Below are 144179 nucleotides of genomic sequence, written 5' to 3'. Positions count from 1 at the left end.
CTTTTGCTTAAAGAAAGTTGAATTTTAATGTATGAGAATTTTCATAGTAGTAAAACGGGTTGTTGTTCCTTTAATTATTTAATTTCTCTGTACTGTGGAATGATTGATTTAAAAATAGTTTAGTCGTCGACATTTTAAGGAGACTGTTAACCACTTTTTATTATCGGGTTTCCAAAAAATAAGCAGGTAAACCAAAATAATACTGACTTTTTAACTTGGTAGGGGTATATAAATCTTATGGTGTTGTAAAAATGAACTAAAATACAATGTTATAGATTAACTAAAAGTTAAGAGAATTATAAACTAGACAAGTTGAAAAAAATCTTAAGGGCTAAATCATGGTCAATATTACTACAGTTTAGTTCATTTTGCAATGGAAAAGGGTTCACTGTTTTTTCAGTGTATTAAGAATATTTAGGAAAATATGTTGAAATTGAAAGTGTATTGAAATTTTTATTATTCGATGTAAAAAATTAATATTCAATTCCAGATGAATTAGGAAAATTTTTGTTATATCTTAGCGTATAGTTTAGTCATAAATTGGGAAGTATTTTTTTTTAATATGGCTTCCTTTTAAAAAGAATATTTTTATGTATATTATAATTTGTTATTATTATTATTTTTTTTTTTTTTGGAAACCAGTTTAATGCTTTTCTTTGTTTTAAAAGCAATATTTAATTTCAGAGCAATTCCAGATGGATTCGAACAAATTTAAAAAATAGAGAATTGGTAAGTTTTCTTTTAAAAATTGGCTTTCTTTCAACTAGAATATTTACGTTTTTATGACCTTTTTATCATCAAAATTACAGGTATTTAATACCTTATATTAGTATTTCTTTAATCATTTTTTTGGAAACCAATGTAATATTTTTAATGTAAAAAACAAATATTTAATTTGGAAATTTTTTTAGTACTCCTTTGCCTGTAATTTAATAGTGAATTGGTAAGGATTCTTTAACTTTCTTTTAACCCTGGACAGTCATTCTTATTTTTTGTACATTAACGTTATCCTTCGCCATTTTGACTACGGCTCATATCATGGCGCGAGCGAAAAAGTGAACCAAACTTGAAGTTATTTTCTTATTCAATTTGGTTTTAATTGGTATAAAACAAAAATTCATAAAACGGTCGAATTAGTATAACTTAAATTTACCATTTCCCAATAGACTAAAATGCATTTTAAATCGAAAATGAAATTACGTGTCGTCATTTTAACGAATGATGACTGTCTAGGGTTAACCAGAATATTTGGTTTTTTTATGCATATTATTTTTTTCATTAGATTTTTTTGGAATAATGGAATATTTAATAATTTTATTTAATGTAAAAAATAAATATTTAATTTCAGAGTAACCCAAGTAAATTTGGACAACTTATTATATTTCCCCTCAGCGTACAATTTAATAGAAAATTGGTAAGTTTTATATTAAAACGTTGGCTTCTTTCAACTGGAATATTTATTTTATTATATCCTTCACATCGATAACAACACAGTTTTATGAGTTTATATAGAATACTTCATTATTTCTCTAATTGTTTCATGTACACATTTTATGAGATACGTTTTCCAAAGAAAAGTTGAATTCCTTACCCCATTTGATAAAATGCCCCAAATATGCCCAGCAAAAACTAGGTAACCACATCTCATTACAATTGGCATTACCAGGAGTAAAGCTGTCATTACACGTTGCATTACATTGCGGTGAGTTATAATGACTTACTTGTAATGACAAAAATAAATATAATGCCTAATAATTTTCGAATTGTTATTCTCAAATTTTTAGGCAGTTGGCTTAATAAAATAGAATTGAAAGGATTGAATACCTCTTAGTACGACTGAACTGAAATATTTTTCTATGCTAAGTGTTATTCGTATGAATGATAAGCTTTCTATAATAAAGGAAGTCAGAGTTATCATTTTATAAGAAATTTTACTAAATTTGGTTTTAGTTTTTGTTCGGTTTTTGTTAATTTTTACGAATGCTTTGTTATCAGTGAATAAAATTTTCTTTTTCAGTAGTAAATCCATATACCCCGCGAAGAAAACAGTATTAGTAAAATGCCATGCCTTATTCTAGTTAATGAACTATTCCTAGCTGCTTTCAGCTTAGGATTTTTTTTTACTGAAGCAAGTAAATTTTATTATTTCACACAATAACACTAGTTTACAAAAAAATAAAAAATTCATGTACACTTAATGAAAGGCAACTTTTCTTATGTATTTTTATCTGCTGAATTCGATTTTTTTTTATGGAACGACATTTTTCGGTCGTTTTTCTTCTAGTTGATCTTATTACTTACGTTAGAATATCATCTATACGATCAGGAACTTCTCTTCCACACACTTTTCACTTAACTAACTCACAGATCCAATTATACACGATTATTCGTTATCTTAATACCTTTCATTTAAGTACCAACAACGGACATTTTTAACTCGAGATATAATATCAACAAATGGGTCAGAAGGGACTCCATATACTCCGTTGAGCCAAAAAGGCTTAAAGTTCCAGAAGTCAGAGTATGGGCGCATCGTGTGTTTTAAAGGGTGATTTGTTAAGAGCTTGATAACTTTTTTTTAAAAAAAAACGCATAAAATTTGCAAAATCTCATCGGTTCTTTATTTGAAACGTTAGATTGGTCCATGACATTTACTTTTTGAAGATAATTTCATTTAAATGTTGACCGCGGCTGCGTCTTAGGTGGTCCATTCGGAAAGTCCAATTTTGGGCAACTTTTTCGAGCATTTCGGCCGGAATAGCCCGAATTTCTTCGGAAATGTTGTCTTCCAAAGCTGGAATAGTTGCTGGCTTATTTCTGTAGACTTTAGACTTGACGTAGCCCCACAAAAAATAGTCTAAAGGCGTCAAATCGCATGATCTTGGTGGCCAACTTACCGGTCCATTTCTTGAGATGAATTGTTCTCCGAAGTTTTCCCTCAAAATGGCCATAGAATCGCGAGCTGTGTGGCATGTAGCGCCATCTTGTTGAAACCACATGTCAACCAAGTTCAGTTCTTCCATTTTTGGCAACAAAAAGTTTGTTAGCATCGAACGATAGCGATCGCCATTCACCGTAACGTTGCGTCCGACAGCATCTTTCAAAAAATACGGTCCAATGATTCCACCAGCGTACAAACCACACCAAACAGTGCATTTTTCGGGATGCATGGGCAGTTCTTGAACGGCTTCTGGTTGCTCTTCACTCCAAATGCGGCAATTTTGCTTATTTACGTAGCCATTCAACCAGAAATGAGCCTCATCGCTGAACAAAATTTGTCGATAAAAAAGCGGATTTTCTGCCAACTTTTCTAGGGCCCATTCACTGAAAATTCGACGTTGTGGCTCGTTAGTAAGTCTATTCATGATGAAATGTCAAAGCATACTGAGCATCTTTCTCTTTGACACCATGTCTGAAATCCCACGTGATCTGTCAAATACTAATGCATGAAAATCCTAACCTCAAAAGAATCACCCTTTAGAAATGGGCCAGAAAGGACCCTCCGAGCCTTTAGGCCAGTAAGTGCCACCGTATTATAGGGACTCCCGCCGTTAGATGAATAAAGCAGGCTCCAATGTATACCTGAAAATTAGAAGGCGACAACCCTTGGCTCAGCAACATTATTGTCCAATTTAAGTATAATTTCCTTTATGGCAGGAATCGACTCAGATAACGAGAACAATGTATACACCGAGTTATAGTTTCTAGACAAAACGTTAAGCGGATTAAATAATTCATAGTTGTGTCTACAAAAGTCAGTCTTTAAGAGTACAAAGTTCCTAGTTAAGCGATTAGGAACATTATAGCAAATTTTCGAGGTTAGGTAGTGTGAATCAGTATCTCCTTTAATTAGTTTAGTGAGAAATACATTACCATGCATGAACCTTCTACGCTCAAGAGATGGAAGATCAATTAATAAAAGACGGCTAGAATAAGGAGGCAAGTCGTATAAATTATTCCAGCCAAGCCCTGTCAAAGCAAAAATAAGAAACTGCTTCTGGACAGATTCAACACGATCAATATTATAGCGATAACTTGGTGACCAGACAACACATGCGTACTCCAATATCGGCCTAACCAGAGTCGTAAAGAGCCTTTTCGTCAAATAAGGATCAACAAAGTCCTTAGACCATCTCTTAATGAAACCCAAAACACCCATTGCCTTATTCACACATTCCTCAATATGAGGACCGAAATCAAGTCGGGAATCCAACAAAACGCCTAAATCATTAAATCTCAGCACATTCTTAAGCTTATAGTTCCCAATGCAGTACTCAGTCTGTTCACAAGCTCCGCGGGAAAAAGTCATCTTCTTACACTTTAAAAGATTAAGTACCATACATATAGAAGCGCCCCATTCGACTAGTCTGTCAGTGTCATCCTGAAGAAGGGAAGTATCCCTAGCAGAATCAAGTGAAAGAAACAATTTAACGTTATCTGCGTACATCAAGATCCTCGATGATACGATAACCGACGGAAGATCGTTCAAATATAGATTAAACAGTACTAGTCCTAAGTGGCTACCTTGAGGCACACCAGATGTCACATGAATAAGCGTAGATAAACAATCTTTAAATGCAACTCTCTGAGTTCTGCCATGCAAGAAGGAATCGATCCAGCGCAGAAGGATAGGTGGGAATCCCAAAACATCCAATTTGTATAGTAATAACCTATGATTCACTATGTCAAACGCCTTGCTGAAATCCGTATAGATCACATCTAGGGATCCTAATCAGATCATCAAAGATAGTATAAAACCTAGAAACTTGAGAAACTAGGTTGTCGCATTCAAATAACCAATCAATCCGGCTAAGAGCATCCTTAAGACCAGTTATGTGCGATTTCCCAAAATTTAATCGTATCATTCGAGTAGAATTTGGTGAAGCAATATTCAAATTATAGGAATCTAAAGATATACAAACAGTAGGATGGTATATGTCCTCGGGACTTACGAAAGGTTCTACTCTGGAGACATAGACATCAGAAACGTTACAAAATACTAAGTCTAGCATTCTTCCATAAGTGTTCTGGATATTATTAATTTGAGACAGAGCAAGATCAGACAAAATGTAAAAAAAAAGAATTGAGACGTTCAAACGTTTGAGGAAGGAGATAGTTAGAGTCAGTACAAGGTTTCCAAGAGATCTCAAAAACTGATCCATAGAAAATTTTTAAACATTCAGTAGATCAAAATACATAAAAAAGTCGACTCTCATCAAGTGTACATTTTCAGTGTAAACTAGTGTAATTTAACTTAATGCAAATAAAATGGCTAATCTAAATTGATGAATATTTTTTCCTTTAGTTTCGAAGGCACTTTTTTTCTGGGTGTAGTGCTCCTATTACAGCATTACTCGCCATATTTTGATCCATTGTAATCGGCGATAGAAATCAATATTTTGGAGATTTGGTTGCCTGAGACAATAAGTGGCTATTTTACAAGCTTTGGTGTATCTACGAATAAGTGATTACATATTAGGTTATTATATGCTTTAAAAGCACTACTTATTTCATGGCCGAAAGTATGCCTGGGGAGAAGTTCTTTCCTCCTAGGACAAGCGCATGTAAATGTAATCCGGAGCGATGCCAATTAATATGTGGTTATTATTTTTTAAAACGGCTTACCTACAAGATTACCGGGTAATGAGAGTTTTTGCTGGGTGGTAAGTTACAAGCTAAAATAAAGATTTACAAAATTATATTTCATTACATGGTGTTAATTTTTAACAATTTCCATTATTGCTTCCATTTTTTTTTTTCCAGCAAGATATGTGAAAAAATTACCTTCGATGTAAAACAAAGGGATAAGTCAAAATGTCCAAACAGCGAGTTCAAATGAACTACTTTCTTGTTCCACGTGGTCATAATTTTTAGTCACAAAAAACGTCGTATTAATAACTTTCATCATAAGTACTTTTGCTTAAAGAAAGTTTAATTATAATTTATGAAAATTTTCATAATAGTAAAACGGTTTGTTGTTCCTTTAATTATTTAATTTCTCTGTACTGTGGAATGATTGATTTAAAAATAGTTTAGTCGTCGACATTTTGAAGAGACCGTTAACCAATTTTTATTATCGGGTTTCCCACAAAATAAGCAAGTAAATCAAAATAATACTGACTTTTTAACTTGATGGGGGTATATAAATCTTATGGTGTTGTAAAAATGAACTAAAATATACTGTTATAGATGAACTAAAATTTAAGAGAATTATAAACTAGACAAGTTGAAAAAAATCTTAAGGGCTAAATCATGGTCAATATTACTACAGATTAGTTCATTTGGAAAAGGGTTCACTGTTTTTTCAGTGTAAGTATAAAACGTATTTCATTAGGGCTGTTTTCTTTTAGCACTGGATACCCTAAGCCGTGGAGGACTAAAAGAAAACAGAGTACTCGTTTATCAAGGACATCTCCAAAAATATGCAACACTGTCATCAGCTATTTTTCAAGTTCAATTAGTATAAAATTCAGGGAAAATATTCAGTTAGGCTTTCGCTTTTCCAAATCCGAATTGCCGGGCCTCACCCTTGACACCTGCCATCAGATTTTGTACAGCCACCTTGTCCACCTTCTTCGCCGCAGAAAGCCAGTTTGCCTTGAACTGCTGCTCGTCCTTAGCAGTTTGTTTGGTCTTCTTTAGGTTCCGCTTGACAATAGCCCAGTATTTCTCAATTGGGCGGAGCTCTGGCGTGTTGGGTGGGTTCTTGTCCTTGGGAACCACCTGCATGTTGTTGGCGGCGTACCACTCCATGGCCTTTTTACCGTAATGGCAAAATGCCAAATCCGGCCAAAACAGTACGGAACAACCGTGTTTCTTCAGAAAAGGCAGCAGACGTTTATTCAAACACTGTTTCACGTAAATTTCTTGGTTGACAGTCCCGGAAACTATGAAAATGCTGCTTTTCAAGCCACAGGTACAGATGGCTTGCCAAACCAGATATTTCTTTGCGAACTTTGACAGTTTTATGTGCTTGAAAATATTTGCTACCTTTCCCCTTCCTTTTGCCATATAAAACTCCTGTCCCGGAAGCTGCTTGTAGTCGGCTTTGACGTAGGTTTCGTCGTCCATTACCACGCAGTCAAACTTCGTCAGCATCGTCGTGTACAGCCTCCGGGATCGCGCTTTGGCCGTCGTATTTTGTTTATCATCGCGATTTGGAGTCACTACCTTCTTGTAAGTCGATAGTCCGGCTCGTTTTTTGGCTCGATACACGGTTGTAGACGATACACCCAGCTTATTTGCGGCATCTCGGAGAGAAAGGTTATGGTTTCGCTTGAAACTACCGGCAACTCTCTTTGTCGTCTCAGCGGCTTCCGGTTTTCGATTTCCCTCCGATCCAGACTTCCTGGCTGTCGATAAACGTTCCCCAAACACTTTAATTACATTTGTAACGGTTGATTTGGCGACTTTTAGCGATTTTGCCAGCTTTGCGTGCGAGTAGCTCGGATTTTCGCGATGCGCGAACAAAATTTTGATACGCTGCTCTTCTTGCTTGGACGGCATTTTGACAACTGAAGAGTGAATTCCAAATTCAAAATAGGAGCAACATTCTACACACACACACACACCTTCAAAATGAGGGGTGTTCAGGTTTTTTAAATGCAAAATTGAAAGAAATACGTCAAGTTTATATTGACCAAATTTTGACCGTATCACCCTTTATTTCAAAAATTAAAATTTGTACGAAAATTACATTAAATTCAATAGAGACAAAAAATAAAGTTATACCTTGGAGTTTTACTGGTAATGAGATCCCAAAACAAAATAAAAATAAGTAAGTAAAGTCTAAAGTCGGGCGGAGCCGACTATATTATACCCTTCGCCACTATGTAGACTCTCAACTACTTCAAATTTGCTGGGAGCTATATAATGTTTTTTATTTCCAGATACAAATACTTTTAATGGAGACAATTTTTTGTACATTTACAAAAACTCTAGAATTACAATTTAAATCGGCTAACGCCCTGGGATGAAACACAATGTTAGTAAAAACAAGTAAGGAAAGTCAAAAGTCGGGCGGGGCCGACTATATTATACCCTTCACCACTTTGTAAGTCCACATTTTCGATACCATATCAAATCCGTCCAATGTGTTGGATGCTATATGAATCCATACACATATATTCTGTATATCTGAGCAGATCTGTACAGAGTTCTGCAATACTTATAGATTTTACATTTAAATCGGCTAATGCACTGAGGTGGAATACAATGTTAGTAAAAAATATAGGAAACATTTAAATATGAACCAATTTTGAGGCAACTTCGCAAAAGTGTATTTATGATTTATCGGTCGATAGATGTGTAATAGAGTAGTAGGAAAATTTGAGTCATTTTGATAAGTTTTCGACTTAGCAGTGGCGAATTGATAAGGAAAATGTAGGTATTTCGGCCAGTTTTGCCTAAATCGGAAAAACATATATATGGAATCTATATCGAAATCTGAACCGATTGCAACCAAATTTCACATGCATAGTTACTATGTTGAATCTACTCCCTGTGCAAAATTTCACGTAAATCGGATAACAACTTTGACCTCTGTGGTCATATGACGGAAAATCGGGCGAAAGATATATATGGGAGCTATATCAAAATCTGAACCGATTTCAACCAAAATAATCACGCATATGCAGAACCTTAATTCTACTGCCTGTGCAAAGTTCAATTATACTTCCTCTGCAAAATTTCACGTAAATCAGAGTAGCACTTTTGCCTCTGTGGGCATATTAGTCCAAATCGGGCGAATGATATATATGGAAGCTATATCTAAATCTGAACCGACTTCAACTAAATTTTGCACAATTAACGATACTATAAAACGTACTCCTTGTGCAAAATTTCAAGCAACTTAGGGCAAAACTCTGGCTTTTGAGGCCATATAAATCCAAATCGGACGAAAGATATATATGGGAGATATATCTAAATCGGAACCCATTTTAACCAAATTAAACACACTTAATGATACTATTAAACGTACTTGTTGTGCAAAATTTGAAGCAAATCAGGGCAGAACTCTGGCTTTTGGGGCCATATAAGTCCAAATCGGACGAAAGATATATATGGGAGTTATATCTAAATCTGAACCGATTTCAACAAAATTTGGGTCAATTAACGATACAATTAAACGTACTCCTTGTGAAAAATTTCAATCAAATCAGGGCAAAACTATGACTTTTTAAGCCATATGAGTCAAAATCGGACGAAAGATATATAGGGGAGCTATATCTAAATCTGGACCGACTTCAACTAAATTTGGCACAATTAACGATACTATCAAACGTACTCGTTGTGCAAAATTTGAAGCAAATCAGGGCAAAACTCTCGCTTTTGGGGCCATATAAGTCCAAATCGTACGAAAGATATATATGGCTATATATAAATCTGAACCGATTTAGCTGATATTTTGCAGTTTTTATGGGACTGACAAAACATTCAGATATACAAAATTTGAAGAACGTCGGTTCATAAATACGTGAAATATGATCAAATCGGTGATAACTATATATGGCAGCTATATCTAAATCTGAATCGATATTTTCCAAAATCAATAGCGATTGTCTTCTACCTGAAGAAAGACGTTGTGTCAAATTTGAGGACGATCGGACTTGTACTTTGTGCACAAAATTACATATACAGACGGACGGACGGACAGACAGACAGACAGACATCGCTAAATCGACTCAGAATTTAATTCTAAGCCGATCGGTATACTAAAAGATGGGTCTATGACAATTATTTCTTGGCGTTACATACAAATGCACAAACTTATTATACCCTGTACCACAGTAGTGGTGAAGGGTATAAAAATAAGTATGTAAGGGTAGGTACTATGTTCGGTTTTCGAGTTGAAAACCACTTTATTTTCGCGATTACTTTTCCTTAAATAACCAAAATTATAAATGAAAACAAACTTATTCCTGTAAAGTCTTGCCGAAATCTAGAGGAACAAGAAACTACGCATCAATTGAGTTAATTTGTCTGCTTTATATTGAACTGTTTTAATAAAGTAATCACGAAAATTTCAACGCGAAAAGCGAACATAGTACTTACCTTAAAGTAGAAAAGGTTGAATTTCACACCTTGCATCAATCCGTGCGTTGCGGTAGACTATTCGAGCTTTTGATTTCGAAGAGAAATTTCAACTCTTCAATCATCGGACGTATTTAACTCATTGAACGCATGGTATGTAATTAGATTGGACATTTTTTAAAACTTACAGTACAATATTAAAACAGTACAATATTAACCATAACTTTTGATAGAAATATCCAATAAATTCGAACTTTTGACAGGATGCTATTCACATCAATGGGAATAAAAAACGGCGAACTCTATCAAAACATGCAATTCGACTTAGCGTACTCTGGAATGAGGGAATCGATATGTATATGGGAGCTATATTTAAATCTGAAGCGATTTCCACACGCAAAAAAATAATTCTTTCTTCCCAAACGAAATTTTAGACAAACAAAGTTCGTTTCTCATTTGCTTTTCGTTGAAAGGAAGTGTATTTGGAAGAAAAGTATATACTTTTTGTGATAAACGTTTATTCTTTTCCAGGATGTAAAAGCAATTTCATAAAGACTAACTCAAAAAAAATTTTTCTGGCTAATTGCTAATTCTCACTTCCACGAACTTTTTTAGTTCTTAGCATATTTTTCTGAAATATAAACAAGTAGAAGAAATTATACAATTTTATAAATTTTTAAATTTTTTAACTTTCGCCTGGACTGAGAATCGAACCGCGGAACATGCAATTTGTAAGGCAGCACACTATCCACTGAGCTACGTAGCTGTTATTGTCATCAATAGCTAATTATCCATATAAGTTATATTAATATAGCATAGCTTGCGGCGCCCACGAGCCGATTAAACAAAGTTTATTTAACAGAAAAATACATTTAGTTTGGCACCGTGGAGTAGTGGTTGAAACGTCGGACTTGCATGCCGCAGAATCCCCGACCTTAGGTGAGATAGCAACGACCTGGTTTCTCAAGGAAGCCGTCTTTCTTCGTCGCTGATTGGTGGTGGTCTTCCCCTCAGTACAACGCTGCACTGGTAGGAGTCAATTGGCTTCCGAACCGCTGCCGTGTGTGCCGCCCTCAATTCCGTCCTTATTCCCCCATCACTGCCATCGCCGATCATATGTTCTATTGACTGTTTATCCTTTCTAAGAACAAACCGAATGGGTTTGCTCCTTTCGGTTGCTACCTTCCTGGATGTGGCATGGTTTGGGTGGTTTACACCCCTCGACTTTATTAGGTACTGCTGAGTGAGGTGTATTGTTGCCTCACCGATAGCATTTTGGCCTCATGTTGCAGATGCTGTTCTGGTGTTTTAGAGTGACATCCAGTGGCAATCCGCAACGCAGTATTTTGCACCATCTGAAGATTTCTCGATTGGGTATCGCTAATACGGGGAGTCCAAATAGGGCCGCATAATCGATAAGGGAACGACCAATAGACTCGTAGGTCTTTTGTATCTTCTCTTTATCTTTCCCCCAAGTGCTACCAGCCAATGCCTTCTTACATGTGGGGAAACTCTTGCCACGAATGTGGATACTATATATACTATATATAGACGAGCCGCCGTGGTGCAATGGAAAGCGCGCCCGCCTTCCGTACAAAAGGTGATGGGTTCAATTCCAGATTCGAGCAAACACCCACAAGTTTATTAGCGGTATATTATCTCCTCTCAGTAAAGAATCCCTTTCGATTGTGCAAAAAACGGATAGATGATTTGAACCCAACGGTATGGCTGCCCGTCAACATTATATTCTCTTAATTAACTCTGGCCAACCCCCCATAGACTGAAATCACAATTACCTATCTTTTAGTAAGAGAACACATTGCAAATAAATTAACAGAGGATAGTTTTATTAATATACCAAAAAGTACATATAACAGAAACATAAATAAAAATTAAGTAATTTATGTAATAAAAATTAAAGATTGTTTTTTGTTTTAGATTCCAAATTTGTAGTTTAGACCATGAAAGTCGATAACCATGTCTAATGGCATTCATTAACAAAAACTCGAGAAAATTAAAAAAATATCCAAAGTATATATAGCAAAGCCAGAATATAGTGAAGACAGATTTGATGGTTGGATTCTACAGTGATTGGAGATTCAACTGAAATTTGTTTTGTTTACCTTCTACTTCTTCGATGGCATTTATTGATATTTGGCTAAAGTACGTATTGGAACATAGCCACCATTATTTGCCATGGGCTTTGAGAAATCTCCAGCAGATCTGGAAAACAGATAATTATACCGTCAATTATAACGAAATCGATTGGCTATCTTAATACTTTACCTCCAAAACAATGAGCCTCCCCTGTTGAGTTCTTTGCGGGCTTGTAAATCACTGAAACAATCCATCCATCCACTATATTGAGGCATTATGGGAAGTTGACCAGCCATTATTCGGGATCCCGATACAGTCATACATGTGGATACCACATTCAAAGGATATAGAACACATGAAAATGCATACTGCAAATAAAAAAAAAAAAAAAAAAACAAAAATTAAAAAATATACATATACTATATAAATTTTCAAAATTAATATAAACGGAAATGTGATTTATGTACCTGTGTAATACCAGCAGCGAATTTAATGATCAATTTATCCTTGATCAGATATTTGCTTAGTAGAAACACAGTGGGGCTGGTCAATACCAGGCAAGAAACTTCATACAATATCTTGGGTAAAATACCTGAAAAGAATCCTGAAATTCCTTCATGTTTGTAAATTTCAGCTATTGAACCCAATATGGATTTGTACAAAGATTCACGACCAATGAATTGGGCCATCATTCGCACCGAGATAACACGGAAGAGATGCGAAACGATAATGCCCAATACACTAACGAGAACATTGTACTTTAAATTTTGTTTGAATCTAATGTACCTTGGGATAAATAGCAACACAAAATTTAAATTGAAATTTGTGATTTTTTTAGATAATTTGATAATTTATTCTATCTTTTTTTGGGCTTATCAAATTGAGAAGAATTTTTCAATCTCTCAAGCTTGAAAAATTCTTTTCAATTTGAATTTTGATTTTATTATAGAATACTTACATTTCTTCATCACTAAGGGGCATTTCATCATTGTCTCCCTCAATAGATTTTAGACCCAAACGGTCCGCAATTTCAATCACCAACATGCGAAAAATCGCCGCCACAAATTCTGGGAGGAAACCCCGATAGCAGCCATAAATACCATCAATGTTTCGGATATGGCCAACTGAAAATATTTTAAAATAGAAAAACAATTAATAAAAATTCATTTTAATTTAATCTAAAGGCCTGTACTATGTTCGGGTTTCGAGTTGATTATCTGCTTTAAATCGATCTATTTTCATAAAGTAACCCCGAAAATTTAAAACTGAAATCCGATCATAGTACCGGCCTTAAAACTTAATCGCCGCCTCATACTATATTGGAATATATTCGGCAGTATCATAATTGGTTCTCCCAATACCGACAGTCCTGGTACTGCTGATATCGGCTCATGTCCCACTTGAACTAGAACCGTGAAATATTCCAATGGATGAAGAGCAGCATATCCAAATAACATACCAAAACGTATCCAAGAGCACATTCTATTATTTTCACTCGCGAGAATTGAAAATATATATTTCGTATTTTGATATTTCGTTTTTCTTCACAAACTCGACTATATAAGTCAATTGTTAGAATATAACTGGCAACAATTGTTGAATTTACTAGACTCTAAAGAGAATGCGTAACCCAGGCAACATTTGTTGTTGATTTTTAAGGTTACTATGTTTGGTTTTTCAACAAGAACTTTAAAATGAAAATCCAAATGTATATATGACGACGATAATAGGTCTGTTTGCGTACATTATTCAGTAAAAATTTTGTAGAGAGTTCAAAAACTATTTTACTTTCTTTACTAACATTGGCAGAAATATACGCGAACGCCATCCGATATCAATTTGCTATGAAGCAATTTACAACTTTGAAAACAATAGACATGCCAGTAAAAAGTTATTATCACCTCCTGAGTCAATCTAGCCCTTGGTGTCTGTCTGTCCATGTATTTGTTGTTCGCGGGATTCCGGTCGCAATTATTAACCCATTGAATTTGGAAAAAAAATCGGATCAAATTCAGATATAGCTCCCATATATATGTATCGACCGATTTCGATAAATAGGGTCAGATTGCGCTCATTTACTAACCGATCGGCGTCAAATTTGCCACAAAGTAATCTAATTTACCACCCTTTATGTGTCCCAAATTTCAACGAAATAGGTTCAGATATAGCTCTCATATATATGTATCGCCCAAATTTGGTCATAAGTCTCTTATTTATCGACCGATCTTATTGAGAAATCGCTTCAGATTTAAATATAGCTCCCATATACATATCGATGCCCTCATTCCAGAGTACGCTAAGTCGAATTACATGTTTTGATAGAGTTCGCTGTTTTTTATTCCCATTGATGTAAATTGCATCCTGTCAAAAGTTCGAATTTATTGGATATTTCTATCAAAAGTTATGGTTATTTTGTACTGTGACTAATGTTTTAAAAAATGTGCAATCTAAAAATGTCAAAAAGCTTTGTTCGGTCTAAAGTGGTCTAAGTCATTTTTAGTCATGTTCTTTTATCACTATGTTGAGTTTGTTCGTACTAAAAAAATATATAACAAATATGATTTTAAGACAAAAATAAGAGAATTTCTATCTTATACGGTAGTTAGAACTTAAAAAAAAAACTTTGTAGTTCTTTCTTGTAAAATTCACGTTTTAGTCGTATATATATATATATATATATATATATATATATATATATATATATATATATATATATATATATATATATATATATATATATATATATATGAGATAGGTTAGCAGAAACAACTTGGAAGGCAGGAACAGTGATACGAACAGGAGAGAAATTTACTGGAATAATTCTCGAGACAGCCAATTTTCAAGGTACAGGAAAAAAAGACTTAGGTAGAATTATAACGAAGTTCCATGGCAAAGCTTAAAGTGGTGTTCGATGCTGGGCGACGTGTATCAAACCCCGTTTAACAGTATGTATCGGATCAGATAAATCAAATACATACGTTGCTAAATTCATTATAATCTTTACAGAGCCGGTAAAAGGAACTGTGTTCCTCGTAATTATTTCAACAGACGGGTAGTTTCAATGGAAAATATTGTCGCGTAACACGTGAAGGAACATCAATGTCAAGTTTACTTATCAATTGTTGTGAGTTAATTTCTCCTTTCAAGAGTCTACTAATAAAAACCACGTCAAACACTAAACGTCTTCGCTCCAGAGTCGGTAAATCTATCAACTTCAAGCGATTGACATAAGGCGAGAGATCCAAAGGATCAGGCCAACGTAAACCACGTAACGCAAAAAGTAGAAATCTCTTCTGAACGGATTCTACTCTGTCAACATAACATGAGAATCGAACTTCAGTCTGCGATCAAATAACACACCTAAATCGTTAAATAGTTGAACGTCCTCCAATTTAACGTTGTCAATATAATATTCCGTCAATAAAGCATTGGACCGAAAGAAGGTCATCTTTTTGCATTTGCCAAAGTTGAGACACATTCAAATTAATGTTACACCAGCGAACAACCGCATCCAAATCGCCCTGTAATCGACAAGAACCAACCATCGTGCTAATCAACGAAAATAATTTCACATCATCCGCATACATTAATATATTTGAGTGATGGATGACTGATGACAGATCGTCAAGATAAAGAGCGAACAGTACTGGTCCGATATGGCTTCCCTGAGGAACCCCAGATGTAACCGATATCTTACGAGATGGTTGATCCTTAAACATAACGCATTGAACCCTGTCAGACAAGTAATATGAAATCCAGCATAGTGCTTTACTATGCTGGATTTCATCTTACTTGTCTGACAGGAGGAAACTCTAGCGCAGATAATTTATACAACAATATACGATGACTAACCTTATCAAAGGCCTTGCTGAAGTCAGTATAGATAACATCAACCTGATTACGCGTTAGAATTGTTGTTGTATCCTGGAAACCAGTTTCTGTAAGTTGTCACATGTTGTTGTAGTTGACTGTAGAAACAATAAGCATTGTTCGACTGTTCACCACTTAGGTGAATTCTAACAAATTAGCTTTCTAAAAATAAATTTCGTGTTGTTGCATTACTATGTAACAAAACGAAATAAAAATAAGATTAAGGGACTTGTAAGTTATATGAAAAGATGATGTACAGTGGGAGAAAAGATGATTCAATTTGTAAGAGGAAATTTCCCAAATGTTTTCGCCATAAGGAGTTAGCATAAAGGGGTGTTGCCGCCATATATCACCGTTCGAGACAACAACACGAAAATATAAGTAGTGGATCAATAAACTCACAATGAGTAGTGGATCAATAAACTAAAAATGATCAACAGGCCTTGTTTAGAATTTTGCCTATACGACTTCAAAGTAAAGGTGGTTACATCGATACATTCGCCTTCCTTGATGAAGGTTCGTCAGCTACTCTAATTGAAAAGGACATATTCGACTCGCTCGATGCAAATGGTGTCAACAAACCACTTTGCCTAAAATGGACTGGCAACACTTCGCGTGTAGACGAATCTTCAGTTCAAGCATCTATAAACATTTTGAACCCAGAAAATGGATCAAAATATATGCTTAATGGTGTCCATACAGTGGAAAATTTAGATCTTCCGACGCAATCGCAAGATATGGACGATTTGATTGCGAAATATCCCTATCTAGCAGGAGTGCCTATCAAATCGTATAAAAGGGTTAAACCAACAATATTGATAGGTGCAGACAACTGGAAAATTGCAGTACCGCTGAAAATAAGAGAAGGTTTGTGGAATCATCCAATAGCGACAAAAACAAGATTAGGATGGACAATCCAAGGCCCTCATAGTAGCGGCAACAGACAACTTGGTTAAACATGCACACCTGCGAATGTGAAAAGAACTATAATGAACTACATAAACTGATCAAAGAACAATTTGATTTAGAAGAACCTGGTAGTAAGTCGTTATTGTCAACTGAAGATTCAAAATCCATCGAGACGCTGAGGACTACGTGTCGAAAAGAGGACGGCCATTATGAGGTGGGTCTGTTGTGGAAAAATCATGTGAGTAAACTATTGGAAAGTTATAATAATGCATATAAGCGCCTCATGTGTTTGAACAAAAAGTTTTCAAAAGATCCAAATTTGAAAATTGTGCTACAAAGTCAAATTGATAATTTACTTGTAAAAGGTTACGCAAAGAAACTGAACGCTGAGGATATAAATAAATCGACTGAACGAGTGTGGTACTTACCAATATTTTTAACTAAAAACCCAAACAAGCCGGGAAAAATAAGAATGGTCTGGGATGCCGCTGCCAAAAGTAATGGCGCGTGTATCAATGACTATATGCACAGCGGACCTGATCTATTAAAACCCCTTGTAAATGTGTTGCTAATTTCCGAGGGGTAAAGTTTCAGTTTGCGGAGATATAGCAGAAATGTTTCACAAAATAAAAATTAGAGAAAGCGACATGCACACTCAAAGATTCCTGTGGTGGGACAAAAATGATCTTCCGGAGAAGCCGAGTGATTATGTAATGTGTTCATTAACATTTGGAATTTCATGTGCTCCATGCATAGCACATTACGTCCGAGATTTCAATGCTGATCAATTCAAGGACAAATATACCCGCGCGGTAACTGCCATTCAACACAACCACTATGTTGATGATTTTATTGACAGTGTAGACAGAGAAGAAGAAGCCATCGAATGGGCGTCACAAGTAAAATTGATTCACGCCGCTGCTGGATTTCACATTCGAAACTGGTCTTCGAATAATGACGCAGTCACCAACTACCTCGAAGAGATAACTTCTGCCGAAAAACGCCAAAAGGCCTCACAAATACTGAAAAGATTTTGGGTATGTATTGGGACCCCAATAAAGATGTTTTTGTGTACATTTTCAGATTTGCCAGACTTCAGCGAGACATACTCACAGCAGAAATAATTCCCACGAAGAGAGAACTGTTGCAAGCTCTGATGTCTATTTTCGATCCACTGGGCTTTATATCATGTTATACAACAACACTCAAAATTCTTCTTCAAGAAGTCTGGCGATCTGACATAAATTGGGATGACGAAATCCGCAACTGTTTATATATTAAATGGTAAAATTGGAAAGCTGCAATCGACCGTATATCAGCTGTTGAGATTCCAAGATGTTACTCCCAATATTTAAATGAAGCAACGGAAATAGAATTACACACATTCGTTGATGCGGGTGAAGATGCTTACGCAGCCGTGTGCTACATCCGGATCTTCAGTCAACACCAGTGTGATATTGCCATAATTGCAGGCAAATCGAAGGTAGCTCCATTGAAACCAATGTCTATTTCCAGATTAGAGCTGCAAGCTGCTATTATTGGAGTGAGAATTGCCCAAAAAGTTCTCGAAATTAGCCGATTAAATTTCACATCGAAATACTTCTGGATAGACTCCAAAACAGTTTTACAGTGGCTTCGCATGAATCCCAAAAAGTTTCAACAATTTGTAATGCACCGTGTAGGTGAAATATTGGAAGTCACAAATGTAACACAATGGCGATGGGTACCATCAAAAATGAATCCTGCAGATCTTGCAACAAAATATCAACATAATTGGAATGTTTCAATGTGGTTCACGGGACCCCAATTTCTTCGCGAAAGCAAGTCAACTAGGCCAGAATGTGTGAAATTAGACGTGTGCGGCAATGACGAAATTAGACATAATTTTTTTCACATTCATAAAGATAAAGCTGCTACTTTAAATGTGGAATATTTTTCCAACTGGAGGAGACTGTATCGAGCTGTAGCTACGTTCATACTTTACGTAAATAGGCTGAAGATGAAGCGCAAAGGAGACAATCTGCCAAATTAGGTTTCCTACGATATGGTACAGCAAGCTAACTCCACTTTATTCAAATATGCACAACAAATCGAATTTCGCGAAGAAATACATTGTTTAAAAAATGGTAAGCTTATCCAAAAAGACAGTAAACTAATTTCTTTTAATGTCTTTCTAGATGACGGAGGCGTATTAAGAGCCAAAGGTCGCACGTCATTCCTTAACCCCGAAGACGTTATAATACTGCCTGCAAATCATCATGTGACTACTCCTCTGGTCCGTCATATCCATGAAACCTTTCACCATATATCACATGAGACCGTCATCAACAACATTAAAAGCAAATACCATATACCACATCTACGAGCCCTCTACAAAAGCGTGAGAAATTCGTGCCAAATTTGTAAAAATGCTTCCGTGTTACCTATTACGCCACAAATGTCAACGCTCCCACCTTCGAAGTTAGCAAGTTTTAAAAGACCATTCACCTACGTGGGCATTGACTACTTCGGCCCATTATATGTAACAGTTGGAAGAAGAAGAGAAAAGAGATGGGGTGTACTATTCACGTGCCTTACAGTTCGAGCTCTAAATCTCGAAATTGCACATAGTTTAGACAACAGTTCCTGTATTATGTGCATACGCAATTTCATGGCTCGCAGAGGGACGCCAAAACAAATTTATACCGACAACGGGACCAATTTTAAGTCTGCCTCCAAAGTTCTCGCAACTGAAATTAACTACAACATGATGTCAAAGTAACTCGATGGCATAAGATGGGTATTCAATCCGCCTGCAGCGCCACATATGGGTGAAGCCTGGGAGAGACTAGTGCGTTCAGTTAAAACAGCACTTTACCAAATATGCCCACAGATGACATTCACCGACGAAATACTTAAAAACGCATTTGCTGAAGTCGAGTTTATGTTAAACTCAAGGCCTCTTACATTCGTGTCATTAGAATCGAGCGACGATGAAGCATTGACCCCAAATCATTTATTACTTGGATCATCCGATGGTCACAAAACGGAAAATTTCGAACGAGCCGATCTACGACAACAGTGGCATCAAATTCAACTCTTTGCAGATAAATTTTGGAAGCGTTGGATTAAAGAGTACACACCTACACTCACACAAAGGGGAAAATGGTTTGAAAAAACGGCACCACTAAAAGTCGGCGATATCGTAATTATTATTGACGATAACCTACCACGCCATTGCAGGCCAAAATGAAGAATTGTGGAAACGGTTATTGCCAAAGACGGGCAAGTGCGCCAAGCAACAGTCCAAACAGCAAATAGTGTTTACCAACGACCAGCAACAAAATTAGCAAAATTGGATGTCGGCATTAAGCGAAGTAAACTCATCCATTGGACTCATTTACGAGGAGGGGAATGTTGCCGCCATATATCCACGAGATAAAATTATTATATTGATTTATTAAAATATTTTTCATTTTGATTTTTAATAATTTTAATAGGGATACATCCCATTAGAATTTGCGAAAGTTACTATGTACATATAATAATGTAACAAATATTTTCTATTTACTTCTTCATATGTACATACACACATACATGTCAGCCTATTTATTGTAATTCCTTTTGCTTTCATATTTGTTTATGATATTCAACTCCGCATAGAATTCTAACGGTCCATATTCATTTTTCACGTATGCCAATCAACAGCTACCACCTAGCAAGAGGACAAATGAATTTGGACATATCAGTCTATTAATAGGCACGGTCAAATACAAAATTATTTTAAAGCGCTTCCGCTCTCGCGAAGATTTAATTAACCTAAACAAATAGTTAATATATTGCATATGGAGTGCTCTTAAACATTTTGTGTTGTATTTAAACTCGACTCTGCCAACCGTGCCGCAACAGGGGGCTATACTAAAATATGGACCGATACTCGCCGTTTTCGGCTCACCTCTTTATGGCCCGAAAATACCTCTAGATTTCAATTTCAGGCAAATTGGATAAAATCTTCGGTTTCTATAAGCCCAAGAAGTAAAATCAGGAGATCGGTCTATATGGGGGCTATACCAAAGCATGGACCGATACTCAACATTTTTGGCACACCTCTTTATAGTCATAAAATACCTCTAGATTTCAAATTTCGGGTAAATTGGATAAAAACTACGATTTCTATAAGAATTAGCGTAGCTAGACAATTTTCCTAGGGGGGGGCTATAGCCCCCCTAGCTACAAATTTATAGACTGAACTTATAGGTTCAATTAATGTTTTATTTCATAAAATTGAATAAAAAATTATACATCAAAATAACTCGACAATTAATTTATAATAAAGCAACTAAAATAGTTCCACACTTTTCCCAGCAAAAAAATTGTAAGTTGTTGTAGAGGTACAACTTTAAAAGTACTTCCAAAAATGTCCTCAATTATTTTAACTACACAGGAAGTTTTTTTACTTCATTTTTTTCATATTTTAATGTGTATTTTTTTGTTTTCTTTTTTTTTCAAATAGTTTAAAAAAGAGGAAGAATAAATAAATTGGTACGAATTATTCAAATTTTGCCACAAAACTGCTAAATCCATTATAGAAAAATCGATCATTTTGGAAATTATTCGAGGAAAAACGTTTCAAACAAGCATCAGAATGCATTAATAATCATAAAAACAATATAAAAATTATTTATTTGGGAAAATATCACAAAATTTTTTAATTCACATTCAAAACACTGAATTTCGGATCTCACCTTAAGAAGTGATGCAAATTCATTGCAACGGCTGTTGAAACGGTGGACATTTGTCCTATGACAAGCTAATATTACATGCATTGCTTCTCCGCCAATTCTGCACCACTTCTAGACCCAAAAAGAACATTTTCACTACTTTTTGTCAACGCTTTTTCGCAGCATTATTGAGATATTAATTTATGAAAGAATAGTTTTAATATCAATTACTACTTTTTTAATTAAATTGACTAAACTAAATCAATCATAAGTTCAACCACAGCTTTATTTCATAAATATCTGACTTCAAACATTGCCATCGGCAACTGCTACCACAACCCAAGTAATTCGATTGTTCATGAAAGTCTTTAGCGGAACTTTGTGCGATTGTATATACTTGTTTAATTTTTATAAAAATTAAAAAAAAACTATTGACATTTATTGAAAAATGGAAAATCATAAATAGAGTCAAATTCTGGGGGGGGCTAAAATTTTTCTGGGGGGTCTAAGCCCCCTCCCCAGAGGCCTTCCTACGCTTATGTCTATAAGCCCAAGACCCATAATCGAGAGGTCGGTTTATATGGGGACTATATCAATCTATATCATCTTCGAACTTGACCTGCCTGCATTAGCGTAGCTAGACAATTTTCCTAGGGGGGGCTATAGTCACCCTAGCTAAAACTTTATAGACTGAACTTATAGGTTCAACAAATGTTTTATTTCATAAAATTGAATAAAAAACAAGCAAGTAAAGTCTAAAGTCGGGCGGGGCCGACTATATTATACCCTTCACCACTATGTAGACCAAAAATTTGTGTTACCATTTCAAATCGTTCAAATTTGTTGGGAGTTATTATGAAGGCTTTTATTAGAAATATTTATATAATTTATATACAATATGGAGACACATTTTTTGTACTTCTATAAAATCTCTAGAATTAAAATTTAAATCGGCTGACACCCTGGGATGAAACACAATGTTAGTTACAAAATATGGGAAATATAAAGCTAGAGCAATTTTAATGCAATTGTACGAAATAATATTTACGATTTATCGAGCGAGAAATACGTATTCGAGATAAAGGAGAATTTAAGTAATATTTAAAATTTTTGCTACAGTGGCGCTTTCACAAGAATATTGGTTAAATCTCGGCATTATATGTGGTCAATTGTGGGTTGTGATATATTATTTGGCCTAGTTTATTTAAAAATCGACGTTTTGTGGAAAGTGTGGTATTACAGTGTGAAATATGACTACGAAATCTGAACCAATTAGATCAAAAAGCATATTAAATATATTCTCTGTGGAAACTATCGAGCCAACTGAAGGAAACTCCCATTGAAAATGGGTCTAAAATATGAAATATTCTACTCAACTCTGGCGTATATATACAAAATTTGAAGCAAATCAGGCTTCAACTCTGGCTTTTGTGCAAATCGGACGAAAGATATATATGGGAGCTATTTCTAAATCTGAACCGATTTTAACCAAATTTGGCACAGTTAACAATATTATTAAACGACTCATTGTGCTAAATTTTAAGCAAATCAGGGTAAAATTCTGGCTTTTGAGGCCATATAAGTCCAAATCGGACGAAAGGTATATATGGGAGCTATATCTAAATCTGAACCGATTTCAACCAAATTTGGCATTATAAAACGTACACTTTGTGCAAATTTTGAATCAAATCAGGGCAAAATTCTGGTTTTTGAAGCCATATAAGTGCAAATCGGACGAAAGATATATATGGGAGCTATATCTAAATCTGAACCGATTTTAAACGAATTTGGCACAGTTAACAATATTATTAAACGTACTCCTTGTGCTAAATTTGAAGCAAACCAGGGTAAAATTCTGGCTTTTGAAGCCATATAAGTGCAAATCGGACGAAAGATATATATGGGAGCTATATCTAAATCTGAACCGATTTAGGTGATGTTTTGCAGGTTTTACGTGACCGACAAAACGTTCAGATGTACAAAATTTGAAGAAGATCGGTTCATAAACTCGTGAATTATGATCAAATCGGTGATAAATATATATGGCAGCTATATCTAAATCTGAACCGATTTATAGCGATTGTCTTCGACCCGAAGAAAGACCCCACGCCAAAATTGAGGACGATCGGACTTAAATTGCGAGCTGTACTTTGTGCACAAAATTACATATACAGACGGACATCGCTAAATCGACTCAGAATTTAATTCTAAGCCGATCGGTATACTAAAAGATGGGTCTATGACTATTATTTCTTGGCGTTACATACAAATACACAAACTTATTATACCCTGTACCACAGTAGTGGTGAAGGATATAATAAAATAGTTCATATTTTCCAGAAATTTGCTTAAATTGAGTTCATAAGTCTCTCAAATTACTAAAATTGTACCTGCCATGAACTTCGTATAGCGCTAAAGACATTTTAACAATTTTTAAATCCAATTTTTTTCTTTCAACATATAAAATTCTCTTAAACACCAGAAAAAAAATCAATTATTTTTAATAAATTTTCTTCAATTTAACAAAAATTATAAATTTATTTGTAACATGTTGCAATTAGAAAACAATTTCAGTTAAAATTTTCTAAAATAAACCTGCATTTGCTTCCACGGTGGGTTCACTTTTTTTGTGTGGAGCCAATGAAACGGAGAATTCAAGTAAGGATACTTTTAATACACAATTCTCTTTTAAATGTGGATTTTGTGTATTTGACTCTATGAAGCAAATTTTAATTTTTCGCTTTTTCAGTTTTTTTTCATATGCTATAAAAAGTCCGTTAAAACAAGACTTCCAGTATAAATTATGCTATGTTTCAAGAAAAAAAGTCTATATATATACGACTTCACGTTCTTCTTTTGTAAGAGTTTTTGAAATTCTTCGAAAATTTCAAACTTGTATACAAAAACCTTTTTTGTTACAAAATTTTTATTTTTGCAATAAAAAAATAATATATGATTTGAACTCAGCCCATTTCGTTTATATCAAGCACTGTTCTTTTCTGACTTTAAGTCTTTTATAAGACACACTTTACAGTTTCGTAGTAAAAATTTAATATAGTAGTATGTAATGTTGAACACCTTTTCGGGATATTCCGAACGTATCTGGAATATATCTAGAAAAAATAAATTGGTGTCGGTCGAAGCAGGGATCGAACCCAGGACCCTCGGCATGCAAGGCGGAAGTACCAACCACTGCTCCACGTCGTTAAACAATGTTATGTTTGCATCGACTGGTGGGCGCCGCAAGCTATGCTATATCAATATAACTTATAACGATAATTATCTCTTGATGACCATAATAGCTACGTAACCCAGTGGATAGTGTGCTGGCTTACAAACTGTGTGGTCCGCTGTTCGAATCCCCGTCCGGCAAAAGGTAAAATTTAAAAAAATTATAAAATTAAATAATTTCTTCTACAATGTTTGTATTACAAAAAAAGGTGCTAAGAACTAAAAAAAACTCGTGGAAGTGAGAAAAATATCAGGGAATATACAAGTAGGCAGAAAAAAAATTTCGAGCACAATCTTCTTTGGGAGAAAATTCTTCTAAGCATATAATATTTTTGGGTTCAAAATGTTTCCAAACATATTATATGTTCACACAATAACATATAGTTTTTTGGAAGACAACATTATTGAATATGGATGGAAAAATACATAATGTTTGGAACTTAGACTACCCAAACATATTATATTGTTTAGACCAATATGCTTTCAAACATATTATATATTGGAAGAAATCAAATATATAAATGTTTGGGCAATACCCAAAAATGTATATGCTTGAAGCAAAATGTGTTTGGGAGTATATGTTACAGAAGTGCTTTTTTTTGAGGGTGTATAAGTAACAGCTATATGTAAATCTAAATACTATCGGCTAATACTTTAAAATTTTAAATTTGAGTAACATTGGTTAATAAATAAGATTTTTATGGCCAAATTTGGGAAAATCGCGCAAAGCATATATGGAAGCTATATCTAAATCTGAACCGGAGATTATCTTGTACTGAATTTGAGTAAGATCGGTTAATAAATGAGGCCACTATGGTCAAAAATAAGGTTATTGGGGAAAAAATTTTGAAAATCGGCACTACATATATATGGGAGCTATATCTAAGTCTGAACCGATTTGGATGATATTTTGCAGGTTTAGTTGATATTGCAGAAAATTATACTGTGCTAAATTTGAGTAAGATCGGTTAATAAATAAGGCTATTATGACCAAATTTTGCAAAATCGGGCAATACATATATCGATGCCTACATTCCAAAGTACTCTAAGTCTAAAAAGTGAACTTTACAGGAAACCAGTTCAAAGTTTTTTTTTTGAAAGTTCTAAAACACCGTATAAGATAGAAATTCCCTCATTTTTGTCTTAAAATCATATTTTTTTATATATTTTTATAGTATGAACGAACTCAAAATAGTGATAGTACAACATGGCTAAAAATGACTTAGACCACTTTAGACCGAACAAAGCTTTTTGACATTTTTAGATTGGACATTTTTTAAAACTTTAGTCACAGTACAATATAACCATAACTTTTGATAGAAATGTCCAATAAATTCAAATTTTTGACAGGATGCAATTCACATCAATCGGAATAAAAAACAGCGAACTCTATCAAAACATGCTATGTCGACTTAGCGTACTCTGGAATGAGGGCATCGTATGGGAGTGTATGGGAGCTATATTTAAATCTGAAGTGATTCCCATGATCTTTTGCACATATAGTCAGTACTATAAAAGATTAGAGTAACCCAACTCTGAGTAAGATCGGTCAATAAATAAGGGATTTATGACCAAATTTGGGAAAATCGGGCGTTACATATATATGAGAGCTATATCTGAACCGATTTCGTTGAAATTTGGGACACATGAAGAGAGGTAAATTAGATTACTTTGTGGCAAATTTGAAGCAGATCGGTTAGTAAATGAGCGCAATCTGACCCTATTTATCGAAATCGGTCGATACATATATATGGCAGCTATATCTAAATTTGATCCGATTTTTCCCAAATTCCAATCCAAGCGTTCTTCCCTGGGCTACAAAAAAACGCTCTATACCAAATTTCATCAAAATCGCTTAATAATTGCGACCGGAATCCTGCGAACAACAAATACATGGACAGACGGACACCAAGGGCTAGATTGACTCAGGAGATGATTCAGGGTATAATAACTTTTTTACTACCATGTTTATTGTTTTAAAAGCTGTAAATTGCTTCATAGCAAATTGATACCGGATGGCGTTCGCGTATATTTCTGTCAATGTTAGCAAAGACAGTAAAATCGTTTCTTAACTCTCTACCAAGTTTTTTATAGATAGTGTGCGCAAACAGACCTATTATCGTCGTCATATATTCTTTTGGATTTTTATTTTAAAGTTCTTGTTGAAAAACCAAACATAGTAACCTTAAAAATCAACAACAAATGTTGCCTGGGTTACGCATTCTCTTTAGAGTCTAGTAAATTCAACAATTGTTGCCAGTTATATTCTAACAATTGACTTATATAGTCGAGTTTGTGAAGAAAAACGAAATATCAAAATACGAAATATATATTTTCAATTTTCGCGAGTGAAAATAATAGAATGTGCTCTTGGATACGTTTTGGTATGTTATTTGGATATGCTGCTCTTCATCCATTGGAATATTTCACGGTTCTAGTTCAATTGGGACATGAGCCGATATCAGCAGTACCAGGACTGTCGGTATTGGGAGAACCAATTATGATACTGCCGAATATATTCCAATATAGTATGAGGCGGCGATTAAGTTTTAAGGCCGGTACTATGATCGGATTTCAGTTTGAAATTTTCGGGGTTACTTTATGAAAATAGATCGATTTAAAGCAGATAATCAACTCGAAACCCGAACATAGTACAGGCCTTTAGATTAAATTAAAATGAATTTTTATTAATTGTTTTTCTATTTTAAAATATTTTCAGTTGGCCATATCCGAAACATTGATGGTATTTATGGCTGCTATCGGGGTTTCCTCCCAGAATTAGTGGCGGCGATTTTTCGCATGTTGGTGATTGAAATTGCGGACCGTTTGGGTCTAAAATCTATTGAGGGAGACAATGATGAAATGCCCCTTAGTGATGAAGAAATGTAAGTATTCTATAATAAAATCAAAAATCAAATTGAAAAGAATTTTTCAAGCTTGAGAGATTGAAAAATTCTTCTCAATTTGATAAGCCCAAAAAAAGATAGAATAAATTATCAAATTATCTAAAAAAAAATCACAAATTTCAATTTAAATTTTGTGTTGCTATTTATCCCAAGGTACATTAGATTCAAACAAAATTTAAAGTACGATGTTCTCGTTAGTGTATTGGGCATTATCGTTTCGCATCTCTTCCGTGTTATCTCGGTGCGAATGATGGCCCAATTCATTGGTCGTGAATCTTTGTACAAATCCATATTGGGTTCAATAGCTGAAATTTACAAACATGAAGGAATTTCAGGATTCTTTTCAGGTATTTTACCCAAGATATTGTATGAAGTTTCTTGTCTGGTATTGACCAGCCCCACTGTGTTTCTACTAAGCAAATATCTGATCAAGGATAAATTGATCATTAAATTCGCTGCTGGTATTACACAGGTACATAAATCACATTTCCGTTTATATTAATTTTGAAAATTTATATAGTATACGAGTATGTATATTTTTTTAATTTTGTTTTTTTATTTGCAGTATGCATTTTCATGTGTTCTATATCCTTTGAATGTGGTATCCACATGTATGACTGTATCGGGATCCCGAATAATGGCTGGTCAACTTCCCATAATGCCTCAATATAGTGGATGGATGGATTGTTTCAGTGATTTACAAGCCCGCAAAGAACTCAACAGGGGAGGCTCATTGTTTTGGAGGTAAAGTATTAAGATAGCCAATCGATTTCGTTATAATTGACGGTATAATTATCTGTTTTCCAGATCTGCTGGAGATTTCTCAAAGCCCATGGCAAATAATGGTGGCTATGTTCCAATACGTACTTTAGCCAAATATCAATAAATGCCATCGAAGAAGTAGAAGGAAAACAAAACAAATTTCAGTTGAATCTCCAATCACTGTAGAATCCAACCATCAAATCTGTCTTCACTATATTCTGGCTTTGCTATATATACTTTGGATATTTTTTTAATTTTCTCGAGTTTTTGTTAATGAATGCCATTAGACATGGTTATCGACTTTCATGGTCTAAACTACAAATTTGGAATCTAAAACAAAAAACAATCTTTAATTTTTATTACATAAATTACTTAATTTTTATTTATGTTTCTGTTATATGTACTTTTTGGTATATTAATAAAACTATCCTCTGTTAATTTATTTGCAATGTGTTCTCTTACTAAAAGATAGGTAATTGTGATTTCAATATATGGGGGGTTGGCCAGAGTTAATTAAGAGAATATAATGTTGACGGGCAGCCATACCGTTGGGTTCAAATCATCTATTTATCCGTTTTTTGCACAATCGAAAGGGATTCTTTACTGAGAGGCGATAATATACCGCTAATAAACTTGTGGGTGTCAATTGGCTTCCGAACCGCTGCCGTGTGTGCCGCCCTCAATGCCGTCCTTATTCCCCCATCACTGCCATCACCGATCATATGTATCTTCTCTTTATCTTTCCCCCAGGTGCTACCAGCCAATGCCTTCTTACATGTGGGGAAACTCTTGCCACGAATGTGGATACTATATATACTATATATAGACGAGCCGCCGTGGTGCAATGGAAAGCGCGCCCGCCTTCCGTACAAAAGGTGATGGGTTCAATTCCAGTTTCGAGCAAACTCCCACAAGTTTATTAGCGGTATATTATCTCCTCTCAGTAAAGAATCCCTTTCGATTGTGCAAAAAACGGATAGATGATTTGAACCCAACGGTATGGCTGCCCGTCAACATTATATTCTCTTAATTAACTCTGGCCAACCCCCCATAGACTGAAATCACAATTACCTATCTTTTAGTAAGAGAACACATTGCAAATAAATTAACAGAGGATAGTTTTATTAATATACCAAAAAGTACATATAACAGAAACATAAATAAAAATTAAGTAATTTATGTAATAAAAATTAAAGATTGTTTTTTGTTTTAGATTCCAAATTTGTAGTTTAGACCATGAAAGTCGATAACCATGTCTAATGGCATTCATTAACAAAAACTCGAGAAAATTAAAAAAATATCCAAAGTATATATAGCAAAGCCAGAATATAGTGAAGACAGATTTGATGGTTGGATTCTACAGTGATTGGAGATTCATCTGAAATTTGTTTTGTTTTCCTTCTACTTCTTCGATGGCATTTATTGATATTTGGCTAAAGTACGTATTGGAACATAGCCACCATTATTTGCCATGGGCTTTGAGAAATCTCCAGCAGATCTGGAAAACAGATAATTATACCGTCAATTATAACGAAATCGATTGGCTATCTTAATACTTTACCTCCAAAACAATGAGCCTCCCCTGTTGAGTTCTTTGCGGGCTTGTAAATCACTGAAACAATCCATCCATCCACTATATTGAGGCATTATGGGAAGTTGACCAGCCATTATTCGGGATCCCGATACAGTCATACATGTGGATACCACATTCAAAGGATATAGAACACATGAAAATGCATACTGCAAATAAAAAAAAAAAAACAAAAATTAAAAAATATACATATACTAAATAAATTTTCAAAATTAATATAAACGGAAATGTGATTTATGTACCTGTGTAATACCAGCAGCGAATTTAATGATCAATTTATCCTTGATCAGATATTTGCTTAGTAGAAACACAGTGGGGCTGGTCAATACCAGGCAAGAAACTTCATACAATATCTTGGGTAAAATACCTGAAAAGAATCCTGAAATTCCTTCATGTTTGTAAATTTCAGCTATTGAACCCAATATGGATTTGTACAAAGATTCACGACCAATGAATTGGGCCATCATTCGCACCGAGATAACACGGAAGAGATGCGAAACGATAATGCCCAATACACTAACGAGAACATTGTACTTTAAATTTTGTTTGAATCTAATGTACCTTGGGATAAATAGCAACACAAAATTTAAATTGAAATTTGTGATTTTTTTTTAGATAATTTGATAATTTATTCTATCTTTTTTTGGGCTTATCAAATTGAGAAGAATTTTTCAATCTCTCAAGCTTGAAAAATTCTTTTCAATTTGATTTTTGATTTTATTATAGAATACTTACATTTATTCATCACTAAGGGGCATTTCATCATTGTCTCCCTCAATAGATTTTAGACCCAAACGGTCCGCAATTTCAATCACCAACATGCGAAAAATCGCCGCCACTAATTCTGGGAGGAAACCCCGATAGCAGCCATAAATACCATCAATGTTTCGGATATGGCCAACTGAAAATATTTTAAAATAGAAAAACAATTAATAAAAATTCATTTTAATTTAATCTAAAGGCCTGTACTATGTTCGGGTTTCGAGTTGATTATCTGCTTTAAATCGATCTATTTTCATAAAGTAACCCCGAAAATTTCAAACTGAAATCCGATCATAGTACCGGCCTTAAAACTTAATCGCCGCCTCATACTATATTGGAATATATTCGGCAGTATCATAATTGGTTCTCCCAATACCGACAGTCCTGGTACTGCTGATATCGGCTCATGTCCCAATTGAACTAGAACCGTGAAATATTCCAATGGATGAAGAGCAGCATATCCAAATAACATACCAAAACGTATCCAAGAGCACATTCTATTATTTTCACTCGCGAGAATTGAAAATATATATTTCGTATTTTGATATTTCGTTTTTCTTCACAAACTCGACTATATAAGTCAATTGTTAGAATATAACTGGCAACAATTGTTGAATTTACTAGACTCTAAAGAGAATGCGTAACCCAGGCAACATTTGTTGTTGATTTTTAAGGTTACTATGTTTGGTTTTTCAACAAGAACTTTAAAATAAAAATCCAAAAGTATATATGACGACGATAATAGGTCTGTTTGCGCACACTATCTATTAAAAACTTGATAGAGAGTTAAGAAACGATTTTACTGCCTTTGCTAACATTGACAGAAATATACGCGAACGTCATCCGGTATCAATTTGCTATGAAACAATTTACAGCTTTTAAAACAATAAACATGGTAGTAAAAAAGTTATTATACCCTGAATCATCTCCTGAGTCAATCTAGCCCTTGGTGTCCGTCTGTCCATGTATTTGTTGTTCGCAGGATTCCGGTCGCAATTATTAACCGATTTTGATGAAATTTGGTATAGAGCGTTTTTTGTAGCCCAGGGAAGAACGCTTGGATTGGAATTTGGGAAAAATCGGATCAAATTTAGATATAGCTGCCATATATATGTATCGACCGATTTCGATAAATAGGGTCAGATTGCGCTCATTTACTAACCGATCTGCGTCAAATATGCCACAAAGTAATCTAATTTACCTCTTTTTATGTGTCCCAAATTTCAACGAAATCGGTTCAGATATAGCTCTCATATATATGTAACGCCCGATTTTCCCAAATTTGGTCATAAATCCCTTATTTATCGACCGATCTTACTCAGAGTTGGGTTACTCTAATCTTTTATAGTACTGACTATGTGCAAAAAATCATGGGAATCACTTCAGATTTAAATATAGCTCCCATACACTCCCATACGATGCCCTCATTCCAGAGTACGCTAAGTCGACATAGCATGTTTTGATAGAGTTCGCTGTTTTTTATTCCGATTGATGTGAATTGCATCCTGTCAAAAATTTGAATTTATTGGACATTTCTATCAAAAGTTATGGTTATATTGTACTGTGACTAAAGTTTTAAAAAATGTCCAATCTAAAAATGTCAAAAAGCTTTGTTCGGTCTAAAGTGGTCTAAGTCATTTTTAGCCATGTTGTACTATCACTATTTTGAGTTCGTTCATACTATAAAAATATATAAAAAATATGATTTTAAGACAAAAATGAGGGAATTTCTATTTTATACGGTTTTTTAGAACTTTCAAAAAAAAAACTTTGAACTGGTTTCCTGTAAAGTTCACTTTTTAGACTTAGAATACTTCGGATTGTAGGCATCGATCCTTCAACTGATTCGTGTCAAAATTTGAGGTCTGTAAGTCAATTAGTTTGTTATATAGAGTAAAGAGGACGCCCGAAAGAGGTGGTTACCTAGGAAAACATCAAAAAAATCCACATAATGATTTTGAATGACCGTAAAATGAAGTTGGACGAGATAGCAGAGGCCTTAAAGATATCAATATTTGGATATGCGGAAGCTCTCGTAATACACCCGAGTTTTTCCGTCAATATGTGACAATGGATGAAACATGGCTTCATCACTGCACTCCTGAGTCCAATCGACAGTCGGCTGAGTGGACAGCGACCGGTGAACCGTCTCCGAAGCGTGGAAAGACTCAAAAGTCCGCTGGCAAAGTAATGGCCTCTGTTTTTTGGGATGCGCATGGAATAATTTTTATCGATTATCTTGAGAAAGGAAAACCATCAACAGTGATTCTTATGTGGCGTTATTGGAGCAATTGAAGGTCGAAATCGCGGCAAAACGGCCCCATATGAAGAAGAAACAAGTATATACGGCCGTAAGTTCGGCCAGGCCGAAGCTTATGTACTCTCCATCATGGATTGCGTAGAAACTTCTTCTAAACACTGCCATCCACAATCGAATTACTTAAGTTGCGGTAACGCTTGCCGATGGCAAGGTATCTTAAAACCTCCTAACACCATCTTCTAAATTGTATGTAAGTCCAAACGTGGTATATATTAAATCAAAAAAGATCGATCCAATACGTCTATAATTCAGTTTGACAAAGTAGACATAAAATTTTGACAAAATTTTCTACAGAAATAAAATTTTCTATAGAAATAAAATTTTCACAAAATTTTCTATAGAAATAAAAATTTTCACAAAATTTTCTATAGTAAGAAAATTTTGACAAAAATTTCTACAGCAATAAAATTGTAACAAAATTTTCTATAGAAATAAACTTTTGACAAAATTTTCTATAGAAATAAAATCTTGGTAGATTATTTTTGGCTCGAGTGGCAACCATGATTATGAACCGAATAAAATTTGAACAAAATTTTCTATAGAAATAAAATTTTGACAAAATTTTCTATAGAAATAAAATTTTGACGATGATGAACATTTCATTATGAACCGAATAAAATTTTGACAAAATTTTCTATAGAAATAAAATTTTGACAAAATTTTCTATAGAAATAAAATTTTGGTAGATTATTTTTGGCTCTAGTGGCAACCATGATTATGAACCGATATGGACCAATTTTTGTGTGATTGGACCAATTGTTGTATGGTTGTAAGCGACCATATACTAACACCACGTTCCTAATTTGAACCGGATCGGATGAATTTTGCTCCTCCAAGAGGCTCCGGAGGTCAAATCAGGAGAACGTTTTATATGGGGGCTATATATAATTATGGACCGATATGGACCAATTCTGGCACGGTTGTTAAAGATCATATACTAACACCATGTTCAAAATTACAACCGGATTGGATGAAATTTGCTTCTCTTGGAGACTTCGCAAGCCAAATCTGGAGATCGGTTTATATGGGGTCTATATATAATTATGGACCGATGTGGACCAATTTTTGCATGGTTGTTAGAGACCATATACCAACATTATGTACCAAATTTCAGCCGGATCGGATGAAATTTGCTTCTCTTTGAGGCTCCGCAAGCCAAATCTGGGGATCGGTTTATATGGGGGCTATATATAATTATGGACCGATGTGGACCAATTTTTTCACGATTGTTAGAGACCATCTACCAACACCATGTACCAAATTTCAGCTGGATCGGATGAAATATGCTTCTCTTAGAGGCTCCACAAGCCAAATCTGGGGATCGGTTTATATGGGGGCTATATATAATTATGGACCGATGTGGACAAATTTTTGCATGATTGTTAGAGACCATCTACCAACACCATGTACCAAATTTCAGCGGGATCGGATGAAATATGCTTCTCTTAGAGGCTCCACAAGCCAAATCTGGGGATCGGTTTATATGGGGGCTATATATAATTATGGACCGATGTGGACCAATTTTTGCATGGTTGTTAGAGACCGTATACTAACACTATGTACCAAATTTCAGCCGGATCGGATGTGATATGCTTCTGTTAGAGGCTCCACAAGCCAAATCTGAGGGTCCCTTTATATGGGGGCTATACGTAAAAGTGGACCGATATGGCCCATTTTCAATACCATCCGACCTACATCGATAACAACTACTTGTGCCAAGTTTCAAGTCGATAGCTTGTTTCGTTCGGAAGTTAGCGTGATTTCAACAGACGGACGGACGGACGGACGGACGGACATGCTTAGATCAACTCAGAATTTCACCACGACCCAGAATATATATACTTTATGGGGTTTTAGAGCAATATTTCGATGTGTTACAAACGGAATGACAAAGTTAATATACCCCCATCCTAAAGGGTGATTTGTTAAGAGCTTGATAACTTTTTTTTTAAAAAAAACGCATAAAATTTGCAAAATCTCATCGGTTCTTTATTTGAAACGTTAGATTGGTCCATGACATTTACTTTTTGAAGATAATTTCATTTAAATGTTGACCGCGGCTGCGTCTTAGGTGGTCCATTCGGAAAGTCCAATTTTGGGCAACTTTTTCGAGCATTTCGGCCGGAATAGCCCGAATTTCTTCGGAAATGTTGTCTTCCAAAGCTGGAATAGTTGCTGGCTTATTTCTGTAGACTTTAGACTTGACGTAGCCTCACAAAAAATAGTCTAAAGGCGTCAAATCGCATGATCTTGGTGGCCAACTTACCGGTCCATTTCTTGAGATGAATTGTTCTCCGAAGTTTTCCCTCAAAATGGCCATAGAATCGCGAGCTGTGTGGCATGTAGCGCCATCTTGTTGAAACCACATGTCAACCAAGTTCAGTTCTTCCATTTTTGGCAACAAAAAGTTTGTTAGCATCGAACGATAGCGATCGCCATTCACCGTAACGTTGCGTCCAACAGCATCTTTGAAAAAATACGGTCCAATGATTCCACCAGCGTACAAACCACACCAAACAGTGCATTTTTCGGGATGCATGGGCAGTTCTTGAACGGCTTCTGGTTGCTCTTCACTCCAAATGCGGCAATTTTGCTTATTTACGTAGCCATTCAACCAGAAATGAACATCATCGCTGAACAAAATTTGTCGATAAAAAAGCGGATTTTCTGCCAACTTTTCTAGGGCCCATTCACTGAAAATTCGACGTTGTGGCTCGTTAGTAAGTCTATTCATGATGAAATGTCAAAGCATACTGAGCATCTTTCTCTTTGACACCATGTCTGAAATCCCACGTGATCTGTCAAATACTAATGCATGAAAATCCTAACCTCAAAAGAATCACCCTTTATGATGGAGGGTATAAAAAGTGTTGTTCCACCAAGACAACGCACCGTGCCACAAGGCATTGAGAACGATGGCAAAAATTCATGAATTGGGCTTCGAATTGCTTCCCCACCCACCATATCTGGCCCCCAGCGACTTTTTCTTGTTCTCAGACCTCAAAAGGATGCTCGCAGGGAAAAATTTTGGCTGCAATGAATAGGTGATCGCCGAAACTGAGGCCTATTTTGAGGCAAAACCGAAGGAGTACTACCAAAATGGTATCAACAAATTGGAAGGTCGTCATAATCGTTGTTTCGCTCTTGAAAAAAAATGTGGTTTTCTTTGTTAGACCGTGGACTTATCAGCCAACCTGTTAGAAATAAAGTTTTGACAAAATTTTCTACAGAAATAAAATTTTGCCAAAATGTTCGCAAAAAATAAAATTTGTACAAAATTTTCTACAGAAAAAAAGCTTTTACAAAATTTTCTATACAAATGAAATTTTGCAAAATAAGATTTATTTTAACAAATCTAAAAAAATTGTCAAAATCCGTCTAGATTTACACATACGTATTCTTTTACAATAGACTTTAAATTTCATATTATGTAATTTTTGCACTTTTTGACTTCGAAAAGTACATTTTGAACGACATTTTTAGTACATAACTTATCATCCCTGGACTGAATCATCGTCGATGATCGAATGAATAGAATACGAACACTAGCTCGAATTGGTTCGAACGAATGTAAATGTATGAATGAGACATGGTTTGAAACGGACCCCCATAAATCTGTATCGAGTGAATGTTGTCGTGACGTCACAACACTGAAGTCTTGCATTCGTTCCAATTCTCGTTCGCAAGCAAACAATCGAATGTATTTGGTGAAACGGGATAATCGAGAATACTGGAACATTCTACAGGAGTTTTGGATATTTGCAAAGTTCTCGAGCATGTTATGTGTAATTTAGAGTTAAGGTAAATGTTTAAAATTGTTTATGATTTTGATTGTAACAAGCAAAAGTAAAGTTATATTTGTTTCATTTCATTTCCTTTAAATACGAATGTCTTTTATGTGTAGCATACACGGGCATTTTATTTTAAATTGTGTTCTCAGAATCAAATACGAAAATCTTATTTTTAAAAGTGAAATGCATCTTTAAAGAATAATTAGTACACACAAATTTCATCAAACCCATTTTTGTTCAAAATGTTTCTATTAACAACTAGAGCAATATTTTGTTAGTACCTTTTAGTACACTTTACATAGAAACGCAGACCATTAGTTCTACTTGGTTTTATTTTTTCACATTACCTACACAAACGTCTTTACGTCAACGTTCAACTAAACAAACGTACAATACATATAAAAGTTGTTGTTGTTGTTGTTACTATATGAGGGCAAAAAAAGACCCGAAATCCTCGATTCCTTCACAATTTGACTCGTTGTCAAAAACAATGGAAGATGAAGATGGGAAAATGGGCGACGTCATAGCAAAAGTTGCACGTTCGTTCATTTTTAATTTGCAATATTTTTTGTTAAAAACTCACAAATCATGTTAAATTTTGTGTAAATAATAATGAGAAACTTTTGACCGATTGTTCTACGTCTTTCCCTGATATAAATTTCTTTTTATTCTTAGTTTAATTTGTGGAACAAAAAATCATAAACGACACGTTTGCATCGAACGCCGTCAATGGTTTGATACCCTCTGCTGCCATTTTCCCATCTTCATTTTCCATTGTTTTTGCTCGTTGTGATTGATCCCGAAAACTGAAGTTGTTTGATTGACCGTTTCATACAACACAAGCGAGAACGAGTTATGGTTGTATTCGAACGTACAAACATCGGTTCAAACGGGAACGACCACAAGTCTCAACCTTATGTTACTTGTTGGGTTTCGAGCTGTTCTCGAACATAAAAATATGTAAATGACCGATGCAACGCTCTAGTAATTGCATTGGAGCGTATACTCAATGTTTCTCATAATGTCATATTAAGAATACGACACATTGTCCGACCCATAGAGCAATCTCATTTTTGTACGCTCCACTACACAATTGCATTTTTTGAAATACATAATTCGGTAAGTTTTGAACGGGTAAAGTTATCAAAGAATTTTTAGTTGTATTCTTTGTTCAAAACTCAAGTAGAAAAACTCAAGAAAACTTAGTAGAACTTTGTACACAATAGACGAAATAAATAAATAAATACATGGTGGAGGCTACATACAATTCGACCTGGGCGAACTTTATATCACGGATAATAAATGATGTTGACGAAAAAGTACTAAAAATGTATTAAATATGTACTTTTCAACGCCAAAAGGTGCTAAAATAACATAATATCACATTTAAAGACTATTGTGAAAGTGTATGTATATTTAAATATAGGCCGATTTTTGTAAAAAAAAAATCTAAAAATTTTATTTCCGTGAGAAATTGAACTGACTGGTATGAAAAATAACACAATCTAAAGTAAAATGTTAACTAATTTTAAAGAGTCGCGTGAACTTTTAAAGAGTTAAAAATAATAATTATTACGAGATTTTCATATTTTTTTTTTTAATTTGAACTAATTTAATTAATTAATTTAACTAAATAGATATTCAAAATTTACCGTAAATTACGAGCTACTTTTTTTCAATTCAGGTTAAAAATTTATTTAATTTTTCTAAATGGTTATTTTTCAATACATCGTTTTTTACTTTGTTAGTATTGTTACCATATGAATTAAACAAAAAATTGCTAATACTCGTAATTTGCCAAATCTACAAAAAATCAAACAGCACAGATTCAAATCATCGCAGTGTGAATGTTTTAATTTTATTTGCATTGTTATTTTTTTACTTTTTTATTGATTTTCTATTTTTTTGCGACATATAATATTCCAATTTTTTAAGATTTTTCCACAAACAAACTACACAGAAAAAAAAGTGTCTCGTAAATTTAAGAAGATTTTTACAATAATTAATTACAAAAATTTTTCAGAATTTTTGTTCATTTTTCGTATCTTCAACGAAAATTAACTACTCGAAAGGAAATTTTACAAATTCTAAGCAGCAATCGTTTAGTTCATGGCCTACAAAATACGATGGAAATTCACTTAAAAAATTTCTTAAAAATTCGTTTGTCATGCTATAAAAATACTTGTGAAATGTAAAGTACTTTCTAAATAATAAGTGCAATTTACTATAAGATTTTTTTGTATGAGAAAATATTTTTTTACGAAAAATGAACTTGAAAGTGGATAGCAATTCCTTACTGACTATTCCTATACACTTTCTCCAAACATAATAATTCCATGAACTAAAATAAAGTTAAATTGGCTTTAGTGAAATAGAGAGTTTAAATTTTTTTGAGTGTAGTTAATAATTGTTTGTAGAAAATTACCCAATGAAATATTTTTAGTTCACATGTAATTAAATTTATAGACATTTTCGTCAAAAATGGTAGATAACATTTCATGAAGTTTTTGCAAATTTTAAGTTAAACGTTTCATCGTTCATAAACTGGTGTGCCTTTACGAATATTATTCTTAGAGTAAATTGTCAGCAGATGCGATGAACTAATGCATAGTACAGAGATCTTTATCGGTATAGTGGAATGTGAATAATGTAAAGATGATGTTACTTGAGTTTTGTTTGAGTGAGAGTATTGTATTAATGGAAATGGTAGCGAGGGCTGGGTATGTTGTGAATACATGAGCGTGGGGTTGTTTTTATTTTTGTTCATTTAGTGGTTTGTATGTGTGTTTGTTATTCGCGGATGGTTTATTTGGCTGGATGAGGCGTTGTTTTCAATAAAGGCACATGGGTTTTTGTTATTGTAGGAACGTTTTGGCTTTGCTTGGTTATGTTTGGCATGTTCAGTTGTATAGTTGGCGTCGGCGTGGGCTGTTGCATCTTTTAGGCAGGTATGCAACAAGGGAATATAAAGGCATGGAATATTTTGGATTTTTGAGACATATATTGGTGTTTGTTTATTAAACCTTTTAAATGAAAGTTATTAATATTTTATCGGTAGTTTAGAAAAAAGTTATTAAGAATATTTAGGAAAATATGTTGAAATTGAAAGTGTATTGAAATTTTTATTATTCGATGTAAAAAATTAATATTCAATTCCAGATGAATTAGGGAAATTTTTGTTATATCTTAGCGTATAGTTTAGTCATAAATTGGTAAGTATTTTTTTTTTTAATATGGCTTTCTTTTAAAAAGAATATTTTTATGTATATTATAATTTGTTATTATTATTATTATTTTTTTTTTTGGAAACCAGTTTAATGCTTTTCTTTGTTTTAAAAGCAATATTTAATTTCAGAGCAATTCCAGATGGATTCGAACAAATTTAAAAAATAGAGAATTGGTAAGTTTTCTTTTAAAAATTGGTTTTCTTTCAACTAGAATATTTACGTTTTTATGACCTTTTTATCATCAAAATTACAGGTATTTAATACCTTATATTAGTATTTCTTTAATCATTTTTTTGGAAACCAATGTAATATTTTTAATGTAAAAAACAAATATTTAATTTGGAAAATTTTTAGTACTCCCTTGCCTGTAATTTAATAGTGAATTGGTAAGGATTCTTTAACTTTCTTTTAAGCCTGGACAGTCATTCTTATTTTTTGTACATTAACGTTATCCTTCGTCATTTTGACTACGGCTCATATCATGGCGCGAGCGAAAAAGTGAACCAAACTTGAATTTATTTTCTTATTCAATTTGGTTTTAATTGGTATAAAACAAAAATTCATAAAACGGTCGAATTAGTATAACTTAAATTTACCATTTCCCAATAGACTAAAATGCATTTTAAATCGAAAATGAAATTACGTGTCGTCATTTTAACGAATGATGACTGTCTAGGGTTGACCAGAATATTTGGTTTTTTTATGCATATTATTTTTTTCTTTAGATTTTTTTGGAATAATGGAATATTTAATAATTTTATTTAATGTAAAAAATAAATATTTAATTTCAGAGTAACCCAAATAAATTTGGACAACTTTTTATATTTCCCCTCAGCGTACAATTTAATAGAGAATTGGTAAGTTTTATATTAATACTTTGGCTTTCTTTCAAGTAGAATATTTTTTTATTATATCCTTCACATCGATAACAACACAGTTTTATGAGTTTATATAGAATACTTCATTATTTCTCTAATTGTTTCTGGTACAAATTTTATGAGATACGTTTTCCAAATAAAAGTTGAATTCCTTACACCATTTGATAAAATGCCCCCAAATATGGTAAGTTACAAGCTAAAATGAAGAATTAAAAAATTATATTTTATTACATGGTGTTAATTTTTAACAATTTCCATTATTGCTTCCATTTTTTTCAGCAAGATATATGAAAAATTTACCTACGATGAATAAAAAACGGATAAGTCAAAATGTCCAAACAGCGAGTTCAAATGAACTACTTTCTTGTTCCACGTGGTCATAATTTTTATTCACAAAAAACATTGTATTAAGAACTTTCATCATACGTTTTTATAATATAGTACTTTTGCTTAAAGAAAGTTTAATTTTAATGTATGAAAATTTTCATAATAGTAAAACGGTTTGTTGTTCCTTTAATTATTTAATTTATCTGTACTGTGGAATGATTGATTTAAAAACAGTTTAGTCGTCGAGATTTTAAAGAGACTGATAACCAATTTTTATTATCAGGTTTCCCTAAAAATAAGCAAGTAAACCAAAATAATACTGACTTCTTAACTTGGTAGGAGTATATAAATCTTATGGTGTTGTAAAAATGAACTAAAATACAATGTTATAGATGAACTACAATTTAAGAGAATTATAAACTAGACAAGTTGAAAAAAATCTTAAGGGCTAAATCATGGTCAATATTACTACAGTTTAGTTCATTTTGCAATGGAAAAGGGTTCACTGTTTTTGTCAGTGTATAATGACATATGGTGTCGTGTTAGTGTAGTGCGATAACTATAGTGTTTTCAGGCTGAAATATCGCCAATAAAAGCGGTAATGTTTTCAATGTTTTAGGGGTAATGTTCCAACAAATTTTGGTACATATAACATATACTCAGACACACAATCCGCAATAAAATCCTTGATTTCTGTATTCCTTCCCTCAAAAACGGCCATAGACTGCCACATCTCTGAACGGATGAAAATTGCACCGTCCTGATGCTCAAGAAGACTTATCTTGCAATCAGTTTAACCAGGGCCACACCTTCGAGATGACCCAATTACAATGGCGTATGACATATTTCAGTAAGATATATTTATAGCCGATATATCTTCATTGTTTCGATAATTGGCGGGTTTTAAAATAACAAGATCCCTTTTTGGATGCATTACAAGCCGAATCAAAATGTTTGTATATATCCCACTCCATTATGGAAGAAATTGTACATCTTAACGCCCTCTCAATTTGTTTTCCTCAATTTAGATATCACAACTTTTCTTGGTACTACATTTTTTTAATCAATTTTTCTGATTTTGCTTCCACGCATATTATGACGAATGTGTTCCCCGCCCTTACCCCTCCAAGTAGTTCCATACAAATTTGGAAATGCTCTGTGATAAGAAGCCGAGTAGTAGAGTGAGTTATCTCCACAATGTTGAAGGCATTCTGAGAAGCAAATGCATTTCAGTTAGTGTTCAACATTTGACGACAAACGACGCACATAAACAGATCATCGGGCGGAACAATTTTAAAAATAAATTAACATAATTTATATATATAAATTATTATTATATATATAAACAACACAAACAACAGACTTTTATGATCAGCACGCTTGTATAGGTTTTTTTAGATATGAAAAAACAAATTAAATTTCAAGTGAAAAATATCGATTCCTAAGTAAATCTAAAAGAAACAAAAGAAATAGTTGACAATGAAGTGATCTTGAAATCCAAATCCATATAAATTGTCGAACTGGAATCAATGGCATCGCCAAAAGCTAACAAAGAACCAGTGAGAGCCGCCGATGCAATACTCTCCGATTGGGATGGTCATATTGCTCTATTGGAACAACCTGCTATTTCCACCATCTGTAATGGTAGTACACGTTCTTCAAATGGGCAATCGAAGGTGGATAACAATTCATTTGGATATAGCGCCAAGCTCAAAGAGTCTTCAACTGGCTATGTGGAATTGCAACTACCCACCGATAGTAGCGATACGGATGATAGCATAAAATCTATGTCCATTAAGAGCAGTGAAACAGATCAGAATGAGCGAAATGACATTGAAGAACCTCACCGTTCAAAAACGGAATATTCCACTTTAACTGTACAGACTCTGGCTAGTCAAACAAGAGATGCTCTAGGTGTAACATCTGTTTTGGGACGTAATACCAGCAATGAGATTATCAATAGACCATCTTTATCTCGAGTTGGTTCATATTATCAGACACTGACGACAGGCTCATCTATGGTAGCAGTTAGTATGACGGAAATTCTGGTAAGAATATTTTTCGTAATTAAGGTTGAAATCCAAATTAAATTATGTGCTTTACATAAAATTAAAGGAAAATAAATTAAATTAAATCAATTGGTGCTCTAAAACCAATAATGCCAAAACAACTAAAGTTCATAAAATGTTTACTTTTACCTGTAGATGGACAGACGGGTGGACAATCCTTAAATTAGTTTAGGTTAGGTTGTTAGCAATTTAACATATTTTTGTGTGAAACACTTTTGATTGATTGAAATAAAAAAAAATGTGTTGAAGTAAATTCAAATTTCAGAATTAATTCGCTTTTGCCAAATATGACAACGCATTGTCTTGAAAATAGCTCAGAGTCGGACAAAATACACATTGCAAAAAGCTGAAACATAATAGTCCGGTGTTTTGCCGCATTTCATATTTATGTCTTTTTTCGGTGAAACCATACTGGATGCATTTCTTTGCTTTTTAAAATGGCCCAAATAAAGCCTGCTCTACAACAGCTTTCTGGCAATAAGTTGCATTAATTTACTTCAGGTTGTACACAGGCAAAAACAATGTTTGGTTTCACACTGAAAAAATATCCAATTCGTATTTTTATACCCTGCGCCACACTGTGGAACAGGGTATTATAAGTTAGTGCATATGTTTGCAACACCCAGAAGGAGACGAGAAAGACACATGGTGTCTTTGGCAAAAATGCTCAGGGTGGGCTCCTGAGTCGATATAGCCGTCTGTCCGTGAACACATTTTTGTAATCAAAGTCTAGGTCGCAGTTTTAGTCCAATCGGCACAAGTATGTTTTTTTGGCTCAGAATATAACCCTATTGATTTTGGAAGAAATCGGTTCAGATTTAGATATAGCTCCCATATATATATATTTCGCCAGTATGGACTTATATGGCCCCAGAAGCCAGAGTTTTGCCCTAATTTGCTTAAAATTTTGCTCAAGAAGAACAATTAGTACTATAGTCAAGTGTGCCAAATTGTATTGAAATCGGTTCAGATTTAGATATAGCTCCCATATATATCTTTCGCCCGATATGGACTAATACGGTGCCAGAAGCCAAAGTATTATCCCAATTTGGTTAAAATTTTGCACTAGGAGTACAATTAGTAGTCTAATCAAGTGTGCCAAATTTTTTTGAAATCGGTTCAGATTTAGATATAGCTCCCATATATATCGCTCGCCCCATTTACACTCATATGACCACAGAGGCCAATTTTTTACTCCGATTTAATTGAAATTTTTCAGAGGGAGTAGAATTAGTATTGTAACTATGCGTGCCAAATTTGGTTGAAATCGGTTCAGATTTAGATATAGCTGCCATATATATTTTTCACCGATCTGGTCATAATTGGCGTGTATATCAACCGATCTTCCTCAAATTCCGTACATCCGAATATTTTATGGGTCTCGAAAAACTTGCAAAATATCAGCCAAATCGGTTCAGATTTAGATATAGCTCCCATATATAGCTTTCGCCCGATTTACACTCATTTGCCCAAAGAGGCCAATTTTTAACTCCGATTTAGTTGAAATTTTGCACACGGAGTAGAATTAGCATTGTAGCTATGCGAGCCAAATTTGGTTGAAATTGGTTCAGATTTAGATATATCTCCCATATATAGCTTTCGCCCGATTTACACTCATATGACCACAGAGGCCAATTTTTAACTCCGATTTAGTTGAAATTTTGCACAGGGAGTAGAATTAGTATTGTAGCTATGCGTGCCAAATTTGGTTGAAATCGTTTCAGATTTAGATATAGCTCCCATATATAGCTTTCTCCCGATTTACACTCATATGACCACAGAGGCCAATTTTTTACTCCGATTTAGTTGAAATTTTGCACAGGGAGTAGAATTAGCATTGTAGCTATGCGTGCCAAATTTGGTTGAAATCGGTTCAGATTTAGATATAGCTCCCATATATATGTTTTTCTGATTTCGACAAAAATGGTCAAAATACCAACATTTTCCTTGTAAAATCGCCACTGCTTAGTCGAAAAGTTCTAAAAATGACTCTAATTTTCCTAAACTTCTAATACATATATATCGAGCGATAAATCATAAATAAACTTTTGCGAAGTTTCCTTAAAATTTCTTCAGATTTAAATGTTTCCCATATTTTTGTACTAATATTGTGCTCCTATAGATTGAGTCTATAGATTTTGAGAAGTCTATCAAATTCTGTCCAGATCGAGTGATATTTAAATGTATGTATTTGGGACAAACTTTATATATAGCCCCCAACACATTTGACGGATGTGATATGGTATTGAAAATTTAGATCTACAAAGTGGTGCAGGGTATAATATAGTCGGCCCCGCCCGACTTTAGACTTTCCTTACTTGTTTATGAGGTAAAAGGCATCTACACTGAAAAAATCTTGTCGTGAAGCCTTAAAATACGAATGCGTTTTTTGCCTAGCATTTCTCTGTTATAATGATTTTTTCCTTGTCCAAAATACGGTCAACTTTCCATCTATCTTAAAATCTTAAAATGAACGAAAATTTTGTTTGACTAAGGTCAACTTGTCTTTAATAATTGTGAAAAATTCTTCAAAGTTAATGAAATTGTCTTTAAGTTTGTTGTCGTTTTGCATCTTGATGAAATATTTTTGTAGGTTTTATGAAAACGTTTCGTGGTATTTATGATAAGTTTCGTAATTTTTATAAGAGCGTTCCGTATCTTTCATGATAAGTTACTTTTTTGATAGAAGTTTATCGTTGCACTAAATGAACTTCATGGAAATGGGAGATCAATTTATAAAAACTTCTTCATAATAATCAGTGAGTTGCCAATTTTTTTTTAAGTACGAACTTTTTGCGAAAATGGTTAATACATAACGTACTAAATTTCAAACGTATCGGATGAAATTAGCTTTTCCGAGACGCTACGGAAGTCAAAACTTGGACTCGGTTTACACGGAGGCTATATATCAATAACAAGTACATGTATCGAATTTCAAGCCAATAGCTTGGTTCTTTCGGAAGTTATTTCAACAGGCTGACGGACAGACACTGCTAAACCGATACAGAATTTCGCCAAACAACCCAGAATATATATACTTTATGGTTTTTACACCAATATTTCGACGTGTTACAAACGGAATGACAATGTTCGTATACACCTCATCCTATGGTTGCACTGTTTCCAGTGAGCTAAGTAATACACAAAAAACTACACCAAATATAAGCAAAGAATAACTGATGTTTATAGATGAATTAGAAAATATATTTTTATTTTTTACATTGTACATTTGCTATTGCATGCATTTACTGTTTACTTAAAACAAATTAAAGGTCATTCACTCATAGAAAGTGTTGCAACAGCAGTCTGCTATGGCATATTTTGATTCCTTGTTATCAGTAACAATCCATATCCACAGTAATTATTTGAATGAGGCGCAGATAAGTAGAAATTGTTATCTTTTCCTACCCTTCTCCAAAGGCTGGGGCTTTAGTTGTTATTGATATAGTTCAGACGATATTGCAAATGGACCATATCGGTATAGCTCCATATAAACCCACTCCCCCTTGGTTTGAATTATTAAGCCTCATGTAGGAAAAAATTTCATCCGATTCGGTTGAAATTTCGCCTTCTAATTACGCTAGTTTACAAAATATTTGTTTTTTTCATGTACATTTGAGGTGATGTTACTTGTATTTTGATCTGCTGAATTCGAAAAAATTAAAAAAATATATGGAACAGTTTTTGAGATATCCCGTTATTTTTAGTTTTTCTCTCCATTTTCACTAAACAAATTATATGTCCAATTATATTGATACTTAAATAGATACTGAAAGGTATTGAGATGCCGAACAATCGTGTACACAGAAAAAAATATCACCAAAATATTTCCAATTAAAAAGTTAATTGAAGTTGAAAATTTTTTTAATTAATAAATTAATTGATACAATTAACTTTTTAATCATGATAGAAACATTAAGTTAATTAAGTCAATGATTGAAATTTTTTAAATTTTTAATTAAAAAATTAATTGATACAATTAACTTTTTAATCAAATTCGGAAGACTAATTCCCTTTCACTACACAGAAAAAATATCACCAAAATATTTCCAATTAAAAAGTTAATTGAAGTTGAACATTTTTTCAATTAATAAATTAATTGATACAATTAACTTTTTAATCATGATAGAAAATTAAGTTGATTAAGTCAATGATTGAACATTTTAAAATGTTTAATTAAAAAATTAATTGATACAATTAACTTTTTAATCAAATTCGGAAGACTAATTCAGGTAAAAAAGTGCTGATTTTTTTTTTTTAATTTTTAATGAAAAATGTATTTCAACCAATCATTTGTTAATCCAAATAAAAACTTTAAGCCAATTCAGAAAGTAATTAAAAATAGTTACCTTTTTTAATTAATAAATTATTTGAGTTTTGCAATCAACATCAATTAAATTTTTAATTGAATCAATTAAAAAATTAATAGAAATTTGCTGAAAAAAATCAATTAATTTTTTAATCAAGAATTTTTTCTATGCCCAATTAAAACTATCATTTTCGTGATTGAAGACATTTCAATTAAAAAATTAATTGGATCAATTAATTTGGTGATTGAATCAGAAATTTTTTGTGTGTATAATTGGATCTGTAAAAAGTTAGGTGATTCGAAAAAATATCGAGGAAGAAATGGCAAATTTTCAAAAAATCTTGTTTTACAGTGACTCTTATCCGCCGGAAAAGTACAAACCATTGAAAAAATTTTTGTTTCTCTTCATGGTCTATAGATGATACTCTAACATAAGTAATAATACTAACTAGAAAAACGACCAAAAATGATAAAGTTATAAACAATTGAGTGAAAAAATCCACACAAAAATGCCACTCGGCCACACAAAAACCATTTAAAAGACAAAGTTAGAAAAAAGTTTTCATGGTGGAAGGTAGGTACATAGGAATTGATCTGGCCGAACTTTCGGCAGTATATATAGGGTGGTTAAAATTGCAAGGGCCGATGATGATTTTGAATAAAACACAAACTATTTAGGAAATTGTAATTTTATTTTATTATGATATATTGGTATTACTCAATTATGTATGGAACAAAATATCGGCCAAATGGGCGCCGCGACCTCGACCGCACCAAACAGTCACTCTTTGTGGGTGCATTGGTTTTTCGAAAATCACTCTTGGATTCTCATTCGCCCAAATGCGGCAATTCTGTTTATTGACGAATGTGCCTCATCACTGAAGATGATTTTCTTCGAAAATTGATTATCCACTGCTGCCATTTCTTAGAACCATTCTGTCCATTCACGACGTCCATGGTTCAAATTGAGAAATGTCAAATAAAATTCGGAAAAAACTTGGCGTTTAGGTGTGGTTCACATTCAACATCGCCCCTTACAATTTAACCACCCTTTATACTTGTTTCTAGCATGTCTTACCAAACCTTAACACAAAAGCCATATTTCAAAAATGGTATTACACTGAAATTAAAAGAAAATATACTTTCCTCCGGAAAGATGTAAATGTAAATTAGTTTCTGTAAGAAGAAATAAACTTGGACTATTATGTCCGTGCTGGTTTGTGTGAAGGGCTCGTAAATGTCACTACAACCATCGCGAACTGTGATGGGTGAAGCATATCAAAAAGTACAAAATGTACATGAAAGTATTTTGCCATCACTACTGTTAGAAGAGCCATTTTATTTTTTGTGAAACGCCAAGCGCAACCAGCTTGTTATATTTTATTTAAATAAAAACGAAAATAAAGTTCTGAAAACATAGATATTACGCATAAAATTGTGAAAGGTATATGGTGAATAATTTTCGACTTTCCAAATAGAATAAAGTGATCGTTTTTCAAATATTTTTCCAGGCACGCTGTCTCCATCGAAAATAAACAAACTGGCTGATAGACGCTGCAATATGTAACTTGCTACTTAAAACTCAACATCATTCTTTTATTAATGCAAAAAATTATGTTAAATGTGATGAGATAAACCGAAAAATGTTATATTTATAAGAAATTATAAATGTTTAATCAAATCAATAAACATCTACACAATCGAGTTTTACTTGACCACAATGATTCTTCTACAATTATCTTAAAATGCACTTTTTCTGATAGTTTGCAGGGGTTCTTATTCGCGTCCTTCGAAATTGATCTAAATAGGCACCTAATAATTGCACTGATGAGAAACTTTTTCGTAGTAACTTGGCGTGGTACAACTTCTCAATAGTGACGGCGCTTTTCCGACGAGTTTTTGATGTCGTATATGATTGTTTTCGACGTAGTGGGGATTCTCAGAAGCGCGCCCAAATTCAAAAAATGTTGGCAGGGTTGTTTATCTAAAATTAGATAAATAATTAAATGTTTTGTATGCATCCTTAATTCCCAATAAGTCCCAATTTTTTTCGATCGTCTATAATTTTCGCTTTATAAAGAAATTTTTATAGTTTGGAAGAAAAATTGGAGTTGAAAATTGCAAGAAAGTCTTTAAATTTACAAATTTTAAATTTATAAAGAATTTTTTTTTATAGTTTGAAAGAAAAATTGGAGTTCAAAATTGCAAAAAAGTCTTTAAATTTACAAATTTTTTAATACGAATTTAGTAAATCTTTATGCTTATTTCGCTCATTTTTTAGTACCGAAACATGACAAATTTTCAAGCAAGTTTTTAATATAAAATTTTATATAATCTTGATTAAAATTTCAACTGAACCATTTTTAATTGATTGAATCAATTAATGTTTTAATTGAAAATGCTACCACTTCCAATCAGTGTTGCCAGTATTGGGGATTTCCCCCAAATCGGGGATAGTTTTTCGTGTATGAGGACGAAAACCAGTATTCACGCACGCTCACGCACGAACTACTTTTAAAGACTCACACACTATTCACGACACATTCTCGAGACTCACGTGTCGTGTCACGTGCACACCTCTAGTTTACTGGACATTTTTCGAAGCTGGTTAAATGTTTCAAAAATGTAGATTGATTCAAATTTTACTCATGTGCATATAGGGACTATAAACTACTTGATATAGACCCAAGATATGAAAAAGAGATATCCCAATATGTTATGGCACTGGAGGGATGCTTGTATAATATAGACCTTGTAATTAGAATTAAAATGCCGACCTTTTGACTTTTTAAAAATTTGGATAAGTCGATCTTTCAAAAATTCAAAAACAAAGACGATAAATACATATATACCAGAAAAAGGAGCTCCTTTTGTATAATTATCGGCTATGAGTAAGTCGACATTTTCCGACCAAGAAAAAAATAAAATTTTAGTGAATACATTTGTCCACAGCATTATGCATTTCAATTTAAGGAACATTTCTCACTTCCGCTTTCAATACCTATAAAGTCTAAAAGTTCAACATGAAAATATATATAGGGTGTAAAATATTAAAATAAATTACAAACATATGTTTTTATTTGTATTCCAACACAATTACATTACAAATATTTAGAAACTTAAATAAACGTTTTGGGGCCTTAAAAAATATATTTTTAGGGTGAAACATAACATTTTTGCACAGTACAAACAATTTTTTGTTTGAATAGATTCTGAAAATAAATGTGCTTGAAGCTGAATATGTTGGGGAGTATATGTTAAAGAGGTGTTTGTTTTTTGCATACTCTCAGAACTACCATAAAATATTTGTATAATATACCTATTTTAATGACCACTTTTCAACTTTGCGTTAAAAATTTTGAAATTTACAAAAAAGTTGACATCGACTTTTATATACCTAGTATGACAAGAGCTTATCGTTTATAATTCATAAACATATAAAATCAAATTATTTGTGACCTTTGTGAACTGCGAATGATACAATGAGGCAAATTGCTTCATAAGATAACAAATGACTGTGAAGTTGGCGTTGGGCGATTAAAGTGCGTGACATCCACATATTGAAATATTCGATAACTAAAAGAGAAAAAGAATTAAATTTCTTTTATCTCTTCTCTCCGCGTCACTATTGCCAAGGCTCGATTAGATGCTAGCGTGTATTAGATTGAGGTATGGAATTCCAGCTAATGATTCTTATGTCAAAGAGAAATCAAATTGAGAAGTATTCAACTATTTTACACTTACGCTGATCCACTATGTTATGTGCAGACAGTATAACACTTTTGATCTGTACATATGTTTTTAGTGAAGTGTTTATATTCAACTATTTTATACTTACGCTGATCCACTTTGCTTTTTTGATCTGAACACAAAAGTGTTTACTTTTGGCTTAACGATTTTGATATTGATTCCGAGCCAAAGATGAGACTTCTATAAAATAAATACATTTTATAAAAACTAAAATTAGGATACCGATATCATTTATAGAACTTTCGTTCTCTGTTAACGATTGTTAAAGCTGTTCACACCCGAAAAAAAGTGAAACCACCTTGAAAGAAAATGTAGTTTTATTTTAGAAAATTTTATCTAAAATAGTTTACTATTTGCAACATGACATATATTGAAGACAAATTATAAAAATTAATAAATTGTTTACGAAATTTTCATATGTTGTGTTTACGAAGTTCAACATAGATACAATTTAAGTAAAATATGACCTATTTTGTGCGAATTTAGAATTTAGTTCAATTGTGTACTTCACTTGTATACAAAGTCTTTTTATACCCTCCACCATAGGATGGGGGTATATTAACTTTGTCATTCCGTTTGTAACACATCGAAATATTGCTCTAAGACCCCATAAAGTATATATATTCTGGGTCGTGGTGAAATTCTGAGTCGATCTAAGCATGTCCGTCCGTCCGTCCGTCTGTCCGTCTGTCCGTCCGTCCGTCTGTCCGGCTGTCCGTCCGTCTGTGGAAATCACGCTAACTTCCGAACGAAACAAGCTATCGACTTGAAACTTGGCACAAGTAGTTGTTATTGATGTAGGTCGGATGGTATTGAAAATGGCCCATATCGGACCATGTTTACGTATAGCCCCCATATAAACCGATCCCCAAATTTGGCTTGGGGAGCCTCCCGGAGCAGCAAAATTAATCCGATCCGGTTGAAATTTGGTACGTGGTCTAAGTATACGGTCTCTAACAACCATGCAAAAATTGGTCCATATCGGTTTATAATTATATATAGCCCCCATATAAACCGATCCCCAGATTTGACCTCCGGAGCCTCTTGGAGGGGCAAAATTCATCCGATCCGATTGAAATTTGGTACCTGATGTTAGTATATGGTCTCTAACAACCATGCAAAAATTGGTCCATATCGGTCCATAATTATATATAGCCCCCATATAAACCGATCCCCAGATTTGACCTCCGGAGCCTCTTGGAGGAGCAAAATTCATCCGATCCAGTTGAAATTTGGTACATGGTGTTAGTATATGGTCTCTAACAACCATGCAAAAATTGGTCCATATCGGTCCATAATTATATATAGTTCCCATATAAACCGTCCCCAGATTTGACGTCCGTAACCTCTTGGAGGAGCAAAAGTCATCCGATACGGTTGAAATTTGGTACATTTTGTCAATATATGGCCTCTAACAGCCATGTAAAAATTGGTCCATATCGGTCTTTAGTTATATATATCCGATGACTTATTACACAAAAATTGGTCCATATCGCCAAAAATAATCTACCAAAACTTTATTTCCATAGAAAATTTTGTCAAATTTTATTACTGTAGAAAGTTTTGTCAAAATTTCATTTCTATAGAAAGTTTTGTCAAAAGTTTATTTCTATACAAATGTTTGTAAAAATTTTATTTCCATAGAAAATTTTGTCAAAATTTTATTTCTATAGAAAATTTTGTAATCTACCAAAACTTTATTTCCATAGAAAATTTTGTCAAATTTTATTACTATAGAAAGTTTTGTTAAAATTTCATTTCTATAGAAAGTTTTGTCAAAAGTTTATTCTATAGAAATGTTTGTCAAAATTTTATTTCTATAAAAAATTTTGTAAAAAATTTATTTCTGTAGAAAATTTTGTCAACATTTTATTTCTATACTAAGTTTTGTCAAAATTTCATTTCTATACAAAATTTTGTCAACATTTTATTTCAATAGAAATTTTTGTCAAAATTGTATTGCTATAGAAAATTTTGTCAACATTTTACTTCCATAGAAAATTTTGTCAACATTTTATTTCTATAGAAAATTTTGTCAAGTTTTTATTTCTACAGAAAATTTTGTCAAATTTTTATTTCTATAGAAAATTTTGTCAACATTTTATTTCTATAGAAAATTTTGTCAAGGTTTCATTTCTATAGAAAATTTTGTCAAAATTTTATTTCTATAGAAAATTTTGTCAAACTAGATTATATACGTATTTAATCGGCCTTTTTATACCCACCACCATAGGATGGGGGGTATATTAACTTTGTCATTCCGTTTGTAACACATCGAAATATTGCTCTAAGACCGATCCCCAGATTTGACCTCCGGTGCCTTTTGGAGAAGCAAAATTCATCCGATCTGCTTGAAATTTGGTACGTGGTGGTAGTATATGATATTTAACAACCATGCCAAAAGTGGTCCATATCAGTCCATAATCGTACATAGCCCCATATAAACCGATCCCGAGATTTGGTTTTGGAACCTCTTGGAGGAGCAAATTTCATCCGAGTGAGTTGAAATTTGGTACATTGTGCTAGTATATGGTCGTTAACAACCATGCCTAACTAGGTCCATATCGGTCTATAGTTATATATGGCCCTCAGATAAATCGATCCCCAATCACACAAAGATTGGTCCATATCAAGTTCATAATTGTATATAGCCCCCATATAAGCGACCCCCATATTTCAATTCTGGCTCTCTACGTACAAAAAGTCCATATCGATTCGTAATTATTTGTAGACTTAACTATACATAACTTTTTTGTCTAATATATACCATGTATAGACTAAATCACAGTCTTTCGTAGAAGTTTCTACGCAATCCATGGTGGTGGGTACATAAGATTCGGCCTGGCCGAACTTGCGGCCGTATGTACTTGTTCATTTTAAGTTCACGTCATTAAAGTAAGCAAAAGACCAATTAAAATTATTTCTTCTTAAAATGTTCTCACATTTGGCAATATTTATGTATTTAAAATCAACTAATTTTCAGGAACTAAATTAAAGAATACAAATTTTCGTTGACGTTTTTCTAAAGGCATGCATAAATAAATGCCTTTTAAAAATCCAAATTATAACAGATACTTCCCAGTAATAAAAATGCAAAATGTTAAAAAAATAAGTTTATACGGCATTCACTGTATTGACTTCAAAAATCCAATTTAAAAATATTTCAGCTGTTATTTGCCTTATGAAACAGGGATTTCAAATCCACTTTTAGGTTGTTGGTTTCGAGCCTTATATGAATGGGCTATTATTAGTCTAACATATGCTTGAAGTTTTTTATCTTCAACCCAAAAATTCATTTAAAAATTAAAAATTACATCTATACTTTAAAATTAAAATTTCCTTATTTTAAAGAAATTTGTCCTATATATTGTGTAGATATCATAATCATTCATATTAGGTCAATGGGTTTTTCGCTATATGAAAATCAAAGAAACCTGCAGGATATAGTGGTCATAGACAAATATTATAGATTTGAGGAAGATGGGAGATTGGCTTGCGTCAAATTTTGCATTTACCAGATTAGTTTAATACATGTTTGTAATCTTTTAGTTGTTTTTCGTTTTTATTTTTTAAATGAAAAAGTTAATTTTTTAATGAAACAATGTTAAATTTTAGGCAACAACAAAAAAATTACATTTTCCCATTTATGGACATTTATTTCGTGCTCTTAATTTCTTTTTATTTGCATTTTAATGCTATGTCAATATTTGTCGTATACGCGTTTGGTTCGAGTATTAAACTAATGTGGTAAATGGTTTGATGTGCTCATTAGCCAATGTCCCATCTTCCTCTTCTATAATCTTTGGTCATAGACACCACATTGTATACACTGATCAGTACTAAACAGGACTTGCCAGCAGTTCTGTTTTTATAGGATGGGGGTATATTAACTTTGTCATTCCGTTTGTAACACATCGAAATATTGCTCTAAGACCCCATAAAGTATACTATATATATTCTGGGTCGTGGTGAAATTCTGAGTCGATCTAAGCATGTCCGTCCTTCCGTCTGTTGAAATCACGCCAACTTCCGAACGAAACAAGCTATCGACTTGAAACTTGGCACAAGTAGCTGTTATTGATGTAGGTCGGATGGTATTGCAAATGGGCCATATCGGACCATTTTTACGTATAGCCCCCATATAAACGAGCCCCCAGATTTTGCTTGCGGAGCCTCTAAGAGAAGCATATTTCTTCCGATCTGGCTAATATTTGGTACATGGTTTTGGTATATGGTCTCTAATAACCTTGCAAAAATTGGTCCACATCGGTCAATAATTATACATAGCCCCCGTATAAACCGATCCCCAGATTTTGCTTGCGGAGCCCCTAAGAGAAGCATATTTCTTCCGATCTGGCTAATATTTGGTACATGGTTTTAGTATATGGTCTCTAATAACCATGCAAAAATTGGTCCACATCGGTCAATAATTATATATAGCCCCCATATAAAGCTATCCCCCGATTTGGCTTGCGGAGCTTCTAAAGGGTGATACGCAGAAAGCCAGTTTGCCTTGAACTGCTGCTCGTCCTTAGCAATTTTTTTTGGTCTTCTTTAGGTTCCGCTTGACAATAGTCCAGTATTTCTCAATTGGGCGGAGCTCTGGCGTGTTGGGAGGATTCTTGTCCTTGGGAACCACCTGCACGTTGTTGGCGGCGTACCACTCCATGGCCTTTTTACCGTAATGGCAAGATGCCAAATCCGGCCAAAACAGTACGGAACAACCTTGTTTCTTCAGGAAAGGCAGCAGACGTTTATTCAAACACTCTTTCACGTAAATTTCTTGGTTGACAGTCCCGGAAGCTATGAAAATGCTGTTTTTCAAGCCACAGGTACAGATGGCTTGCCAAACCAGATATTTCTTTGCGAACTTTGACAGTTTTATGTGCTTGAAAATATCTGCTACCTTTCCCCTTCCTTTTGCCGTATAAAACTCCTGTCCCGGAAGCTGCTTGTAGTCGGCTTTGACGTAGGTTTCGTCGTCCATTACCACGCAGTCAAACTTCGTCAGCATCGTCGTGTACAGCCTCCGGGATCGCGCTTTGGCCGTCGTATTTTGTTTATCATCGCGATTTGGAGTCACTACCTTCTTGTAAGTCGATAGTCCGGCTCGTTTTTGGCTCGATGCACGGTTGTAGACGATACACCCAGCTTATTTGCGGCATCTCGGAGAGAGAGGTTAGGGTTTCGCTTGAAACTACAGGCAACTCTCTTTGTCGTCTCATCGGCTTCCGGTTTTCGATTTCCCCCCGATCCAGACTTCCTGGCTGTCGACAAACGTTCCCCAAACACTTTAATTACATTTGTAACGGTTGATTTGGCAACTTTTAGCGATTTTGCCAGCTTTGCGTGCGAGTAGCTCGGATTTTCGCTATGCGCGAGCAAAATATTGATACGCTGCTCTTCTTACTTGGACGGCATTTTGACAACTGAAGAGTGAATTCCAAAATCAAAATAGGAGCAACATACTACATACACACACCTTCAAAATGAGGGGTGTTCAGGTTTTTTAAATGCAAAATTGAAAGAAATACGTCAAGTTTATATTGACCAAATTTTGACCGTATCACCCTTTAAGAGAAGCAAATTTCATCCGATCCGGCTGAAATTTGGTACATGGTGTAAGTATATGGTCTCTAACAACTACGTAAAATTTGGTCCACATCGGTTAATAATTATATATAGCCCCCGTATAAACCGATTCCCAGATTTGGCTCGCGGAGCCTCTAAGAGAAGCAAATTTCATCCGATCCGGTTGAAATTTGGTACGTGGTGTTAGTATATGGTCTCTAACAACCATGCCACAATTGGTCTATATCGGTTCATAATTATATATAGCCCCCATATAAACCGATCTCCATATTTGACCTCCGGAGCCTCTTGAACGAGCAAAATTCATCCGATCCGGTTGATATTTGGTACATTTCGCTAGTGTATGGCTGACTATGCCAAAATTGCCGTATCGATCTATATTATATATAGCCCCCAAATAAACCGATCACCAAACAGAGAAAAATCACGATTGCCACTCGAGCCAAAAATAATCTACCAAAATTTTATTGCCATAGAAAATGTTGTCAAAATTTTATATTTCTATACAAAAGTTTGTCAAAATTTTATTTCTATAGAAAATTTTGTCAACATTTTATGTCTTTACGAAATTTTGTCAACATATAATTTCTATACAAAATGTTGTCAAAATTTTATTTGTATAGCAAAATTTATGAAGCATTTCATAGTTGGAGAGGAATATTTTGCAAAATCTTCCAAAATATCAAGAATTCTACCAATCTACCAATTAGTAAAAAAATCTGTCATTTTTGGTAGACTCGTGTTCATAATTGTATATAGTCTCATATAAAGCGACCCCCATATTTCAATTCTGGCTCTATAATTACCGCACAAAAGTTCATATCGGTTCGTAATTATTTCTTCAGTATATACATATACCGGTCCAGAACTGAATATATGCGTATTTAATCGATTTAGTCCGCATGGACTAACTTACAATTTAGATGATGATGTTAAGAAGTTTTAAGATTCCTTGCCATCGGCCGCAATCCAAGTAATTTAATTGTGGATGACCGTAGAAGTTTCTACGCAATCCATGGTGATTCGGCCTGGCCGAACTTACGGCCGTATATACTTGTTTTTAATTCAAGAAACGAATCTTTAAAGTAACGACTAGTTTTCTTATATTAATAAAAAGTGTTTTTGACTTAAAGATAATATTGTTTAAATTATCTGAAATATTTAATCTTTGGGTAAAGGATAAAATCCCTTCAATATAATCGTCACAAGAAAAAAAAACTTTTTTTGTCTTCAATCACGAAATTAATTTATTAAATTAATTTTTAATTGAAATGTCTTCACTCACAGAAATGATAGTATCAATCACCAAATTCAATTAAAAAACTAATTCTTCCATAAAAAAAATTATTGATCCAATTATTTTTGTGATTTATTTTAGTTCCAATTAAAAGATTCGTTGAACCGATTATATTCTTAATTGACAATTTTTTAAAATTCAATTAAAATTTTAATTGTAAAAATGTTGGTGATATTTTAAGGATTTTATTGAATTGATGTACATGTAAACATTAAATATATATATTAAATATATTTAATGTTTAGATGTACAACAAGCCACGGACTTATAATCAAAGTGCATGATTTTCATAACACAAAATTGTAGAATTATAGAAAGTGCTCTTAGACGATGTTCTCCTATAATCCGATCTAAACGAATAAGACCAAGGGGAGATTACAAGAGAATGCACAGAAGTATGGATCCCTCTATCCGAACCATGCGAACAAGTTCCAAGATAGGTGTTAGGAAAAACACAGGTTCGTTTTTTGTTTGCGGGCAGATCAAGTTCGAAGATGGGATATTTCAGTCCAGGTTTTGGAAATTTAAAAGTTTGATATCTAAAGTTATTTTAGATCTTGAAATAGGTGTACCGAATATGTTGTATATCTGCTCATGTTTAGGTATATGCCCCATATAGACCGATCTCCCCATTGGCATCTGGGCTTTTTGAATCCGTAGTTTTTATCCGATTTGCCTGAAATTGGAAATACTCGTATACAGGTATTGTAGGCCTACAAATAGATGTGCCAAAAGTGAAGTGTATTGGGGTATGTTTTGGTATAGCCCGTGTATAAATCGGTCTCTGATATGACTTCTTGGACTTCCAGAAACCACCATTTTAATTTCCTGGTATTCAACAGATCTTCTTGGAGGAGTATCATTCGTCAAATCCCCTTGAAGTTCTATGTATATTCAAGTAAGCCGCAACAACAAAGAGTTTTCCAATGTTGGTATTTAAGATTAAGACCGGCTAAACTTATGCAGTGATAAGAGAGAAGTTCTCCACTGTGATATTACCATGGACTGAATAGTCTAATTGAGCCTGAAAAATCGGGCTCTAAACGTTAGGTTTAAGTTAGGTTAGGCTTAGAGGTGTGCGAGTGACACGAAATTTTCGTGACACGCGTGATTCACGCGTGAGTCACGTGATTCGTGAATGAAATTTTGACCAAATCACGTGAATGTGCGTGAATGGGACTGAACAAAAATGTGTCGTGCGTGATCGTGCGTGAACATCAAATTCTGTTCGTGAATATGCGTGAGTAAATTTTTTTCAAAATCACGCTCACGACAAAATTCACGTTCACGAAAAAATTCACATTCACGAACAATTCACGCTCACGACAAAATTCACGCTCACGAAGAAATTCACGTTCACGAAGAAATTCACATTCACGAAAACTTCACACTCACGATGACATTCACGTTCACGAAAAAATTCACGTTCACGAAAAATTCACGCTCACGAGAAAATTCACGCTCACGAAGAAACTCACATTCACGAAAAATTCAATCTCACGATGAAATTCACGTTCTTCTTGTGCAAAATGTTAAGCAAAGTGGGGTAAAACTCTGGCTTCTGGGGCCATATAAGTTCATATCGGGCGAAAGCTATATATGGGAGCTATATCTAAATCTGAACCGATTTCAACCAAATTTGGCACGCATAGTTACAATGCTAATTCTACTCCCTATGCAAAATTTCAACTAAATCGGAGCAAAAAATTGGCCTCTGTGGGAAAATAAGTGTAAATCGGGCGAAAGCTATATATGGGAGCTATATCTAAATCTGAACCGATTTGGCTGATATTTGGCAAGTTTTTCGAGACTCATAAAATATTCGGATGTACGGAATTTGAGGAAGATCGGTTGATATACACGCCAATTATGACCAGATCGGTGAAAAATATATATGGCAGCTATATCTAAATCTGAACCAAAATCAATAGGGATCGTCTTTGAGCCGAAACAGGACCCTATACCAAATTTTAGGACAATCGGACTAAAACTGCGAGCTGTACTTTGCACACAAAAATACACCAACAGACAGACAGACAGACATCGCTAAATCGACTCAGAATTTAATTCTAAGACGATCGGTATACTAAACGATGGGTCTCAGACTTTTCCTTCTTGGCGTTACATACAAATGCACAAACTTATTATACCCTGTACCACAGTAGTGGTGAAGGGTATAATAATGATTGAACATTTTTACATTTTTAAATTGAAAACATACTTCCAAATAAAAAATTAATAATTTTCGGAAATAATTGATTTCATTGGTTCATTAAATTTTGGCTTAGATGTAAAAAAAATAATTCTTATAGTATAATTATAATATATGTAATTATAATATAATAAAAAATAAAATAAGTAAACAATAACAATAAAATAAGTAAACAATAACCTCAATTAAAAATTAATTAAGTTTTTCGGCCAAAATCAATCCAAATTTTAATTGAATTTATATTTTGATTTGATTAAAATGTTAATTGTATCTGTTAATTTTTTAATTGAGTACGTTTTCAACTTCACATTTTTAATTAGAAATATTTTGGCGAATTTGTGTGGGTAGCTCATTTGTATCACGAGCGAGAGTGAGTAAGTTTTTAAGTTCGTACTCATTCGTGAATTACATTTTTTCGTTTGTTTTGTAAGTATAATAGTCGTGAACGTGCGTGAGTTGCATTTTACATCGTGAGCGTGCGTGAATAGTTTTTTTTATGAATCGTGAGTGTGTGGAAGTACGTTTCATTGTTCGTGAACGTGCGTGAGTAGTTTTTTTTCGAATCGCGGGTGTGCGTGAATAAGTTTGTTGTTCGTGAACGTGCGTGAGTTGATATATCCCGTCGTGAGCGTGCGGTAGTCACTATTCTGCAATCGTGAGTGTTTATCTTTGCAGGATTTTGGTTCGTGAACGTGAGTGAGCGTGAATCAATAAAAACCTTCGTGCGTGAATGTTACGAATTCATTCGTGAGCGTGCGTGAGTGGTAGCAATTCCAAAACGGGCGTGCGTGATCGTGCGTGAATGTTACGAATTCATTCGTGAGCGTGCGTGAGTGTGAGCAATTCAAAAACGGGCGTGCGTGATCGTGCGTGAATGTTACGAATTCATTCGTGAGCGTGCGTGAGTGTGAGCAATTCTAAAACAGGCGTGCGTGATTGTGCGTGAATGACATTTTGAATTTGTGAGCGTGCATGAGCGTGCGTGAAAACTCCCTCACGCGCACACCTCTAGTTAGGCTATACCTAACCTAACGCAGTATATTGTTTATATTGAATTTTGTATTCTTCCATTAAAATCGTATGTCTTTAAAGTTAAGAAAATGTTTCTTAAAGCAAAAAATCATACGTGACTTCAAAGATTTTGATACTTTGTATTTTCTACACTTGATGAATGTCTTTTTTCTACACTTTATTACTGGGTAAAATTATAATGCCCATATATGGCTTTACATTCATCTTTAGTGAGCAATTTTAGACCTATTTGCGTTTAGGGCCATTTTGGTTTCACTTAGGCGGCAAATAGTTTCTTTCAAATGCGTATACTAATGGCAACCCCATTCCATCATCAAGAGATCGAGAGATCTATGTACATTGTCTCATACTCTCTCGTAATATCACACAACGCCACAAACAACGCAAGCTTATCGTACTTTGCCGCTTTGTTAACAGCTGTGTGTTAGTATAGCTTAACACTTTTACCCGTAATGTTGTCTGCAACAAAGTTGGCGATAAACAAACAAATACGGCAATTGAAAAGTATAAGTGAGGAATAGCATCGCAACTAACATAAGATATACTCCGGGATCATCATGTATTACAATGAAGCTAATAATAGTTCTTTTTGTTTCATAAATCGCTGGAATCTGGCACAGAATGATGATTACCAAAGTGAACCAACGTCAGCCATTCTGGACTATTGCAAACGAACGGTAAGTTTGGATGATGATGAGGGCTCTTTGATGGTTTCATCATCTTTTGATTCATCCGTATTTACGGGTTACTTCATCTTCTTACTCGCCCTTTATAGTTTTTGCGTCCGTACATGGTGATTTTATCATTGGTTGGTCTAAATCCCGTCTCAACTGACATCACAAAGTGTCGATCGTTTTTAAGTTACTTCCAATGCTTGACATTAATTGTTGTCCTGGTGTTTGGCTATTTTCTCCAGTATTTATCATCATATCGGTGAGTAGTTATACATCATCTCATATTTATATATGTGGGATATGCATTGTTGACATAGTCATACTCCATATCAGAATTATAGGATATGTTTTTGTTTTTCCGTTTTAGCGGCGATCGTGGCTTTTCAACGAATCTCAAACGCTTACATTTAACCGATGACAATGCCTCATTGGCTGAGTCTCCAGATAGTGGCTGCACACATACCATTGGTGAGTTGGTGTTTGGCTACGTCATACCCTTTACCTTGGATCTGGCTGGCTATGCATCGGCTATTATCTGCTGTAAGTTCATTGATCAGGAGCAACTTCAGAATCTGATCGAGAGAACATTTCTTATGTCCATGCAACCGAAACGTTTGTGTCGCGTTCTTTGGTTACATGTGGCATTAGCCTTTGTGATATTTGGATGTTTGTATGCCTATGTTGTGCCGGTGGTTGTGATGCAACCCAACATCATCAAGGTCAAATGGCTGGTTCATTTGGAAACAGATCTGCGGCTATCAGTGAAGGTAAGTAAATAATACGATAAGACAGTCTGGGAAAAAAATCTGCGAATACATAATAAAACAATACTTAAAGAGAAGAAAATATTTAGTTAAGTAAAATTTAATATACCCTACAACTATATCTTAAAGGTACACTGAAACACTAGTGGTCAACTATGGCACATTATTAAGGACAAATGCCTTAAGAAATTTTAAAAATTTCTTAAGGCATTTGGCTTTTAAATGTTTTCATTAAATTTGGGACATTCATCTTTGAAAAGTTTCTTTCGAAGTAAGGCGATTTTTACTTAAAGTAAACGAAATATTTTTGATTTATTTTTACATAAATATCTTTGTTAATATATCGCAAAAAAAGGATGGAAATTCAATGAATGAGATATGTATCAGAAGCCGCATCTTTGGCTCAAGAATCAATTCCAATATCTTGACGGGAAGGTCAAAATCTTTGAATACAAGTAAATTTTTTTGAATGTATCTGATCTTTGTTACTGGACTGGAGTAATGCAATGAATGTGGTATATGCAAGTAATGTGGTTTTCATTTTGTTTTAAAACTGATTTTCGGTTCTTTATTTTCGGGTCTTGTGGGTTAGGTATAGTGGCAACCCGATATTTCAGGCTCACTTAGACTATTCCATTGTGATACCACAGTGATGAACCTCTATCTTATCACTGAGTGCTGCCCGATTCTATGTTAAGCTCAATGACAAGTTACTTCCTTTTTATAGCCGAGTCCATATTGCAGTGAAACCACTTAGAGAAACTGAAACACTCAGAAATGTTACCAGCATTACTGAGGTGGGATAATCCAGCGCTGAAAAACTTTTTGGTGTTTGGTCGAAACTGGGTCTGGACCCACGAGCCTGTGTATGCAAGGCGGGCATGTTAACCATTTCATCACGGTGGCTCCCACCGGGTGTTTTTAACGGAATCTGTTAATCGATTATCCGTTGTCGGTTTTGGACACCCTAGTGGCACCTTTTCTCGCTAAAAATTTGGACTAGATAGGTATAGGCCGATATACAGATTTGATTGTTTGAGCGTCCTGAACGCTCAGCCTTGTACATGATGTTGTGACCATACAAAAATTGTTCCAAATCGGCTCAAATATTAAATATAGACCAACGCCCCCAGAGCGTCCTGAAAGCCCATTTTCACCCAACCCGCCTCATGTCAATATTCAACCTGAAGATTTGACTTCTAGAGGCTTAGTTTTCATCCGTTCCTCCTGAAATTCGGTCCGTATTCATTGCTAAAAAACCAGAAATAATGTCAATTACGATCCGTAATAATTTTGTATACAAACCTTTGCTGGTTGCCACATAAGATTGTGCAGTGCCAAAATTTCGGATACTTAGGCTTGTTTTATTTATACACTCTGCCCATGACGCAATTTTTGTCTACTGCAGATATATAATGTAAATACATAACACCTTAAATGTTCTACATTTTTCTTCCTTTTCAGATATTACTACTGACGACTATTGCCGTACAAGATATCATAGAGATCATAATCTTGAGCAGTTATTGCATTGAATGTTATCTATTGAAAGTGCATCTGCTAACGCTATCGCAGAAATTACTTCTGCATTCCATTGACACTCGCGATTGGATGCGTGTAAGTAATTGCTATTGGTGAAATACAATATATTCTCATTGCTTTTATACTTTTCACAGGAAATTCTGGAATTCCGCAAATTACTCAACCGTCTGAACAATCACGTCTCAATACCAGTCTCATTCTTTATTGTAATGAACTTGGCGTATGCCTTTGCCGGATTTATATTCATGTTTAAGGACTTCGATTTCCATTATTCGGCATTGAAAATCGTTGTTTTAAATTTCATTAATGTCGTACTCTGGCTTCTATTGGGTCTATTGCCATTCTTCATGGCTGCTTCATTAACGCATGTTTGCCAGAAGGTTAAAGCGAATGGTCATCAAATACGGGTTCGACCATTTGTCTACCACAACACATCTACCGATGATCTCAATTCGATGCTAATGTTTGCCTCATCGTTGGATATGTCAGCGAAACTATTTCGCATGCCAATACAATCGAATTATTTATGTTTTGCTATATTGGTGCTATCCATTTTGGTTCTTACCATGGGTATGTGCTTTAACTTAACTCTATTGGGGATGTTTTAATGAAACATTGCCGTAACATGTGCCATAGTCAAATCACCTTAAGTATTACATTTAGCAGGAAGTAAAAGCAAGCAAGTGATATAATCGTATGCATGTAAATATTGTAAAAAGAAAAAAATAAATAAATTCTAAATCCTAAAGAGTTCATTGTTGGATTCTTTAATTTCCGTTGATTTCCTATATTGAAAAGTACTTAGATTTGTGATTCTTACGACAGTTCGCTATTACGAAAATCAAATAATCAATACAAACGTTTTGATCATTATCAACTTCAGATGAAGTAGACTTTACATCATTTTCCACCCAATTTCCTTACATGAATACTTTATAGCGGAAGATATAAATTCAGTGTAAGTAAAAAGGTTTATATTTCAATAAATGGTTTTATTTCCTTTTGTAGAATAAATTTAGGTAATTTTTAATTGAGAGTTTTTATGTTTTTTTTTAATAACCGGTTCAACCCCAATTTTGGGCTTTTTCGGAACCGCAATATTGCGCTCCAAATGCTGCACAACTTTGATTTTGTTACGGAGATAATGCTGATCAAATGTTGACGAAGCTTTTTTGTGGCATATTTGGTTTGCAATTTAAAACTAAAAAACGCCACAAATGGAAAAATTAATAATAAATTTAATTTGTTAATTAGACGATTCTTCAAATGAGCTAAAGCTACGTTATTTACAGAAAAGAAGACTTCTGTATTATAAAAAAAAAAGAATTTTACTACTGCAACAAGTTTTTAGGAAGATACGAAGAGTTCAAAAAGTTTAGGGATACTTTAATGTCGTCAAACAATATCCGGATGATATATATATTTTTTATCACTTTCGTATGAGCCGACCAACACTTGAAGTAAGCATTACATAGATACTCCTATATGTATCTGGAGACTTATTTTAAAAGTTCTATCATACGTATGTACAGACATATCCAGACAATATCCGCACTTCACTGTATTTAGTCAAGGTTAAAAATTACGTAGCAGCTTTACCGCATCTCAGTTTATTTTGAATTTCGATAGCAATCCCACATCCCATAGCAAACGTACATTCCATTTCACCAATTAATCAAAATGAATCGCGGGCGAAGTCACCATCGACATAGGAATTATAACCTCAGCTTCCTCAAGATATCAGAAAACAAGAACGATTAAGAAAATATTTATTTATTTACAATTTAAATTAATTGAACTAAGCATTTGACAAGAATTTTTTTAGGAAAGGAACATAAACATTGTAATTCAAGTTATGGACTGATGACAATAGAAATGAATCACATTTGTATTGAAAGATCAGAAAAACAATTTAAAACAACAGCAGCCCAATTATGGTGTTCTAAATTTCATTCTTTAAAATTGTAATTTTAGAGAATTATAATTTTAGAAATTTTTAAATTAAAAATCAATAAATAGTCAGTAATATGTAAACTTATGGTAGAATGCACTTTGGTTTAAAGTAATCACTTTTTGCAACGAAGAGTAATTTTTCAACTCATTGTACTATAGAGTATTTTTCGTCAATTCATTCAGCTACCATCCAAGCCATGGGGGATGATTAATTTTCGATGGCGGGACAAATGTTAAATTTACCGGCAAATTTATTCGGGCATAGGATCGTTTTAGACGTTGCAGGGTAAGCTTAATTGCAACTCCATTTCTACCAAGCAAATAGCCAGCTGGTATTTGTACGTCCCTGTCTGTTTTATCGTGAATCATTTCGATATAATAGTCAAATTCACTCGATTCGCTATTAAATTCAGTTATTATAGCAGCATGTGCTCCAGCCATTTCCGCATTTATAGTTTTAGTTAGAAATGAACAATCTCTGTAAAAGAAAAAGTATTGTCATTAGAATCAAATAGAAATAGGCATAAAAACAACAAAAAAAAATAAAAGTAGTCCAGTCCATGTCTTATAATATTCTTTCAGAACTAACAGACAATTTTGTAGTTTGCTATTATAACGACAAACAAGATTTGTTCCCTTTTTATTTGTACTGGGTGTTTTGGCTGAGATAAGTTAAACACTCGGATAATTCGATATGAAATAAATTATTCAAAAAGCTTCGGATTCGGTTAATCGCCCTCTTGACGCCGAATAAGAATTCGTGGCCGATTATCGATTTTTTGCCGAAGACGACGAAGTCGAAGACGCTGTTAATAAAAATTGCAAAATCCGACCGATTCTCTTAAAAAGTATAATTAAAAAGGTATGGAGTACTATACGTTAATATTATAAAAATAATAATAATAAATAAATAATAATAATAATATTAATAAATTTCATTTAATTATCCCCTTTAAAAAATAATTATTTTCAAATCTTGGACTACACTTGCCGGTTTAAGAATTTGCTGCATCGAAACAGTTTCTCATCAATATTTGCAATACAGAATGTTTCCATGCTAAACTTTTTCTTCATAAAAACGTCATCTTCATTTTTTGTTTTCCACCACATCAGAAAAATATAGACACTTATAAACATCCAAATCAAAGACAAAGACCTAAAGCTACTAAAAAGATTAAGCTTCGTTCAATCGGCCTCATCACGTCGAAGGCCGTTTAACAATTTTTGGCCCTAGTATGTACGCAACTCGAACTTGCATCGAGACTTGGGGATGAGAATCGTTCCAGAAGAAATATCCCTCCACGTTTTAAAACATGCAAACAAAATGCAGAGTAATAAATAAATCCTTCAGAAGGCTACGAAAGACAACACCTTTGAATTTTATTCTGTTAGCACTTTAGTTCGGTTACCCACCAAAACGTTCCTATTTTTTAATCATATTAACACATAATTTGACTAAATTATAAAGTTTTCCAAAGCAAGAGTTTGATATTTACTTCCTTCCACGGTATTCACGGATGTGATACAAGACCCAAGTTGGAATGACCAAAGAGCTCACAAACGTACCACCGCCAAGGAAAAGTTTCTCAGCAGATGAAACTTTTTGGGTTGGTGGAGATTGGCAACGACTTGAACGGCATTACGGATGGCAGGAGCCAATAAAACAACAGCGGATTATTGGAACATTGTGGGCCAATCAAATACTTTCTTGGAGAGCATACTGAAATTGTGTGGCTAAGTTTTGTATTTCTAAATATCCTTCTGTGTGCACAGAAAAAAATATCACCAAAATAAAACTTATTGGTGAATAACCTGCGTTAGTAGGCATTTGAGAGTAGTAATCAATTCCTAAATTTTTATATTTATATATCAAATTGTTTTTGTAACGTAGTCTACATATAGATATATACTTAGTATTAAGGTGTAATTATATGTCAAGTTTTTGCAGTCCTTGATTGTAGTCCTAATTATTTTTATAATTGTTTTTTTAAGTAAATTTAATGTAATCCTTTATTTTGAGTAACCCTGTAACCGTATATGGCCATTTTGGCTTGGTTGTAAAATGAGTTAAATAAAAAAAATATTTCCAATTAAAAAGTTAATTGAAGTTGAATATTGTTTCAATTAATAAATTAATGATACAATTAACTTTTTAATCAAGATAGAAACATTAAGTTAATTAAGTAAATGATTGAAAATTTTAAAATTTGTAATTAAAAAATTGATTGATATAATTAACTTTTTAATCAAATTCCGAATATTAAGTCAGTTAAAAAAAATGATGAACAATTTTTTTAATTTTTTTTAAGTAACCCATTAAACGCCAAGACCATTTAAAATAAAAAAAAAAAAAACAAATTTAAATTCATTTATATATTTACACTTAACTACAGTTAAAGAATATAAAAAACAAAAATCAAAAAGCATAAAACATAAAACATAAAAAACAAAAAACAAAAAACAGAAAGAAATGTGGCCTAATTTCATTTATAAACAAAGTTTTGCGATATTAAATGCTACCAATTTTCTGTACCCAAGCGAGTACAATGGCAGGAAATGGGTTTAAATGTATTTCAAACAATCAATTGTTATTCCAAATAAAAACTCTAAACCAATTCATAAAGTAATTGAGTATATGTACCTTTTTTAATTAAAAAATTAATTGAGTTTTTCAATCAACATCAATAAAATTTTTGTGATTGACACTACCATTTTCGTGATTGAAGACATTTCAATTAAAAAATTAATTGGTTCAATTAATTTCGTAATTGAATCAAAAAAATATTTTGTTTGTGCAGGCGTAGTTTTAAACCAATCGATTTTAAAATTGACACAAAAATGTTTTTAGATTCACATTTAGATATAGCTTCCCTAAACGTTTTCACCAGATATGATCTTATGATCAGGTGCAAAATTTCACAATGCTTTGAGTTTTTTTTTTCAATGAGAGTAAAATTAACATTCTCCCTAAATGTGCGATCTTTGGTGCAAATTTGGATGAAGCACGTAAATGTATAGGTTTCCCGATATGCAATGGACATTCTGATCAAGAAAATTCCAAAATATTTGGATGTGTTGGAATACTAACTTGCCATACGCCAATCCAAAACTGAATAGAATAAGAATGAAGACACTATCTACCTGTGTAGTAGTGTAGGAGATGTTTTGTTATCTGCTTGACAAAGATAAGCAATGATCCTAAGGGTTTATATATATCACTTTTCATTAAGACTTACCCTCTATCAATAAGAGCAACATTGCCACGCAATGCCCGTTTATTTTCAATTTTAGTACAACCATCGGATGGAATGGTAGGTACCAATGCTACTCCTTCCAAACGTTGAGAAGAAAACGAAGTTCCAAAATCTTTAGATGGCCTCAAACGATAAGTATACTCGAGGGGATAAGGTTCAGTTATCTCGAAGAAAACATCTCCTGCGATGATATCCTGGGTTGTGACTATATCGTTTAATGGTGGATGGTGAGCATCCCCTAAAATTCAAAGAATATGTGAAACCACCACATCCACTACCTTGTATAGCCGAATTCTTACCAAGCATACCAACGACCAGTTGCCCCAATGCTAGTATCAACATTGATAAACAAAATAGGTATTTACCGTAGGTCTTTTCCATGTCAACATTTATATTTATATCGGTATTTACTTTGCGAAATAAATAGAATATTCAATTCATAGCAAATCTGCGTCGAGAACTATCGGAGAGTTAAATTAAAAGCTAACAGCTGATTTTGACGTATGAGTCGTATTTACAGCATTCAGCAGAAGATGATAACAAAGCACCAAACTTTAAACACAATGAAAAGCGCTTTGCTATAGGTTAATAATCGTGGAGCTTTGCTACATTCAGCATTATGAGTGTGTAAATAAAGGGTGATTCTTTTGAGGTTAGGATTTTCATGCATTAGTATTTGACAGATCACGTGGGATTTCAGACATGGTGTCAAAGAGAAAGATGCTCAGTATACTTTGACATTTCATCATGAATAGACTTACTAACGAGCAACGCTTGCAAATCATTGAATTTTATTACCAAAATCAGTGGCAGAAAATCCGCTTTTTTATCGACAAATTTTGTTCAGCGATGAGGCTCATTTCTGGTTGAATGGCTACGTAAATAAGCAAAATTGCCGCATTTGGAGTGAAGAGCAACCAGAAGCCGTTCAAGAACTGCCCATGCATCCCGAAAAATGCACTGTTTGGTGTGGTTTGTACGCTGGTGGAATCATTGGACCGTATTTTTTCAAAGATGCTGTTGGACGCAACTTTACGGTGAATGGCGATCGCTATCGTTCGATGCTAACAAACTTTTTGTTGCCAAAAATGGAAGAACTGAACTTGGTTGACATGTGGTTCCAACAAGATGGCGCTACATGCCACACAGCTCGCGATTCTATGGCCATTTTGAGGGAAAACTTCGGAGAACAATTCATCTCAAGAAATGGACCGGTAAGTTGGCCACCAAGATCATGCGATTTGACGCCTTTAGACTATTTTTTGTGGGGCTACGTCAAGTCTAAAGTCTACAGAAATAAGCCAGCAACTATTCCAGCTTTGGAAGACAACATTTCCGAAGAAATTCGGGCTATTCCGGCCGAAATGCTCGAAAAAGTTGCCCAAAATTGGACTTTCCGAATGGACCACCTAAGACGCAGCCGCGGTCAACATTTAAATGAAATTATCTTCAAAAAGTAAATGTCATGGACCAATCTAACGTTTCAAATAAAGAACCGATGAGATTTTGCAAATTTTATGCGTTTTTTAAAAAAAAAAGTTATCAAGCTCTTAACAAATCACCCTTTATAACCATAGCGATAGGCGGTAGGCGAACACTTATTTACGTGTATTTCTTATGGGAAGCCCAAAATCCGCGACGGAATACCGTGACGGCTAGCGGCGTGTCGCTAAATTAAAACTTATTCTAACTCCTTGGCGAAAACTGGTATAGTGTTGCCATCGCTTATCATTTTTTTTAACTCACCACTAGGAATTGCTGTTGCCTGGACACGTGTAGATTATTTTTTCTTGAAATAACTCAACAAATAACAAGCCATTGTATGTATTTATTCAACTTCATTGTTTAATATTGTCAAAGCGTGCTGTATTGACAACAAAAACGCTAAGAAACGTGAAAAAGGGAATTATTCGCCGTCAAGCTTATTGTAGTTGCCGTTGCGGCAAAAATGTTTCGCCTACCGCCTGTCGCTATGGTTATATTTACACACTGAGTTTTGTATATGATAATAGGCCTTTTTCCGTACTTTACCAGTAAAACCGTGCAGTAGATTAAAAAGGGATTTTGCTCTCTTTGCTAAAATTAGCAGAAATGTAAGCAAACGCATTCCTGTATCAATTTGCAAAAAAACCTGCATATTACAGCATTTAAACGGATTAAAGGTTGAATTACACACCATGCGTCAATCCGTGCGTTGATGGAAGGGTTGATGTTTTCTGTCTGCGGCAGACTATTCAAGCTTTTGATTTCAAAGAGAAATTTCAACTCTTCAATCATCGGACGCATATAACGCATTGAACGGTATGTACCCTGTCAGCATTTCAAAGTTCCATTTCATCCTCATCGCTACCACAGACTCGTAAGTGACAGTGCAACAATCGCCAACTGTGATGGGGGAAGCGTATGAAAAAGTATGAAATGTACATGAAAGTATTTTGCCATCACTATTGTTACAAGAGCCATTTTATATTTTGTGAAACACCAAGCGCAACTAGGTTCTTAAAATTTATTTAAATAAAATCGATAAAGAAGTGCTGAAAACAGTTATTTCGCTTAAAATTGTAAAAGGTATATTGGAGGACAACTTTTTTACTTTGCAAATGGAATAAAGGGATAGTTTTTCAGATATTTTACAGACACGCTGCCTCAATCGAGAATAAAAATACCCTGCCAGCATTTCAAAGTTCCATTTCAACCTCATCGTTACCACAGACTCGTAAATGTCACTTCAACCATCATGAAAAGGTACATCAAAAAGTACATGCAAGTAATTTGCCATCCCTACTGTTAAAAAAGCCATTTTTTTTTTTGTGAAACGCCAAGCGCAACCAGCTTGTTATATTTTAATTAAATAAAAACGAAAATAAAGTTCTGAAAACATAGATTATACGCTTAAAATTGTGAAAATATCTTAAAATGCACTTTTTCTGATTGTTTGGAGGGTCCCTTTTTGGCGTCGTTCTAAATTGATCTATAAAGGCACCTAATAATTGCACTCATGCGAAACATGTTTGTAGTAGCTTGGCGTGGTACAACTTCTCAATAGTGACGGCGCTTTTCCGACGAGTTTTTGATGTCGTATATGATTGTTTTCGACGTAGTGGGGATTCTCAAAAGAGTCCCCAAATTCAAAAAATGTTGGCAGGGTACTGGCTGATAGGCGCTGCAACATGTAACTTGCCACTTGTAAATCAACATCATTATGTTATTAATAAAAAAGTTATGTTAAATATTGTTACGAATTTGATAATTATAGATATAAGTTTATTTAAATTGGTTTCCGTTAATTTAAAATTTCAAATTGTAACGATAAAATTTTGCTATCACTTGTTGGAATCATCTATTCATTTTCTAGTATTTTCCTGAATTTCTTTTATGTTCTTTTGTTTGCTTACCGAAATGTTAGTTCTTACTCTCTCATAGAATAGCAACCCCTTTGCTTTGTTATTCTGCATTCTCATTTCATCTCATTGTCTATTGTCATTATTGTTGTTGTTGTAGTAATGCGAGCATATATCTATGTGAGTGTGTATGTGTTTGGCAGCCACCAGGTAAACAACTTAATGGTCGTAGATCCTTCTAGCATATCTGGCGTTGCCAGAATATTTTAGTGCTACCAGAATGTTCTCGTATTGCCACACCGTCATATATAAAAGCGCTCGCATGCTGCTAACGAGTCAGTCTTAATTAAAGCGTCAAACGAATAACTTCAGTGTGAACGAATTGTAAAGTGTGAAGTCATAGTAAATAAATTGTAGATTGTCGTTATTTAAAAGAACTGTGTTTTAATTGTCCGGTAATTAAAAACGCCTAAATATAAAAACGTAACAATTGGTGTCAGAAGTGGGATAACGAAAAAAAATCTACAATGAAGTTTAATGAGCTTCGTGTGGAAGACTTAAAAAAGGAATTGAGCAAACTGGAGCTGCCGACAACAGGCAATAAGGCCCAGCTTCAAAAGCGTCTACTGGAAGAGTTTGAACGGCGTAATATGGACATTGCGACGCATGAGTTTGATTATAAGGAAGACATTGATGAATCAATACTCGTCAATACAAGCAGTGTAGAAACTCCATCTGTGGCTTCGAGTGTTGTGGATTACACATCAATGCTCAATGTTTTGAGCAAAATGATGGAAGAAAACTCTAGAAAAATCATGGATGAGAATTCTAGAAAAATGGAAGAAAATTCTAGAAAATTGCTTAAAGAAAATGCCCTACAAATGGAAGCAAGTTCTAGAAAATTGGAAGAAAAATTCGACGAAAATTCTAGAATTCTCAACGAAAAATTACAACAAATTTCTGAAGGCATGGAGAAACGTGTGGACCATATAGAAAATCAAATTGTGGAATTGGATAAGAAAGTTCTTTCCGTGGATGAGAAAATTATGGTTCATGATGAGAAGTTTCTGCACATCGAGAAAAAAATGTCAGAGCTGGAAATTAAAGGTGGTCCAATGCGCGTCATCGAGGGCTCAAAAATCAAAACTCCTGTTTTCGATGGCTCAACGTCATTTGATGTCTTCAAATTTCAATTCGAAATGGTTGCTTGTAGAAATTTGTGGAATGACGATGATAAAGCAATTGAACTTCTATTGGCATTAAAGGGCAATGCTGCTGATGTGATACAAAGCATTCCCGCTGCTTCTAGAAATAACTATAATGAAGTAATAGCGGCACTTCAACGCAAGTATGGTGGAGAGCACAAGCAGGACATCTTCAGAATGGAATTGAGAGGAAGAATCCAGAAATCGAATGAAACCCTACAAGATTTCGCAACAGAAGTTGAGCGGCTAGTGCTTTTGACATACCCAGGTGAGAGTCATCCTCTTGTGGACCGCATCAAGATTGAAACCTTCGTCAATGGAATTCGAGACCCAGATATAAAATGTGCAACATATGCCGCACAAAAAGCTACATTCACAGAAACAGTAACATTTGCACTTGTACAAGAGACTGCGAGATTGCTGGCACGGCCTCAAATTCACAAAGTACGCAGAGTAGAGACCGAGTGTGAAGAATCGAAATCGGTCATTGAATTGGTAAAAGAGGCTCTAAAGCAGATAATGCAAGAAATGAAGCAGCAAGCAAATAAATCTAGAATGAAATGCTATAACTGTGATAAGGCTGGACATCTTTCCCGGGAATGTAAAGCGTGGCGTAAAACGTCGGGGTCAATCTCGCCATCTCCATTAAACAATAATCAGAAGAAGGCGACCACAAAGCCAAGCGACTCAAATTCAAATTTTGCGGATAATAGAAAAGGTGGCAAACAAGTTATTGATCAAGCCTTGACACGACGGCATTGCAATGTAGAAAACAGACGCTACTCGAAGGCTGAACCAAAGGAGACAGTTGTAAATGTCAGGCAGTTACACATCGAATCTGGCACAGACTGGTCAACAGAGCAACGTAAAGATCCCATTCTGAGAAAAATTATTTCGGCAAAACAAGAAAATAAGAAACCCAGCAAGAAAGACATCGCAGCCGAAAGTCCACTTATGAAAGCATACTGGGCTCAATGGGATAGTTTAGTTCTAGCCAATGGATCCCTGCAACGTAAATGGGAAAGCGAAGATGGCAAGAGCAGCCGAAATTTGATCATCGTTCCAGATTCCAAAATAAGAGACGTTTTGGCGGAGTTCCATAATGGTCCCAGTGGAGGTCATCTGGGAATAACCAAAACCGCCGATAAAGTGAAGCAACGATTCTACTGGGTTGGATGCCAGAAATCAATTGCTGAATGGGTAGCCAATTGCGAGAAGTGCATGAAGGCGAAAGGTCCAACAAGGAAAAGTCGAGGTCCTATGCAAGAATATAGACCAGGAGCCCCGTTCGAAAGAATAGCAATGGACGTGGCAGGCCCTTTCCCAGTAAGTGATTCTGGAAACCGTTATGTCCTTGTGGTCATGGATTACTTCAGCAAATGGCCGGAGGTGTATGCAATTCCAAACCAAGAGGAAAAAACGATTGTGGATGTGGTCAACAAAAACTGGATATGTCGCTACGGTGTGCCGTCAGAGATTCACTCAGACCAGGGAAGAAATTTTGAATCGGCCATATTCAAAGAGATGTGTGAATCCCTTGGTATCAAGAAAACGAGGACTACACCATTACATCCACAATCCGATGGCATGGTAGAAAGGTTTAATCGCACTCTGGAGGAACATCTTCGAAAAGTGGTGGACAGCGGCCAGAGGGACTGGGACGAGCATATACCAAAGTTTTTGCTGTCGTATAGATCTGCCATTCATGATTCCACCTCTCGAACACCGGCCAATATTCTATTCGGAACTGAGTTAAAGTTGCCTGGAGATCTGATATTCGGCGCTAAACCTAATGAGCTCGCCATGGAAGAAAATAGAAACGACATCCCAAACACTTTCGGTGAAGTTCACGAATCAGTGCGCAACAAAATAAAAATGGTCAGCAACAGAATGAAGGCGAGATACGATCGTGCTGTAAATACTGAGGGCTTCCAAGAAGAAGAATTGGTTCTGCTATTTAACCCGCAACGAAAGAAAGGATTGTGTCCTAAACTGCAAACACAGTGGGAAGGCCCATACAAAGTCATCAAGAAGATCAATGATGTTGTATACCGGATTCAGAAGGACGACAGCCCTAGATCAAAGATGAAAGTTGTACATCTGGAACGATTGGCTCCTTACGGAACAGGTTCTGTGCCTGTTCGGGACGAACAGGCTTAAGCGGGAGGCAGTGTTACGAATTTGATAATTATAGATATAAGTTTATTTAAATTGGTTTCCGTTAATTTAAAATTTCAAATTGTAACGATAAAATTTTGCTATCACTTGTTGGAATCATCTATTCATTTTCTAGTATTTTCCTGAATTTCTTTTATGTTCTTTTGTTTGCTTACCGAAATGTTAGTTCTTACTCTCTCATAGAATAGCAACCCCTTTGCTTTGTTATTCTGCATTCTCATTTCATCTCATTGTCTATTGTCATTATTGTTGTTGTTGTAGTAATGCGAGCATATATCTATGTGAGTGTGTATGTGTTTGGCAGCCACCAGGTAAACAACTTAATGGTCGTAGATCCTTCTAGCATATCTGGCGTTGCCAGAATATTTTAGTGCTACCAGAATGTTCTCGTATTGCCACACCGTCATATATAAAAGCGCTCGCATGCTGCTAACGAGTCAGTCTTAATTAAAGCGTCAAACGAATAACTTCAGTGTGAACGAATTGTAAAGTGTGAAGTCATAGTAAATAAATTGTAGATTGTCGTTATTTAAAAGAACTGTGTTTTAATTGTCCGGTAATTAAAAACGCCTAAATATAAAAACGTAACAATATGTTGTGATAGTGGTATAAATGTTATATTTATAAGAATTTATAATTGTTTGATCAAATTAATAAATATCTAAACAATAGTGTTTACTTGACCATAATGATTCTTTTACAACTATCTTAAAATTGAATTTTTCTGATTGTTTGAAGGGGCTCTTATTGGCGTCGTTCTAAATATATTAAAATTATATTAATTGCATTCATGCGAAACTTTGGCGTGGTACAACTTCTCAATGGTGACGGCGCTTTTCCGACGAGTTTTGGATGTCGTATACGATTGTTTTCGACGTGGTGGGGATTCTCAAAAGCGCCGTCAAATTCAAAAAATGTTGGTAGGGTAATTCTACCTTAAAACAACAAACATATTACTTAGTTTTTACTACACTTCTAATTGAAACTGTGAAATATATTGCATATACAAATTGTTTATGACTAATTATGTTCTATCTCTTGCAAGTTTTTACTGGGAAACAAACTCCAGCAAGAACTTGCAACATTTCTGTTTCTTAAACGTCAAATTTGTTCTCTCTCTTTTTGAAGTAAACGAATGACATCCAGCAAAAATTTGTGATATATATGAAAAATTATCGGGTACTCGAACGGAGCTAATACGATACTTGTTTACCACAAAGTTTTCAAATAAACAACACAACAATTTCCGAATCTTCTTTTTTGCCCTCTCCATATATTCATCACTTAAAGCCTACTACACAATTTTTTTTTTTTTTTTTTGATTTCAATCACGAAAATCGCGGATTCAATCCTTTTTTTAATTGAAATGTATTCAATCACGAAAAAGATAGTATCAATCACCCATTTTGATTGAAAACCAACACGATTTTCAATTAAAAATTTAATTGACTTTTGTCACGGAATCAATTAATTATGTGATTGAGTCAATTAAAAACGTGATTGATTTTTAAAATAAAATTCAATCACAGTTTTAATTGAATCTATTAAAATTTTAATTACTTTCGCGACAAAAATCAATCAAATATTTGATTCATTTAATTAAATAATTAATTGAAATTGGCTATAAATTTCAATCAAAAATTTTATATATTGCGCCCCCAAAACGTAATTAGTTTTATTTGAAATAAAAAATGTGTGTTTCTTATAAAACATATTTAATATTTTATTATTTTTGAATTATGCAATAGACAAATAAATTTGGTTCTAACATAACTTACACATACAATTACTATCAATAGTTGCTATAGGATGAAAAAATAAACTATATAAATATTATCTTCTTATAATAATAACCATGTCAGCATGTTCCTTCTAATATGTAAATGCGCCTAGATTTCCAATAAATCAGCAGCCTGTAAGCTAAATTAGTTTTTCTGAAAGTAAACAGAATAATTCGAATTTAATTTTGTTCAATTAAAAGTTAATTTTGTTAAACATTACCTGCATAGAATATCAAGTTCAATTCTTAGTTCCAGGTTGCAGATTTATAATCTTCTTTTGCATTTGTAGTCTTTTAGCATAAAAAGGTGTATTAAGGAGCTCGGTAATTTAATTTTAGTAACAATCCCTTTCCAAAATTTCCACACATTGAAATCGTCTATTAAAATTTGAACCAATCAAAGACAGAAATAATGGGAAAGCAATGTAATATTTGGTATTATATTGATGATACTTTGCAAATTCTGGAAATAGAAAAAAATATAAATGGAAAATGCATATATTTTATTATTTTCGTATATTTTTCATATTTTTAAATCCAAAAGAAATAACTTTTTTACCATTACATAATTCAGCTCAGCTCTCTACTTGGGTTCAAATTGAAAAAGGCATGTGAAACAAAAATACAATTTAATGCCAACGCTACTTCGCATCTTCAAGGTGAATCTTCCAACAAACCCATACCGCTCTTGGTTTTAAGAAAACTAAATAGGAGTGAGAAAATTTATAATTTTAAAAGATCAATACGGTACCCACCTTTTGATTGCAAACATATTCTTATATATTTGATAAAATGATGGGATTGAATGGTCAATTAAACAGGCTTCAATGGAAAACGGTATTCACATTTCATAATTTGGTACCTTCAATAAACGTAGATTGTTTTCCATTTTTACAATACCACAAAACACAAACACAGGTAATATCTAATGCGTTCTTTCATATATTTTTTACACCTTTACCACGTGGCCATTTGTTGTTGCACAGTTTATTTCAACCCTTTACTATGATTTGTTGTTGCGTTCAAAATATTTATGCACACATTTTGAATACAGCAGACAGAATGTCGCTAATCATGTTTGTCAATTTACGCGAAAAACAAAAACCCAACCGTTGCTTACGAGTTACTTCCATAGACTGATCTCTCCATCATACATTGTTGAATAAATACCCACTCTCTTGTTCTCTTTTCGCTCTTTCCATTGCTCAAAATTATTCAATCACAAACGTGATTGGATCAATCACATGTGTAATTGGAAACGGAAAAATCAATCAATCACGTTTGTAATTGAAAATTATTTCCGAATTGATTAACAAATTGATTGAATCAATTAATATTTTAATTGGAAACGTAACAAATATCAATCATTTTTTAATTGGTTTTCATTCGGATTTGATTAAATAATTAATTGAATCAATTAACATATTAATTGAATCCGTTTCCAAATTCAATTAAGTTTTTTTTTGAAAAATTTTTGTGATAATTTTTTGTGTGTAAGTTTGGCATTGTTACTTTACTTTTTAAATTAGCTTTTAATGTCATAATTGTTTTAATAATTTAAAAACACAAACCAAAGTGTGCCATTTTTATGCGGAAATAAAAATCCGAAATTTGCTTTTTTTTCTTCAAAAAATACTTTAATTATATCTTAAAAATTCCTTTCCTACATGTAGAAAACAAACATAAAATAACAATTGTCTACGTTAAATACAGAATTAACAAAATTAAAATGGACTAACTTACAATAAATAAAAATACTTTTAGGGTTATCGATTTTCGGAATTTACATTCAATCTATCTCTTAATATAGTTTTTATTGTTTCTTCCTTCTGTGCCAATTTCTTTTCCATTTTATCTATCTCCTGCAAATGTCTAGCATGTAAACCGCGCACTTGAGATTCTTTGTGCTTGACTATGGCTTCCAATCGCTTAAGAGCATCCCAAGTGCTTTGTAGATTCGCTTGTCCTTCTTCGAGTTTTTGGGCCCATTGTAAAGCTATACGAAGACGCGCTCTCAAACGATCACGGGATCTCTTTACTTTCTCTGTGGACCGTTGGAGGCCTGCATTACGTTTACGCAACTCTTCACACTGTGTGTTTAGTTTTTCCAATTCTAACTTTAGTCTGGAATTATCTTGTTTCAGTCTGTCTACTTTATTATCCACGCTAGCATGACGTTCAGTCAATTCGCCAATAGTGCGTTCTAACGAATTTTTTTCCTTGCTGTGTTGTTGGCGTAGTTGTTCCAGTAGATCTTTACATTCTTTGAGAGATGAAGCGATTGTATCCTGAGGTAATGCTGCTATACTTTTTAATGACACCAACTCGGCCTTACACCTGGTATAGGCATTTTGTAAATGCTCCATATCCAAGACGAGCGTTTGTATTTTCTGTTCATAACAGTGCATGACTTCGACAAGTTTTTCCTTAGCTAAATCGGTTTTGCGGGTTTGGGCATCGGCCTTTTGACGGCAAATTTCCAACTGGGCTTGTATTCGTGCACGTTCTTCACGCCAATTTCCGCCATCCCTTTTGAGAGTGTCAACCTGTTGCTGCAACCGATTATTCTCTTCAAGAACACTTTTCAATTCACCTGTGAAATGTTCAAATTCTTGGGTATATTGTTGTATCAGATCCTCCTTATCGCGTATCATTTCATCGTATGACTGTAGAAGAGGAGCCAGAGTGTGGCTACGTATTGGTTCATCTTGCCACTGTGATATGGAAGACTTTGCTTGTCCGGAAGATGTTGCAGTCTTTGATATATCTTGGCAGGTTTGTTTTAAACGTAGAGAGTCTTGATATCTTTCAATTTGGACATTTAACCGGTAGACTAGCGTTTTCATCATATTTACATCGGCTGTTAACAGCCGATTATCCTCATCAGTTTTTTTCAGTTCGCTTTCTAAACGATGACATTTGTCGCAATGGGCTATTTGATGTTGTAATTCCGATATACGTTTTTCCAAAGTCTTTGTCTCGTTTAGAAGCCTTTGATTTTCATCAGCAAATTGTTCATTGAATTTATGAACTGTAGCCAAACGTTGGAGCAATTTCTCCATTTGTTTATCCTTTGACTGCAGCTGTGTAATAGAGAAAAGAGCAGCATAATTGAGCATAATAATTTCACTAATTTTAGAATGCCTTCTTGATGATCAGGTTATAACATTGATCTACGAGAAAATATGCCTACCAGAAATATTGATCTTAAACTCCAATTATATATACAAACCGACTCCCTATAGCTTACAGAGTCGTTCTAGCCCTGAGTGCCGATTAGTCCATTTCTATGTTGCGAATTATATTGAGTATCAAAAAGTAGACTTTTTTAATTTTCAACGTTTCAACTTTCTATCAAAATATCAACATCACGTTCCCCTTTCAATTCTAATTCAACGTTTTAATTTTTTCGATCAAAGAGATTATCGCTAACACCAGACTTCAATTAGACGATTTGTATCAATTTTCAAAAACACATCAATTTCAAACATCAAAGGCCGATCAGTCGAAATTAAATATTACAAAATGCCGACATCATTGTGTTGACTATTTCACAAAAGGTACTATAAACAAAAATTTGACTTCCGACTTTTGTATTGTTGACCTAGATATAGAGGACAAGCACGAAATCGGTTTAAATTTAGATATAGTTATTTAAATATAGTATCACCTTGTTTGCATGAATATGACCCTCATTTATGAAACATTCTTTTATATTAATTCCAATCCTAGATAGCAATTCCGCGCTGAGAATATCCTTTAGAACACATCATTGAGTCAAGGAATCTTAAGAGTAAGCAACCTAATCAACGTCAATCTTGGAGGTTAGGGGAGTAGAACAACTTCATCATTCCAATGAAGATGCCTCAGGGCAAACTATAAGAATTTTGTGTTATTCGAGAAATGGTCTGACAAGCGATGTAACAATCGTAACCGAGCGATCGGAGAACTTGTTCGCCCATCGCTTTATGAAGCCAACCCAAAAAACATCTTCTGAAAGCGATCCACAAATATCAAACTTAACATCAATAAGCGTTGGCCTAAAGAATCGCAGATTAAAGTCCATTAAATTAATTCTATACCATCTTCTAGGAAGTAAGCCTTGCAATGAGAAGAAATTGCTTCAACTACAGAAAAGAATAATGTGGACTGCGCTTCAGTAGATTTGTGATTTCGACTTGATTTATACAAATGCAATTAATATGTTCATCTTATCGACTATTATATGGCTTAAACTGCCTTTCATATAGTCTTAATAGAGTATAGGGAAATAGCAGTCTTAAGATTAAGATAAGGCACTGTGTGTTCGCCTTCTTACGAAATTGGATCGAATGAAGATGTCCAAAAACGAAACGAGAACCTTATCAATTACTTTTTCTAGTTTTCGAGTTGGTGCTTTTGATTCGATCCGGTTAAAACAATCAAGTCCTGAAGGCCCAACAAAAAACTCTTGAAGCTAGTTGTATATCAGATGTCACCGCCATCAAGTCGAGGTAATGGACAAATTTCAAAATTTAACATTTTCTGTAGAAGTCTAATCTAATAACTAAAATCCAAATCCATTTCAACCATAAACAATGAAACCAACTCCAATTTCTTAAAACAAAAGTGCAGGAAATCTTACCAAATCATGAAAATAACTGACTTGCTTTAGATTCTTTTGTGTCCTATCACCACATCCTGCTTCTCCTCCTGCTAGTCTATCTTCCGTCTTACATTCAGCACTTTGGGAGCGTCTACTAAAATTTCCAGAGAGCGTTTGCAAATGTTTTTCCTTCGTGCGTTTTTTGTGCACTACTTTTCTATGGTTTGCCTCCATTTGGGTTTCCTGGTTATCCGAATGGTCCAAATCCGTGATAATCAGATTACGCCTTGTAGTATTTGTTGACATTGTTTTTTAAATTATATAGTTTTTATAGTTGTATAAATGAAAAGTGTATAATTTTATTATGATTGCTTAAGTAAATGAATGTCACTGTCTGGGGATGATAGGGGTGTTATATTCGAATTTGTTTTTTACTCCTTAAAGGGATACTAAACAATAATATTGTTGCTATGACAATGACCGAGCTACATATTTGGCGCATTCAATATCCTTAAAGGGGGGTTGGTTGAAAGACAACATCCCATGCTACATTAATTTCTATTGTAAACATTTATCATTAGCATTGTCTAGGACAACATGCCATTGGATGAGGTAAAACATATTGTATATTTTTCGATTTTTTTTGCGTAAACACATCCACAAGTATTGCTAAAGTGTATCACCATGTGCACCTTTCCCAACAATAAACTTGGCAAATTGGATTTTCGTAATTATGTACATACATGAAGTAAATCTGCACGCATAGCAGCGACAAAAGTTTGCCACAACCTGCCCAATCACTTTGAGATAAGTAAAACAAAGGTTTCCTTGATACATTCGCAGGGTTCATTGATTTGATGCACATTTCGGCAAATAACAATCGAATCGAATGTTATGAAGAAAACGATCCTTCATTTTAGAGTTATAAAGAAATTCCGCATATAGGGTACTTTCCCAAAGTTGTCTGCGAGTTACTTGGACCCATTTATTTTTATTTTTTCAAATGAGGTACCCAAATGATGAAGTCTATTATACCAGACTCCCTTGTATTGTATTGTCATACGGCACATGGAAACCTCTAAGATCCCAAATTTTTGTCATTAAATCATTCGTTACAATTACTATCGAATGCTGAAACAATTCTGATTTGAGAGTCGTTTTCATATATCAAAAAGTGATTTTTGGCAATTCCTTCGTCTCGTCAAAAGACAATAAATGTCCACATTTGATTAGATTTAAACAACACCACTGATATTTCAATATTGAAGATGTATTGCTTTTACAGCAAGCAAAATGTTGAAACGGTAGTAATTCATTCCCCAAAAACAGCAGTCCGTGTTAGCTATTTTCAAGATAGTTTTTTCTATGAGTGTATGCATTAGGTTAGGTTCAGTCCATTGTGATACTACAGTGGTGAACTTCTCTCTTATCACTGAGTGCTACCCGATTCTATGTTAAGTTAAATGACAAGGGGACCTCTTTTTTATAGCGGAGTTCGAACGGCGTTCCACATTGCAGTGAAACTATTTAGAATGGCTTTGAAACACTCAGAAATGTCACCAGCATTACTGAGGTGGGATGATCTACCGCTGAAAAACTCTTTGGTGTTTGGTCGAAACTGGGTTTGCACCCAAGACCCTGTGTATGCAAGGCGGGCATGTTAACCATTGCACCACAATATGCACTGGTGAAAGTATTTTAGGTTCCCATTGTTGTCGATTTAGCGAAAATTGAAAACGTTTGGAACCCTCGAAGTACTTAGTAGACACATCAGAAATATCTGCTAAGTAGTAAAAAGTATAACGGAAAATTTTAAAAAACTTGTACATTGCTAAAATAGCAAATTTTTTAACAAAAATTCCCTAAGCTTTACGTTGTCTGAAATAAGCAAAAGATATGACTTAAACGGTAAAACTATGAAATGATTATGTCCTTCATTTACTCTGAAAAATATTATTTTTTCTGTAATTGCGGCATAACCTTTCACACTTATAAAAAAGTCTGCTAAACACATAAAACGGTGTATGCTGTTATATTTATATAATTCAACAAATCGCAAAATTTTGAGGTTTTACAATTTTAACCAAAGTATATTTACGAACCAAAGTTTTTATACCCTCCACCATAGGATGGGGGTATATTAACTTTGTCATTCCGTTTGTAACACATCGAAATATTGCTCTAAGACCCCATAAAGTATATATATTCTGGGTCGTGGTGAAATTCTGAGTCGATCTAAGCATGTCCGTCCGTCCGTCCGTCTGTCCGTCTGTCCGGCTGTCCGTCCGTCTGTGGAAATCACGCTAACTTCCGAACGAAACTAGCTATCGACTTGAAACTTGGCACAAGTAGTTGTTATTGATGTAGGTCGGATGGTATTGAAAATGGGCCATATCGGCCCACGTTTACGTATAGCCCCCATATAAACCGATCCCCAAATTTGGCTTGCGGAGCCTTCCGGAGCAGCAAAATTCATCCGATCCGGTTGAAATTTGGTACGTGGTCTAAGTATACGGTCTCTAACAACCATGCAAAAATTGGTCCATATCGGTCCATAATTATATATAGCCCCCATATAAACCGATCCCCAGATTTGACCTCCGGAGCCTCTTGGAGGGGCAAAATTCATCCGATCCGGTTGAAATTTGGTACCTGATGTTAGTATACGGTCTCTAACAACCATGCAAAAATTGGTCCATATCGGTCCATAAATATATATAGCTCCCATATAAACCGATCCCCAGATTTGACCTCCGGAGCCTCTTGGAGGAGCAAACTTCATCCTACCCGATTGAAATTTGGTGCGTGGTGTTAGTATATGGTCTCTAACAACCATGCAAAAACTGGTCCATATCGGTCCATAATTATATATTGCTCCCATATAAACCGATCCCCAGATTTGACCTCCGGAGCCTCTTGGAGGGGCAAAATTCATCCGATCCGTTTGAAATTGGGTACCTGATGTTAGTATACGGTCTCTAACAAGCAAGCAAAAATTGGTCCGTATCGGTCCATAATTATATATAGCTCTCATATAAACCGATCCCCAGATTTGAACTCTGGAGCCTCTTGGATGAGCAAAATTCATCCGATCCAATTGAAAATTAGTACGTGGTGTTAGTATATGGTCTCTAACAACCATGCAAAAATTGGTCCATATCGGTCCATAATTATATATAGCTCCCATATAAATCGATCCCCAGATTTGACCTCCGGAGCCTCTTGGAGGAGCAAAAGTCATCCGATGCGGTTGAAATTTGGTACATTTCGTTAGTATATGGCCTCTAACAGCCATGTAAAAATTGTCAAATTTTATGAAAAAGTTTTGTAAAAAGTTTATTTTTATAGCAATATTTGACAACATTTTATTTCCATAGAAAATTTTGTCAAAATTTTATTTCTATAGAAAATTTTGTAAAAAATTTATTTCTGTAGAAAATTTTGTCAACATTTTATTTCTATAGACAATTTTGTCAACATTTTATTTCTATAGAACATTTTGTCAACATTTTATTTCTATAGAAAATTTTGTCAACATTTTATTTCTATAGAAAATTTTGTCAAAATTTTATTGCTATAGAAAATTTTGTCAACATTTTACTTCCATAGAAAATTTTGTCAACATTTTATTTCTATAGAAAATTTTGTCAAGTTTTTATTTCTATAGAAAATTTTGTCAAAATTTTATTTTTTTAGAAAATTTTGTCAAACTGAATTATATACGTATTTAATCGGCCTTTTTTTTTGTTTAATATATATCCCTTATGGACTAACTTACAATTTAGAAGACAGTGTTAAAAAGTTTTACGATACCTTGCCATCGGCAAGTGTTATCGCAACCCAAGTAATTCGATTGTGGATGACAGCCTTTAGTAGAAGTTCCTACGCAATCCATGGTGGAGGGTACATAAGATTCGGCCTGGCCGAACTTACGGCCGTATATACTTGTTTTTTTTTTGTATATTGGAATATCTTTAAAAGCTCGTATATGCGATCAGCAATCGTTTTGTTTTCTGTTATATATTAATTTGAAAAGTTTTGGAATATCACAGGACATATTTTTAATATATTGTTTTATTGTATTACAATAGCCCCTAGTTGAACTCTGTTGGTTCCAGCCGGACTAAAACAAATTTAGTTTAATCCAGCTTTTCAGCAGACAATGACTGCTTTGCTTTTTTCAGGTTTTTTTTTTTGCTGTTTTAGCACTCATTTCTGCTGTTGTGCATACTAACAAATCTCGTTGGATGTAAAATTATTATCTGGAATATAGAAAGAACAAGTTTAGGGATTTGAAAATCAGGCGATTTTAAAGCCTTAACATTTTACAAACTTCTGCTCACTAGACAAAAACTTGAATTAGTAAACATTTTGGAAGTCACAAACTACTTTATGTTATTCTCATAAATAAGATATTATGAGACTAACATAATATCCTTAAATGAAATTAAGGCAATTGTATTAAGGAAAGCGAACATCAGCTGACATCAATTGCTGTTCTGTAGAGTACTTTGTATGTGTGTATAGAATGTTTTGAGGATTCTTCCTTAACTATTTTTATCTGGGAAGTTTCTTTTGACAATTCTAGATTATTTATACATCAAAAGGTTATGGTTGTTTCCATTCTCGACCGACTAAACAATTTTTATCGCAGCATCTGCCTTCAAATATTTTTGTCTAATGGAGCATACATCGTCTCGGTATGGGACATTGCTTTAACGTACGATTTTCTTGTAAAGTAGATATACATTTCATAATTACTATTTTATGTGAAAACCCAAAAATCGCTTGTTGTAGTTTTACGGTTTTATTTTTTCATTATAACAAATCTTTTTTAAAAAATCAATTTCGCAAGTTCTTTTAGTATGTTTTTTATATTTAAAAAAAAATCAAACAAATCTTGTTAATACATAAATGTACAATAATATATAATAATAAAAAGCAAAAAAAAAAAAAATAAAAAATAAAAATAAAAACTGTATTAAATAATTTACATTGGTATCAAAAACTGATTAGAATAGTAACTTATGTATTAACCAATAGATATTGTTGTAATCAACTCAAGCCAATGACTACCAGGCTATCTGTGACAACTTATTAACATCCCTATAATAGAAACTTAATAAATTTCTTTAGTTTTTGTTGTTGCTTTAGTTTGCTTATTGTACGCAATGCTGCGAACTGAGTGCATATAATTTTTTGTCAATGTTAATTATTAATGGGAAAATTTATTTGCAAATTCACAAATTGGGAAAATCTTTCCAAAACTGCTGGGTAAACGGAACGCATTAGTTGCTGATAGGCGTCATCACCTAATTGAGTGCGTAGATTACCCAGTTGCCATTCAATGTATTGGGGCAATGCTATTTTGTGTACAGGATCCTTTAGCGACAATTGCCTACAACGATCATAATGATAGTTTTTGTAATCAAAATCGTCCATGGTACAATAACTGCTTGTATCCAAATCATATTCGTCGGCAAACACTAATGAATCACAATATTTAATGGGTTTAGTTTCGTTCGCAGTATTGGGATCGTCCGAATTCTGGTTCTGGCCATCGTCATCCTCTCGCATTACTTCGAATAGAGCATCACTGATATTCTGCATAATGGCGGGAAAACGATCTATAAGTATGGGATTATTTGAAAATATCGATAGGAAGGCTAAGGAGAACAATTTGATTTTCTCCAATTCGGTGACCAAAGGCATTTTAGTGATCCACACATCTAGAATTGTTTCCAAGGCATTTGGTTGCTGCAGTTCCTGTATGACCTCCATGAAAACTTGTTGACTTATAAGTAGGACTCGAGCTACCATTGTTAGATACATTCCCATAAGCATTGGAAAATCTTTATTGCTGTATACCTGTTTGAAAATGTATGGCAGAACCGGTCTCACCAATTCCAAGCCATTTGTGGTGTCTGTTTTAAGACAGATTTCGAGAACCTTAACCATAAGAATAATACCTTCCGGCCGAATATCATCAAACATGCGATTGCAGAAATCCACAAAAGGTCGTCCATAACGTTCCAGATATGCATTAGCATCCAGTAAAATATAGGCTTGTATTAAAACTAGAACAGTGCGCAGATTTTCCGAAGACATTTCGATAATGGGCAAAATGTTGCGACATAAGTCAATCAATGGTACAGACATACTAGTCGAATTCTCGACGACGGCAACCCAGAGGGATAAACCTTCCTCGATGAGATAAATGTGTGAAGGTTCCTAGAAAGATGAAGAAAAAATTAATTCGATTGATAATTGATGGAAAAGCTGCCTCAAGATTGTTTTCTACATTGTAAATTGGTTCATATGGAGACCATGGTAAGAATTGGTCTTAAGTTTAAAATATTTAATACCTACAAGAATTACTGAGTCCAGGGCCACAGGATCACAGAAGTCAAATCTAACACAATAGATTGGGCTATGGATTGCATACAAGTTTTGATGATTTTAGCACGGATGCGAACATCTCAGTTATGAACACTACAGTCCAAAAACTTAATATAAACCCAGCAAAAACTAGGTAACCAATCTCATTGCAATTTACATTACCAGGAGTAAAGCTGTAATTATACTTTGCATTACATTGCGGTGAGTTATAGTGACTAACTTGTAATGACAATAATAAATACTTCTCGGTAATTTTTGAATTGGTATTCTCAAATTGTAATGCATTTGGCTGTTAATGACTTAATAAAATAGAATAAATGATGGTACCATATACCAAGTATAATTATTCACATAAATGAGCATTTACTTGTTATGTAACGATAATTCTGAAGATTTTTCCGTTAAGGAATATTCTTCATGAATATTTCATAATAATTGTGTTTTAAATTAATGACGTTACCAGACTAAATATGTTTTACATAAATGCTTTATTATACCTCATTCACATTACACTTTCAAAATCGACTTCACTAGATTTCAACTATCATTTGCCTTATAAAAAGGGATATATAAGTAGATTTCGAACATAATGTGAATCTAACTCCCTTAAACAATAACATTTATTTCTATTTTAACTGTGAAATTAATTTGCCTGCAATCTTATTTAGATGATTTGTTACATTTTTTTGTACAATATTCGTTTCTATTCAAGTAATATTCATATTACAGCATTACTCGCCATATTTTGATCCATTGTAATCGGCTAGAGAAGTCAATATTTTCGAGATTTGGTTGCCTGAGACAATAAGTGGCTATTTTGCAAAGTTTGGTATATCTACGAGTAAGTGATTACATATTACGTGATTATATGCTTTAAAAGCACTAATTATTTCATGGCCAAAGGTATGCCTGGGGAGCAGTACTTTCCTCCTAGGACATGCGTATGTAAATATAATCCGGAGCGATGCCAACTAATAAGTGGTTATTAATTTTTAAACAGGTAATATTTGTTTTATTTCTTGCCTAAACGTTGACAAATTGGGTTAGATATAGTCTAGTTATGACCCTAATCAAACCATTTTAACTCCTACACTCCTTCAAAATTGAGGTAATGTTGCCATATTTATGCAAATCGTGCGATACATATATCGGAGCTGTATCTGTTCCGATCAGCGTTCGTTCTTGCGCAAAAAATAAAAACATTCGCTGTGAATACCGGTCAAATGCATTTTGGGATTTAAACCTAGTATTTATGACTTTATGCATATACTGCATAATTTTGTATTATTTTTGATAGCTTTAACTCGGTCGAGAAATACTTCAGGCGATTCTGTGAAATACTTTAGGAGATTGATTTATAAACCTCTCGTATTCTTAATTTTGTTTTGTGGACTATAATAGAACCGGGAATTTAAAATGTGGGTTTTTTCTCACATGCGAATTGAATGAAATAAAAATTCGTAATCATTACCTGTAAATCTGTACTCAAAGCTATTACACTGTATAGGAAGGGTAACATTTTTTCTGGGATATCTCGTATCGCTTTCACAACTTGTTGCAGCGTGCAAATGATAGCACAACGTAACATGCTGTAATCCTCACTTTCTTTCCACAATAGAGGCAAGTAAGATATCAAACTATCCGCATGAGGTTCAATGTTGTCACTCATCTTTTCTACTAACGCTGACATTATGGCTAGGACTTTCATTTTGGTATCGCACTCTTTAGCCTCACGCAGCAACACAAAGAGAGCATTAAAAGATGGCTCTAAATATGGTAGAAATGCTACAGGGGCAAAATCAAAGTCTGATATTAATATTGATAGTGTACTGGAGGAAGCCAGACGGATTGACATATCTTCAGAGGGTCGTAGCAAATGTAAACACGCCTCATAAGCCAACGGCCTTAGATTTCGGGAGAAATTGACACCAGCCCATTCGCCCAGCAACCAAATGATGCGTCTTCTCAATATACGGAAATTGGTGGATTCGATTTTCAATTCATTTAAAAGCTGGCCACTAAACCATGCATCAAAATCCAATTCGTTAAAGAGATGCAATGACGCTTGCCCAGCGGCATTATAAATGGCATCTTTGAGAAGAATGTCTTTAAGATCTGAGTTTGGTGTTAGTTGAATTTGTTGAGCTTTTTGTACATATTTAACAACCTCCGCCGACATCTGTTCTGTGTAGCTGTTAACACATCCTAGAAAAAGCGTCTCTACACACGGTCTCAGGGCGTATTTCCATGTATCACCCCCACTATCGTCTTGGGCAAATTCTTCCGGATCTTCTAGCCACAAGTCCAGTTCAATTTGAGTTAGTATAAAGTAATGGGTTATGATTTTTTCGCATATATAGCTGAGTCTTTCTTGTGTGAAAAATGTTTCCAATGACGAACGTATTTCCAAATCCTGGCTGTTGTCGTTGTCCAAGAAATTGTCCATTCTCACCAAGTAGAAGGGTGACATAAGGCCTTTCATCAAGTTTATGCAGTGTATGGCAAATTGGCGGAAATTTATAACATTTTCCGTAAATATTAGATACGCACTAACATGGAAGACATGGTCAAATGTAAACTGCAAGGCCATTGGCACAAAATTTTTAAATGCTACGGCATGGCCTTCTTGGAATTCCAGCAAGGTTTTCATTTGCTTCAATATTAACTTCTCCAGTAGTCCTACTAGTAATTCATCAGCATTCAGTTGTCGCAGTTCATAGCGCACACTCAGACATTCTTTTAGCCTCTCGAACAATTTTTCCACAAAACGCAGACAAGCTGGGGAATTTCGCGGGTTTTTGTAGCCGTAGATTGTAAGCTTCCGCAATATTCGTGTGCACAACACCGCAATCTCCAATGTCGGTTTGGCCACTTGCTGAGCTTCTTTCAATTGGTGGAAGAACAATGTACAGTACGAGTCCCACAGTTGGTATATAAATTCATATATGTTGCTAGTCAACTCTTCAAACACTCTCTTCTCTGCCCAGAGTCTTCGAGATGCCAAAGATTTTATCACGTGGTGAAGTGTGAGCAGTACCCTTTGTTGTTCGCCACTTTCAAGGGATTCACAACCAGCACTTGCGGAGAAAGTCTGGAGTCGCTTTAAGAGTTCTGGAATCAGCTGTTGCCAATCGTGAGGGCAATCAATACGTGCTATACGGGCCATGAGTACAGCTATTTGAAGAGAAACCTGAGGAATTGGCTCATTGGCAAAGTGCATAAGCAACAAATCTCGAATTTGTTGTTTTTCTTCTGGCGACAATTCCTGCCTCGCCCCCTTACGCCAATATTTATTGATGCCATTCTTCAAATAAACTACTGCCATCCATCGAACATTGACATCCAGCTGTTGTACGATACTCGGGTCTAGGCCGCCTACTACAGCTAGGCTAATTCGTGTCAGGGTTGGAAAAAACCCCGCCTGTGTTTCCCATTCTAAAAGCTGGGCCTCTGCCTTACGAACAATCTCATGATTTCCATCTGTAGCAGCTCGTAAAGCCTGGCATACCATTACTTCCGGAGAGACAGGCGTTATTTGCGGGATATCCATTATGATGGATGGTGAAGTACTGCAAAAAAAACACCAAAGGTGGTCGATAATAGAAAAAAATCCAATGGTAATCAAAGGTGTGGCAAATACGATTACATATTCCATTTTTCTTAGGATACTTGGTGATAGCCACTACTTACAGTTATTGAACATCCAATTTCTTGGTTTCCCAGAAATACTGATTTATTATTTGAGAAAATTTAGCAAATATGCTGTAATGTATAAATGTAGGCAACGCAAAATTGATTCCTTCGGCAAACAATGACAGTGACTTCTGTCAAACAATGTTGCCAAGACTTATTTCCAAAAACGCACTAAAATGCAATCCAATCAGAAATCATGTGTGATAACTAGGTGGTTTCACTACAACAGCTGAATTTCATTAATGAAGTATCCCAATAAACACAAACGTTTGAAAAATACTAAAATTCAATAATTTTTCAAAAATTTTTTCAAAGGATTAGGGTAATATTCAAGTTGAGAAATTGTTGAGAAAATCGCGTTCTCAACAAAAAACAGACATTACCCTCAACAGTAAAATTCAACACAATAGCAATAATTTCTCAATTGTAATCCTCAAATTGAAATGCACCGCTACTCAATAATTTCTCAAACAGTTTTCAACGTGAGAAAAATAAAAAATTAGCATTGTTGCGAATACTTTCAAACCACAATTTGTATGAAAGTCAATCCTAGTTCTAACTGAAAGTCAATACTAAATTTCTAGGGATTTTGTAAATTTTATTATTCTTTTCGTTAACAAATATAATAATCTTAAAAATAACATTAATAATATATAAAAATGATAATCAAAATGTAATTATCTTATTAAACGTATTAATAAATAAAACTATGAATACAACTTTAAATATCTAAACATTTTTACACGTATAATTCCATTTCCTCCATAATGTTGGTGTCAAATAACTATTAATTAATATGCTGGCAATTTGAAATAATTACTATCGAGGAACTTGCTGGCTTGTGTGTTAGAATAGATTCCAGCAAGAGGAAATCACAAAATATCAACCTGATGACGGGATGTAAATTGATGTAATGCACATTTTCATCCAGAAGTTCTTGATATAGGAATTGTTGCACTTTGTTTTAATTGGTTGCACTTTGTAAGTTTTCTGAAAACTTTTCTTTGTTGTTTCCTTCATTGGCTTTTCATCGGCCAACATCTTCCAAGAATATACCATCCAATGATTTTAGTTTTCTGCAAAACAATCGAGTTTTGTGATTTCCATTATGTTTTCATTTCACTTTTTATTTTGACTTACCAATTTGTATTTCTTCCAACTGACCACGTACTTCGTGATTTCCTCAAGAACGTTGGTGTTACAAAATTGTTGTTATTAAAATACTGGCAATTTTCAGGAACTTGATGACTAGATAATTGGAATAAATTTCCAGCAATTTCAATTCACAAAATAACAAATTAAACCGATGATGCGATGTAAATTAAACTATCGATGTGATGCGAATTATCATCCAGTAGTTGTTGATATGGAAAAGCATAAATACCAAGTTTTTTTGGTTGCACTTTGATTTATGGAAACTTTCTCTTCTCGATAAGCCACTACCATTGTTCATCGGCCAGCCTCTTAAAGTGTCCAAGAATCAGCATCCAAATATTGCACTTTGATTTATGGAAACTTTCTCTTCTCGATAAGCCACTACCATTGTTCATCGGCCAGCCTCTTAATGTGTCCAAGAATCAGCATCCAAATATTTTAGTCTTCTGCAAAGAGATTTGAGTTTAGTGACTTCCTTAAAGTTTTCATTTCGTGTTTTAGTTTTACTTACCAATTATTATAAGCAATTTCAATTGATTATTAAAAAATTTCCACATTTTTGTATTTCTTCCACGAACTTTGTTGTCCAAAGTAGTATTGAAAACCATGTGGTTTTTTCGTTGCATTTCAGGGTAGTGTTTTGTCAACGTTTTCTCCAATTATCTTCAACACATTTTCAAAGTTTTCGTCAACATTTTGCCAAATTGGTTGTAATTCGCAAACAACTTGAAGATGTATTGAAGATGAGCTTTTTCAAGTCAAGTTGAATTTATGTTGAAAATTATATTTACCCTCAAACTGAAGAGGTGTTGCATTTGAAAAACGCTCATCCTGTGTTTATTCCCAATAAACACAGGATGAGCGTTTTTCAAATGCAACAACTTTTCAGTTTGAGGGTAAATATAATTTTCAACATAAATTCAACTTGACTTGAAATAGCTCATCTTCAATATATCTTCAAATTGTTTGCGAATTACTTCCAATTTGCCAAAATGTTGACGAAATCTTTGAAAAGGTGTTGAAGATAATATGAGAAAACTTTGACAAAACACTACCCTAAAATGCAACGAAAAAACCATGTGGTTTTCAATACCTATTTGTGCAACGAAGTTCGTGGTCAAGTGCAAGAAATAAAAAAAAGGAAAATTTTAGACAAATAACCAAATAGTTTATAAAAATGGGTAAGTGAAAATAAAAAATGAAATAAAACTTTAAGGAAGTCACTAAATGTATATCTCTTTGCAGAAAACTAAAATTATGGATTCTACTTTCTTGAAAACATTAAAAAGCTGACCGGTGAAAAAATGGTGGACAATTAACTGGAACTGCTTCAAATAGTTTATAATAATTGGTACGTCAATATGAAAAATTAAATCAACACTTTAGAGAAGTCACTAAATCTAAATCTCTTTGCAGAAAACTAAAATCTTTGGATGCTACATTCTTGCAAACATCATTAAGAAGCTGACCAATTAAAAATGAGTGGCTTATCGACAAGAAAAAGTTTCCAGAAACATTACAAGTGCAACCAATTAAAATTGTTAAAACAACAAATTGTTGAAATCATCAACTTCTGGATGAAAATGTGCATCACATCGTCATTTTAATTCATATGCTATTATCAGTTTAAAATGGATATTTTGTGAATTCCTTCTGCTGGAAATCAATTCTAACACGCGGTCCAGTACGTTCCTAATTTTAAATTACACGCATGTAGTGTAGTGTATTATTATATATTATTATATATTTTATTTTGATGAAAATGAATAAATTATACAAAATTCATAGAATTTTGGCTTTGACTTTCGATTTGAAGTGGGGATATCATTCATACAAATTTAGGTTGAAAAGTATTTGCAACGATGTTAATTCTGAATTTGACTCGCATCGAAAATTGTTTGACAAATTATTGAGTAGCGATGCATTTCAATTTGAGGATAACACTTGAGATATTATTGCTAATGTGTTGAATTTCACTGTTGAGGGTAATGTCTGTTTTTTGTTGAGAACGCGATTTTCTCAACAATTTCTCAACTTGAATATTACCCTAATCCTTTGAAAAAATGTTTGAAAAATTGTTGAAATTTAGCATTTTTCAAACGTTTGTGTTTATTGGGTTGGGATGCTTTAGTATGTATCTATAACCGTTAAAGCGGACCTTAGACGGTCGGATAAACACTCCGACAGAGGTTCGTCTATTTGTTGTGTGTTCGTTCAAGTTTTGCCCTTACACTGCACGAACAAATGTGATGACAACATGAAAAAATAAGAAGAAGCATAAACAAACAATGAAGTTGTACGAAGATTTATGGGTGAAACCATTTTTTACTGAAAAAATGGAAGAAAATAATAAAAAAAAATCCAGGTATATGTGTCAAAACAATGATTCCTGAAGTAATCCACATTTAATATATTACAAATTACTTGATGAATTTAAAATACTTGTCGCCTGGTTTCCCATTGATTGGAAGTGGAATTTTTCCACGTTTTTGCCACAATACTGGGTTAGATTTATATATTTCTTTAATTTTCAACCAGAATTGGCGATCCATCATTAATTTCATTGCAGAAATTCCTGTTTTTAATGTAAAAATAAATTTGTCTTTGATAATGTTTGTCGAACATCCCCTTACAATCAATGATTTGTACCACCCAACCAGAAAAAATCAAAGTTGTTTTGATTTTATGCCAACACGTCCCTGCGACAGCCGAACACGACCTTATACAATCGGATTTGTCGCCGCAACGTGTTGTGTCGCAGGGTTTATCCGACCGTATAAGGTGCCCTTAAGCGAAACATTTTGTTGGCAATTTTTTTCTCTTTTCTTGTTTCCGAGTTGGTTTAATGATCAATATAACATGATTTTCAATACTTAATAAAGTAATTGAATAAACACATGTAATGCGCTTTATGCGCTTTACAGAATATCAGTTATTCCGGACGGAATGTCGGTGTTTGTAAAGAATCTTAAGCGGACCTTAGACGGTCGGATAAACACTCCGACAGAGGTTCGTCTATTTGTTGTGTGTTCGTTCAAGTTTTGCCCTTAAGGTGGGTACTATGTTTGTTGGCACGAAAAAAACTTCACTTAACCATTCTTTCGCGTTGAAAAATTAGAGTGTTGACAATAGATTTCGAACGAAGAAAACAGCTATTTTGGAACTATTCTGCGTTTATTTCTCAGCAATTTAATTGACAACATCGCCAAACGTCATAATATTTTTACGTATACATACGCAGCAGCTGATTGTTTACATACACGCATTCATAATAATTTTTTGAAGTGTTTTTCTACCAGTTTTTGAATTGTTTTGAACCAAATCTCACAAAGCACTGGGCAATAATAATCCAAATGGATTCCGTGAATTTGTTATGCAAACTTTTACATCCGAAGCAATTGCTGAACGGATTCAGCAACAAAACAATTGGTGAAAAACGCAACTCGTTCATTGGAATATGCCGAAAAGAAGACACATAAGGAACAAAATCACCATAGTTTGAATAAAGTCGAATATCTTAAAATGGTCGTTATCACACCACCATGGAAAGACAAATGCGTATGAGAATTTTCAAGCAAAATTTAAAAATCATACAGGATTTGAATGCAAATGAGCGTGGTAGTGCCAAATATGGTATCACTGAATTTGCTGATTTGACCAGTACCGAATATAAACAACGTACCGGCATGTGGCAACGAGATGAGGGTAATGCTGCTTTAACCCCTAAAACTGAAATTCCAGACATTGAATTGCCCAAAGAATTCGATTGGAGAGAAAAGGTCAATGTGGCTCTTGCTGGGCTTTTAGTGTTACCGGCAATGTCGAAGATTTGCATGATGTCAGGACTGATAAACTGGAACAATATTCCGAGCAGGAATTATTAGATTGTGATACAACAGATTCAGCTTGTAATGCGCTTTACAGACTATCAGTTATTCCGGACGTAATGTCGGTGTTTGTAAAGAATCTTATAGTGTGTCGGATCGATACGACATGTCGGCGATGACTAAATAATCGGTAAATGTGTTATCGATCCCATAAACATGCAGCAGTATCGATTATGCCTTCGGACTTAACTTATATTGTGCACATTATATGGGATATGTTCGACACGAGCACTGTCGTCCGGAATAACTGATAGTCTGTAAAGCGCATAATGGTGGTTTGCCCGATAATGCTTATGATGCCATTGAGAAAATTGGAGGTTTAGGACTTGAACTTGAAATGAATTTCCCTATCATGCACGCAAAGAACAATGCCGCTTCAATACATCGAAAATCCATGTTAAAATAAAAGGTCATGTTGATTTACCCAAAAACTCATACATGTGGTGGCTGTCTGTACAACTCTTTGAAAGGTTTTTGTGCAGCCATCATGGAAATACAAACCATACCATTTCTCATACTTAATACCACCACTCCATACCCAATAAATTTTCATCTAGTTTTTTTCTCACATATATATTTTTTTCTTCGTCTTACGATATTGTTACTTCCTTATTATTTTTTGTCAAACGAAAGTATAGTGTATAATGTAAAGTTCATATTCAAATTCAATAAACTTAAGCCCATAACTCACGTTCAAGGGTAGTTCCTAAGCCAAAGTCACTGTTCCCGACTTATAATTCGTCACAAAGGAATGTTAGAGTTCTATACCAGAGTCTATCTCAGTCACGTAATAAAATTGAATTGATAAAATGTAAATCTCAGGCGTCTGAGATTTACCCTGATTTCGGAAGAATGATATATGGGAGCTATATCCAAATCTGAACCGATTTCAATAAAATTTGGCACACTAGACTATACTACTAATTGTTCTCCTAGTGCAAAATTTCAACCAAATTGGGGTAAAACTTTGGCTTCTGGCCCCATATAAGTAATATCTGGCGAACGATATATGGGAGCTATATCTAACTCTGAACCGATTTCTTCCAAAATCAATAGGGTTCTATTCTGATCCAAATTTGAAGTCGATTGGGCTTAAATTGCGATCTAGACTTTGATTATAAAAATGTGTTCACAGACAGACGGACATGGCTATATCGACTCAGGAACCCACCCTGAGCATTTTTGCCAAAGACACCATGTGTCTATCTCGTCTCCTTCTGGGTATTGCAAGCATATGCACTAAATTATAAAACCCTGTATAGGGTATAACTTTTTATTTATGTGGCATTAACATTTACCATTTATTTTTGGTATAACTTTGTTCATAACAACTAATTTTATTTTTGGAACATAGCAAATTATCTTGTGATTCCATTCGTTGCAACCATAGTACTGCATCATCAATAGCACTGCCTCCTTTATATTTACCATGAAATGACAGCATAATTTGTGTTTATTGTCCCGATGCCCAGTAAAAAGAAACGATTGTAAAGTGAACTTCGCTAAATAGAGCTTTATTTGTTAACATTTTTCTATAAATTTCATGTTATATACATTATTTCTATTCGATCATGTAGTAGGGGGCGGCTAGATGGTGGTTGCTAGTTTATTACGAAAATACCACTCCAATTTATATTTATTTCGTCAATCGATCGTATAACAATTTTAAATAACAACGCGAACCACTTTTGCATTATAATTTAACACAAATCATTTGAATAAATAAATTATTTCTTAATTCGCATTACAAATGGCGCCATGTTTTGAAACTAACTAATCTCAACATATGGAAGGATTTAACACGATCTAATTAGGGACTGTGCGCTTTACGTCAGTTTTTCAACTCGAAAAAAACAAAGTATCACAAATGAAAAAATATTTCGGTAGTTTTTCGCATTTTTGGTTTTGTATGGGATTTCGCTGCGGAAACCGAACATAGTACCTACCTTTACACTGCACGAACAAATGTGATGACAACATGAAAAAATAAGAAGAAGCATAAACAAACAATGAAGTTGTACGAAGATTTATGGGTGAAACCATTTTTTACTGAAAAAATGGAAGAAAATAATAAAAAAAATCCTGGTATATGTATCAAAACAATGATTCCTGAAGTAATCCACATTTAATATATTACTAAATTACTTAATGAATTTCAAAATACTTGTCGCCTGGTTTCCCATTGATTGGAAGTGGAATTTGTCCACGTTTTTGCCACAATACTGGTTTAGATTTATATATTTCTTTAATTTTCAACCAGAATTGGCGATCCATCATTAATTTCATTTCAGAAATGCCTGTTTTTAATGTAAAAATAAATTTGTCTTTGATAATGTTTGTCGAACATCCCCTATCAGTTATTCCGGACGAGAGTGCTCGTGTCGAACATATCCCATATATTGTGCAAATTATAAGTTAAGTCCAAAGGCATAATCGATACTGCTGCATGTTTATGCCCTGCCAACATTTATTGAATTTGGGGGCGCTTTTGAGAATCCCCACTACGTCGAAAACAGTCGTATACGATATCCAAAACTCCTCGGAAAAGCGCCGTCACTATTGAGAAGTTGTACCACGCCAAGTTACTAGAAAAAAGTATCGCATGAGTGCAATTATTAAGGTTGAATTACACACCATGCGTCAATCCGTGCGTTGATGGAAGGGTTTATTTTTTCTGTTTGCGGCAGCCTATTCGAGCTTTTGATTTCAAAGAGAAATTTCAACTCTTCAATCATCGGACGCATTGTACGCATTGAACGCATGGTATGTAATTCTACCTTTAGGTGCCCTTCTGGACACATTTAGAAGGACGTCAATAAGATCCCCTTCAAACAATCAGAGAAAGTGCATTTTAAGATAGTTGTAAAAGAATCATTGTGGTCAAGTAAAACACGATTGTTTAGATGTTTACTAATTTTATTAAACGTTTATAAAATCTCATAAATATAACATTTATACGGCTATCGCATCACATTTAACATATTTTTATGCATTAATAAAAGATTGATGTTGAGTTACATGTTGCAAGTTACATGTTATAGCGTCTATCAGCCAATGCTTCTATTCCCAATGGAGGCAGCGTGTCTGGAAAAATATTTGAAAAACTATCACTTTATTCCATTTGGAAAGTCAAAAATTTTCACCAATACACCTTTCACAATTTTAAGCTAAATAACTATGTTTTCAGCACTTCATTATCTTTTTTATTTAAATAAATTATAAGAAGCTAGTTGTGCTTGGTGTTTCACAAAATATAAAATGGCTATTGTAACAATAGTGATGGCAAAATACTTTCATGCGAATAGTGATGGCAAAATACTATCACAGTTGGCGATTGTTGCAGTGTCACTTACGAGTCTGTGGTAGCGATGAGGATGAAATGGAACTTTGAAATGCTGGCAGGGTGGGATTGATAACACATTTACCGATTATTTAGTCATCGCCGACAAGTCGTATCGATCCGACACACTGTAAGATTCTTTACAAACAACGACATTCCGTCCGGAATAACTGATAGTCTGTAAAGCGCATAAAATATTTGAAAAACAATCACTTTATTCCATTTGGAAAGTCAAAAGTTGTTCACCAATATACTTTTTACAATTTTAAGCGAAATAACTATGGTTTGAGCACTTCATTGTCGATTTATTTAAATAAATTATAAGAACTTAGTTGCGTTTGGTGTTTCACAAAATATAAAATGGCTCTTGTAACAATAGTGATGACAAAATACTCTCATGTACATTTCATACTTTTTCATACGCTTCCCCCATCACAGTTGGCGATTGTTGCAGTGTCTCTTACGAGTCTGTGGTAGCGATGAGGATGAAATGGAACTTTGAAATGCTGGCAGGTAATAACAATGTTTCAGCCCTTCATTTTCGTTTTTATTTAAATAAATTATTATTCGCTAGTTGCGCTTGGCGTTTCACAAAATATAAAATGGCTTTTGTAACAATAGTGATGGCAAAATACCTTCATGTACATATTATACTTTCTGATACACTTCCACCATCACAGTTGCCGATAGTTGTAGTGTCACTTAAGCGTCTGTGGTAGCTATGCGGTTGAAATGGAACTTTGAAATGCTGGCAGGGATTATGTTCAATACGTTTTTATTCATATAAATGTTATACCTGGAATAATTTATACATTTTTATTCAATTTAATTAATTGCACTCAAAGTGCAAGCATCCGATAGTTGACCTATAGTATATTTATAGTATATTTTGAAAAATATCTGAAAATATATTACTTTATTCCATAGTGCCAACATTTTTTTAAATTTGACGGCACAGTCGTATACGATACTCAAAACTCGTCAGAAAAGCGTCATTACTAATGAGAAAACTTTATCACTGATGTTTTTTTCAAATAATTTATAAAAAGCTATATATTCTAAAGTGTTCCCGGATCGACATTCGCTATGGTTGTGTTTGCACACTAAACAAAATAATTTCGTCAAAGTGTGAATGGGCTCTTATTGTCAGCTGTTTAGTCATAAGCGCTTTCCAACACTGTTCTGTATGGCGAATGTCATACGTAGAAGAGAGAATGCTGAGCTGAATCAAAACAAATATTAATGATTACCGAAATTAATCAAGATAACCCGGTGAGTCCACGTAGGTGAACTAACATTTTTTGGGTTTATTTAACATTCGAGTAAAAGTTTAAAATGATAAAAGCCGTTATTCTTATTGGAGGGCCCCAAAAAGGTATTAGAATTATTTATTGTGTGCATTCCGACCATATTAACGTCTAATTTCCAATATGAAGGTACCCGTTTTCGTCCCCTATCACTGGACACGCCAAAACCATTGTTTCCTGTAGCTGGTCGACCCATAATACAACATCATATCGAGGCTTGTCTACAATTGCCAGAGCTGAAGGAGATATTGATCATAGGCTATTACCCACAATCGCAAATGGAGAATTTCGTATCTGATATGCACAATTTATACAGCATCAATATACGATATTTACAAGAGTTCACATCATTGGGTACCGCGGGAGGCATGTACCACTTTCGCGATCAGATTCGTGCAGGAAATCCTAAGGCGTTTTTTGTTCTCAATGGTGATGTTTGTGCCGATTTTCCTCTTCAAGATCTTTACAATTTCCATAGTCAACGTCCAGAAACAGCATTAGTCACAATTATGAGTACTGAAGCCACTCGTCAGCAAGCCGTTCATTATGGTTGCTTGGTGTTTGACCGAGAGTCCGGAGCTGTTTCCCATTATGTGGAGAAACCCAGCTCTTATGTTTCCACTTTCATCAACTGTGGGGTATATGTTTGTTCAATGGAAATTTTTGGCAAGTTGGCAGAAGTTTTCCACTCAAAGGTTCAAGAATACAATGGTCAAAATTATGTTGGAAATGGTGGCAATGGTAATGGCAAGGATCAAGGACATATACAATGGGAACAGGAGGTTTTGACTCCTTTGGCTGGTACTGATAAGTTGTATGCAATGCCAGTACCAAATTGGTGGTCTCAACTGAAAACGGCTGGTTCGGCTATCTATGCAAATCGACATTATTTGGGTGAGTAAATAAAATTTGGTCGCCTATTTATCTATTTGCTCCATAGCTAGAGATTGAATTCCTTAATTGAATTGATTGGACTATGAGAACTGTATTGACATGGATTGGTAAATAAAAATGAAGCTTGCGTTTAAAACGCACATACTTCGTACATGAACGCTTTCTGAGCTAGTCGGCTTTATTGCATTGCATTATGTGGAAAGGGTATTTAATAACGCTAACCCGAGTTCAATTATAAATGCATTGTAAACGTTATATGTTGATCATGGTGATGACCCAGCGAAAAGATGTATTTTAGGCACGGGGGTGCGTTGGCTGTTGTGTTAGAAAGTTGTTATAGGATCCATTCTGAAAGGCATGCCTTTCAGAAGTATTAAACGGTCTCGTCTAATATTATAGGGTTTCAATTTAATCCACTATCGATTTAGGATACCTATATTTTGCATAAAACGATTTCTAATAAAATTTTATTTTTAACTAACGACGATTCATATATTATCCAACTATTCGTTTCAGAGTTATATAAGAAGACCCATCCCGAACGTCTTGCCAATGCAGGTATAAAACACAGCGAAGACGATGGAAATCTTGTATGTACTATCCATTCCGATGTACATATACATCCAAGTGCCACTGTGCATTGTACTGCTGTGGTAGGTATCTTCTTTTACCAATTTTTGATTGGTTTCATTGAATTTAATGTACATTTTTTTGCAGTTGGGACCCAATGTTTCGATTGGGCCTGGCGTTACGATTGGTCCCGGTGTTAGAATAAGAGAATCGATCATTTTGGAAAATGCTGTAATCAAAGATCACACTTTGATATTACATTCAATTGGTAAGATAATGATGTTCTAATCAATAACTTTAGCAGAATATCGCAAATTCCTATATACTTTTTCAGTTGGTCGCGGTTCAACTATTGGCCAATGGTCACGTGTAGAAGGGACTCCCAGCGATCCTGATCCAAATAAACCTTTTGCCAAAATGGAAAATCCACCTTTGTTCAATAAAGAGGGAAAACTAAATCCTTCGATAACCATTTTAGGTAAGTAACTGAAAGCTATATATAAAAGCTTCCGCATTTAAATCCCTCGATTTACGTCGTGATTCGTTCCGGATGATTATACATACATCCATATTCACCGTAATATCCCGTTTAATTTTTTAAAACATTACCATTGAAAAATATGTGCATCATATCCAATGTTGCAAATCCAATGTTGACTTGCAACCTTTCGTTAAAAGTCGTTTTTCAAAAATATCAAAAGTCGAATGGTCTAATTTGAAGATTAAAAAATGTATACTTAGACTTTTCTTCTTTTTCGTCGGTTTTCGAATTTTGTATCCCTACAACGACCTAAAGGTGGAAATAAGAGAATTTATTTAGGGATTAGGATTAGTTGAGACATGTAACATTCAATTTTGTCCAAGAAATCAAAAATTTTAATGTTCTAAATTAAAATCTTTCTAGTCCACAGTCCACAGTTATGGCGTTGTAGCCGCTGTTGCCACAGTTGGTAGAATTCTACCAAAGTTGTTATATTTTTTAATGTTGGTAGATTGGTAGAATTCTTGATGTTTGCTTTTGCAGATAGATTTTTTCCAGCTAAATTTTTCTCCAACTTAAATTTTCTATAGAAATAAAATTTTGACAAAATCTTTTATAGAAATCAAATTTTGACAAAATTTTCTATAGAAATAAAATTTTGACAAACTTTTCTGTAGAAATAAAATTTTGACAAAATTTTCTGTAGAAATAAAATTTTGATAAAATTTTCTATAGAAATAAAATTTTGACAAAATTTTCTATAGAAATAAAATTTTGACAAAATTTTCTATAGAAATAAAATTTACACAAAATTTTCTATAGAAATAAAATGTTAACAAAATTTTCTATAGAAATAAATTTTGACAAAATTTTATTTATGAAATAAAATTTACACAAAATTTTCTATAGAAATAAAATGTTAACAAAATTTTCTATAGGAATAAAATGTTGACAAAATTTTCTACAAAAATAAAATTTTGACAAAATTTTCTACAAAAATAAAATTTTGACAAAATTTTCTATAGAAATAAAATGTTGATAAAATTTTCTACAGAAATAAAATTTTTACAAAAATTTTTATAGAAATCAAATTTTAACAAAATTTTCTATAGAAATAAAATTTTGACAAACTTTTCTGTAGAAATAAAATTTTCACAAAATTTTCTATAGAAATAAAATTTTGATAAAATTTTCTATAGAAATAAAATTTTGACAAAATTTTCTATACAAATAAAATTTTGACAAAATTTTCTATAGAAATAAAATGTACACAAAATTTTCTAATGAAATAAGATTTACACAAAATTTTCTATAGAAATAAAATGTTAACAAAATTTTCTATAGAAATAAAATTTTGACAAAATTTTATTTATGAAATAAAATTTACACAAAATTTTCTATAGAAATAAAATGTTAACAAAATGTTCTATAATAATAAAATGTTGACAAAATTTTCTATAATAATAAAATGTTGTCAAAATTTTTTATAAAAATAAAAATTTGACAAAATTTTCTACAAAAATAAAATTTTGACAAAATTTTCTACAAAAATAAAATTTTGACAAAATTTTCTATAGAAATAAAATGTTGATAAAATTTTCTATAGAAATAAAATTTTGACAAAATTTTCTATAGAAATCAAATTTTGACAAAATTTTCTATAGAAATAAAATGTTGACAAAATTTTCTATAGAAATAAAATGTTGACAAAATTTTCTATAGAAATAAAATTTTAAGAAAATTTTCTATAGAAATAAAATTTTGATAAAATTTTCTATAGAAATAAAATTTTGACAAAATTTTCTATAGAAATAAAATTTTGACAAAATTTTCTATAGAAATAAAATTTTGACAAAATTTTCTATAGAAATAAAATTTTGACAAAATTTTCTATAGAAATAAAATTTTGACAAAATTTTCTATAGAAATAAAATTTTGACAAAATTTTCTATAGAAATAAAATTTTGACAAAATTTTCTATAGAAATAAAATGTACACAAAATTTTCTAATGAAATAAAATTTACACAAAATTTTCTATAGAAATAAAATGTTAACAAAATTTTCTATAGAAAGAAAATGTTGATAAAATTTTTATATAATAATAAAATTTTGTCAAAATTTTTTATAAGAATAAAAATTTGACAAAATTTTCTACAAACATAAAATGTTGACAAAATTTTCTACAAAAATAAAATTTTGACAAAATTTTCTATAGAAATAAAATTTTGACAAACTTTTCTTTTAGAAATAAAATTTTGATAAAATTTTCTATAGAAATAAAATTTTGACAAAATTTTCTATAGAAATAAAATTTTGACAAAATTTTCTATAGAAATAAAATTTTGACAAAATTTTCTATAGAAATAAAATTTTGACAAAATTTTCTATAGAAATAAAATTTTGACAAAATTTTCTATAGAAATAAAATGTACACAAAATTTTCTAATGAAATAAAATTTACACAAAATTTTCTATAGAAATAAAATGTTAACAAAATTTTCTATAGAAAGAAAATGTTGATAAAATTTTTATATAATAATAAAATTTTGTCAAAATTTTTTATAAGAATAAAAATTTGACAAAATTTTCTACAAACATAAAATGTTGACAAAATTTTCTACAAAAATAAAATTTTGACAAAATTTTCTATAGAAATAAAATTTTGACAAAATTTTCTATAGAAATAAAAATTTTGACAAAATTTTCTATAGAAAGAAAATTTTGACAAAATTTTCTATAGAAATAAAATTTTGTTGTTGTTTTTATTGCAGCTTAAAACCATACATTGACTAAACTACAAGTGTAGCTTAACCAACAGAGGAAAAGAATGTTTGTCAAATTTATTTGGGCAAAGCCCTATAGACTGCAAGATGGTTGGATGGACGCACGTTTCGGAATTACCACATTCCTCATCAGCATCCTCTACTTGCAGCAAAACTATCAACCAATTATCAGAATAAATTCAGGCAGTTCATTAAACCCAACAATGAACCCCACTTGAACCTCCCGAAAAAAGGTTTTGTATGATAGCCGGCTTATGCCGAAATAAATTCAAAACAAACATATCTCTTTTCCTATGCCACTGTCAAATCATCGATTTGAATTCAGTTGGCTGGGTTTATTTAGAGCGTGCTTCCTCTTCTTTTTCCATTCTTTTTGTTTTGTTATTGTTGGTTTTGTTCTTTAAGAATTGTTGTTGTTTTATTTTGACAAAATTTTCTATAGAAATAAAATTTTAAGAAAATTTTCTATAGAAATAAAATTTTGCAAAATTTTCTACAAAACTAAAATTTTGACAAAATTTGTATAAAAATAAAATTTAGACAAAATTGTCTACAGAAATAAAATTTTCCATAAAAATAAAATTTTGACAGAATTTTCCATAAAAATAAAATTCTGACAAAATTTTCTATAAAAAAAATAAAATTTGGACAAAAGTTCTATAAAAATAAAAATTGGTCAAAATTTTCTATAAAAACAAACGAAACGCAGATGTCACCCCGATTTCACAAATATAAGTAAATAAATTTCGACAAATTGAAGAAAATTAATTAGACAAAATTATTATTTTTCTCTTATTAAAGAAAATTTCGTAGTTTGAAGCAACAATGGAGTTCAAAATTGCAAAAATTCCCGAATCCATGTTTAGTTCAATGTCAAGCGTCCTCCTTTTTATAGCCGAAACCGAACGGCGTTTCACATTGCTGTGAAACCACTCAGAGAAGCTTTGAACCACTCGGAAATGTCACCAGCATTACTGATAGTGGATAATCCACCGCTAAAAAGCAGGGATCGAACCCACGACCATTTGAGAATTTCACAAAGCGTTCTTAAACCAGGAACGTTTAATACCTTGTTGTACTTTTTAACTGTAATTCGCGAAATTATACCCTCTCAAAGAAGAAGAAATGATCAACACAACCTTCGAGAACTTGTTGAAATCGTAAAATTTGATATTATTACAAAAAGCCATATATTCTCAAGAACCCGCTCTAATCGTGGCCAAAATATAAACCAAATGCGCTTCAAAAGTCTATTATCAAAAAGACAATTCTTCGTACGTCTTTGGAACAATCTTCCTAATCATCTACACGCAGAGAAGAAACATGATTGCCACAATCATATTCGAAGAGCAAAATAATATGATAGGAGTAATTCCGTATTCTCCGTCCATTTCAAGAAACAATAAACACACGACTGACGCGCAAAGTGAATATCGCGTGTGCATGCTCAATGTTTTTATAAAATACTTTTCGCTGCAAAAAAATTAAAAAATTAAATGGTCCCGAAAACAATGTACATAGCCTTTTTGGCCATTTAATGGTTCAAAGCGTGTCTATACGTAACCTATAAAAATCCTTTTTTCCTTGCAAAAAAGTAAAAAAAATTGAATGGTCAGGTACATGATTTTCGCGACCATGTAATGGTCTCAAATTCTATCATTTAAATAATAGAACATGTTTGCGGCATTTGAGAAACATTTAAATGCTTATTGCCAACATATATTTTTCTCCGCTCGAAAATTATTTTTACAAAGACAAAATACATGGTTTCGCGACAATTACATACTCTAGATAAGCATTAAATGGATGCGGCAACCATGTCCAAACATGTTTTTTCTGTGCGTGTACAAACGCTGAATAATACCCGCGATGTATTAATATTTCTAAATTCTTTGTTTAGAAATTAAGAATTTGTATGTAGTAATATTTTATTAAACTAACTTAAATTAAAATATTTGTTCAAATAATTGATATATCTCATCTAAATTGTACCTAGCACTAATAATAATATTAAGTTGTTCTTGTGTTTGGTTCCCAAAAAACAAATAAATAAATAAACTAAAATTAAAGAAGAAAATCATTGGTGCCAAATCATGACCATTTTAACCATACAATAGTTCATTCTTACTATTTTTGGGTACGAATATTTTCTTTTGATTTAGTTCATATTGAACTTATGTGTACAGCCATTGAACTTTATACCCACGTTTAGTTTAATGTTTGAGACATACTTAAAAAACAGAAAAATTTCATTGGGCTGTGGAAATTTTTTTTCTGTGCACGGTGGCTCCGAAGGTCGGATTCTTACAGCCTGTTTCTGTATGCCGAACGTGCTCTATCGATCGACTGAAATGCACAGAAACAGCTAATTTGTTGTTATAAATTCAGCTATTTGTCTCCATTTCAGTTAATCGATAGTGCTCGTTCGACATACAAAAACAGGCTGTTACTTTCTTTTCACAACTCCATTCCCTACAAAATTATACGCATATAGAAGAAAAACTTTGTCTACCTATGTGCTTTAGATTAAAAGTTGTAAATTTCATAATTAGGAATTTAAAAAAATCAGAATTTTGACCAATTTTTTCGAAAAAGTTACCTCCATTCTTTCTGTCTTAACTTTTTTCTTGCAGACTTCTCCTAATGTTTTATTTTATAGAACGCTGGATACGGATTTGTTTTAAGCCATATTTCGGCCATTATGGTAAAGTGGTACATGAGTTCTTCTCATCCCAATTAATTTTTATACGCTCCACCATAGGATGGGGGGTATATTAACTTTGTGATTCCGTTTGTAACACATCGAAATATTGCTCTAAGACCGGATGGTATTGCAAATGGGCCATATCGGTTCACGTATAGCCCCCATATAAACGGATCCCCAGATTTGGCTTGCGGAGCTTCAAAGAGAAGCAAATTTCATCCGATCCGGCTGAAATTTGGTACATGGTGTTAGTATATGGTCTTTAACAACCATGCAAAAATTGGTCTACATCGGTCCATAATTATATATAGCCGCCATATAAACCGATCCCCAGATTTGGCTTGCGGAGCCTCAAAGAGAAGCAAATTTCATCCGATCCGGCTGAAATTTGGTACCGGTGTTGGTATGTGGTCTCTAACAACCATGCAAAAATTGGTCCACATTGGTCCATAATTATATATAGCCCCCATATAAACCGATCCCCAGACTTGGCTTGCGGAGCCTCTAAGAGAAGCAAATTTCATCCGATCCGGTTGAAATTTGGTACGTGGTGTAAGTATATGGTCTCTAACAACCATGACAGAATTGGTCCATATCGGTCCATAAATATATATAGCCCTTATATAAACCGATCCCCAGATTTGACCTCCGGCGCCTCTTGGAGGACCTAAATTCATCCGATCCGGGTGAAACTTAGTACGTGGTTTTAGTATATGGTCTCGGGAGCCACCGTGGTGCAATGGTTAGCATGCCCGCCTTGCATGCACAAGGTCATGGGTTCGATTCCTGCTTCGATCGAACACCAAAATGTTTTTCAGTTTTCCACCTCAGTAATGCTGGTGACATTTCTGAAGGTTTCAAAGCTTCTCGAAGTGGTTTCACTGCAATGTGGAACGCCGTTCGGACTTTTTAGCTTTCTAGCTAAGATAATGCAAATATATATGGCCAGAAATACGGCCAAGACGAATCTTATGTACCCTCCATAATGGATTGCAATATACTACAGAAGACTTCATTGGGTTATGGTAACAGTTGCCGCTTAAGCTTATTTATTGTATTGTATTTTCATTGCATTTTTAAACCAAAATCACACTGAAAAAAAAGCATGCTCGGTTCCAAAGATTTTATCTTTATTTCAAAAATTTTGGTATTGATTCCGAGGCATAGAAGCGGAAAATACAAGTAAGGATACTTTTAAGTCACAATTCTCTTTTAAATTTTGGTTTTGTGTACTTGCTTCTAGGAAGCAAATTTTAATTTTTCGCTTTATCAGCTTTTTTTCTTCATATGCTATCAAAGACCTTTAAAAAGGAGTTAACGACTTTATTTTCCAAATTAAGACTCAACTTCGAGTAGAAATTATGCTATTTTTCACGTAAAAAACGTCTTTAAAATAAAGTGTTGAAAAACATGTCCTATATTTGAACGATTTTTTGCTTGGTAGTCAAGATGCAAAAAGACAAAAAATTTAAAGACAATTTCATTAAATTTAAAGAATTTTTCTGAATTATTAAAGTCAAGTTGACCTTAGTCCAAAAAGTTTTTCTTTCATGTTATGATACCCATTTTAAGTGAAATCACTTAATTATTAAGACAATACGACTTCATTGAAAAGTTTATAGACTTTTGGGCAAGGAAAAAACTTTATATTAGAGAAATGCGTCTTCTATGCCAAGCAAAATTTGCATTCGTATTTTATAGACATGAAATCTTTGACCTCACGACAATATCAAATAATTTTCCTGCAATGCTCATAATGATATAATCAGTTCAATTGTTATAAATTCTTCAATTCATATTTTTTAATTCCCACAAAATTTTATTAAACAAAATGGTTCATTACCCAAAAATTTGTCAATTTTTGTAATTTTTGTTTTTTTTTTTCGATTACTAAGAAGAGACTCTTCTCAAATACCTTTCCCACGATCAGAGAATGAAGCCGCCGAGTCACTCCGCCGCCGAATATGTCGACTCATCTCGATTAAAATTTAGCCGCCATTTAATCAAAAATATCGGTTTAAATTAGAACCAGTATATATGGCCGTAAGTTCGGCCAGGCCGAATCTTATGTACCCTCCACCATGGATTGCGTAGAAACTTCTACGAAAGACTGTCATCCACAATCGAATTACTTGGGTTATGGTATCTTAAAACTTCTTAACATCGTTTCCTAAATTGTGAGTTAAAGGGTGATACGGTCAAAATTTGGTCAAGGGAAAACGCGTGTAAATCGGTGAAATCGTTTATTTAAAAAATCAAATTAAATTTCTTTTTATACCCTCCATCATAGGATGGGGGTATATTAACTTTGTCATTCCGTTTGTAACACATCGAAATATTGCTCTAAGACCCCATAAAGTATATATATTCTGGGTCGTGGTGAAATTCTGAGTCGATCTAAGCATGTCCGTCCGTCCGTCCGTCTGTTGAAATCACGCTAACTTCCGAACGAAACAAGCTATCGACTTGAAACTTGGCACAAGTAGTTGTTATCGATGTAGGTCGGATGGTATTGAAAATGGGCCATATCGGTCCACTTTTACGTATAGCCCCCATATAAAGGGACCCTCAGATTTGGCTTGTGGAGCCTCTAACGGAAGCATATTTCATCCGATCCGGCTGAAATTTGGTATATGGTGTTTGTATATGGTCTCTAATTTGGAACATGGTGTTAGTATATGATCTTTAACAACCGTGCCAGAATTGGTCCATATCGGTCCATAATTATATATAGCCCCCATATAAAACGTTCTCCAGATTTGACCTCCAGAGCCTCTTGGAGGAGCAAAATTCATCCGATCCGGTTCAAATTAGGAACGTGGTGTTAGTATATGGTCGCTAACAACCATACCAAAATTGGTCCAATCACACAAAAATTTGTCCATATCGGTTCATAATCATGGTTGCCACTAGAGTCAAAAATAATCTACCAAATTTTATTTCTATAGAAAATTTTGTCAAAATTTTATTTCTATTGAAATTTTTGTCAAAATTTTATTTCTAGAGAAAATTTTGTTAAAATTTTATTCGGTTCACAATAAAATTTTCATCATAGTCAAAATTTTATTTCTATAGAAAATTTTGTCAAAATTTTATTTCTATAGAAAATTTTGTTAAAATTTTATTCGGTTCATAATCATGGTTGCCACTCGAGCCAAAAATAATCTACCAAAATTTTATTTCTATAGAAAATTTTGTCAAAAGTTTATTTCTATAGAAAATTTTGTTAAAATTTTATTTCTGTAAAAATTTTTGTCAAAATTTTCTTTCTATAGAAAATTTTGTCAAAATTTTTATTTCTATAGAAAATTTTGTGAAAAATTTATTTCTATAGAAAATTTTGTTAAAATTTTATTTCTGTAGAAAATTTTGTCAAAATTTTATGTCTACTTTGTCAAACTGAATTATATACGTATTGGATCGATCTTTTTTGATTTAATATATACCACGTATGGACTTACATACAATTTATGTCTACAAAATTTTATGTCTACTTTGTCAAACTGAATTATATACGTATTGGATCGATCTTTTTTGATTTAATATATACCACGTATGGACTTACATACAATTTAGAAGATGGTGTTAGGAGGTTTTAAGATACCTTGCCGTCGGCAAGCGTTACCGCAACTTAAGTAATTCGATTGTGGATGGCAGTGATTAGAAGAAGTTTCTACGCAATCCATGATGGAGGGTACATAAGCTTCGGCCTGGCCGAACTTACGGCCGTATCTACTTGTTCAAGTTCAATTAGTATAAAATTCAGGAAAAATATTCAGTTAGGCTTTCGCTTTTCCAAATCCGAATTGCCGGGCCTCACGCTTGACACCTGCCGTCAGATTTTGTACAGCCACCTTCAGAAAGCTATTTTGCCTTGAACTGCTGCTCGTCCTTAGCAGTTTTTTGGTCCTCTTTAGGTTCCGCTTGACAATAGCCCAGTATTTCTCAATTGGGCGGAGCTCTGGCGTGTTGGGAGGGTTCTTGTCCTTGTTGGCGGCGTACCACTCCATGGCCTTTTTACCGTAATGGCAAGAAGCCAAATCCGGCCAAAACAGTACGGAACAACCGTGTTTCTTCAGGAAAGGCAGCAGACGTTTATTCAAATACTCTTTCACGTAAATTTCTTGGTTGACAGTCCCGAAAGCTATGAAAATGCTGCTTTTCAAGCCACAGGTACAGATGGCTTGCAAAACCAGATATTTCTTTGCGAACTTTGACAGTTTTATGTGCTTGAAAATATCTGCTACCTTTCCCCTTCCTTTTGCCGTATAAAACTCCTGTCCCGGAAGCTGCTTGTAGTCGGCTTTGACGTAGGTTTCGTCGTCCATTACCACGCAGTCAAACTTCGTCAGCATCGTCGTGTACCGCCTCCGGGATCGCGCTTTGGCCGTCGTATTTTGTTTATCATCGCGATTTGGAGTCACTACCTTCTTGTAAGTCGATAGTCCGGCTCGTTTTTTGGCTCGATGCACGGTTGTAGACGATACACCCAGCTTATTTGCGGCATCTCGGAGAGAGAGGTTAGAGTTTCGCTTGAAACTACCGGCAACTCTCTTTGTCGTCTCAGCGGCTTCCGGTGTTCAATTTCCCCCCGATCCAGACTTCCTGGCTGTCGACAAACGTTCCCCAAACACTTTAATTACATTTGTAACGGTTGATTTGGCAACTTTTAGCGATTTTGCCAGCTTTGCGTGCGAGTAGCTCGGATTTTCGCGATGCGCGAGCAAAATTTTGATACGCTGCTCTTCTGGCTTGGACGGCATTTTGACAACTGAAGAGTGAATTCCAAAATCAAAATAGGAGCAATATTGTACACACACACACCTTCAAAATGAGGGGTGTTCAGGTTTTTTAAATGCAAAAATGAAAGAAATACGTCAAGTTTATATTGACCAAATTTTGACCGTATCACCCTTTAGTCAATACGTGGTATATACAGAACAAAAAGTTATGTATAGGTAAGTCTACAAATAATTAAGAATCGATATGAACTTTTTGCACGATACGTAGAGAGCCAGAATAAATGGGGGTCGCTTATATGGGGGCTATATATAATTATGAACTTGGTATGGGCCAATTTTTGTGTGATTGGGGATCGATTTATCTGAGGGCTATATATAACTATAGACCGATATGGACCTAGTTAGGCATGGTTGTTAACGGCCATATACTAACACAATGTACCAAATTTCAACTGACTCCGATGAAATTCGCTCCTCAAAGATGCTTCAAAACCAAATCTAGGGATCGGTTTATATGGGGGCTATATGTGATTATGGACTGATATGAACCACTTTTGGCATGGTTGTTAAATACCATATACTACCACCACGTACCAAATTTCAACCAGATCGGATGAATTTTGCTTCTTCAAAAGGCAACGGAGGTTAAATCTGGGGATCGGTTTATATGGGAGCTATATATAATTATGGACTGATATGAACCAATTCTTGCATGGTTGTTGGATACCATATACTAACATCACGTACCAAATTTCAACCGAATCGGATGAATTTTGTTCTTCCAAGGGGCTCCGGGGGTCAAATCTGGGGATCGGTTTATATGGGGCCTATATATAATTATGGACCAATGTGTACCAATTTTTGCATGGTCATTAGAGACCATATACTAACATCATGTACCAAATTTCAGCCGGATCGGATGAAATTTGCTTCCCTTAGAGGCTCCGCAAGCCAAATCGTGGGATCGGTTTATATGGGGGCTATATATAATTATGGACCGATGTGTACCAATTTTAGCATGGTTGTTTGAGACCATATACTAACACCACGTACCAAATTTCAGCCGGATCGGATGAAATTTGTTTCTCTTAGAGGATCCTCAAGCCAAATTTGAGGGTCCGTTTATATGGGGGCTATACGAAAAAGTGGACCGATATGGCCCATTTGAAATACCTACATCAATGACAACTACTTGTGCCAAGTTTCAAGTCGATAGCTTGTTTCGTTCGGAAGTTAGCGTGATTCCAACAGACGGACGGACATACTCAGATCGACTCAGAATTTCACCACGACCCAGAATATATATACTTTATAGGGTCTTAGAGCAATATTTCGATGTGTTACAAACGGAATGACAAAGTTAATATACCCCCCATCCTATGGTGGAGGGTATAAAAATGTATTAATACTTGTCGTATTTCAAAATTTTGAACCTTTCCTTCACAATCAATTTTTAGCTCAGTAAATTTGAATCAAATGTAAATTTTTTATTAGTTGTAAAACTTCATTCTCTGCCCACGAAATATTATATTTAGACCGTTGTTTAGTAAACTGCGACAAAAATGTGCACTAAACCTCATTGATTCTCACTGAATATTGCATTTCTGTAAAAAGCAAGGATGCCCTCAAAAACGGGCCTTTAAGGTCCAAAATACTGACTCCACTTTAACCCTTAAATGGGCACTGTATCTTTTAAGATACAACCAGAAAAACATTCTTACGTCTTAAGATTTAGACCGAACTCTACGAAATCAAGTTTACGGCATTTAAAACATCATAACGCAGTTCTAAAATTTTTTTCCGGAAAATCTATAGTACTTCTATGTAAACTGAAATCAAAATTGAAATGAAATTTTGCCCGATAATTCTAAAACTTACAAAGTGGAGAATAATTATTTTTTTACGAGAAATAAAAGGAATGTTAGTAAAAGATGTGTATAGTGTAAAATATCTCTATTATCTATGATCTACTAGTCGGGCGGGGCCGACTATCTTATACCCTGCACCACTTTGTAGATCTAAATTTTCGATACCATATCACATCCGTCTAATGTGTTCGGTGCTATATATAAAGGTTTGTCCCAAATACATACATTTAAATATCACTCGATCTGGACAGAATTTGATATTCTTCTACAATATCTATAGACTCCAAATTTAAGTCGGCTAATGCACTAGGGTGGAACACAATGTTAGTAAAAACAAGTAAGGAAAGTCTAAAGTCGGGCGGGGCCGACTATATTATACCCTGCACCACTTTGTAGATCTAAATTTTCGATACCATATCGCATCCGTCAAATGTGTTGGGTGCTATATATAAAGGTTTTTCCCAAATACATACATTTAAATATCACTCGATCTGGACAGAATTTGATAGACTTTTACAAAATCTATAGACTCAAAATTTAAGTTGGCTAATGCACTAGGGTGGAACACAATTTTAGTAAAAAAATATGGGAAACATTTAAATCTGAAGCAATTTTAAGGAAACTTCGCAAAAATTTATTTATGATTTATCGCTCGATATATATGTATTAAAAGTTTAGGAAAATTAGAGTCATTTTTACAACTTTTCGACTAAGCAGTGGCGATTTAACAAGGAAAATGTTGGTATTTTGACCATTTGTGTCGAAATCAGAAAAACATATATATGGGAGTTATATCTAAATCTGAACCGATTTCAATCAAATTTGGCACACATGACTATATCAGTAATTGTACTCCTAGTGCAAAATTTCAACCAAATTGGGCCAAAACTCTGGTTTCTGGGGCCATATAAATCCATATCGGGCGAAAAATATATATGGAAGCTATATCTAAATCTGAAAAGATTTCAATCAAATTTGGCACACATGACTATACTACCAATTGTACTCCTTGTGCAAAATTTAAAGCTAATCGGGATAAAACTCTGGCTTCTGGGTCCATATAAGTGCATATCGGGCGAAAGATATATATGGGAGCTATATCTAAATCTGAATCTATTTCAACCAAATTTGGCATGTATACCTACAATGCTAAATCTACTCCCTGTGAAAAATTTCAACCAAATTGGGCCAAAACTCTGGCTTTTGGGACCATATTAGTCCATATCGGGCGAAAGATATATATGGGAGCTATATCTAAATCTGAACCGATTTCATTCAAATTTTGCACACTTGACTATACTACTAATTGTACTCCTAGTGCAAAATTTCAACCAAATTCGGCCAAAAATCTGGCTTCTGAGGCCATATAAGTCTATATCGCGCGAAAGATATATATGGGAGCTATATCTAACTCTGAACCGATTTCAATCAAATTTTGCACACTTGACTATACGACTAAGTGTTATGTTTGTACAAAATTTCCAGCAAATCGGTATAAAACTCTGGCTGCTGGGTCCATATTAGTGCATATCGGGCGAAAGATATATATGGGAGCTATATCTAAATCTGAACCGATTTCTTCCAAAATCAATAGGGTTCTATTCTGACCCAAATTAGGAACATGTGCCAAAGTTGAAGGCGATTGGACTTAAATTGCGACCTAGACTTTGATCACAAAAATGTGTTCACAGACAGACGGACGGACGGACGGACAGACGGACATGGTTATATCGACTCAGGGACCCACCCTGGGCATTATTGCCAAAGACACTATGTTTCTATCTCGTCTCTTTCTGGGTGTTACAAACATATGCACTAACTTATAATACCCTGTTCCACAGTGTGGCGCAGGGTATAAAAATATGGGAAACATTTAAATCTGTAGCAATTTTAAGGAAACTTCGCAAAAGTTTATTTATGATTTATCGCTCGATATATATGTATTAGAAGTGTAGGAAATTAGAATAATTTTTACAACTTTTCGACTAAGCAGTGGCGATTTTACAAGGAAAATGTTGGTATTTTGACCATTTTTGTCGAAATCTATGGGAGCTATATCTAAATCTGAACCGATTTCAACCAAATTTGGCACGCATAGCTACAATGCTAATTCTACTCCCTGTGCAAAATTTGAACTAAATCGGAGCAAAAAATTGGCCTCTGTGGTCATATGAACCGATTTGAAATTGTTTCCACGGCCAAGAATCTTGGTGTAGTATTGAATAGTAACTTGTCTTGGGGGGATCATATAAACTACATTGTTGGTCAGGCATATGCGAAATTAAGAACTTTATGGCACACTCAGCGATTTACGCCGCCCAAGACAAGGGTTATATTAGCTAAGAGTTATGTCTTGCCAGGATTGTTGTATGGAAGTGAACTATTTTCGTGTTGCGATGCCGGAAGCAGACGGAAGTTGAATGTTGTTTACAATAATATTGTGAGATACGTTTATGGATTGAGGCGCTTTGACCATATCACCAGATACAGGGAACGTCTTTATGGCGTGTCATTCGATAACTTGTTGAGAATCCGACAACTTTTGTTCCTTCATAGAATTATTTATACACGCGAACCTAGTTACCTATATGAGAGGCTTCGCTTCGCGAGGTCTAACAGGGGTAAGAAATTAGTTCCTTTGCGGCATCGAAGTCTGGTTTCAACTTGGCATTTCTTCACACATGCGATAAGTGTCTGGAATGTACTCCCTCATAACATACAACGAAACAACAACACATTAGATTTCAAAAACATATTATTTTCCCATTATTCAAATTTATTATCAAACTAATCTTAACAGCATATGCTATATTTCTTTTCCTTTGTCTTAATAATTATAATCATTTAATAATTATTTTTGTAATTAATTTTTATTATTATTTTTGTTTCCTTTTAAATTATAATATTTTCTCTTAATTCTTTAATTGTATTTTTAGATTTTTTGTTTCGATTTTCTTTATTTATATGAACCTAACGTAACTTGTTATTAAATTAGAGGAAATACTTTTTAATGAAAATTCCTGTACAGTAAATATAAGTCGTAAGTCTTGTTGTGCAGGATAAATAAATAAATAAAATAAAAATAAAAATAAATAAATAGCATTTTGACAATGTTTTCTATAAAAATAAAATTTTGGTAGATTATTTTTGGCTCGAATGGCAACCATGATTATGAACCGATATGGACCAATTTTTGTGTGATTGGGGATCGGCTATATATAACTATATACCGATATGGACCAATTTTGGCATGGTTATTAGCGGCATTATACTAACACCACGTTGCAAATTTCAACCGGATCGGATGAATTTTGCTCCTCCAAGAGGCTCCGGAGATCTAATCTGGGGAACGGTTTATATGGGGGCTATGTATAATTATAGACCGATATGGACCAATTCTTGCGTGTTTGTTAGAGACCACATTCTAACACCATGTTCCAAATTTCAACCGGATCGGATGAATTTTGCTCCTCCTAGAGGCTCCGGAGGACAAATCTGGGGATCAATTTATATGGGGGCTATATATAATTATGGACCGATATGGACCAGTTCTTGCATGGTTGTTAGAGACCATATACTAACACCACGTACCAAATTTCAACCGGATCGGATGAATTTTGCTCCTCTAAGAGGCTCCAGAGGTCAAATCTGCGGATCGGCTTATATGGGGACTATATATAATTATGGGCCGATGTGGACCTAGTTAGGCATGGTTGTTAACGGCCATATACTAGCACAATGTACCAAATTTCAACTGACTCGGATGAAATTTGCAAGGTTGTTAGAGACCATATACTAACACCATGTACCAAATTTCAGCCGGATCTGATGAAATTTGGTTCTCTTAGAGGCTCCGTAAGCCAAATCGGGGGATCGGTTTATATGGGGGCTATATGTAATTATGGACCGATATGGACCAATTTTTGCATGGTTGTTAGAGACCATATACTAACACCATGTACCAAATTTCAGCCGGATCGGATGAAATTTGCTTCTCTTAGAGCAATCGCAAGCCAAATTTGGGGGTCCGTTTATATGGGGGCTATACGTAAAAGTGGACCGATATGGACCAATGGTTGTTAGAGACCATATACCAACACCATGTACCAAATTTCAGCCGGATCGGATAAAATTTGCTTCTCTTAGAGCAATCGCAAGCCAAATTTGGGGGTCCGTTTATATGGGGGCTATACGTAAAAGTGAACCGATATTGACCAGTTTTTGCATGGTTGTTAGAGACCATATACTAAAGGGTGATTTGTTAAGAGCTTGATAACTTTTTTTTAAAAAAAAAACGCATAAAATTTGCAAAATCTCATCGGTTCTTTATTTGAAACGTTAGATTGGTCCATGACATTTACTTTTTGAAGATAATTTCATTTAAATGTTGACCGCGGCTGCGTCTTAGGTGGTCCATTCGGAAAATCCAATTTTGGGCAACTTTTTCGAGCATTTCGGCCGGAATAGCCCGAATTTCTTCGGAAATGTTGTCTTCCAAAGCTGGAATAGTTGCTGGCTTATTTCTGTAGACTTTAGACTTGACGTAGCCCCACAAAAAATAGTCTAAAGGCGTCAAATCGCATGATCTTGGTGGCCAACTTACCGGTCCATTTCTTGAGATGAATTGTTCTCCGAAGTTTTCCCTCAAAATGGCCATAGAATCGCGAGCTGTGTGGCATGTAGCGCCATCTTGTTGAAACCACATGTCAACCAAGTTCAGTTCTTCCATTTTTGGCAACAAAAAGTTTGTTAGCATCGAACGATAGCGATCGCCATTCACCGTAACGTTGCGTCCAACAGCATCTTTGAAAAAATACGGTCCAATGATTCCACCAGCGTACAAACCACACCAAACAGTGCATTTTTCGGGATGCATGGGCAGTTCTTGAACGGCTTCTGGTTGCTCTTCACTCCAAATGCGGCAATTTTGCTTATTTACGTAGCCATTCAACCAGAAATGAGCCTCATCGCTGAACAAAATTTGTCGATAAAAAAGCGGATTTTCTGCCAACTTTTCTAGGGCCCATTCACTGAAAATTCGACGTTGTGGCAGATCGTAAGTCTATTCATGATGAAATGTCAAAGCATACTGAGCATCTTTCTCTTTGACACCATGTCTGAAATCCCACGTGATCTGTCAAATACTAATGCATGAAAATCCTAACCTCAAAAGAATCACCCTTTAACACCAGTACCAAATTTCAGCCGGATCGGATGAATTTTTCCAGGATGTAAAAACAATGTCATAAGGACTAACTCAAAAACAAAAAACATTGTTTTCTTGCTAATTGCATTTTCCCTCACATCTTTCTCACATCCAAGAGGTTTTTTAGTTCTTAACACCTTTTCCTGTAATACCAACAACGTAGAAGAAATTTTATAAATTTTTAAATTTTTTTTTTTACCTTTCGCCTGGACGGAGAATCGAACCGCGGACCATGCACTTTGTAAGCATAAGTAACAGAAACAAACATTTAGTTTGGCACCGTGGAGCAGTGGTTGCTACGTCCGACTTGCATGCCAAGGGTCGTGGGTTCGATCCCTGCTTTGACCAAAGTTTTTTTTTACATATATTGCAGATATGTTCGGTAGATTCCGAAAAAATGTTCAACATTACATTGTACTATATTAAATTTTGAACTGTAAAATGTGTCTTATTAAAGACCTAAAGTCAGAAAAGAACAGTGTTTGATATAAACGAAATGGACTGTGTTGTTGTTTCAAAAAAAAACTTTTTTTATTGAAAAAGTAAAAATTTTGTAACAAACGAATTTTTTTAGTGATAAAAGTTTAAAATTTTCGAAGCAATTCAAAAAACTCTAACAAAAGAAAAACGTTTTCGGTACACGTTTTCCAAAGGTTTTTTTTTCTTTGCGTGTATAAAAAATGGGTTCATAATTGTGGATTTGATAAAAACAAAATTGCATACACCCGAGTTGACCAACTTTCAACGCCTACAGGTCCGCCCATGGATCCACTAGGGACACACAAATTTGCAAACTTAGAGGAAAACTCCTCAGCTCTCACACAAATTATGTTGATATCTTTTTCTGTTCAAAAGTTGCAGAATTATTTAGAAACAAGTATATACGGCCGTAAGTTCGGCCAGGCCGAATCGTATGGATTGCGTAGAAACTTCTACGAAAGACTGTCATCCACAATCGAATTAATTGGGTTGTGGTATCTTAAAACTTCTTAAAATCGTTTTCTAAATTGTTAGTTAGTCCATACGTGGTATATATTAGACAAAAAAGGTATGTATAGGTAAGTCTACAAATAATTACGAATCGATATGGACTTTTGCACGGTACGTAGAGAGCCAGAATTGAGATATGGGGGTCGCTTATATGTGGGCTATATACAATTATGAACTTGATATGGACCAATTTTTGTGTGATTGGGGATCGATTTATCTGAGGGCTATATATAACTATAGACCGATATGGACCTAGTTAGGCATGGTTGTTAATGGTCATATACTAGCACAATGTACCAAATTTCAACTGACTCGGATGAAATTTGCTCCTCCAAGTGGCTTCAAAACCAAATCTCGGGATCGGTTTATATGGGGGATATATATGATTATGGACTGATATGGACCACTTTTGGCATGGTTGTTAAATATCATATCACACCACCACGTACCATATTTCAACCAGATCGGATGAATTTTGCTTCTCCAAAAGGCACCGGAGGTCAAATCTGGGGATCGGTTTATATGGGAGCTATATATAATTATGGACTAATATGAACCAATTCCTGCATTGTTGTTGGATACCATATACTCACGTACCAAATTTCAACAGAATCGGATGAATTTTGCTCTTCCAAGGGGCTCCGGAGGTCAAATCTGGGGATCGGTTTATATGGGGGCTATATATAATTATGGACCGATTTCGACCACTTTTTGCATTGGTGTTTGAGGCCATATATTAACAGCACGTACCAAATTTCAACAGAATCAGTTGAATTTTGGTCTTCCAAGAGGCTCCGGAAGTCAAATCTGGTGATTGGTTTATATGGGGGCTGTATATATTTATGGACCGATGTGGACCAATTTTTGCATGGTTGTTAGAGACCATATACCAAATTACAGCCGGATCGGATGAAATTTGCTTCACCTAGAGGCTCCGCAAGCCAAATCTGGGGATGGGTTTATATGGGGGCTATATATAATTATGGACCGATGTGGACCAATTTTTGCATGGTTGTTAGAGACCATATACCAACACCATGTACCAAATTACAGCCGGATCGGATGAAATTTGCTTCTCTTAGAGGCTCCGCAAGTCAAATCTGGGGACCGGTTTATATGGGGGCTATATATAGTTATGGACCGATGTGAACAAATTTTTGCATGGTTGTTAGATACCATATACTAACACCATGTACAAAATTTAAGCCGGATCGGATGAAATTTGCTTCTCTTAGAGGATCGGCAAGCCAAATTTGGGGGTCTTTTTATATGGGGGCTATACGTAAAAGTGGACCGATATGGCTTATTTGCAATACCATCCGACCTACATCAATAACAACTACTTGAGCCAAGTTTCAAGTCGATAGCTTGTTTCGTTCGGAAGTTAGCGTGATTTCAACAGACGGACGGATGGACATGCCCAGATCGATTCAGATTTTCACCACGACCCAGAACATATATATACTTTATGGGGTCTTAGAGCAATATTTCGATGTGTTACAAACGGAATGACAAAGTTAATATACCCCCATCCTATGGTGGAGGGTATAAAAACAAAAGCGATTTGGAACCACTGTGCGGCCCTCATTAAGAAAAGTTTAGTCCTGTGGTATTACAATGAATTGAATAGTCTAAATATCGGGCTATGACTTTTCCCCGATATCTTCACTTATATCGTGGAGGGTACATGTGCTTCGGTCCAGTTAAACTCAGCACAGTTTTATATGTTTAGATATAAAAACGTTCATATTTTCACCATATCGGATCCGTTTGCAGTTTAATGTTTACCTTTATCTGAATTTTTTTTGTAGTTATATTCTGACAACATACAACTTAATGTTGAATATGCAGGTATTGTTCCCAATTTTATTATCAATTAAATTAAAAATGTTGTTGATTTGTTTACTGTATAAAATTAACATATTGCTTGTTATTAGTGTCTTTGTCGACATAAATTAAAAATTCAAATAAGAGGTCATTTGAAAGATTATGCGATCTATCGTACAATCAATTATAAAATTGCATTTTCCTTATCTCATCTCAAAAATTTTTTTCGCAGTTTACAGTTTTAGCAAACATTAATTTTAGTCATAGAGTTAACTTGTTAGGCGACCTGTATGCAAATCCCGACAGTTAGTTCTTGAAACAGGGTAGTGACTTCATGGAAAAATATATGGGTTAACAGGAAGATGAGGCGTACTTTTAAGTCGTGGCTATTCGATTGTTACTAGTGTGAGATCTGATTAGAGAAAGAAAATGACCCATTTAGTCGGCAGCGTCTAGCAATAGTCTAGTCCGCTGATGACAGTAACCCATTGACAATAGTACGAAATGCTGTTTGTAAGATTATAAATGTAAAAAAAGTTGGGCCAAACATATTCCATATTCACCGTCCAAAAATAACATTTTGCTCTTGAAACATGTTGAGGGTGATAATATTCCTTCTGTGAGTGTAGGTTTTAATCCATGCGTTAATTTGTATTTCATCGAACCAGTTTTTGAAAAAACTCTTTCAGCTTCAGCTTTGATGAATGTTAGTACAAATGGTGCAAATTCAAATACATTTGGATAAAGTAGTTCTCCTAAAGCAATTCGCATTGTATCCATTTTTTGCCAGAAATCAATGTTAAAATATCTGTATGTGTATTGTAGAAAAATTGATAATGTAGAAAAAATTATTTGGCAACAGCAGATCAGCTGTCACACTGTTAGAAAAATATATTTTTCATATGTTTTTATATAAACAAAATGTGTTTCGGGCATAATTTTTTAAACACAATATATTTAAGTGCAAAAATGTAATGTTTCTAAACTAACATTAAATGTTTGGGACACATATGTTAGTATGTTAGAATATATTATGTTTGGGACATTCATGTTTCCTAAAAATAGTATGTGTGAATGTAAACATACAGTGTCTCACACGTCTAACCGGGCACTACCAACGTTAGGTTTAATTTTATCAAATCTCTGCACCCAGAGAAGGAATATGATCATCACCTCAAACATGTTTTAAGAGCAAAATGTTATTTTTGGGTGGTGACAATGTAACATGGTTTTCGCAATCATGTTATTTTCTCGGAAATCATGTATCTGATTTCGGCAAGCAGGTTATATTTGACGAGAAAATAACATTTTAGTGACAAACATGTTACATGGTCACCATACAAAAATAACATTTTGCTCTTTGAGGTGATCATATTTGAGGTGATCATATTCCTTCTCTGCGTGTGTGAAAAATATAGATTTATGGGTAAAATTATACACCAAAATAAAGGAAAATTTGTTTATTTTTCTATTACAAAGCAAAAAGGCACAAAACAGTCGCTCTTAATATATACATTTAAAAAATGTAACAGAAAATATGAAATTCATTTCACACATCTAACCGGATTATTCAAAAAGCGCTTTACACTAGTTTACACTGATAGTGTACACTTGATGAGAGTCGACTTTTCTTAAGTATTTTGATCTGCTGAATTCGAAAAAAAGTTTAAAATTTTTTATGGAACCGTTTTTGAGATATCTCGTTATTTTTTGTTTTTCGCTCTTTTTCACTAAAGAATTTATATCTCGAGTTAGAAATGTCCGATTATATTGTTGGTACTTAAATGAAAGGTATTAAGATGACGAATAATCGTATATAATTGGATCTGTGGTTCAAAAAATATCGACGCGAAAAAGCCAAATTTTCAAAAAAAAAAATCGTTTTTTACAATGGACCTTTTCCATCAGAAAAGTATAAACCATTGAAAAAACGTCCTATATATATCCGAAAGATATCAACATACCACATCGAAAGAATTAAAAGAGAGCTATTTTTGTGAAACTACACAAAAAAAAAAAATTTCACGAAAATTTTTCCAATTAAATTTTTAATTGAGTTTTAAAAAATATTCAATTAAAAATTTAATTGATTCAACAAATTTTTTAATTGAAACAAAAATCAATTACAAAAATTAATAGTATCAATTAATTTTTTAATTGGATCAATTAATTTTTTAATTGACCTTCAATTAATTTTTTAATTGATACTATCATTTCTGTGATTGAAGACATTTCAATTAAAAAATTAATTGGATCAATTAATTTCGTGATTGAACCAGAAATTTTTTTTTGTGTGTACTTGTATGTTGTTTCGGAAAACTGTTTTATGAGTTCATCGGTTTTGGCTATGCGCTTGGCATTTCAATAAGGCTTCGCCAAAAATTTGTTTAATTATTATTTAATTTGAATATTAAAATGAGTATTCGAGTAAAGAGAATAAACATTCGGAACCAAGAGAGAATCCATGCTTTTGCCTTGAGAGCACCATTTTATGTATGGCACATTATGGGCACAATTTTTGTTTCTTGGTTCGTCAATATAAATCAGAACGTACGACGTGTAAGTCAAAATATTCAGACAAAGGACAAAGGAAGAAAAAAACATTGAAAAATATTGAAAAATTACAAAGGGATCTTCATAAAAAATATCGATAGGGCACTATACTCTTTTTGGAGTTGCGACAGTAAAATGAAAAAAGCGGGAAACTGTGAAAATTTAAACAGTAAAATGTATAAAAACAAAGTTTAGTTCCTCTTTATTAATAAGTAGACCAAGAGGAGTTGAAGGACATTTTCAAAAATAAAAGCATTAAGTTCGAGTTTTGCAGCTAAAATTTATTTTTATTTTAGAGGCAAAACTCGAGTCTCTACAAGCAGAATAACATTATAACGTTTTTGGCAAAATGTATTATAACTTGGTGGGGAATGATCCTAAGCATCAATTGCAAAAGTTTATTTTCTTTAAATAATTAATTATTTTCGTTAATAAAAAGTCATATTTTTTTGTATTTCTAAATACGATAAATTTTAAATGCATTTAAAATGGTGTTAATTGCTAGAAAAAAAAATAGTTCAAGCCTAAATAAATTTATATGTGTATTGTAAAATTATTTATGTTTATACTCGACTTCACGTTCTTTATTTGTTAGAGTTTTTGGACTTCTTCGAAAATTTCAAACTTTTATACCAAAAACATTTTTTATACCCTCCACCATAGGATGGGGGTATATTAACTTTGTCATTCCGTTTGTAACACATCGAAATATTGCTCTAAGACCCCATAAAGTGTATATATTCTGGGCCGTGGTGAAATTCTGAGTCGATCTGAGCATGTCCGTCCGTCCGTCTGTTGAAATCACGCTAACTTCCGAACGAAACAAGCTATCGACTTGAAACTTGGCACAAGTAGTTGTTATTGATGTAGGTCGGATGGTATTGCCATATCGGTCCACTTTTACGTATAGCCCCCATATAAACGGACCCCCAAATTTGGCTTGCGATCGCTCTAAGAGAAGCAAATTTCATCCGATCCGGCTGAAATTTGGTACACGGTGTTAGTATGTGGTCTCTAACAACCATGCAAAAATTGGGCCCCATCGGTCCATAATTATATATAGCCCCCCCATATAAATTGATCCCCCGATTTGGCTTGTGGAGCCTCTAAGAAACGAAAATTTCATCCGATCCAGCTGAAATTTGGTACATGGTGTTGATATATGTTCTCTAAGGACCATGCAAAAATTGGTCCATATCGGTCCATAATTATATATAGCCCCCATATAAATCGATTCCCAGATTTGTCCTCCGGAGCCTCTTGGAGGAGCAAAATTCATCTGATCCGGTTGAAATTTGGAACATGGTGTTAAAATATCGTCTCTAAGGTTAGGTTAGGTTAAAGTGGCAGCCCGATTAAATTTCAGGCTCACTTAGACTATTCAGTCCATTGTGATACCACATTTAACTAAAAGTACCTATTACATATGGGCACTTCTAGTCTTAACCACTGAACCTTCTCTATTATTTACTTTTGTGGAACCAACCAGATTGCTCCAAAAACATTAACAAACTGCTTAAGTTAACGTTTTCCATGTCAGCCAGTAATCTAAAGCTATATGCTCCTAAAATTCGCTTACGCCTTACACAAAAAGCAGGACACTCACACAAGAGGTGTTTAATTGATTCCTTTTCCTCCACGTCATGACAGCTTATACAATAGTCATTATACTTCGCACCTATAGTTTTTGCAAATTCGCCTATCAGGCAGCGACCCGTTATAGCAGATATTAGGAGTGCTATCTGACGCCTTGAGAACACTAGCATATCTAGTGTGCGGTTTAAGTTTAAATGGGGCCATATTTGCTTGGTGTCGTTACAACCCTTGCAATTTTCCCATCGAATATTGGCCATCATAACAGCCTTCTCACGCAGTAAGAGCTTGCAGGTGGCCAGAGGCATACCAACAGATTCTAGTTCCCCTGGAATATGTAAGGTAGTTCCTAGCCTTGCTAACACATCTGCTTCACAGTTCCCCGGTATGTTCCTATGACCAGGCACCCATATTAGGTGAATATTGTACTGCTCAGCCATCTCGTTGAGAGATTTGCGGCAGTCTATGGCCGTTTTTGAGTTAAGGAACACAGAGTCCAAGGATTTTATTGCAGGTTGACTGTCTGAGTATATATTAATGCCAATATTTGTTGGAACATTACTTCTCAGCCAATTCACCACCTCTCTTATTGCCAATATTTCAGCCTGAAAAACACTACAGTGATTAGGTAATCTTTTCGCTATTCGAATTTCCAGATCTTTAGAATATACTCCGAACCCCACTTGTCCATTCAATTTGGAGCCATCAGTATAGAAATCTATATATCTTTTATTCCCCGGGGTCTGTGTACACCACGCCTCACTGTTGGGAATTAGAGTTTCAAACTTTTTGTCGAAAAGTGGTTTTGCCAGGGTGTAATCCACTACGTTAGGCACATCTGGCATTACTTTGAGGACCGAACTATGACCGTACATTTTTTCCGACCATAGCGATAGCTCGCGCAACCGCACAGCCGTTGTTGCAGCTGACTGTTTGGCCAAAATGTCTAAAGGCAATAGATGTAGCATGACATTAAGGGAGTCTGTTCCTGTCTTACTAAATGCGCCTGAGATACATAAGCTCGCCATACGCTGAACTTTATCTAAACAAGTCGGTTTCTGAAGCGCCGGCCACCAGACTACAACACCATATAGCATTATAGGTCTAACCACTGCCGTGTATAGCCAATGCACAATTTTTGGTCTTAGTCCCCACTTTTTCCCTATTGCCTTTTTGCACGAGTACAAAGCTACCGTGGCTTTTCTCGCCCTCTCTTCAATATTAAGCCTAAAATTCAGCTTCCTGTCCAAAATAACGCCAAGGTATTTTGCACACTCACCAAAGGAAATTTCAGTACCCCCTAAGGAAATGGGCCTAACCGTGGGAGTTTTGCGATCTTTGCAGTACATGACTATTTCTGTCTTTGCTGGATTTACACCAAGACCATTATCTTTCGCCCATTTCTCAGTCATCCGGAGAGCTCTCTGTATAATATCTCTGATTGTGGATGGGAATTTTCCCCTGACTGCTAGCGCCACATCATCTGCGTATGCCACTACTTTTATCCTTTCTTTTTCTAGAGAAAACAAAAGGTTGTTTATAGCAACATTCCAAAGAAGAGGTGATAGAACTCCTCCTTGGGGTGTGCCTCTGTTCACATACCTTTGTATGTTTGCTTGCCCTAGTGTGGCTGAAATACGTCTCTTCATTAGAAGTTCGTCTAACAGCCTAAGTATACCGGGATCAACATTCAGAGTTTTCAGTCCATTTAATATCGAGCTCGGATGGACATTATTGAACGCCCCTTCGATGTCTAGAAACGCCACGATTGTGTATTCTTTGACAGATAGTGAGCTTTCAATAAAGCTGACCAGTTCATGCAATGCGGTCTCAGTAGACCTGCCCTTCGAGTATGCATGCTGTCGTTTCGAGAGCAAACCTGAATCCACGCTAGTTCTAAGATACATGTCTATCATCCTCTCCAGGGTCTTAAGTAGGAATGAGGATAAGCTGATTGGTCGGAAATCCTTCGCACTCGAGTGAGAGGCTTTTCCTGCTTTAGGTATGAAGACGACTTTTGTTTCCCTCCACTTTTCTGGAATATATGCTAAGTTTACACATTGTTTATAGATCACCGTCAACCAGGGGATAATTCTTTCAGCCACTGCCTGTAACTCCGCCGGAGTAATTCCATCAGGTCCGGGGGATTTGAATGGTCCAAAGCTATTTAAAGCCCATTTTATTCTAGATTCCGACACAATTTCCTCGATAGGAAATGATCGCTGAGCCTCTGTTACACCGCCGGAACATGGTTCAACCGTCTGATTTCCAGGGAAGTGTGTGTCCAAAAGTACCTCCAACGTCTCCTCACTGGACGTTGTCCAATTTCCCTCCGATGTTTTAATGAAACCTGGAGCGGTGTTAGTGGACGCTAGTACCTTCCGTAGTCTGGAAGCCTCTGACGTATTCTCAATACTGCTACAGTAATCATCCCAAGAGTTTTGTTGAGACCTTCTCAGTTCTCGTTTATATTCTCTCAGATTCATCTTGTAAGTGTCCCAATCCTCCGGAGCTCTTGTGGACTTTGCTTTGTTAAAGAGCTTCCTGCAGGATTTCCTCATATTACTTAACTCCGTAGTCCACCATGGCGGCCGATTTTTTCCCCTTGGCTTTCCTCTAGGGCATGCAGCTTTCAGTGAAATGTTGAAGGCCTTAGTAATCCGCTCCACTGCGTGTTCGATATCTTGCACAGTGCTCATATTTGTATCCGGCACTTCCGGTATCATCAAATTGAACGATTCCCTATACCTATTCCAATCAGCTTTCCTAACATTTGGCGGAAATATGGTCTTTGAAGTACGAACAGCCAATCTGAAACTGATGTAGCGATGATCTGAGAAGCTATGTTCCCTCAAAACTTGCCACTCAGATATCTTATCATTCAGTTCCGGAGAGGTCAACGTTACGTCCAAAACCTCTTGTCTGTTCCTAGTGACGAAGGTTGGTGCATCTCCCTTATTGCAAACTACCAGGTTAGTACGCAAAATAAACTCTATTAGCGACTCTCCCCTTGCATTAGTATCACTACTTCCCCAAATACTATGATGTGCATTTGCATCGCATCCCATAATGAGTTTTGTCTTTGTTTTTAGTGACTCATCAACTAAGGTCTTAACGGCACAGGGTGGCATATCCCTATCATGTCCCATGTAGACCGAAGATACCCAATATTTGCATGTGGATATCTCTAGACTGGCTACGACAGTGTCTGCATTGCTCAATGAAGGAAGCAGAAACAAGTTTAGTTCATTTTTAGCAATTATACATGCTCGATTTATATCGTTACCGGTATTATGCAAAAGTTTGAAACCCGGAGTGCTTAATTCACAGATCTTGTTCTTATATATGTATGGTTCTTGAATAAGAACTATATCTATGTCTCCTTTCATCAGGAGAACTTTTAAGGCAGCACAAGCGGCCTTACAATGGTGAAGATTTATCTGGAGGAACCGTAGAACCATCCAAATTTTCAACCACCGTCACATCAGCCGCTTCAATTGAGTCATCAAGGGCTTCCTCTTCACAGATCTCGGTGACTCTCGCAACAATCCGCGGTTCAGCTTTGGTGAGGCTTGAGCCTGTAGAAACTTCCCGCATATGATTTTCGCCATAGTCTGCAGGTTTTATGTCTCCTTCGGCTTCGCTAGGAGACTTTTTCACTGCTGACTCTACCGGAGGCTTGTCCGTTTCGGTATCCTTTGGCTGATCGCTTTTGTATACCTTCATATGGATATCATGAAAGCCATAACTTACGCGTCCTTGGGTCTGGGCTAGATGTTGCAGCGACTCTATGTTTAATATAAACACCGCATGTCGTCTTGGTCCATCCACCTCATCCAAACGACCAACCTTCCAATCGGCGGTTGGAAGATCTGGGTTACATTCTTTTAGTCTCTCTAGTATTGACTCAGGATCAGGAGGGTTTGCCGGTATCCATGCATGTGCTCTAGGTTTAGCCGGTATGTCTTTTTTATCGACTAACTCCAAAGCGGCTCCTTCCCAAACTTCACCAATTAGCATCAATGCAGCTTTAAAGCAATCCATAGACCTCTGGTCTGCAAAAGCTATTAACTTATATCGTCCTTGATACCATCCAGCATCTTGCCGTCGAGGACTTGGTCCGGGAAACTTTTTTCGCACCTCTGAGTAGACACCAGACATCGCGTTCTCAATTTCCCCCCATTTTTGCCTTGGAATCATACCGTCCAATGCTCCTTTATTAATAATAGCCATCACAAGGCTGTCTTTTGCAACTGAGGCAAACGATCTTTGATCCCGTTTAGAGGATGGTAGCTCATCCGGTGATCGTTCCCTTTTTCCAGCTTCAAGAATTCCTTGAGCCCATTTTAAGGAATCACTTTGCTTAGCCGACAACGTGCTTGGGTCGACTGATCCTAATTTCTTTAGGATAAACAAAGCATTTCTTCGTTCCTTGAATCTCTTTCGAGAGGGATTGCCTCCTTTTGATGTCGTCACCTTAGAAAAGGTTCGACTTGCCAAAATGTCACCGCCAGTCGACCCGTCTACAGGTCGACTAATTGGGCCTGACTCTTGGTCGCTGCCCAAATTTATAACTTCAGTCGTTACCCGTCCACTGGGCCCTGAAGTTAGCAACCCAGTGGATGACTTTGAATTTCGCTGCATGGTGGTTTAGTATTTCCACCACACGTGAAATTCGTAATAAGTACTTATTACGATGAAATCCTCCGCTATTAGAAAACACGTTCGTTCAGTTCAACGGTTGAATTTAGATCTCGTCTCTAACAAACACGCAAGAATTGGTCCATATCGGTCCATAATTATATATAGCCCCCATATAAACCGTTCCCCAGATTTGATCTCCGGAGTCTCTTGGAGGAGCAAAATTCATCCGATCCGGTTGAAATTTGCAACGTGGTGTTAGTATAAGGCCGCTACTATCCATGCCAAAATTGGTCCATATCGGTCTATAGTTATATATAGCCGATCTCCAATCACACAAAAATTGGTCCATATCGGTTCATATTCATGGTTGCCACTCGAGCCAAAAATAATCTACCAAAATTTTATTTTTATGGAAAACATTGTCAAAATGTTATTTCTATAGAAAATTTTGTCAAAATTTTATTTCTATAGAAAATTTTGTAAAAATTGTATTTCTATAGAAAATTTTGTAAAAATTTTATTTCTATAGAAAATTTTGTCAAAATTTTATTTCTATAGAAATTTTTTTCCAAATTTTATTTCAATAGAAAATTTTTTCCAAATTTTACTTCTATAGAAAATGTTGTCAAAATTTTATTTCTATAGAAACTCTAAACTTAGTTATACACGTATTTAATCGGCCTTTTTTAGTTTAATATATGGACTACCTTGTAATTTAGAAGACGATGTTAGGAAGTTTTAATATACCTTGCCATCGGCAAGTGTTACCGCAACCCAAGTAATTCGATTGTGGATGACAGTCTTCAGTAGAAGTTTCTACGCAATCCATGTTGGAGGGTACATAAGCTTCGGCCTGGCCGAACTAACGGCCGTATATACTTGTTTTTTGTTAGAAAATTGTTATTTCTGCAATAAAGGCATTCAGTGATAAGAGAGAAGTTCACCACTGTGGTGAATGTTTTTGCCTACAAATCATAAGATATGTTTCTTAACTATTTGGATATTAAAATCTAAACATTTATTTAGTTACAAACTAGGTAACATTATAGTTAGGGAAGAATTTTGTACTTACTTTAATTTCTGCTTTACTCGAAGTTGACTCCGGAGTCGGAGTGAAGGTCGATGACAATTGCTGCAGTCGTAGTCTAGCTAATTTGGCACAACCCCACAGCCTTATACACCTGCACGCAAAGAAAAAAAAAAAGTTTGGAAAACGTGTACCGAAAACGTTTTTCTTTTGTTAGAGTTTTTTGAATTGCTTCGAAAATTTTAAACTTTTATCACCAAAAAAATTCGTTTGTTACAAAGTTTTTATTTTTTCAATAAAAAAAGTTATTTTTGAAACAACAACAGAGTCCATTTCGTTTATATCAAACACTGTTCTTTTCTGACTTTTGGTCTTTAATAAAACACATTTTACCGTTCAAAATTTAATATAGTACAATGTAATGTTGAACATTTTTTTCGGAATCTTCCGAACATATGTAGAATGTATGTACAAAAAAAAACTTTGGTCGAAGCAGGGATCGAACCCACGACCCTTGGCATGAGAGTCAGACGTAGCAACCACTGCTCCACGGTGCCAAACTAAATGTTTGTTTCTGTTAAATAAACTTTGTTTATTCGGTTCGTGGGCGCCGCAAGCTATGCTATATAAATATAACTTATATGGATATTTATCTATTGATGACCATAACAGGTACATAGCTCAGTGGTTAGTGTGTTGGCTTACAAAGTGCATGGTCCGCGGTTCGATTCTCCGTCCAGGCGAAAGGTAAAAAAATTTTAAAAATTTATCAAATCGTATAATTTCTTCTACATTGTTTGTATTACAGAAAAAGGTGCTAAGAACTAAAAATCTTCGTGGAAGTGAGAAAGATGTGAGGGAAAATGCAATTAGCCAGAAAAAAAATTTTTTGAGTTAGTCCTTATGAAATGGTTTTTACATCCTGGAAAAGAATAAACGTTTATCACAAAAAGTATATACTTTTCTTCCAAATACACTTCCTTACAGCGAAAAGCAAATGAGAAACGAACTTTGTTTGTCTAAAATTTCGTTTGGGAGGAAAGAATTATTTTTTTGCGTGTGGGGAGAAAAATTATGTTAAACTTCTGCTAATACAGTTCTAAAACTCCATATTTATATTAAAAAGAAATATTATAAAAATAAAATATTAAAAAACTACAATACAGTTTTCGGGTTATGCACCATTAACACACAATTATCGCTATAGCCATTAACGTTCAAGCAACTCATACAAACAAGTAGTTCTATTTAGACCAAATTGTTAGGCACACACAAGCCGATATAAACAAAACTTTATTTAAAGGAAACACACTACTTTAGTCGGCACTGTTCTTACAACAAATAAAACTGTTTGGAAGCAGAATAATGTTATTTCACATCTATTCAAAAATTGTTGTACAAGATTTCGAAAAAGAACATTTTTTCCCTTTATTTCATTTCACTTGGGAACATCGGACATTTACAACAAAATTCCATTCTATCCTATAATGACAAACAACTCTTCCCACGACTTATTCAACTTCTTCAGTTTCATAGGGACAGATCTTCGCCACGTGTTTCTCGGCTGTCCTGTGCGTCTGGTTCTTTGGGGGTTCCAATCCAAAGCAGTTCTCGAAATGCACTTCTATTTTCGTCCGGTTATCTGCCTTTATATAGGATCTTCGACTTAAAGAACAGTGCTTAATATAAACAAAATCGGCTGTGATTTTGGAATAAAAAGTACATATTTCTTTTAATGCAAAAATTAAAATTTTGTAACAATTTTTTTTTATAATAAACTTTCCGAAGAAATTCAAAAAACTGTAACAACACATTTACGATCTTACATTAGGTTGGAAAACATTTCATATATATTATTATTTATGTAGCAGTTAAAATATTCAAACATTTCAATAAAATTTTCTATATTTATTTTTTTTTCAGGATGCTTTGTTCAAGTGCCTTCGGAAAAAATACTTTTGAACAGCATAGTCTTGCCGCACAAAGAACTGAGCCGGAGTTTCAAAAACGAGATTATTTTATAGAAATCGCATTTGAGTATTTTTTGTTATTATCAACACTTTCTTTGATCTAGCATGAATCAAATACTGTTATGCCGGAATTTGTTGGTCATTTTATAGTTTGTTTATTATGAGAACTTTATATAATATTTGGAATAAAACTTAATAAATAAATAAATATTTACTTAACTAAGCTCCAATCTTTCGGATGTGATGAGGGGTCATGTATTTAATATGAGGGAAATGTTATATATATATATATATATATATATATATATATATATATATATATATATATATGTATATATATATATATATATATATATATATATATATATATATATATATATATATATATATATATATATATATATATATATATATATATATATATATATATATATATATATATATATATATATATATATATATATATATATATATATAACTTTTTTGTAATAAAGGTTATCAAAAGTACAAATTAGTTTGTTGCAGGAAAATTTACAAATTTTGTTATTGGTTTTCCAACAAAAGTTATTGCTTCTCAAACTTATTTTTATCTGTGAATGGATCTAAAAGTCAAAATTTGTAGTATTGAGACTAATATTTTATATAAAATATTGTAAAGAAAAATGAAACCAACGATGATGATTACAATCTTTTTATGATGCTTTTAAAGAAAATTCAGAGTTGCAATATCCTAATCCACTGCGATACTAAATTTAAGCTGCGTTTTTGTTTTCACTTTTGTTTTTATTTTATATTCAGATTGTCCGTTCAAAATTTATGTTTAAAGACTGTGATATAATATAAGTATTTAAATGTTTGAATTAAAATAATTTTACGAAATCCCCAGGAAGAAGTCAACAAGTATTAAAGAAACGTTGGGGTAAAAATGTAAAAAAAAGTTTTCTTCTTTACATTAATATATTTAAGTCCAATTAACTAAATAAAACATAAAAGGTAAATTCGTTAGAGTCCAAAGAAAACTTTGTCTAAAATGTTTTTTCCACAGACTCTCCTTTCAGTGCATATAAAACCTTTTCCCTAATTCTTTATAGTCGCCATATCGATCCTCAAATATAACTTTTTGGCTTTCCGGCTTTCAGTCATGATCCCCTAGGTGGGACGTCAGTATCATTTGCTATACAAAATGGTCAAAATCGGTACACAATTAGATATTGCCCCTATTCAAACCGAATAAATTGGTGTAATCAGCTTTCTATACTAATTCACTAAGAAGGGGTTTGTGATAAAATTGGACATATCATTAAATTTATCCATCCATGGTTTTATAATTAACTAAGGAACCCCTATAGTAGGAACCGCTTATTATATCCATATAAAAATTGCAAAGAGATTGTTCCTATAAAAACCCCAACTTACTCATTGCACTATCATCAGTTCATATTTCAAAGCTAAAGATAAAAATGTTTTCAAAAAAAGTTATTGCTGCAATCCTAGCTGCTGGTATGGCAAATTCATTTCTAATTTTTGTTCTCAAAGTAACGCAATGCGCATCTTTTAGGTGTCATCCTTGCTTTTTGCGGAGTTCAAGCTCAACAAAATAATCTGGTCCATACCCTTGCCGTAGTCGTAACCGACTTAGGTAGAGTCATTGGAGGTCTTGGAACCATCCTTGCCAATCCAGGAGCCTTGCTCAATGGTCAATTGGGTGGCAATGTTGGGGAATTGGTCGATCGTATTGTTGCACTTGTTGCCGATCTACTCAAAAATGTAACGGAGTTGCTATATGTCTTGGGATTGGCGAATTAAAATATCACGGTAAATGATTTGTTGAGAACATAAAAATTATGTTTCCTAGTCAATTAGTTGTCTAAAAAAAATCTTTGGACTAAATAAAGTTTACTTAGAATAAAATTTTGAAGCTCTGTATTGTGTTACTAAACAGATTTTCACTCAAACTCGTGAATGCGTACTATGGTTATTCTTCTCCTTTGGAGAAAACATTTGGGAAATTTGGGAGAAAAGATGATTCAATTTGTAAGAGAAAATTTCCCAAATGTTTTCTCCATTAGACGTTAGCATAAAGGACCCAAAATTGAGTTATCTCTCCCAGCCAGATCTATACTGAAGGCTGTGGAAAGGTTCATTCGCCCGAACCGAAACATGTACAGTCCAGGCGTGTATAGATTTGTATCTGGCGTTTTCTTTTCAATGGCTCTATTAACCATGTTCCATAATCTATATCTGTCCATAAAGCTCGAAAAATAATTGTATAATTAGATGAAATAAAATTTTGACAAAATTTGCTATAGAAATAAAATTTTGACAAAACTTTTTATAGAAATAACATTTTGACAAAATTTTCTATAAAAAACAGCTTTGAAAAAAAATTCTGTCAATATTCCACATATGTATATGGCCTTAAAATAAAATAAAAAACAAGTATATACGGCCGTAAGTTCGGCCAGGCCGAAGCTTAAGTTGCGGTAACGCTTGCTGATGGCAAGGTAGTCCATACGTAGTATATATTAAATCAAAAAAGATCGATCCAATACGTATATAATTCAGTTTGACAAAGTAGACATAAAATTTTGACAAAATTTTCTACAGAAATAAAATTTTAACAAAATTTTCTATAGAAATAAAATTTTCACAAAATTTTCTATAGAAATAAAAATGTTGACAAAATTTTCTATAGAAAGAAAATTTTGACAAAAATTTTTATAGAAATAAAATTTTAACAAAATTTTCTATAGAAATAAAATTTTGACAAAATATTCTATAGAAATAAAATTTTGACAATGATGAAAATTTTATTATGAACCGAATAAAATTTTGACAAAATTTTCTATAGAAATAAAATTTTGACAAAATTTTCTATAGAAATAAAATTTTGATAGATTATTTTTGGCTCTAGTGGCAACCATGATTATGAACCGATATGGACCAATTTTTGTGTGATTGGACCAATTTTGGTATGGTTGTTAGCGATCATATACTAACACCACGTTCCTAATTTGAACCGGATCGGATGAATTTTGCTCCTCCAAGAGGCTCTGGAGGTCAAATCTGGAGAATGTTTTATATGGGGGCTATATATAATTATGGACCGATATGGACCAATTCTGGCACGGTTGTTAAAGATCATATACTAACACCATGTTCCAATTACAACCGGATTGGATGAAATTTGCTTCTCTTGGAGACTTCGCAAGCCAAATCTGGGGATCGGTTTATATGGGGGCTATATATAATTATGAACCGATGTGGACCAATTTTTGCATGGTTGTTAGAGACCATATACCAACACAATGTACCAAATTTCAGCCGGATCGGATGAAATATGCTTCTCTTAGAAGCTCCACAAGCCAAATCTGGGGATCGGTTTATATAGGGGCTATATATAATTAAGTACCGATATGGACCAATTTTTGCATGGTTGTTAGAGACCATATACCATCATCATGTACCAAATTTCAGCCGGATTGGATGAAATTTTCTTCTCTTTGAGGCTCCGCAAGCCAAATCTGAGGGTCCCTTTATATGGGGGCTATACGTAAAAGTGGACCGATATGGTCCATTTTCAATACCATCCGACCTACATCGATAACAACTACTTGTGCCAAGTTTCAAGTCGATAGCTTGTTTCATTCGGAAGTTAGCGTGATTTCAACAGACGGACGGACGGACGGACGGACGGACGGACATGCTTAGGTCGACTCAGAATTTCACCACGACCCAGAATATATATACTTTATGGGGTCTTAGAGCAATATTTCGATGTGTTACAAACGGAATGACAAAGTTAATATACCCCCATCCTATGATGGAGGGTATAGAAATAATTTCGATTGTTCAAAATATTTCAAATAAATTGATATGGGCATTAAAATGGATCGATACAGCCCATCTGCTAGTCTAACATTCTAGGAAACATAAAAAGATAGCCGTAATTGGAAGTTGGTTTTCATTTACAATCATGCTGTACATTGATCGAATGAATAACGCAATGGAAACTAATTTGCGTAAAAACTTGCTTAGTTACAAAAATGTGAAGTGTTTTAAAAAATTTGGTTTAGCCAGCAAAATCTTCAGACTCCGACTCCAAGACTCCGACTCCGGCTCCACAGCCCTGGTCAGAACTGTACTTCTATTGAAAGTTTGGTCAAAATTTTATTTTTATAGAAAGTTTGTGGTGTAACTCTTAGTTGGAGAGGAATATTTTTCAAAATCTACCAAAACATCAATAATTCTACTAATCTATTAAACAGTACAAAATCTGCCAGTTTTGGTAGAATTCTACCAACTGTGGCAACCGTGGATGTCATTGGTGGGGTAAATTTACGCTTTAGGACATGACTTGAACTTTTTCTAGGACTTCGTACATTATTTTAAAATTCTTTATTCTGGTAAATAAAGTAAGGAATATGATCACCTCCTAGAGCAAAATGTTATTTGTGGGCGGTGAACATGTGACATGTTTGTCCTCACTCAAGAAAATTACCTCGACTCACCGTTGAGCCATACATTACGTTTGAAAGTTCGTAGAAGATATCAGGAGCTGACAAACGTTCGTCGAGGTATGGTCATCTTTAGTCTTACGTTAGAGGCGATAATCCAAATCTTTTTAACCATTGCACTAGAGTTACCAGAACTGTAAGCATTATTCAATACGTGAGCTTGATTATATTTTCGTGAGTCTATTTTCTTGAAAGCTCGCGAACAGATTATTTTATAGAATCAAGCTTAGGCACGACATTTTTTGAGTTGACCACGCTCAAGCACACTCACTCTTTTTTATTAGCGTCACTCGCAACTCATGCGTCAGTCGCGTAAATTGCTGTGTGTCACTACAATTCACGTGCCATCCTCCATCCTTTTTCAATAATATTTGCCAATCAAAAGTACTTTCCCACGCCATACAATTAAACCTAACGCATTTCTTTCCGCACACGAAATTTAATGGGACTTCATTGTTAAATAAATTCACTCATTGTAAATCACTCAAAAACTTGTCCGACGTACCACGTGTAGGACGGTCATAAACTCGTGGAATTGGTGTTGGAGAATACAACTAACAGTCAGAAACCTTCTGATAACGTTGGAAGAGAAAAGTTCACCAATGTGGTATCACAAACGACTGATTAGTCTAAGTGAGCCTGATATATCGGGCTGCAACCTAACCTAACCTAACGTTGGAACTTTAGGGGGATCAGCGAAAACCATTTCAAGAGACCATTCGGGACTACACCGACATAATTCACCTCACGCTGATAAGGAATATGATCACCACAAACATATTTAAAGAGCAAAATGTAATTTTTAAACGAAGAATATGGAACATTTTTATCGCAAAAATGTTATTTTCTCGATAAAAATGTAAATGGTTGCCGAAATCATATACATAATTTCCGAGAAAATAACATGGTTGGTTCAAAGATAACATTTTGCTCTTGAAAAATGTTTGAGAAGATCATATTCCTTCTCTGTGTGTTCGTAAAAAGAACGAAACATTTCGTTAAGAATACGAAATTTGTCATTGTTTTACAACCAAAGAAATTTTTCATTATAAGAACGAAATTTTACGTTCTTTTAACGAAATTGGTCTTCATAGTTGTTTGTAAATCTTTCGTACTTTTTTTGAAAAAATTTCGTACTTTCTATGAAAAAAATTCGTACTTTTTGTGAAACAGTTTTGTATAGAGTGCATTGGTTGTAGTAACAAGATTGAAAAATTTCATCACTACTTTAAACCTTAAGTTTTTGAATAATTTTCAGTTTTGTTGCCTGATTCTGATTCATAGCAATCTATCACCCAAATGAGAAGCAGCATAGACATTTTTGAAAAAAAAAAAATAAAAAACAGGCCATTTTATGTCACAAACGGAAATTTTAGAACTTCAATGAAACTTCTTCTATATATAATTATGGACCGATATTCATGGTTGTTAGAGGCCACAACTAACATCATGTTGCAATTTCAACCGGATCCGATTAAATTTGCTCTTCCAAAAGTGTCAGGAAGTAAAATCGGGGGATTAATTTATATGTGGCTATACATAATTGTGGATCGATATAGACCAAAAAAAGTGAACTCACTATTTCACTAAAGCCAATTTAACTATATTTTAGTTAATGAAATTATTATATTTGGAGAAAGTTTAATTTACTCTAATAATTTTTTGCGAATGTTAGTTAAATGAACTAAAAGACGGGAGAAAATTATACACAAATTAAGCATAGAGATTTACTAAATTCGTATTTCTCATAAAATAGTTCATTATTTCTTCAAATTTGTAAATTTTACTACAACAGCGTCCATCATGAACTTCGTATGTCACTAAAGATATTCTTGCAATTTTTAACTCCAATTTTTTTCTTCAAACTACAAAATTTTCTTTAAAAAGTGAAAAAAATTATTTATGTGTAATAAGTTTTCTTGAATTTGTCGAAAAATATTTACTTATTTTTGTGATATCGGTGTGATGCCAGCGCTTGTAATACTGTTTAGTTAAAAATTTCTAACACTATTCAAAATTTTCTAAAATTAATCAAAAGATTTCTTCCGGGTGGGTTCACTGTTTTTTCAGTGTATTAGAAGGCACATACTCGTACTAACTTCACGTACCAAATTTCAACCGGATCGGATGAAATTTCTTCTTCTAGTAGGTTCAAATCTGGGGTCGGTTTATATGGAGGCTATACCTAAGAGTGGTTAATTCAGAAGTTAGCGTGATTTCAACAGACGGACTAACGGTCATAGCTATATCGATTCAGAAATTCATCACGACCTAAAATATATCGATTCAGAAATTCATCACGACCTAAAATATATTATTTGTGGAGTCTGAGACCAATATTTCAGACTGACCAAGTTGCACTCAAAAAAAAAGTGGACTATCTATTTCGCTGAAGCCAATTTAACTTTATTTTAGTTCATGAAATTATTATGCATGGAGAAAGTTTCCTTTACTCTAATAATTTCTTGCGTTCGTCAGTAAAATAAACTAAACAAGTATATACGGCCGTAAGTTCGGCCAGGCCGAAAATATTAGCAGACTGCTTAAGTTAACGTTTTCCAGATCCGTCAGTAATCTGAAGCTATATGCTCCTAAAAGTTGTTTGCGCTTTACACAAAATGCAGGACATTCACACAAGAGGTGTTTAATTGATTCCTTTTCCTCCGCATCATGACAGCTCATACAATAGTCATTATACTTCGTGCCAATAGTTTTTGCAAAATCGCCTATCAAGCAGCGACCCGGTATAGCAGATATCAGGAGTGATATCTGACGTCTCGAGAACACTAGCATATCTAGTGTGCGGTTTAAGTTTAAATGGGGCCATATTTGCTTGGTGTCGTTACAACCTTTGCAATTCTCCCATCGAACATTTGCCATCATAACAGCCTTCTCACGCAGCATGAGCTTACAGGTAGCCAGGGGCATACCAACAGATTCTAGTTCCCATGGAATATGTAAGGCAGTCCCTTGCCTTGCCAACTCATCCGCTTCGCAGTTCCCCGCTATGTTCCTATGGCGAGGCACCCATAGATTTGCGGCAGTCGATGGCAGTTTTCGAATTGAGGAACACAGAGTCCAAGGATTT

The 144179-nt window shown here is 34.3% G+C and overlaps 9 protein-coding genes, 1 long non-coding RNA gene and 3 pseudogenes across 12 annotated transcripts; 6 read left to right on the top strand and 7 right to left on the bottom strand.

Annotated features, from left to right (window-relative positions):
- Positions 1 to 12001: 12001 nt before the first annotated feature.
- LOC142239713 (mitochondrial carrier homolog 2-like) lies at positions 12002 to 13610 on the bottom strand. Its single transcript, XM_075311499.1, has 5 exons — positions 13445 to 13610; positions 13088 to 13253; positions 12597 to 12915; positions 12319 to 12497; positions 12002 to 12255 (listed from the first exon to the last, which is right to left on the bottom strand). Exons 1-5 carry the CDS (start codon positions 13608 to 13610, stop codon positions 12177 to 12179), a joined length of 909 nt encoding a protein of 302 aa, XP_075167614.1. The 3' UTR covers positions 12002 to 12176.
- Positions 13611 to 17555: 3945 nt separating this feature from the next.
- Positions 17556 to 18940, top strand: LOC142239710 (uncharacterized). Its single transcript, XM_075311488.1, has 3 exons — positions 17556 to 17945; positions 17992 to 18133; positions 18207 to 18940. The coding sequence occupies exons 1-3, from the start codon at positions 17556 to 17558 to the stop codon at positions 18938 to 18940; spliced, it is 1266 nt and encodes a 421-aa protein (XP_075167603.1).
- Positions 18941 to 18952: 12 nt separating this feature from the next.
- On the top strand, positions 18953 to 19669 carry LOC142239709 (uncharacterized). The gene is made up of 2 exons (XM_075311487.1): positions 18953 to 19034; positions 19086 to 19669. Exons 1-2 carry the CDS (start codon positions 18953 to 18955, stop codon positions 19667 to 19669), a joined length of 666 nt encoding a protein of 221 aa, XP_075167602.1.
- Positions 19670 to 27201: 7532 nt separating this feature from the next.
- LOC142239708 (mitochondrial carrier homolog 2-like) lies at positions 27202 to 28806 on the top strand. Its single transcript, XM_075311486.1, has 5 exons — positions 27202 to 27367; positions 27559 to 27724; positions 27899 to 28217; positions 28311 to 28489; positions 28553 to 28806. The coding sequence occupies exons 1-5, from the start codon at positions 27202 to 27204 to the stop codon at positions 28629 to 28631; spliced, it is 909 nt and encodes a 302-aa protein (XP_075167601.1). The 3' UTR covers positions 28632 to 28806.
- Positions 28807 to 29854: 1048 nt separating this feature from the next.
- On the bottom strand, positions 29855 to 31356 carry LOC142239707 (mitochondrial carrier homolog 2-like; annotated as a pseudogene).
- An 11298-nt stretch (positions 31357 to 42654) lies between these two features.
- On the top strand, positions 42655 to 65392 carry GrlHz (Gustatory receptor-like Holozoa). Of its 3 annotated transcripts, none has more exons than XM_075312132.1 (6): positions 42655 to 43451; positions 62285 to 62341; positions 62440 to 62597; positions 62706 to 63105; positions 64567 to 64719; positions 64779 to 65392. In XM_075312132.1, the coding sequence occupies exons 1-6, from the start codon at positions 42933 to 42935 to the stop codon at positions 65250 to 65252; spliced, it is 1761 nt and encodes a 586-aa protein (XP_075168247.1). In that variant the 5' UTR covers positions 42655 to 42932; the 3' UTR covers positions 65253 to 65392. The 3 variants fall into 3 exon arrangements, with proteins under 3 accessions (XP_075168247.1, XP_075168248.1, XP_075168249.1); XM_075312134.1 differs by lacking the exon at positions 42655 to 43451 and adding an exon at positions 62095 to 62174; XM_075312133.1 differs by lacking the exon at positions 42655 to 43451 and having other exon boundaries at positions 62081 to 62341.
- A 1009-nt stretch (positions 65393 to 66401) lies between these two features.
- On the bottom strand, positions 66402 to 70340 carry LOC142240281 (PRADC1-like protein). Its single transcript, XM_075311979.1, has 3 exons — positions 70151 to 70340; positions 69834 to 70089; positions 66402 to 67075 (listed from the first exon to the last, which is right to left on the bottom strand). The coding sequence occupies exons 1-3, from the start codon at positions 70230 to 70232 to the stop codon at positions 66781 to 66783; spliced, it is 633 nt and encodes a 210-aa protein (XP_075168094.1). The 5' UTR covers positions 70233 to 70340; the 3' UTR covers positions 66402 to 66780.
- Positions 67597 to 68723, bottom strand: LOC142240282 (uncharacterized; annotated as a pseudogene).
- A 9718-nt stretch (positions 70341 to 80058) lies between the features above and the next one.
- Cep89 (Centrosomal protein 89kDa) lies at positions 80059 to 83367 on the bottom strand. The gene is made up of 2 exons (XM_075310599.1): positions 82980 to 83367; positions 80059 to 81438 (listed from the first exon to the last, which is right to left on the bottom strand). Exons 1-2 carry the CDS (start codon positions 83244 to 83246, stop codon positions 80122 to 80124), a joined length of 1584 nt encoding a protein of 527 aa, XP_075166714.1. The 5' UTR covers positions 83247 to 83367; the 3' UTR covers positions 80059 to 80121.
- A 4361-nt stretch (positions 83368 to 87728) lies between these two features.
- On the bottom strand, positions 87729 to 93186 carry Impbeta11 (importin beta11). Its single transcript, XM_075309841.1, has 3 exons — positions 93030 to 93186; positions 90811 to 92908; positions 87729 to 89171 (listed from the first exon to the last, which is right to left on the bottom strand). Exons 2-3 carry the CDS (start codon positions 92887 to 92889, stop codon positions 88149 to 88151), a joined length of 3102 nt encoding a protein of 1033 aa, XP_075165956.1. The 5' UTR covers positions 92890 to 92908; positions 93030 to 93186; the 3' UTR covers positions 87729 to 88148.
- Positions 93187 to 93780: 594 nt separating this feature from the next.
- On the bottom strand, positions 93781 to 95007 carry LOC142239354 (uncharacterized). The gene is made up of 3 exons (XR_012723008.1): positions 94699 to 95007; positions 94173 to 94633; positions 93781 to 94108 (listed from the first exon to the last, which is right to left on the bottom strand). It is a non-coding gene; the product is annotated as an uncharacterized LOC142239354 (long non-coding RNA).
- Positions 95008 to 97540: 2533 nt separating this feature from the next.
- On the top strand, positions 97541 to 99512 carry LOC142239706 (cathepsin F-like; annotated as a pseudogene).
- Positions 99513 to 102631: 3119 nt separating this feature from the next.
- Positions 102632 to 136705, top strand: Gmppa (GDP-mannose pyrophosphorylase A). The gene is made up of 6 exons (XM_075311165.1): positions 102632 to 102789; positions 102851 to 103615; positions 104132 to 104268; positions 104333 to 104453; positions 104520 to 104663; positions 136528 to 136705. Exons 1-6 carry the CDS (start codon positions 102750 to 102752, stop codon positions 136626 to 136628), a joined length of 1308 nt encoding a protein of 435 aa, XP_075167280.1. The 5' UTR covers positions 102632 to 102749; the 3' UTR covers positions 136629 to 136705.
- Positions 136706 to 144179: the final 7474 nt, after the last annotated feature.

Source organism: Haematobia irritans, chromosome 5 (assembly GCF_050003625.1).
Source record: "Haematobia irritans isolate KBUSLIRL chromosome 5, ASM5000362v1, whole genome shotgun sequence".
In the NCBI taxonomy this organism is placed as follows: domain Eukaryota; kingdom Metazoa; phylum Arthropoda; class Insecta; order Diptera; family Muscidae; genus Haematobia; species Haematobia irritans.
Note: the sequence above shows the minus strand (reverse complement) of the source record. Positions and strands in the feature narration are given on the sequence as shown.

Excerpts from the sequence above, each read along its gene's own strand:
- LOC142239713 (XM_075311499.1), bottom strand. The coding sequence starts at position 13,610 with ATGTGCTCTTGGATACGTTTTGGTATGTTATTTGGATATGCTGCTCTT. Across the intron at positions 13,254-13,444 it reads GCCGAATATATTCCAATATA|TTGGCCATATCCGAAACATT; the intron begins GTATGAGGCGGC and ends AAATATTTTCAG. Across the intron at positions 12,498-12,596 it reads TCGCTGCTGGTATTACACAG|TATGCATTTTCATGTGTTCT; the intron begins GTACATAAATCA and ends TTTTATTTGCAG.
- LOC142239710 (XM_075311488.1), top strand. The coding sequence starts at position 17,556 with ATGCACACTCAAAGATTCCTGTGGTGGGACAAAAATGATCTTCCGGAG. Across the intron at positions 17,946-17,991 it reads AAATACTGAAAAGATTTTGG|ATTTGCCAGACTTCAGCGAG; the intron begins GTATGTATTGGG and ends GTACATTTTCAG. Across the intron at positions 18,134-18,206 it reads TCAAAATTCTTCTTCAAGAA|CTGCAATCGACCGTATATCA; the intron begins GTCTGGCGATCT and ends AAAATTGGAAAG.
- LOC142239709 (XM_075311487.1), top strand. The coding sequence starts at position 18,953 with ATGGTACAGCAAGCTAACTCCACTTTATTCAAATATGCACAACAAATC. Across the intron at positions 19,035-19,085 it reads AATACATTGTTTAAAAAATG|ATGACGGAGGCGTATTAAGA; the intron begins GTAAGCTTATCC and ends ATGTCTTTCTAG.
- LOC142239708 (XM_075311486.1), top strand. The coding sequence starts at position 27,202 with ATGTGCTCTTGGATACGTTTTGGTATGTTATTTGGATATGCTGCTCTT. Across the intron at positions 27,368-27,558 it reads GCCGAATATATTCCAATATA|TTGGCCATATCCGAAACATT; the intron begins GTATGAGGCGGC and ends AAATATTTTCAG. Across the intron at positions 28,218-28,310 it reads TCGCTGCTGGTATTACACAG|TATGCATTTTCATGTGTTCT; the intron begins GTACATAAATCA and ends TTTTATTTGCAG.
- GrlHz (XM_075312132.1), top strand. The coding sequence starts at position 42,933 with ATGGCATCGCCAAAAGCTAACAAAGAACCAGTGAGAGCCGCCGATGCA. Across the intron at positions 43,452-62,284 it reads TTAGTATGACGGAAATTCTG|AATGATGATTACCAAAGTGA; the intron begins GTAAGAATATTT and ends AATCTGGCACAG. Across the intron at positions 62,598-62,705 it reads CAGTATTTATCATCATATCG|CGGCGATCGTGGCTTTTCAA; the intron begins GTGAGTAGTTAT and ends TTTCCGTTTTAG.
- LOC142240281 (XM_075311979.1), bottom strand. The coding sequence starts at position 70,232 with ATGGAAAAGACCTACGGTAAATACCTATTTTGTTTATCAATGTTGATA. Across the intron at positions 70,090-70,150 it reads ACTGGTCGTTGGTATGCTTG|GGGATGCTCACCATCCACCA; the intron begins GTAAGAATTCGG and ends TTTGAATTTTAG. Across the intron at positions 67,076-69,833 it reads GTTGCTCTTATTGATAGAGG|AGATTGTTCATTTCTAACTA; the intron begins GTAAGTCTTAAT and ends TTTCTTTTACAG.
- Cep89 (XM_075310599.1), bottom strand. The coding sequence starts at position 83,246 with ATGTCAACAAATACTACAAGGCGTAATCTGATTATCACGGATTTGGAC. Across the intron at positions 81,439-82,979 it reads TCAGTTATTTTCATGATTTG|CTGCAGTCAAAGGATAAACA; the intron begins GTAAGATTTCCT and ends TCTATTACACAG.
- Impbeta11 (XM_075309841.1), bottom strand. The coding sequence starts at position 92,889 with ATGGATATCCCGCAAATAACGCCTGTCTCTCCGGAAGTAATGGTATGC. Across the intron at positions 89,172-90,810 it reads CTTTGAGTACAGATTTACAG|GAACCTTCACACATTTATCT; the intron begins GTAATGATTACG and ends TCATCTTTCTAG.
- Gmppa (XM_075311165.1), top strand. The coding sequence starts at position 102,750 with ATGATAAAAGCCGTTATTCTTATTGGAGGGCCCCAAAAAG. Across the intron at positions 102,790-102,850 it reads TATTGGAGGGCCCCAAAAAG|GTACCCGTTTTCGTCCCCTA; the intron begins GTATTAGAATTA and ends TCCAATATGAAG. Across the intron at positions 104,269-104,332 it reads CTGTGCATTGTACTGCTGTG|TTGGGACCCAATGTTTCGAT; the intron begins GTAGGTATCTTC and ends ATTTTTTTGCAG.